Consider the following 137114-nt stretch of genomic DNA (forward strand, 5'->3'; position numbering starts at 1 on the left):
AATGAGTTCTGTGGGGCCGGAACAGGCTGACACGATCGATCTGCCAGGACAGTCCTGTTTGTGGATTCTGGGTAGGAGGTAGAAGCGGGCTGTCCGAGGTTGGGCGACTATCAGGTTGGAAGCTGTGGAAGGAAGATCTCCAGAGGAGATGAGGTCAGTGACAGTCCTGGAAACAATGGCTTGATGTTCAGTGGTGGGGTCATGGTCCAGGGAGAGGTAGGAGGAAGTGTCTGCGAGTTGACGCTCAGCCTCTGCAAGGTAGAGGTCAGTGTGCCAGACATTAACAGCACCACCCTTGTCAGTGGGTTTGATGACAATGTTAGGGTTGGACCTGAGAGAATGGAGTGCAGCAAGTTCAGAGAGAGACAGGTTATAATGGGTGAGAGGAGCAGAGAAATTGAGATGACTAATGTCACGCCGACAGTTCTCAATGAAAAGATCAAGAGAAGGTAAGAATCCGGAGGGAGGGGTACAGGTGGAGGGAGAATATTGGAGGTGGGTAAAAGGATCCGTTGAACGGGGAGAGGACTCCTGCCCAAAGAAATGAGCACGGAGACGAAGGCGGTGGAAGAAGAGTTCGGCATCGTGCCGAGCCCGAAATTCATTGAGATGAGGGCATAAGGGTATGAAACTAAGTCCTTTGCTGAGCACTGAACGTTCAGCATCGGAGAGGGGAAGGTCAGGGGGTATGGTGAATAGATGGCCAGGGCTGGGATAGGAAGATGGGCTGGGGACAGAGGGACAGGCAGGGGTGGAGGGTCCTGGATGGGTGTTGGTGTCAATGAGTTGTTGGAGCTTGCGTTCCTTAGCACTTGAGGGAAAGAGAAAAAGTTTCTTGTTGAGGCGTTGGATGAGGCGAAGAATAAACTGAAACTTGAGGCACGCACAGCTTTGAAAAAGGCTGCGGTGGTGCTGCTGGAGGGAGAGGTCGAGTGTGTTCATATGGCGGCGCATGGCACTGAGTGTGGATCTCAGAATGCGACGGGAACAGTAGTCCGAGGAGTGTTGTATGTCCCGGAGATACCTGTAATCTTGGGTGGGTTCGAAACATGAGGGATGGAATTTCAGTTGAAATCCACGTGGGGTAAGTCGGAGACAGAGACACTCACTGAGAAAGGAGATATGGCTGTGAAAGCGGGTTTTAGTAAACACCTTGTCAAACACCAGGAGAGTAATAGAAAGCAATGAAGGTGAACAAGGCAAAAGAGGGATACGAAAATCCTGATGGAGAGTAGAGCAAAACATCTTCAAGATGGGCATTCCTTGAAGAGAAGTGGCAGTCAATTAAACACAGAGATAAAAGCAAAGAACTGCGGATGCTGGAAATCCAAAACAAAAACAAAAACAGAAATACCTGGAAAAACTCAGCAGGTCTGGCAGTATTGGTGGAGAAGAGTACAGTTGATGTTTCGAGTCCTCATGACCCTTCAACAGAACTAAGTAAAAGTAGGAAAGGGGTGAAATATAAGCTGGTTTAAGGGGGTGGAGGGTGTTGGGACAAGAAGAGCTAGGTAAAGGGCCAGGGATAGGTGGAGATAACCAAAAGATGTCACAGACAAAAGGACAAGGAGGCTGGGCCAGCATTTTATTGCCCATTCCTAGTTGCCCTTGAGAAGGTGGTGGTGAGCTGTCTTCTTGAACCGCTGCAGTCCATGTGGTGTAGGTATATCCACAGTGCTGTTAGGAAGGGGGTTCCAGGATTTTGATCCAGTGACAGTGAAGGTGATATATTACCAAATCAGGATGATGAGTGGCTTGGAGGGGAACTTGCAGGTGGTGGTGTCCACACGTAACTGCTGCCTTGTCCTTCTAGATGGTAGTGGTCGTGGGTTTGGAAGGTGCTGCCTTAGGAGCCTTGGTGAGTTTCAGCAGTGTATCTTGTAGCTGGTACACACTGCTGCTACTGTGCATTGGTGGTGGAGGAAATGAATGTTTGTGGATGGGGTGCCAATCAAGTGGGCTACTTTGTCCTGGATGGTGTCAAGCTTCTTGAGTGTTGTGGGAGCAGCACTCATCCAGGCAAGTGGGGAGTATTCCATTGCACTCCTGACTTGTGCCTTTTGGATGGAGGACAGGCTTTGGGGAGTCAGGAGGTGAGTTACTCATCACAGGATTCTTAGTCTCTGACCTGCTCTTGTACCCACAGTATTTATATGGCTAGTTCAGTTCAGTTTCTGTTCAGTGGTAACCCCCAAGATGTTGATAAAGGGGTGTGAGCAATGGTAATGCCATTGAACATCCAGGGGTGATGGTTGGATTTTCTCTTGTTGGAGATGGTCATTGCCTGGCACTTGTGTGGAATAAATGTTACTTGCCACTTGTCAGCCCAAGCCTGGATATTGTCCAGGTCTTGCTGCATTTGGACATGGACTGCTTCAATATCTGAGGAGTCACAAATGATGCTGAATATTGTGCAATCATCCCCTTATGATGGAAGGAAGGTTATTGATGAAGCAGCTGAATGTAGTTGGGCTGAAGACACAATCCTGGGGAACGCCTGCAGTGATGTCCTTGAACTGAGATGACTGACCTCCAACAACCACAACCATCTTCCTTTGTGCTAGGTATGACTCCAACCAGCGTAGAGTTTTCCCCTGATTCCCTGGTCATAATCTTCCAATCCATCTTAGATAATGTTGGTGCCAGAGAACAGGAGAATTACAAATGTTACATCCTTGTTCACAAAAGGGTGCAAGGATAAATCCAACAGCTACAGAGCAGCCAGGTTAACCTCGGCGGAGGGAATGCTTTTTGAAATGATAACCTGGGACAGATTTAATTGTCACTTAGACATGTGTGCGTTAATTAAGGAAAACAAGCATGGATTTGTTAAATGCAAATCATGTTTAGCCAACTTGATTTGAGTTTTTTTGATGAGATAGTAGAGAGGGCTGATGAGGGTGGTGCAGTTAATGATATTTTCCCCCCCCCTCGTTTATGGGATGTAGGCTTCTCTGGCAAGGCCAGCATTTGTTGTCCATCCCTAATTGCCCTTGAAAAGGTGGTGGTGAGCTGCCTTCTTGAACCACTACAGTCCATGCAGCATAGGTGCACCCACAGAGATGTTAGAAAGGGAGTTTCAGGATTTTTGACTCTGAGGGAATGGCAATATATTTCCATGTCATGATGCCAAGAAGTGATGATTAGATTCTCTCTTGTTGGAGATGGTCATTGCCTGGCATTTTGGTGTGAATGTTATTTGCCACTTATCAGCCCAAGTCTGAATGTTATCCAAGTCTTGCTGCATATGGACACAGGCAAAACTGATCTCAATTTTGCTAGGGCTCCTTGATACCACACTTGGACAAATGATGCCTTGATATCAAGGACAGTCATGCTCACCTCAACACTTGAATTCAGATCTTTTGACCATGTGTGAAGCAAGGCTGTAATGAGGTCAAGAGCTGAGTGGCCCTGACCGATCCTAAACTGATCATTGGTTTTATTTATGGCCCTGTTATGACAGTGTACATCATTTTGTTTTCTAACTTCAATTAGATGGCTGAGGTGCCCACTGGAAGCAGACAGATGCTTTATAAAGATACACAAATTGGGCTCCTATGATGTTGAGACCCTTCAGTGTGATTTTTAATTGTATGTCTGCCATGCAGCCCACTGAATGAAAGCTTGTAGGAATCCTTTATAGTACCAGTTCACAGCCCCACCAGTCTTCCTGGCCACAGCTGTGGGGAGGATTGGAGGAGGGTTGGTGGGGAAGTTGTAGGGTTTTTTGGGGGGGTAGTGGGGTGTTGGAGGAGGTTGCAGGGCAGGCAGGAGGGGATGGGGTGAGATTGGAGGGGCAAGGGTGGTTGTAGGGGCACGGGGGGAGGTTGGTGGGGGTGGGGGGAAGTGTTGCCAGAGGGGTTGGAGGGAATTGCTGGGGAGGTTGGAGGGGTGGTTTAGGGTGGGGGAGAGGGAGTCACCGTTAAGGTTTCATTCCACAAAATTAAATACTGTACACTTCTCAAAATTTTCTTTTGAATTTAACCCAGCACATAAATAACAGTCTAAATATTCTTTCTGCCCTAAAGATGAAACAATTCTGATGACATGCTGTATTGGTGTGCCAGAGACTTGAGAACTTAGGCCTCATCAAAATAAATGTAAGAAACTAAAAACCAGGAGTGATGCAAAACAGTGCGTTGACTCAATATTCTCTGTTTTATTACTCTTATAAAGGCTAGGAATGAAATCCCTACTTGTCACTAAGAGATTGCTGAAAGGAAGGTTTTAAAAATCTCTACGCCATCCTTGGATCACCCCACCCTGCTCCACCCTGTTTTAAAGCTTGCCAAAGGTGGTCACGCTGTGGGACTAAAATTTCCCTGGGGCTGAGGATTCCCAATCATACTTTGCAACTTTGGAAAAAAAACCTCTTGAACCTCAGAAAAACAGCATAAAGGGCTTTTACCATAGAGGACCTTTATAGAAATTCAATCCTATAACTTAAGTGCTTCTAGAAATGATTTCTCTTGGAATTTTGCTGTCACACTCTCTTATTGTTGTTAGAGTTTCTTATTTATTACATTTTTTCCACTTAATTTGCCACTTTAATTACTGTTTCCCTCACACAAACAACAATTGGAATTTAATAAAAATACTATTTGCACATTTATTTAGTGCAAATATAGTGCAACATCATATGGAACCTGAGGATGGACTGTAAATTCATAGTATACAACACAATTGTATGACAGTGGGTCGATGCCAGAGAAGTCAGAATGGAAAGGTTGTATTAGCTACAGAGTTGAATTGTTTTGTAAATGTAGTGACTTCTTTGTAGCCACTTCCCTAACAGTTGATTCCTCTGTGGTTAATTATTCTTAGAGAATCAGCATTGGGCCTCCAAATTCAATATTGCTACACTCACTCTGCCTACTGCAGGCAGGTGCAATGAAAGAAAGACAAACCTATATTTACACAAAACCTTCCAATTTTTTGAAATTACCTTATAGCCAATTAAGTACCTTTGAGTTGCAGTCACTGGTATAATGTAGGTATAATGTAGGCAATGTTATCAAATAGCGGAGCAAGCTCAAGGGGCTGAATGGCTTACTCCTGCTCCTAATACATATCTTTGTATGTCATTCTGAATGGATGCAATGAGTTGGGCTAGATGGCCTTTGTCATTCATAATTATCTTGTAAACAAAGGGTTGAATCATGGCTGGAGTTCTGTTTATTTTGTTGCTAATGGAAGTTTACTGTGAGCAGGTTTTGTGGGGTGAAGTTGTGAACCAGTAACCTGTTTTACACTGCACATGATTCTCAAGAGTCTTTTACATTGACTTAAATCTTGTCTTTTTGTCTACTTACCTATTATTGCACTCTATCTTGGTGCTTTTTATGAGTTATTGAGATATTTAAATATTGTGATAAAGCTATAGTTCATAATAGATATTGAAAGTATATTGTGATGAAAGGCAGTAATGACCAGAGTCTTCAGACTTGCTGGTCAAGAAAACACAGATTCATTTCTGAACCATTCAGACTTGGCCCTTTGGCTTCTTAAAAGTTGTGTCGCACAGAGACATCTGAGGGCTCCAATACTTCTCGCTGACAGTGAAGATCAAAGCTGTTCAAGCATTCCATTATGTATAGAATCTCTCCTGCAAATATGAATTTACTGTCACCATGTCCTTATGCTGCAATGTGCAGAACACATCAATGTGGGCCAAGGCTGTCACCAAAATCAGTGTTATCATCTGCAGAGTGTTATAAATAACAAATGGGATATTTTTCTGTCAAATTAACAATATTGCATGACGCTGTTAAAATAAAATCTGTACTTTCTAGTTTGTTTAATATTCATGGTGGAACCACCTATAGAGTGCACACAAACTAATACTGCATTATATCGTTTCTCCTCTGAATATTAATGTCCATGCTGCATATATATTGGAAGATATTTGTAACCAGATACCAACAATAGGCATTATCATTTTACCAGGACCTTTCTGTGATTGTTTGGTGAATTGTTTGGTGAAAGGGGAAAAATATCCTGGATGATTGAGGGGGAGAGTTGTGGGGTGGGGAGGCAGAAATAAGGGGCCTGAAAACAGGAGAATACAAGAGCCCTTGATTTCTCTCCCTGACTTTGCCAGTGATACCCACAGCCATGAAAGAATGAAAAAAACAAACCTTATCCCATCCTACATCATGTAACCCTAATCAATATATCCTTCCATTCCTCTCTCCCTCATTTACTTATTAAGCTTCTACTTATATATATCTGCCCTTTATGTATAGAAAAGTTGCTGAGGAAAAACAAGCATATATCGAGTGGAACACAGTATGTAGATGGATCATTATCTACTTGTGATTTGAAGATTTGAAGAATTTTAGGCTGAGCCTCTCTGGCTTCTGTGGAGTGAAAGCTTCATTTTTGTATTACATTTTAGCCACTTTCAAGCACCTTTAAACAGGGATTCATTGTTCCCTGCCTCTCCAAAATGTAAAGGGAATGACATCAACTTCGCCTGCGCAGACATAGGTGGTACATTCTACCCTCTGTAGACCTGAGGTTATCCAAAATTCTGCTGCCTATTAGCTACACCATGTTCCAATCAACAATCATCCCTGTGCTTGCTGACCTACATTGGTTCCCGGTCAAACAGCGTCTTTATTTTAAAATCTCTCCATTACCTCGCCCCACTCCACCTCTGTAAACTCCCCCAGTCCCATAATGCTTTCAAATGTCCTCTCTCCTCTAATTCTGGCCTCTTGGGCATCCACGATTTCAATTGCTCCATCATTGGTGGCTGTACTTCAGCTGCCTAGACCTTATGTTCTGGAATTACCTCCCTACACCTCTCTGCCTCTCTAATTTCCTTTCTTCCTTTAAGACTCTCCTTAAAACCTACCTCTTAGACCAAGCTTTTGGAGATCTTGTCCAATATTGCCTCATAACTCTCTGTATCATTATCTTATAACGCTCCTGTGAAACGCCTTGAGATTTCTATTACATTAAAGGCACCATATAAATATAAACTGTTGTTGTACATGAAAGACATCAGCATATGCAATTAAAAGTCTTGCCAAATGTTTTGCTGACATGCAGTCACACATTGCTTAGGTCTGTCTTGAATAAAGACTTATTGGTCTGAATTGACTAACATTGCAAAAATGGGCAAGAATTTGGCTTTGATATTACAGCCACACTTCGAGATTATAATGGGGCAAGAGTAGTGCATTATTGTGGATCTTTTCCTTATTTGTCCATAAGGATACTCACTAGATCATGAAAAATATGCAGCTTCTAAGTTGTTATTCTGTGAGAACACTTCACAATGTTGCCTTGTCCAGTCTACTTGGCACACTTGTCCAAAAATCCCAGGACCAAAAGAATGTGCAATGGACAACAACGTCTGCACATGTGCAGAGGTCAGTGGAGTTTTAGAAAAGCTGAAGGGTTCCACGCGTGTGTGTTCCATTTCCCCAGCAGCACTAATGTCAGCCCGATTAATGCCCCGTGGAGGTCGGCTTTTTGCAATAATGGGGACCATCCAGATCACCGGCATACGCAGGGCAGAATTTTATGGATGATGTGCGGGTGGTGGAGCCTGCACATCAGCGCTTAAACTGTCGTGTGCTGGTGTCGGCCAAGCGTCCCGAAGTCAGCTCGCGGCATTGCCATATTTAGCTGGGCCGGCGTGTTATGAAGCGTGATGCGTGCCCGCCATTAATGAAAGGCCTTGTTAAGGCCCTTGACTCAGCAATTGAAGCCGATTTTGAGGCGCAAGTGCGATCTTCGGCTCAGCGCATGGGCCCAACGGGCAGGTGGGTAAGTGACTTTTTAACAAATCTCATTCACGGGCGGGATATGTGGGCTCAGAGAGGTTGTTAATGTTTTATCTGAAGTATTTAATGCAGAAAGTGTTTTAAATTTGCCTGTGTGATTGTTACCAGTTCAGATCGATTTCCAATTGCTTTCTCTGTACTTTGAAGCTTCAGGTCAGCAGTCTGCAGACAGTAATCTTTATCGGGCCTGCAGCTTTCCGGAGGCCTCCATTTAGCCTGGGTATGGGTTCATACATCTCCACTGGAGGCAGCTCCTCTGAGGAGGAAGGGAGGGATAGAATAAGGAGTGGACAATCAGCCTCCAGGGGAGCCACCTTTGGGAGGCCAGGCGCAGGCACAAGGGGCGCAGGGCCAAGAGGTTGTCCAAGGTGGAAGGGGCTGCAGAAGACGCCACTATCCTGCTGCCAGGGTATACAGGTGGCGAAGCAGCTACCTCAATATGACTGAGGTGCAGTGCCGAAGGAGGTTCCGGCTGTCAAGGGAGACAGTCAACTATACCTGTCAGATGGTTAGCCCTGAGATCTCCCCTAACTGTGTGGGTGGACACCCCATGCCAGCGGCTCTGAATCTCACAGTTGTCCTCCACTTCTATGCTTGTGGCTCCTTCCAGGACTCGGTGGGTGATCTTTGTGGTGTCTCCCAATCAGCTGTCCACACTTGTGTCAAGCAGGTCACAGACGCTCTGTTCAGACAGGCATTGACCTTCATCCACTTCCGCTGCGACCAGGCAAGTCAGGCACAGTAAGCCAGAGGCTTCGAGGCCATTGCTGGCTTCCCCCCGTGTCCAGGGTGCAATAGACTGTACACTTGTAGCCATCAAGGTGCCAGCAGGTGAGCCCGGTGCCTTCATCAACAGGAAGGGCTTCCACTCCATGAACGTGCAGATAGTGTGTGAACACAGGATGCTGATTCTACAAGTCTGTGCAAGGTACCCAGGCAGCTCCCACGATGCCTACATCCTCAGACATTCCCAGGTGCCGGGTCTCTTCAGTGCTCTGGCCCGGTTTGATCTATGGCTGCTGGGTGACAAGGGCTATTCCCTCAGAAGGTGGCTCATGACACCTCTCCACCATCCAAGAACAGAAGCTGAGCAATGTTACAATAGGAGCCAAGGCTCCACAAGGGCTGTGGTGGAGAGAGCCATTGGTCTTCTCAAGATGCACTTCCGTTACCCGGACCGCTCAGGGGGTGCACTCCAGTGACCCCCAGATCGTGTCTCTGTGATAGTGGTAACGTGCTGCGCTCTGCACAATATTGCGCTGGAAAGGGGGGATGCAGTTGACGATGAAGACCTTGACGCAATGGATGAGGCGGCACATGATGAATCCAGCAGTGGCTCAGAGGATGAGGAAGCCCAGGGCAATGATGAGGGGCAGCACGCCGACCCGCTTCTACACCAAGGAGGCAGGGATATCTAGGACACTTTAATCCAACAAGCCTTCAGGTAGCTCCACACACATGGATCTGGAGGACCAGCATTGCCTGGTGCTTCCACACGTGGCACTTAGGTGCTACATCTTCCACCTCATCAGCTGCAACTAAGGGCTTAGTACAGAAACATCAATGTCCACGCAAACACTCATGATATGACTGTGAAACATATAAATGCAACACAAAGGAAACACCCTCAGCCATGGTCAGAAAAGGGGACTTTATTCCTAACAAAATAAAGCACAAACATCGCTCTGACATACAGAATGATATATTTCCTAATCTTGCGCCATCACAAAATCACCAGTGACAAACACGTGGAGCGCCTAACGTGCCTTATGTTTACGTTTGCGGGTGCTCCGTCTTGGTGCCGCCCCATCATTCGGAGTGGCTTGTGAGACAGCCTGCTGACTCTGCTGTCCTGTTGGCCTCGATGACCTTGGCGAGAGTCCTCTGACCCATGGAGCCTGTGCTGGCCCCGCCTGGGAGGGAGTGGCCAGTTCCAGATCTGGCACCTCCCCAGTTTTTGCAGCCTCAACGGATGCAACGGTCACTGGCAGACGGGCGGAGGAGCTGCTGCCCTCATCCGGAGCGCCCTGAGAGGAGCTCGCAGCGACGACAGGCACATTGGACCTCCCTGCTCAACACAGATGGATGGGCACCAAGCTGGGACACTTGGTGCCCAGAACATCTCCCACATTGGGAGTGACCACCTGTGGCCATGAACGCTGTGAGGGCTTGCTGGTCAGAGCATAACCCAATCAGAAGAGTTCAATCCGATTGAAGCCCCTCTCCATGAGAGTCACCAATGTCTCAATGGAGGAAGCCTGAAGCTCTGTCCTGAGGTTCATGCCATCACTGACACTCTGCCTGGACTCCTCCACCACAGAGATCAACTGAAGCACACCCTTATGCAACCCTGCCAGATGCTCCCGCGCACCCTGCCGCTTGCCCTGCAGCTGCTGCATGGCTGACATCTCCAGAGGCACATCATCACTGCCCGACTCAGCATGTGCCTGGTCCCCTGCAGCCTTCCGGCTGCTGGTGCCATCGGCACTCTCTGTCTGTGCCATCTCCTCCAGCGATGGTGAGCTGCCCTCTCCACTGTGCCCCGGGACACTAGCTGACGTTATATTCCCCACCGAAGTGTTTGTCGCTGTGCTGGTGCCTGGCTGGCTGAAAGGATGTGATGCAAGTTGCAAGTCTTGGCCCTCAGGTGTGGAGGGGGGGCTCTGGACTTGTTGCTGGCAGCCATGTGATGGTGATACTGAAATTAACAACAAGGACAGTGCATCAGTTAGTGTTCAGTCAGTAACACCTTTCATCCCTTACCCCCCCAGCGTCATAAGTTGCTCACCCTTCAAGAATCTAAGGAGACGAACATTTGTGGGGTGGAAAATAGTCAAGAGGAGGCCCAAACATTACACGCACATACAGACAGGCTGGTCAGATGGCCTAAGGAATGTCACATGGAATGTTATGTGGATAAGTGTGAGGTTAAGCACTTGGGCAAGACAAACAAGGTATGGGAATACAGGAGAAATAGTAGGACCATGGAAAGTCACGATGATTACAGGGACCTTGCTGGGCAGACCCGTTAAGGTAGCAGAACAGGAATATAAGACGTTTAACAAGGTCAAAGACAGACTTGCCTTTATTAGCCGAGGAATAGAATGGGAGAATAAAAGGGAGGTCATGTTGCAAGTGCAGAAAACGCTGTCGAGGCCACATCTACACTTCTGCGTTCAGTTGTCACCTGCACCTCATGGGAGGGATGGAATTGGAGTGGGGAGAGTGCAGAGGTTCCTGACCTGGATGCATGCTGGCCTGGAGAGTTGGAGTGATGAGGAAACATTGCAAACACTTGCGACATTTGCCGTGGAGCACAGGAGATGAACAGGTCACATTATTGACCTTAATACCATTTTGAGGGGCATAGACCGGGTGGACAGAAGGCAACATTTCCCCTTGGCACAGGGATGACTAAGGTGGTGGCATTTATTTAAGTTGAGTGCCATGAGGTTGACAGGTGAGTTGCTGAGGACCTTTTGGACAGAGTAATGTGGGACGCACTGGCTGAAAGGGTGGTGGAGGTACAAACCCTCCTAAGATGCAATAAGTCTTTGGCTGTGCAGCAGCGATGCCATGGCATGTTAGGCCATGGAGATAGTGGTCACAAATGGGATAAGGCAACTTTGGAAGGTGCTGGAGACGCACATCCTCAAGGGGCCGAGGAATTTTGTGTATGACCCACATGTCTGACTGTATCAGTCTGTGAATGAGCAGTGCTGCAGCAACCATCAGTGCTTTGGATGGTGGGGAAACAGAGTGGATGGGACTGTGGCCCTCAAATACCTGGCCGCTGCACCCCAGCCTCACCGACACCCAGCTCCATGGCCTGCTCCTCATATATGGTTAGCTGGTGCAGCACAGTGTGCCCACCACCAGTTCGCAGATGGTCCCGGCTATTGTGCTCTGTTTTTACCTGCAGAACAGAGAAGAGGATTTATTGGGGCTGATCGCTCATGTACCCTGCAAGTGCACGCCGCACCCCAACCACAGTGGCCCATCTGAGGCCTCCGGTGGCTCCTGTCCACACTACTGGTGATCAGTCCCCAGAAGATATTACGGCTGGTCCCAACTCTGTCCCCCAACGGACACCTTGGACACATTCGGCGTCCATCACTCTGAATAACACACGGGTCTTAGTGCCCATGGCAAGGAGGCGCAACTAGGTGCAGCGACGAGGCCAGCAGATGGCTCTTGGCCATGACACCTTGAGGCTCCCCTTCCAGCATCTCATCACCATCAATAAGACATGTGTTGGAGTTCTGAGTGTGTGCTCAGCTGCCTCCCCTGCAGGTTGCCCCCAGACTACTCAAATGCGACAAACACTAACATATGCTGCAGGGAGAACCCATCTTCTCCTCAACCACTAAAGCTGATGTAATCATGGTCACTATGTGTTTGCCCACCCAGCATGCGCCAAATGCCCAAAGCAGTAAACACACTAAGACGTTTTGGGGTGGGTGGGGGTGGGCTCAAAGGCTAAGGCTACCTGCTGGGTAAAATGGCCATGGATGACATGGTACGCACCCTTCCAGAGCGCAGCAAATCATTAAAGCGCTTGTGGCACTGGGTTCCTGTGCGCCGCACAGCATCTTGAGAGCTAACAGCCTCCGCCACCTCGTTGCCACGCCTGCCTGGTCACATGGGGGCCCTTCTCCTCCCACCCTCAGGAAACAAGACCTCCCGATGGTTGCTCACCTCTACCGGGAGGACAGCAAGGCAGGTATCTGAGAACCGAGGGGCACAGTGGCCCCCCCCACACTGGCCTACCCTGCAGCCTGCCCCCCTCCTCCTCCTCCTCTGCCCTCACATCTTGTGCTGCCCAGTGTCTGGCCATGGTCAACAGTCTAAAGGAGGCTCCCTGGCTGCTCTTTATACAGACTGCGGGTTCCCCATTGGAACAGGCGGTCTGAACACGCCCGCCGCCAATTTAATTTTCCCGATGAACACGGGAGTCGGAACCCCGCTGGGCGGACCTTAATTGGCCTGCCCGCCTGCGCAAAATGGCGGAGCGGCCCGTTTCGGCAGCGGCGATCGCCTGCCCGCCTGACAAGAGCAAAATTCAGCCCACAGTTTAATAGCTGAACCCATCTCAGTTCCTTTTTCTTACACGCTTATCGGAAGGTAAGGTGAGAATTGGTACATGTGGCGGTTCCCCTGGTGATTGGTGATCGTACTTATGCTGATGCTGAGGTGAATCGAGAGTTAAATCGCTAGTATAAAAGGTATTTGCATAGGAAACCCTCCTAGAGTGATGTTTTTTTTCCGACTAAATTTTTTTTTCACTGGATTCAGCACCTCCACCCGAGAAATTGAGGCATGCTTCCAGAACTTATGTGAACCATCCAGTCAGGTCGGGAGAAAACGCTACAGACAGTTATAAACTCCTTCTGTTAAACAGGTGATTGTAGATGATGAACAAGAGTTTCAACGTAGTATTGTTTACTGTATCTGATGTCTGTTCCTACCACTTTATGTGCTTTTTTTAACCTCCTAATATGACATATGCATATTAACCATTTCAGGTGTGGAGGTGGAGCAGCCTTAGAGTTTTACAGTTCTCTGGGGCGGGGTCCGTCACACAAGATTTAAACCTGCATTTTCTCTTTTTAGTGGTTAACAGCCCTGCTGTGCATGTGCAGCATTTTCTGCTCATCTCCCAGTCTTGTATTGCCACATTGAACCTGTAGAGGGCACATTTTACCTTGGATGAAAAGGACAAGAAGTTAGCTAAAAGCACAATGCTGCGGATGCTGGAAAACTGAATTCAAAACGGGAAATGCTGGAAAAACTCAGCAGGTCTGGCAGCATCTGCGGAGAGAGAAACAGAGGGCGCAATTTTCCTTCCCCATTGGCATTGGGTGCGACGGCGGACATGAGCGGATAATATGGCAGGAAGGCCTAAAGTCAGCTTCACGATGTTGTGAAACCGGTTCGTGACTGTCTGCTCCGCCCATCATTGGCGGGCCGCGTTTCCCACCGCCAGACGTCAGGAGCATCATTTTAATATATTTGCATATCATTATAAGCCCTGCTCACCGGAACCATCCCCCCGCACTGGATCATCCGGGCACTGTACATAAACGACATTCTCCTGGCGACATGCATTTCGCTCAAGACTTCGTGGTTTGTTTGCCTACATTTCTTCGGGCAACCCTTGTGGTCACTAGCGCTAGGCTTCATAAGCAGCACCACATCACTTTTAGGGGGCCTCTGGGCAGGCCTCTACCTCCCAGACCAGCCATAATTCTTTTCAATGGTTGAAGGTTAGGACTTGCTTGAGGAAGGGGGAGAAGTGGCCTTAGGCAAGGGAAGAGGCTGCAGGGTGAGGGATGCACTGGGGAAGGAGGGTATCCCAAGGTGTGTGGTGAGGCACATGTTGATCTGTGTAAGTGGCCTCAAGTTGGTAAGGTCTGAGGAGGCAGTCTCCAGAGGAGATGAGGCCAGATGATGATGTGAGGGAGTGTGTGTGAGAATGGGTGGTGATGTCCCTTGAGCTGGCAGTGAGTGAGTTGCCAAAGAATGTGTGATGTCCCTATTCAATTTCAAAATTTGCAGAGTACCCAAAACTTGGACATGTTGTGAAATGTGAGCAGAATAGTGTGAATCTTCAAAAGCATGTAGAGAGGTTGATGAATTGGGGAAATGAGTGACAAATGCAATTTAATGCGGAGAAATGTAAAGTGATTCATTTTGGTAGGAAGAGCGCGGAGAGACAGTGTAAAATAAAGGGTACAATTCTGAACAGAGAGTATGAGCAGAGGGGCCTGGGGGTATATATACACACATCATTGAAGGTGGCAGGGTAGGTTAAGAAATCAGTTAAAGAAGCATTTGGAATCCTGGGCTTTATAATTAGGGCATTGAATACAAAAGCAAGGAAGTTGTGATAAATCTGTATAAAACACTAGTTTAGCCTCGACTGGAGTATTATGTCAAGACTGGCACCGTGCTTAAAAGAAGGATGCTTAAAGCTTATAAAGCCCAGGATTCCAAATGCTTCTTTAACTTCTTTCTTAACCTACCCTGCCACCTTCAATCATGTGTGTATATATACCCCCAGGCCATTCTGCTCATACTCTCTGTTCAGAATTGTACCCTTTATTTTAAGCATTCGAGAGCGTTCAGAAAAGATTCACGAGAATGTTCCAGGCATGAGGAACCTCAGTCACGTGGATAGATAGGAGAAGCTGGGGCTGTTGCCCTCAGAGAATTCAAGGTTGAGCAGAGATTTGATAGAGGCATTCAAAATCATCAGGGGCCTGGACAGTGTAGACAGGGAGAAATTATTCTCATTGGTGGAGGGATCGAGAATCGGGGGCACAGATTTAAGGTCATTGGCAAAAGAAGCAATGTCAACACGAGGAAATTCGTTTTTATCCAGTGAATGGTTCGGATCTGGAATGCACAGTCTGCCAGTGTGGTGGAGGCAGGTTCAATCATGGCTTCCCAGTGGGAATTAAATCATTAGCTGAAGAGGGAAAAACACATTTATATGAAATGGGATTCACTCCTGCCTACAGGCACTATGCAAAGGAATATAGTACATGTGTGTTGAACCGTTTGTACCTGACCTTCCCTGACATGGTTTCTGACTGTTTATTTACAGATGAATCCTGGGGTAGAAAGTGGGCGGAATTTTACGCCGGTGGGATCTTATGGTCCCGCTGAAGTCAACAGGCTTTTGACCGGCTCACCACATTTTAACCCCACCCCCGCTGCAGCAGGGCTGTTAAATTCCATCCAGTGAGTGGGCAATGATATCAACACCAGTTTCTAAGTTCAGTTCTGTTGCAATACACAAGAATGAATTACATTATTTTATCCCCCCAAGTTGCTTTATATCAGTGTGATCATGCAGCGAGCAGGTACAGGCTATGGAGAGTGCATTGGCTGTTCATTTGCCTCATTGAACTTGTCACAGTATCTTGTTCCATTGGTGATACAGAATGCTCTGTTTAAAAATGGGATGTGCACAAGCAGCCATCGGAATACTGTACACTGCTGCAAGAAGCAAAGAAAAACTTACATTTAAACAGCATCTTTCACAAGCTCAGGACACCCCAGTTTGCTTTGCAGTGTAGTGACTGCAGAAATACTGCTAAGATATGTCGATAAACCATGTTTTGAAAAGGTGCAAATGTGACCAGCGCTTATTATTACAACTTTCTGATGCTAGCAGACATCCTCCTCCTGTTTTCTGCTTCTGGTTTCTTTGGGTAGCTGCATTTATCTTTCCTGCAATTTGCGTCCATGCGGCTCCGGCATTGCCCTTCACTGGACGCTGACTTCCTTATGGAAAAAGATCCTCCAGCAGCCACACTTTCAAAGGCACTTTCTTAAATGTCACTCCTCAAAGCCCTTGGTCTCCTTGGAACTATTGCTCTGCCTTTTCAATAACTGGACAGTTTTAGGAGTGAGCAGCAGCCCTTCAAGAGCTGCTGCTTCAGATGTCCCACTGCACAATCTAGGGGCATAACCATAGTATTGCCTTGTGACAAAAATTCCATATTGTGTCTTACGTAGAGCCTCAGTGTGCATCTTTAGTCTTTCAATCCACAAGTTGAAAACATTTTGTAAAATCAAGGCTCTTGTTATTTTAGACATTAGTGGGAATTTTCCAGCCTTGTTGGCGTTGGGCATCATGGTGGGTCAGGGGGACAACATAGCAGGAAGGCCAAAGATCCGTTTTGTGAGACCAGTTTGCGATCGCCCGCTCCACATGTCAATGGCGGGCTGCGTTCCCCACTGCCGTACGTCGGTGATGTCATCTTAATAGCTTTGCATCTAATTATAAGTCCTGCTTGCCGGAATCAGCCCCCACGTCAAATTTACCGCCCACGTCGGCGTGACTTCATGGCTACCTGGTGACCTGAACGTTGAGTGGAACTCGGAGGTGAGTGCACACAACCTTGCACAGCGCTCATGAGCACCATAGGACATCAAGGAAGAGGGGTTGTGCATTCATGGAGGGCATGGGCAAGTTGCTTTTATCCGGTTTGCTTTCAGTGGTGCTGGGGCTCTGAAGTGGATCAGACCGGGGTGGATAGTGGGTGGGGGGTCGGGGGGGGAGGGCATGGCAGCATAGACTGAAGGACGTGCTTGGAAAAGCTTGTCAAAAGTGAGCATTCTTCCAAAGCTGAGACCATTCAGCAGCAGCTCCATTGACATGCTTGGAGTCGGTCCTCTGAAGCCTTTCTGCCCACTTAAACAACGCAAAAACATGAATGTACCAGAAAATGCTCCAGACCTTTTCACCCCTCGGGCACAGACTGCAAATTAATGTATGTTTATAGGGGGCAGCAGGGCAATTGGCTGACTGGGAAAGTTGTACAATCCCCTTGCGAAAGGCGGCCATGGCTCAGTCACTGGTGGAGATGTTCACAGCCCCTTGCAATGTCTTTATTAAGGTTTGGACTAGTATTCCTCATGGTTCAAGCTAACAGTGCAGCCTCGCAGTGCTGGTTAGGAGAATGCCTGCTCCTGAGCTGAGAGCACAGCATACAGCCTGGTGGCCGAAGGTGCCGCCAATCGGTCAAGTGCAGTGGTGTTTTCGGTCAGCCAATGAGCACACCACACATTGGCCATCCGAATGGTGGCCAGCACGCTCCTGCATGTGTGAAGGAGCCTTCAGGCTTAACCAAGAGATGTTCTTAGTACACCCATCCTAACCCACATGTCTCTCTATTTGATCCTGCAGGAGGAGAACCTCAGGATCATGGAGCCTGGTGATTTGGTCACATGCCTCATAACTTACAAAGACCAGAGAAGAATAAGAGAGCGTTGAAGGAAATTAGCTCAGCAAAGGGAGGAGCACCTCCCTCGAGATGAAAGGGCAACAGAGCAGACCTTGCGCAGATCTCTGGTTTTCCACAGGTGCAGGAGCCATCGACTGCACTCATATGGCGCTTAGATCTCCATAGAAACAAGCAGTCAACTACGTCAACCACAAGGGCTTCCATTTGCTGAATGTTCAGCTGGTGTGCGACCACCACAAACACATTCTATAGGTCTGTGCATGGTTCCCAGGGAGCATCCACGACTCCAAATCCTTAGCAGGTCTCCGATCTCTGACACCTTCCAGGGTCCAGAAAGGCTGCAGGGTTGGTTCCTCGGGGACAAGGGCTACCCACAGAGGAAGTGGCTGTCTCAGACTGCAGCAGGGCAATGGTATAATGTGGCTCAGGCTGTGATCTGGACTTTAGCCGTGCAAATAATCGGCATTTTGAAAATGAGATTCTGGTGCCTTGACAGTCCCGGTGGAGCACTGAAATACAGTCTACTGAGGGTGTCACACATCATCGTCACTTGCTGCATGCTACACAACCTGGCGCTGCAATGGGGGGAGGACCTGAATGAGGAGGATATGGAAGAGCTGCACACCTCCTCTGATGAGGAGGACATCGAAGGAGATGATGATGATGAGGTTCTCAAAGGTGATGATGCCAGCAATAAGGCCATCGCACTGGCCAGCTGAGGCAGGTGCACCTGGGAGGCCCTCGTAGCCACAAGATTCATGCGGGATGATGATGAGATGCGGTGAGGACAGTCCTGACATCCTCACCTTGCATCTGTGAACGTTTGACTCCTGTGTGGCTGATGGCAGCTCATATACGCTCAGTGTTCAGGCTCATGTTATGGAGATGCAGTGGAGGCCCTATTTGTCACTAGATTCCAGGAGGATGATGACAACATGCAGTGAGGACACTCCATAGATCTTCACATAGCCTCTGAGAATGTCTGACTCCTGTCTGGCTGAGGGCAGCTCGCTTGCGCTCTGTGATCAGGGCCATATCATGGAGATGCAGTCATGAAAGTTTAAGTGCACCTGATCCTTTGTCAGTCTTCAGCACCTGACCCCTTCAGGAGCACAGCATCACTGGTCACAGATGCTGAAATGATGGGGGCCAGCCACACCTTAAAGGTGCTGAGACACACAGAAAAAATGATGGAACACGACATTCTGGCAGCAATGACCAGCACCATCGAGGTGCAGGCATCACTAATGTGTCCAGTGAGTGTGAAGTCGGACCATCACTTTGGTCTGAAGGTTGCACAAAGCACAGGGAAGAGGCCCTGGACTGAGACACCTGCCTTTATCTTGTGCAGGAACCAAGGTTTCACATCTGAGTGACACGAACAATGCTCATCAGAACAAGGAGCCATAGACAGGAAGATATTCTTGGGAGTTTATTTACAATTGTGAACAGTAAGTACCAGTGATTAACATATGTGCCCAGGCTTTGTAATGGCATTTTCTTAACCTTCGTAACCCGAGACCTTGAGCTGCTGAGGTCACAGGAAGTGGGGATTTGCATGTGCCGGACATTCCTGGAGTCACCTGAGTAGATGGCCCCGGGTCTGCACCTGCTGATCGTCCTCCTTATGGGTGCCTGAGGACCCCTAGCTGACTCCTTGAGGAGAAGGGATAGCTGGAGCCTCCACATCTGACTCAGACTCAGCAGATTTCTGGCCTCCAGCAGTCCTCTGAGTGCTGGAAACCTGGGAAGTCCCTGATGCCACCTGCTGTGACAGACTGTGTTATATGCTTACCAGATTGTGACTCTGAGGCTACTCTAGAACTAGGTCCCACTGAGGTGTGTCTCTCTGCACTGGTGGAGGGTGTGGGTGAGCATTGTGACGAGTCTTCAATTTGTGACTCCATCAAACATCAGGTGAGAGGCACCCTCTACATGGTCATACACGTACAACCAGCCACCTGAAGTCAAGGAAGAACTTCATGAACAGTGTTGTTCCATTACAATCAACCCCATCTGAAGCCCGCATCGCCTTGTGGAAAGACCGGCTTGCCAGTCTCGAACAACCCCCAGCAATGGAAATTCTACTGGATGAAAGCCTTCCCCTAGGAGCTAATTGTAACTGGGCAACCTGGAAGTGCCTTAACAGACTTAGGACTGGTGGAGGTCGTTCAAAGGTGTCACTAAGCAAATGGGGATATACAACCAGCCCGACAACTTGTGAATGTGGAACTGAGCCACAGACTATGCAACACCTCCTGCAATGCCTATCGCTAGAGGAACCCTGCAGTGTTGCAGATCTTGCCGAATTCAACAACAAGGCACAAAAATGTGTCTAGTTCTGGCTGAGCCATGTATAGACTGTCCGTGGACATGATGAAAAAAAAAAATTAGGGTATCATCAGATTCTTTTTCTGAGATGTCTTCAGGGCTTGAGTTGAGGACCTGGGTTGTGGGACCTTGGCTGTGCCTGCGAAAGCCAGGGGAGGTAATTAGTGCCTGGCAGGGGGACTGTGGAACAGGGGAGCTGACTCACTGCATGGTTGTCTGATGGATGCTGCATTGCTGGATCCTCACTTGGTTGAGTACCACCAACCTCACTGTCAGCACAGGAACTGTCCAGATCCTCACCGACCAGCTGGATCACCCTATTTTCAAAGTCTGTGAGGGCCTTGATGTTGGGTATTCCTCCACCAGTCTATGACCTCTCCATTTTGTTGTGTGCTAGCTTGTCCTGCATGAAGACAGGTGGAGAGAGTGTAAGCAGGATGCCTGCCAGGCCAGGTGATAAGGATGACTGGCATGTGTGAGTGGTGAGTGGTGCCATGCACAGGATGAGGACACGATCTACAGGGCAGATGAAGGTGTGTGTGAGAGAGTGAATGATGGTGTCCCTTGAACTGGCAGTGAGTGAGATCCCTCTAGGTGTGTGATGGGTTTGTGAGTGTGTGAGTTGAGAGTGATGAGAAGAGTCAGTTACCCTGGTGGAACAGAGGACATCATTTGTCCTCTTTCGGCACTGGATAGCTGTCCGCTTTTGCAGGATGTTGGCGCTGACCACAGCTGCCACCACCTTCCATTCTGGATTAGTGACCTTGTTTGCCAGTCTTTGCCCATAGCAGTGGTAGAGGACTTTATGGCGAGCCTCCACTGCATTCAGTCGGTACCCGAGGGAGGCGTCACTAAACTTGGGAGACAGCATGTTTCCTCCCTTTAGCAGCCATGACTTTTTAATAGCTTCTGATCTCTTAGAGAGAGCAATCTCTGTGCAGAGACACCCTCTAAATATGGCGTTTGGATTACTGAAGGCCTGAGGTGATGGCAGGTTGGGTGAATCAGAAGCTGCCCACCAGTGATCCGATGTGTTTTCCGGGAATGCATTATTAATGAGATGGGATATGCTGGGAATGGAACAATGCAGTGTGAAAACCCACCATTGTGGCCAGCTGGTAAAATGTCCTTTCTCCCGCCCGCTACTGCACTTAGTGCAAATCTTGGACGATTCTGCCAATTAAGTGAATACAAATTAACTGTTATAATCCAATTAACTATGAGAAAATAACTAAAACATGCCAATCTATTCCAGTTAGTGATAGCTCACTAAACTGATCTTGACCAGCCAAATGGTTCTGATTGGCACTCAGCATGAGAGGAGCAAGTTCCCCCTCAAGTCCTTGCTTAGAAGCTTTTAAATCTCTAAATTCTTCCAGTTTTGGTGGGAGGTTAATTTTGAAACATTAATTCTGTTTCTTTCTTCACAAATGTTGCTGCATCTGCTGGGTATTTCCAGGGTTTCCCGTTTTTATTTATATACATCAGCTTCCTCTGATGCTCTCTATTTGTATTTTTCTCCTCCTTGACCACCAGGAAGGAGACCTTGCTCCAGGATACTTGCTCCAGTTGCAACTTACTATGAAAAGACCTCTTTGGAACTGGTTCTCTGTGTCTACCCCTCTGCTCTGTGGAGCAACATGTGGTTAAGAAGAAGGCGGCTGGTGCAGCTGCTGGTGTTGTTCTTGCTCTTACTGTTGGAGTTTGTGTTGCTGCTCCTTTTCCCCTTCATCAGAAGTATGAGGTAGAACTGCATTGTGATGCAGGTTGATGCCAACAGCGTGGGTTCAATTCCTGTACTGGCTGAGTTCACCCATGAACCTTCCTCAACCTCGCCTGAGGTGTGCTGACCCTCAGGTTAAACCCACTATCAGTTGTCCCTCTCTCTGTCTCTAATGAGAGAGCAGCCTATGGTCCTCTGGGGCTACAGCGACTTTCATTTCTTTTCATTAGCTGCTCCCATGCCATGGTGAGGGCTGGCAGCAGGGAAGTGCAGCTGAAGGTGAGCGAAGTGAAAGACAGGTGAGCTGACTTTCGAGAAGCTGGCTGGCAATCACCTGTCCACTACCGAAAGCACTCTCTCTGAGAAGGTGCGCAGCGAACAGCAGTCCCTCTCCTGGCCACGGCTGCAGCTCTGCATTTTCACTGATCAGATGCTTCCCAGCCTGTACGTTTCACTAAAGAAGCGTTTCCCTGCTGTGCTCTCATCTGGTTAACCCTGCCAATTTACTGGCAGCTCCAGAAATGCGTACACTGGCTGTTAAAGCCAGAATAGTTAATGAAACTGCAGTCCATAACCTATTTGTAGATGACAGTGACTTACCTGATAGCTCCTGAAAAACCTGATGATATCAGGAACCCAACCTGATGTCACTTTTGGTGGATTTAATTCACCGTGTGGACCCTGCCTCTCTTTAGCAGTTAAAATTCTGCACAATGATTCTGGATAAGACAATTGACTTTTAGTCTCCATCTGAAGTAAATTGTAAGCTGTGACCTTTCATAAATAGAAGCAAAATGCTTCCCCATTTGTGACATTCCATAAGCAGCTTCAGCTGACTTTAATAGGCATCTTCAATGCCTGGCCCTTGAATAAGTAATTCCCCCTTTGTCATCGTGTGATAAGATGCTTGCAGTAAGAATTTTAAAGTGGTGCGAATGACTTTAAAGTGTATGGGGGAACAGGAATTGAGCACTGGGGGAGTTGATGAAAAGGTAGGGTTTCTCCAAAAAAAACCTGAACACCAACCTCTTCATTGGCTTTTTTTGTAGCAGCAAAATTCCATTAAGCCATGACCACCAATAAAACCTATAACTTTACGTGCTGTATTTGAGATGCGACTCTAGATTCAGGAATCAAACCACCAGTTCTCGAAGTTTTACATTAAGCTAAGTGAAACATTTTATTAATATACACTGGTTAAAATATATACACATAGCTACAAATTACTATTATCATAACTTTTAACAAATTCCCAAACTAATCTCCATTAAGGCAACAGCAACCCATAGACTTAACCAAACACCAGACATAGCATTTTCACCCTATGATTCAAAATTAGGTTCTTTTCACTTTGGTTCCTGTGGAGACAGTTGGGGGCTTACAGCTGTCTTTTGATCTCACATTGCCTCTGCTCTGCACGCCTGAAAACTATTGAAGTTATACCTACCACCTTCTGTTGAATGTAAATTCTGATTGTATCAAAAATCCCTTTCATAGTACCAATTTTATTAGTAATATAAACATGTGGCTTGGTATCTGCTAGATAGATCAGTTTTCACCCCACTTCAAAAAATGTAAATGTACGCTATCTCTCATACATATCAAAACTAGTACACATCAAAGTACCCAGGCTAGCTGGCTTTAATCCAATTATGATGCACCCACAGACTAAACCTCTATTTTAAAAGAAAAATACTTTCCAATAATATTATATACATTAATAGCTTCATGACACCATGCAGAATGTCAAATTGTTATGCTATCTAGAGGTTACAGTAAAGGATGAAAAACATGTACTGTGTATACCATCCCCATGTCAATGTTATATCCAGAAACATTGGTCTAGGTCCAGTTCTTCTTCCCACTCATGAAGGCAGTAAGCTTAAAATAGTTGCAAGTAACACCTTCATTTGGCGTCTCCACAAAATTGGTTGACGGAGGCCCTTCAACTCATTCAGTCTGATTCTTCCAGAGCACCAGCTCTGCAGTCTTTCCCTTCCTGTCCATTGAGGCATGGCCCTGGTTTAACACCTCTGACAAGGCAGCACCGCACTAGAGTGCTAGCCAAGATTATGTGCTCAGGTCGTGGTTTGAGGATCATTGCCTGACACACTGGAGTGGGTCCTGAGCCAAGCTCAAAACCACATTGACATTCTCAAGTCAAACTGACCTCATTTAAGATGTTAGGATTGGAATATGCAGCCTTTATGACTGGAGAGTAACTCTATTTGAAAATTGCCAGATAATTGTCTAACGTGTCCTTGTGCTTGAATATAGCTCTTCAGAAATGTTATGAATTGTTATTTCCAGAAACCTGCCCTTTATTTCTATTGCTGCAATTATTATACTGTAAATTTATTGCTCTGGAAAAGGCCCGAGTCTTAGTTCTGTGAAGTGTATTCATAAGTATAACTGTTCAAAGAAAGAATAATACCAACATTAGATGTAAGTTTCTATTTCATATTATGCTATTAAACAAGAATAACTTGTGATATAATTCAGGAGAGAATATTCTTCTATTTTGCTGTCAGTGATGGATTACATTAGTGTTTTGAGTCTGAAGCTTTGACTAGTGCTCCTGAAGAAGGCATTGAAGATGAGAGTGGAAATCCCCAGCCAGAATCAATACAATCTTAATATGGATCTTTACATTTGTTTAATCAAGACAAAATTATGTCGCAATTAATAAATTTAAGTCTTTAGTGAATGAAATCCTTAGCAATGAAATATTTTACTAGCAACTTTGAAAAACAATCCAATATAACATGAAATAGGATGAATTGAACAGGCAAAAGGCATTTAAGGTTTTGCAAATGAAGATGTCAGTAGGAAAATTAAGATAGGCAGAAGGATAAGTAGAAAGACAGATAAATTGAACGAGAAACATTTCATATGGTCCTAATCCTGTAGTAGACAGTCACCAGAGTATAAGTTTCCAAGTTGTTTAGAAACAGGTTTTTAACTTACTCTTCCACTATATTGTGTAGTAAATTGGGGAGGAAATGGAAAACATATAAATGGTGTGTTCTACTCACTTTAAAAACACCAGTCGATCTTAATACCTTCTGGTGCATGCAATGATTGATGGTAAGAATGTTCAATAAAAATATCGCCAATTGGAAAAACACGAGGCTCAAATTTCACTGATAGTTTATAGAAACATTAGGAACCTGAGAATCATGGAGAGTGACACTTTCCCTTCAATGACCCATCTTTATGAAAGAAAAATTAGATGAAAATGCACTTCCCCCCTCTTTAAATTATAACTTTCAAACAGCAGTTACAATAAATAGGGAGTTTTAAAATGTTTAGCAAAAATCTGCACTGATGTTGGCAGGAAATGTCCTCAAACATTTAAATACTATTATTGGCACCATTTAGGTCAGCTGTAGTGCACAAGAGTTCAGATATTCTGCAGAGCAATAAGTTATTGACTATGTGATTAATAGAACAATTGTTGGAAAAAAAATTTAATGATTCCAAAACTGAATAGAAACTTGTATCTCCATTCTGCTGCCATTGTAATAAAGCTGCCATGTCACCAGATGGTTTACATCAGTTCCTTAGCTTAAAATTTTTCTTAAGGGAAAAACATAACACAATAATTGTAAATATAATATTTCATAGAAGAGGATGACACATTGAAATTACTTCCATTAATGAGACTGATTGTAGCTCAATGGCCTCCACTGAGTTGTATAGTAGCTTCACTTATGAGTTTGTATAGTAGCTTCACTTATGAGTTTGTATTGCCACGCAGACAGAAGAATTCACTTGTGTTGCTGATTGATTTTGCTGCACTAATTCATACTGGGTAATGGGCACATTGTGTTATAACGCGATGAAAAGAACAGCCAAGAAAACTGGGAATCTAAATGGAAAGGGGAAAATGCTGGACATCCACAGCAGTTAGCATCTGAATAAGAAAGCTGGGTTAACATTTAGACAGGGGCTCTCTGACCTAACTGGAACAGATCTGATGTCCTGTGCTTACCATTAGCTTACATATTAAAACATTTGGGCTGTGCCAGATGTAACTTTTGTTTCTCTTCCCAATTAATGATTCATCTGAATCAAATAGTAAATTTTGCAGAAAATTAGTTCCACCCATCTATAAATCTCCTTTCATGCCTAACATGAAACTAACTTAATTTTAACTAACCTAACTTAATTCTGTATCATTTACACTTAACAACTTCAGAATAAAATCTTATATTGCGACCCTTCTCCCATTGCATATGAGAAGCTTGAATCTCAGATACATCCTTGTTGGTCTTTATCGAACCCTCTCTCCTGTATCAATGTGCAGATTTGTATAAAGGGTTTAACGGGAGAGTGCTTATAAGCCTTGGATTTGTGAAGGGATCATCTCAATTTGCCTTTGTGCTAGCTAGACATCATTTTTCTGACCGTCAAAATGGACAGAAGGACATTGGCCAAAAGCCTGGCCAATGTCCTTTTTTTGATCCCACACTTTCTTATATACAGTTCAATAAAACTTTGCCTGTCACTGTTCAGTATGAAGAGTGCACAGATTGTTTTCACGCAATGGGAGAAAAGAATTGCCACCCATAACCCCTTCATGGCCATCGCACTCAAAATAGCCTGGCAAAGAAAGCAGTCAACATGGGTTTAGAGAAGTTTATGAGTTTTTATCCATTTACTAAATATTTGGACACCACATCAGCCACAATATGAGCAGCTGTGCTTTAGTAACCAGAAACCCCCGCATTGCAAGAGAGACTACAAGCAATCTAACATATGTACAACTGTTTACTGTCAATCATACAAAATTACTAAACTTCTCAGTGTGTGTCCATAACTTGGAGTTGTTACGGCGAGTTCAAATGTTCTCATAGCTTGACAATGTGAAAGGATCGTTGCTGTATTGCCAAGTTTTGAGGAACAATCGCGGCTCCTTACGTCTTCCACTGCAATGTCTGGACATGTAGAAATATTGGCCCAGATCTTCTGAGGATTGGCAATCATTGTCGGATTGCCGCTCTTCATGAACATTCCCCTGACTCAGCACTGGTCTGCATTTCTTCCGTGTCTTTCCGAGCCTGGATTTCCCAGAAATGTGGAATGCAGGGTCCGTCGGAGAACTCAATCACATTGGAGAAGAGTTCAGGGAAGACAGGACATGACCTCCTTTAATGGCACTAGCTTCCCTATGTTAAGTTTAAATGCCCAGTATGAATGTTAGTGAATGAGTGAATGCCTGAATGGGTAGGGTGGGTAGTTGGATGAGGTAAATGGGTAAATGCTGAGGTGGCAGGTGGGAGAGGTGGTTAGGGGGGGGTGAGGTGGTAGTTGGGTCTGGGGGGTAATCGAGAGGGGCTAGTGGGATCAGGCTGGGAGGGTAGTTGGGTCAGGTTGTAGGGGTGGCTGGGTCAGACCAGGCAGGCAGTCAGATTGCGAGGTAGTTGGATCAGGTCGGTGGATAGTCAGTTTGTCAGGAATTTAATCAGGTGGTCGGGCGGGTAGTTGGGTGACCAGGGAGTAATCGAGTTGAGTCAGGGGTGTAGTTAGGTGTCAATATGAACGATTCATGGGGCGAGGGTTCAGTTCTGTTGTTACTTAGGAGTTAGACTGGGTTTTAATCTGTCTAACATTTCCTGGGTAATTATTATGTAAGCACACCAGAATTGCCCGAAGCGTCCGACTCTGGTTCAGATTTGAAGACGCTCATGGAGGGTCGCAGGGAGCAGGGGAGTTGCCCATCAGAAGTTGAAACTTCTTTGGTAATTCCCAAATATGCCTAGCGTTAGGACTTTTGTAGGGTCTGGAAGATCTGGGCCAATCTGTTGTATCATAATTAAAAATATGTGGATGGTAAGCAAGTGGAGGGATCAATTTTCACTGTTAGTGCCTGGGTCAGCTTCTGTATTTTAAGTTTAAATGCCAAATACTTCTGTAGAATTCCTTTTGTGGGCTAATTTAACAAATTTCTGACTTGTTTAAAAAATTGAGTTCACAACTGGGTTAAACTAGCTGAAAAAGGAATTTTGATTGAATGTGTTAACTAGAGAAAACTAAACAAGGTTATTAAATTTCAAGTTATTTCTGAAGGGATTTTATTAAGGCTACTTCTTGTAACATTAGATGCTACTTTTTTAACAGAAACGTATCTAGCAAAAAATATTCTTGTTTAATTGATTTGAATTTACATGTTATATAACCAGTTAGTTTAGTAATATTAGTAATATTATCTGTGAGACATAAATCCTGAAATCACTCATATTATCCCTGCTTCAAGCTTACTGTTTTTTTGTCACAGAATCACAGTTTCAGAAGAGGCCTTTCGGCCCATTCAGTCTGCACCGACATGTGAGAAACACCTGACCTACCTACCTAATCCCATTTACCAGCACTTGGCCCATAGCCTTGAATGTTATGACGTGCCAAGTGCTCATCCAGGTACTTTTTAAAGGATGTGAGGCAACCCGCCTCCACCACCCTCCCAGGCAGTGCATTCCAGACCGTCACCACCCTCTGGGTAAAAATCTTTATCCTCACATCCCCCCTAAGCCTCCTGCCCCTCACCTTGAACTTATACCCCCTTGTGACTGACCCTTCAACTAAGGGGAACAGCTGCCCACCCTGTCCATGCCCCTCATAATCTTGTACACCTCGATCAGGTCGCCCTTCAGTCTTCTCTGCTCCAATGAAAACAACCCAAGTCTATCCAACCTCTCTTCATAACTTAAATGTTTCATCACAGGCAACATCCTGGTGAATCTCCTCTGCACCCCCTCCAGTGCAATCACATCCTTCCTATAATGTGGCGACCAGAACTGCACACAATACTCTAGCTGTGGCCTCACCAAGGTTCTATACAACTCCAACAAGACCTCCCTACTTTTGTAACCTATGCCTCGATTGATGAAGGCAAGTGTCCCATATGCTTTTTTAACCACCCCGCTAACATGCCCCTCTGCCTTCAGAGATCTATGGACACACATGCCAAGGTCCCTTTGTTCCTCAGAACTTCCTAGTGCCATGCCATTCATTGAATACTTCCTTGTCAAATTACTCCTTCCAAAGTGTATCACCTCACAATTCTCAGGGTTAAATTCCATCTGCTACTTATCTGCCCATTTGACCATCCCGTCTATATTTTCCTGTAGCCCAAGACACTCAACCTCACCGTTAACCACCCAGCCAATCTTTGTGTCATCTGCAAACTTACTAATCCTAACCCCACATAGTCATCTATGTTGTTTATATAAATGACAAATGATAGGGGACTCAGCACTGATCCTTGTGGTGCGCCACTGGACACAGGCTTCCAGTCACTAAAGCATCCTTCTGTCATCACTCTCTGCCTCCTACAACTAAGCCAATTTTGAATCCACCTTATCAAATTACCCTGTATCCCATGTGCATTTGCCTTCTTTATAAGTCTCTCATGTGGGACCTTGTCAAAAGCTTAGCTGAAATCCATATATACTACATCAACTGCACTAGCCTCATCTACACAGCTGCTCACTTCCTCAAAAAATTCAATCAAATTTGTTAGGCATGACCTCCCTCTGACAAAGCCATGCTGACTATCCCTGATCAAACCTTGCCTCTCCAAATGGAGACAGATACTCTCCTTCAGAACTTTCTTCAATAGTTTCCCTTCCAGTGATGTGAGACTCACTGGCCTGTAGTTCCCTGGTTTATCTCTACAACCCTTCTTAAATAGCGGAACCACATTAGCTGCTCTCCAGTCCTCTGGCATACAGTGAATACAAGCTAAGTAACATTGGAAGTAAGGGCAATAACAGAGTTTAAAAAATGTTGCAGTCTTCAATCAGCTAGTTCACAGTGTAGTAAGGGGAGGAATGATTACAGGAATTGAGTAGTTTCGGAAGATGATTTAATGAGGTAATTCTATATTGGGGATTTGCTGACATTAAAACCGCAAAAGCAAAACTATAATTGTTCCTGAATCGTTGTAGAAAAAATGAGTCACAACCTGTAGTTTTACTTTTCAACTTCATTATTTATGCAACGGGCATTGAAAAGGAGGAAAAGGTCCATTGACAACCAATTTATGAACTTCCTTTTTAATATAGATTTTAATAAATCTTTTTCCCTCCCCATGATTTTTCAGCCTATGACTATCATTATATTTAATGATAATTATCCCCCAAAACAGGCTTGACCACACTTAGCCTGTGAAGCCCCTCAAACCGCACCCACCGCGTTCTCAAAATGCAGGTCAAACAGGGAAGATACTTCATGGAGTTGCTCCTCCAATCACAGGCCATTTCTTTCCCGTGTTTAACCTATCAGCAGCAAATGTGGGAGAGAGACAATCTGTGTTTGGAAGAGCTGCGAACACCAGCAGTGGTGAGTACGGGGCCCGCAGAGCATGGCCCAGGGAGCAGGGGCTTCGAGGATCGTGGGCCAGGGAGCGTGGATGAGGGAGCGGATGGGCCAAGGAGTGTGGATGAGGGAGCAGTGGTGCCAGGAAGTGGGGCCCAGGCATCCACCAGAGTGGAGTGTGGGACAGCCAGAGCTGGGTTCAGGCGAGCTGGAGCGGGGATCAGGCATCTGAGGTACCGGGGAGGGGGGGCCCAGGAGGTCCAGAGTTGGGCTCCGATGGTCCAGAGCGGGGCTTGGGCAGGCTGAAATGGAACACGAGGCAGCAGGTGCAGTGCCCAATGTCATCTGAGAAAGTGAGTGACTGGAGACTGAGCGAGAGAGTGTCAGGGAGAGGTAAGGATGAGAGTGAGATTGTGAGGGTGGGGTTGAGAGAGAGTGTGAAGGGGTGTTGAGGGTGTAGGGGTATGAGGTTGAGAGACAGTGTGAGGGATATGCACATGGTCAGCGAGGGGAGACCTCAGCCTGAGTGAGAATTTGGTTTAAAGTGGGAATTCGGTGCATAGGAGGAAAGAGTTGTTAGATAAGGTTTATTGCAAGAAGTAAAGTATACTGAGAGGGGAGTTTGGTGAAGGTGGGGTAGGAGGTGCTGAGTGGGGAGTTTGGTGAAGGGGGGGTAGGAGGTGCTGAGTGGGGAGTTTGGTGAAGGTGGGGTAGGATATGCTGAGTGGGCAGTTTGATGGGGGTGGGGTAGGAGGTGCTGAGTGGGCAGTTTGGTGGGGGTGGGGTAGGAGGTGCTGAGTGTAGAGTTTGGTGGGGGTGGGGTAGGAGGTGCTGAGTGGGGAGTTTGCTGGGAGTGGGGTAGGAGGTGCTGAATGGCAAGTTTGGTGAAGGTGGGGGTAGGAGGTGCTGAGTGGGGAGTTTGGTGGGGGTGGGGTAGGAGGTGCTGAGTGGGGAGTTTGGTGGGGGTAGGATAGGAGGTGCTGAGTGGGGGGTTTGGTGGGGGTGGGGTAGGAGGTGCTGAGTGGGGAGTTTGGTGGGGGTGGGGTATGAGGTGCTGAGCGGCGGGTTTGGTGCGGGTGGGTTGGAGGTGCTGAGTGGGGAGTTTGGTGGGGGTGGGGTAGGAGGTGCTGTGGGGAGTTTGCTGGGGGTGGGGTAGGAGGTGCTGAGTGGCGAGTTTGGTGAAGGTGGGGTAGGAGGTGCTGAGTGGGGAGTTTGGTGAAGGTGGGGTAGGAGGTGCTGAATGGGGAGTTTGGTGAAGGTGGGGTAGGAGGTGCTGAGTGGGGAGTTCGGTGAAGGTGGGGTAGGAGGTGCTGAGCGGGGAGTTCAGTGAAGGTGGGGTAGGAGGTGCTGAGTGGGGAGCTCGGTGAAGGTGGGGTAGGAGGTGCAGAGTGGGGAGTTTGGTGAAGGTGGGGTAGGAGGTGCTGAGTGGGCAGTTTGGTGAAGGTGGGGAAGGAGGTGCTGAGTGGGCAGTTTGGTGAAGGTGGGGTAGGAGGTGCTGAGTGGGGAGTTTGGTGGAGATGAGGTAGGAGGTGCTGAGTGGGGAGTTTGGTGGGGGGTGGGGAGGAGGTGCTGAGTGGGGAGTTTGGTGAAGGTGGGGTAGGAGGTGCTGAGTGGGGAGTTTGGTGAAGGTGGGGTAGGAGGTGCCGAGTGGGCAGTTCGGTGAAGGTGGGGTAGGAGGTTCTGAGTGGGGAGTTTGCTTGGGGGTGGGGTAGGGGGTGCTGTGTGGGGAGTTCGGTGGGGGTGGGGTAGGAGGTGCTGAGTGGCGAGTTTGGTGGAGGTGGGGTAGGAGGTGCTGAATGGGGAGTTTGGTGGGGGTGGGGTAGGAGGTGCTGAGTGGGGAGTTCAGTGAAGGTGGGGTAGGAGGTGCTGAGTGGGGAGTTTGCTGGGGGGTGGTGTAGGAGGTGCTGAGTGGGGAGTTTGGTGGGGGTGGGGTAGGAGGTGCTGAGTGGCGAGTTTGGTGGTGGTAGGATAGGAGCTGCTGAGTGGGGAGTTTGGTGGGGGTGAGGTAAGAGGTGCTGAGTGAGGAGTTTGGTGGGGGTGGGACTAGAAGGTGCTAAGTGGGGAGTTTGGCGAAGGTGGGGTAGGAGGTGCTGAGTGGGCAGTTTGGTGAAGGTGGGGTAGGAGGTGCTGAGGGGGAGTTTGGTGAAGGTGGGGTAGGAGGTGCTGAGTGGGCAGTTTGGTGAAGGTGGGGAAGGAGGTGCTGAGTGGGGAGTTTGGTGGGGGTGGGGTAGCAGTTTGTGAGTGGTGAGTTTGGTGGGGGTGGGGTAGGAGGTGTTGAGTGGGGAGTTTGGTGGGGGTGGGGTAGGAGGTGCTGAGTGGGGAGTTTGCTGGGGGGTGGTGTAGGAGGTGCTGAGTGAGGAGTTTGGTGGGGGTGGGGTAGGAGGTGCTGAGTGGGGAGTTTGGTGGGATTTGCGTAGCATGTGCTGAGTGGTGACTTTGGTGGGCGTGGGGTAGGAGGTGCTGAGTGGGGAGTTTGGTGGGGGTGGGATAGGAGGTGCTGAGTGGTGAGATTGGTGGGGGTGGGCGTAGGAGGTGCTGAGTGGTGAGATTGGTGGGGGTGGGGTAGGAGGTGCTGAGTGGGGAGTTTGGTGGAGATGGGGTAGGAGGTGCTGAGTGGGGAATTTGGTGGGGGTGGGCGTAGGAGGTGCTGAGTGGGGAGTTTGGTGGGGGTGGGGTAGGAGGTGCTGAGTGGGGAGTTTGGTGAGGGTGGGGTAGGAAGTTCTGAGTGGGGAGTTTGGTGGGGGTAGGATAGGAGGTGCTGAGTGGGGAGTTTGGTGGGGGTGGGGTAGGAGGTGCTGAGTGGCGAGTTTGTTGGGGGTGGGGTAGGAGGTGCTGAGTGGGCAGTTTGGGTAAAGGTGTGGTAGGAGGTGCTGAGTGGGCAGTTTGGTGGGGGTGGGGTAGGAGATGCTGAGTGGGGAGTTTGGTCATGGTGGGTAGGAAGTGCTGAGTGGGGAGTTTGGTGGGGGTAGGGTAGGAGGTGCTGAGTTGGGAGTTTGGTGGGGGTGAGGTAGGAGGTGCTGAGTGGGAGTTCGGTGAAGGTGGGTTAGGAGATGCTGAGTGGGGAGTTTGGTGAAGCGAGGAGAGGAGGTGCTGAGTGGGGAGTTTGGTGGGGGTGGGGTAGGAGGTGCTGAGTGGGGGGTTCGGTGAAGGTGGGGTAGAAGGTGCTGAGTGGGGAGTTTGGTGAGGGTGGGATAGGAGGTGCTGATTGGGGAGTTTGGTGAGGGTGGGGTAGGAGGTGCTGAGTGGGTAGTTTGGAGAACGTGGGGTAGGAGGTGCTGAGTGGGCAGGTTGGTGAAGGTGGGGTAGGAGGTGCTGAGTGGGGAGTTTGGTGGAGATGAGGTAGGAGGTGCTGAGTGGGGAGTTTGGTGGGGGGTGGGGAGGAGGTGCTGAGTGGGAAGTTTGGTGATGGTGGGGTAGGAGGTGCTGAGTGGGGAGTTTGGTGAAGGTGGGGTAGGAGGTGCCGAGTGGGGAGTTTGGTGGGGGTGGGGTAGCAGGTGCTGAGTGGTGAGTTTGGTGGGGGTGGGGTAGGAGGTGCTGAGTGGTGAGTTTGGTGGGGGTGGGGTAGGAGGTGCTGAGTGGGGAGTTTGGTGGGGGTGGGGTAGGAGGTGCTGAGTGGGGAGTTTGGTGGGGGTGGGGTAGCAGGTGCTGAGTGGTGAGTTTGGTGGGGGGGGGTAGGAGGTGCTGAGTGGTGAGTTTGGTGGGGGTGGGGTAGGAGATGCTGAGTGGGGAGTTTGGTGAAGGTGGGTAGGAGGTGCTGAGTGGGGAGTTTGGTGGGGGTAGGGTAGGAGGTGCAGAGTTGTGAGTTTGGTGGGGATGGGGAAGGAATGTGCAGAGTGGGAGTTCGGTGAAGGTGGGGTAGGAGATGTTGAGTGGGGAGTTTGGTGAAGCGAGGGGAGGAGGTGCTGAGTGGTGAGTTTGGTGGGGGTGGGGTAGGAGGTGCTGAGTGGGGGGTTCGGTGAAGGTGGGGTAGGAGGTGCTAAGTGGGGAGTTTGGTGAGGGTGGGATAGGAGGTGCTGAGTGGGGAATTTGGTGAGGGTGGGGTAGGAGGTGCTGAGAGGGCCGTTTGGTGAAGGTGGGGTAGGAGGTGCTGAGTGGGCATTTTGGTGAATGTGGGGTAGGAGGTGCTGAGTGGGGAGTTTGGTGGAGATGAGGTAGGAGGTGCTGAGTGGGGAGTTTGGTGGGGGGTGGGGAGGAGGTGCTGAGTGGTGAGTTTGGTGAGGGTGGGGTAGGAGGTGCTGAGTGTGGAGTTTGGTGAATGTGCGGTAGGAGGTGCCGAGTGGGGAGTTCGGTGAAGGTGGGGTAGGAGGTTCTGAGTGGGGAGTTTGCTTGGGGGTGGGGTAGGAGGTGCTGTGTGGGGAGTTTGGTGGGGGTGGGGTAGGAGGTGCTGAGTGGCGAATTTGGTGGAGGTGGGGTAGGAGGTGATGAATGGGGAGTTTGGTGGGGGTGGGGTAGGAGGTGCTGAGTGGGGAGTTCAGTGAAGGTGGGGTAGGAGGAGCTGAGTGGGGAGTATGCTGGGGGGTGGTGTAGGAGGTGCTGAGTGGGGAGTTTGTTGGGTGTGGGGTAGGAGGTGCTGAGTGGGGAGTTTGCTGGGGGTGGTGAAGGAGGTGCCGAGTGGGGAGTTTGGTGGGGGTGGGGTAGGAGGTGCTGAGTGGGGAGTTTGGTGGGGGTGGGGTAGCAGTTTGTGAGTGGTGAGTTTGGTGGGGGTGGGGTAGGAGGTGCTGAGTGGGGAGTTTGGTGGGGGTGGGGTAGGAGGTGTTGAGTGGGGAGTTTGCTGGGGGCTGGTGTAGGAGGTGCTGAGTGGGGAGTTTGGTGGGGCTGGTGTAGGAGGTGCTGAGTGGGGAGTTTGGTGGGAGTGGGGTAGGAGGTGCTGAGTGGGGAGTTTGGTGGGGGTGGGGTAGCAGGTGCTGAGTGGTGAGTTTGTTGGAGGTGGGGTAGGAGGTGCTGAGTGGGGAGTTTGGTGGGGGTGGAATAGGAGGTGCTGTGAGTTTGGTGGGGGTAGGGTAGGAGGTGCTGAGTGGAGAGTTTGGTGGGGGTGGGGTAGGAGGTGCTGAGTGGTGAGTTTGGTAGAGATGGGGTAGGAGGTGCTGAGTGGGGAATTTGGTGGGGGTGGGCGTAGGAGGTGCTGAGTGGGGAGTTTGCTGGGGGTGGGGTAGGAGGTGCTGAGTGGGGAGTTTGCTGGGGAGTGGTGTATGAGGTGCTGAGTGGGGAGTTTGGTGGGGGTGGGGTAGGAGGTGCTGAGTGGGGAGTTTCCTGTGGGTGGTGTAGGAGGTGCTGAGTGGGGAGTTTGGTTTGGGGTGGGGTAGGAGGTGCTGAGTGGGGAGTTTGGTGGGGGTGGGGTAGCAGTTTGTGAGTGGTGAGTTTGGTGGGGGTGGGGTAGGAGGTGCTGAGTGGGGAGTTTGCTGGGGGGTGGTGTAGGAGGTGCTGAGTGGGGAGTTTGGTGGGGGTGGGGTAGGAGGTGCTGAGTGGGGAGTTTGGTGGGGGTGGGATAGGAGGTGCTGAGTGGTGAATTTGGTGGGGGTGGGGTAGGAGGTGCTGAGTGGTGAGTTTGGAGGGGGTGGGGTAGGAGGTGCTGAGTGGTGAGTTTGGTGGAGATGGGGTAGGAGGTGCTCAGTGGGGAATTTGGTGGGGGTGTGCGTAGGAGGTGCTGAGTGGGGAGTTTGGTGGGGGTGGGGTAGGAGGTGCTGAGTGGGGAGATGGTGAGGGTGGGGTAGGAAGTTCTGAGTGGGGAGTTTGGTGGGGGTAGGATAGGAGGTGCTGAGTGGGGAGTTTGGTGGGGGTGGGGTAGGAGGTGCTGAGTGGCGAGTTTGGTGGGGGTGGGGTAGGAGGTGCTGAGTGGGCAGTTTGGGTAAAGGTGTGGTAGGAGGTCCTGAGTGGGCAATTTGGTGGGGGTGGGGTAGGAGATGCTGAGTGGGGAGTTTGGTGAAGGCGGGTAGGAGGTGCTGAGTTGGGAATTTGGTGGGGGTGGGGTAGGAGGTGCTTAGTGGGAGTTCGGTGAAGGTGGGGTAGGAGATGCTGAGTGGGGAGTTTGGTGAAGCGAGGGGAGGAGGTGCTGAGTGGGGAGTTTGGTGGAGGTGGGGTAGGAGGTGCTGAGTGGGGGGTTTGGAGAAGGTGGGGTAGGAGGTGCTGCGTGGGGAGTTTGGTGAGGGTGGGGTAGGAGGTGCTGAGTGGGCAGTTTGGTGAAGGTGGGGTAGGAGGTGCTGAGTGGGGAGTTTGCTGGGGGGTGGTGTAGGAGGTGCTGAGTGGGGAGTTTGCTGGGGGTGGTGTAGGAGGTGCTGAGTGGGGAATTTGGTGGGGGTGGGGTAGGAGGTGCTGAGTGGGGAGTTTGATGGGGGTGGGGTAGCAGGTGCTGAGTGGTGAGTTTGGTGGGGGTGGGGTAGCAGGTGCTGAGTGGGGAGTTTGGTGGGGGTGGGATAGGAGGTGCTGAGTGGTGAGTTTGGTGGGCGTGGGCTAGGAGGTGCTGAGTGGTGAGTTTGGTGGGGGTGGGGTAGGAGGTGCTGAGTGGTGAGTTTGGTGGAGATGGGGTAGGAGGTGCTGAGTGGGGAATTTGGTGGGGGTGGGCGTAGGAGGTGCTGAGTGGGGAGTTTGGTGGGGGTAGGGTAGGTGGTGCTGAGTGGGGAGTTTGGTGAGTTTGGGATAGGAATTTCTGAGTGGGGAGTTTGGTGGGGGTTGGATAGGAGGTGCTGAGAGGGGATTTTGGGTAAAGGTGTGGTAGAAGTTGCTGAGTGGGCAGTTTGGTGGGGGTGGGGTAGGAGATGCTGAGTGGGGAGTTTGGTGAAGGTGGGTAGGAGGTGCTGAGTGTGGAGTTTGGTGGGGGTAGGGTAGGAGGTGCTGAGTGGGAGTTCGGTGAAGGTGGGGTAGGAGATGCTGAGTGGGGAGTTTGGTGAAGCGAGGGGAGGAGTTGCTGAGTGGGGAGTTTGGTGGGGGTGGAATAGGAGGTGCTGTGAGTTTGGTGGGGGTAGGGTAGGAGGTGCTGAGTGGAGAGTTTGGTGGAGGTGGGGTAGGAGGTGCTGAGTGGTGAGTTTGGTGGAGATGGGGTAGGAGGTGCTGAGTGGGGAATTTGGTGGGGGTGGGCGTAGGAGGTGCTGAGTGGGGAGTTTGCTGGGGGTGGGGTAGGAGGTGCTGAGTGGGGAGTTTGCTGGGGGGTGGTGTATGAGGTGCTGAGTGGGGAGTTTGGTGGGGGTGGGGTAGGAGGTGCTGAGTGGGGAGTTTCCTGTGGGTGGTGTAGGAGGTGCTGAGTGGGGAGTTTGGTTTGGGGTGGGGTAGGAAGTGCTGAGTGGGGAGTTTGGTGGGGGTGGGGTAGCAGTTTGTGAGTGGTGAGTTTGGAGGGGGTGGGGTAGGAGGTGCTGAGTGGGGAGTTTGCTGGGGGGTGGTGTAGGAGGTGCTGAGTGGGGAGTTTGGTGGGGGTGGGGTAGGAGGTGCTGAGTGGGGAGTTTGGTGGGGGTGGGATAGGAGGTGCTGAGTGGTGAATTTGGTGGGGGTGGGGTAGGAGGTGCTGAGTGGTGAGTTTGGAGGGGGTGGGGTAGGAGGTGCTGAGTGGTGAGTTTGGTGGAGATGGGGTAGGAGGTGCTGAGTGGGGAATTTGGTGGGGGTGTGCGTAGGAGGTGCTGAGTGCGGAGTTTGGTGGGGGTGGGGTAGGAGGTGCTGAGTGGGGAGATGGTGAGGGTGGGGTAGGAAGTTCTGAGTGGGGAGTTTGGTGGGGGTAGGATAGGAGGTGCTGAGTGGGGAGTTTGGTGGGGGTGGGGTAGGAGGTGCTGAGTGGCGAGTTTGGTGGGGGTGGGGTAGGAGGTGCTGAGTGGGCAGTTTGGGTAAAGGTGTGGTAGGAGGTCCTGAGTGGGCAATTTGGTGGGGGTGGGGTAGGAGATGCTGAGTGGGGAGTTTGGTGAAGGTGGGTAGGAGGTGCTGAGTTGGGAATTTGGTGGGGGTGGGGTAGGAGGTGCTTAGTGGGAGTTCGGTGAAGGTGGGGTAGGAGATGCTGAGTGGGGAGTTTGGTGAAGCGAGGGGAGGAGGTGCTGAGTGGGGAGTTTGGTGGGGGTGGGGTAGGAGGTGCTGAGTGGGGGGTTTGGAGAAGGTGGGGTAGGAGGTGCTGCGTGGGGAGTTTGGTGAGGGTGGGGTAGGAGGTGCTGAGTGGGGAGTTTGGTGAGGGTGTGGTAGGTGGTGCTGAGTGGGCAGTTTGGTGAAGGTGGGGTAGGAGGTGCTGAGTGGGGAGTTTGCTGAGGGTGGTGTAGGAGGTGCTGAGTGGGGAGTTTGGTGGGGGTGGGGTAGGAGGTGCTGAGTGGGGAGTTTGGTGGGGTTGGGGTAGCAGTTTGTGAGTGGTGAGTTTGGTGGGGGTGGGGTAGGAGGTGCTGAGTGGGGAGTTTGGTGGGGGTGGGGTAGCAGTTTGTGAGTGGTGAGTTTGGTGGGGGTGGGGTAGAAAGTGCAGAGTGGGTAGTTTGGTGGGTGTGCGGTAGGAGGTGCTGAGTGGGGAGTTTGCTGGGTGTGGTGTAGGAGGGGCTGAGTGGGGAGTTTGGTGGGGGTGAGGTAGGAGGTGCTGAGTGGGGAGTTTGGTGGGGGTGGGGTAGCAGGTGCTGAGTGGTGAGTTTGGTGGGGGTGGGGTACGAGGTGCTGAGTGGGGAGTTTGGTGGGGGTGGGATAGGAGGTGCTGAGTGGTGAGATTGGTGGGGGTGGTGTAGGAGGTGCTGAGTGGTGAGATTGGTGGGGGTGGGGTAGGAGGTGCTGAGTGGTGAGTTTGGTGGAGATGGGGTAGGAGGTGCTGAGTGGGGAATTTGGTGGGGGTGGGCGTAGGAGGTGCTGAGTGGGGAGTTTGGTGGGGGTGGGGTAGGAGGTGCTGAGTGGGGAGTTTGGTGAGGGTGGGGTAGGAAGTTCTGAGTGGGGAGTTTGGTGGGGGTAGGATAGGAGGTGCTGAGTGGGGAGTTTGGTGGGGGTGGGGTAGGAGGTGCTGAGTGGCGAGTTTGTTGGGGGTGGGGTAGGAGGTGCTGAGTGGGCAGTTTGGGTAAAGGTGTGGTAGGAGGTGCTGAGTGGGCAGTTTGGTGGGGGTGGGGTAGGAGATGCTGAGTGGGGAGTTTGGTCATGGTGGGTAGGAAGTGCTGAGTGGGGAGTTTGGTGGGGGTAGGGTAGGAGGTGCTGAGTTGGGAGTTTGGTGGGGGTGAGGTAGGAGGTGCTGAGTGGGAGTTCGGTGAAGGTGGGTTAGGAGATGCTGAGTGGGGAGTTTGGTGAAGCGAGGGGAGGAGGTGCTGAGTGGGGAGTTTGGTGGGGGTGGGGTAGGAGGTGCTGATTGGGGGGTTCGGTGAAGGTGGGGTAGAAGGTGCTGAGTGGGGAGTTTGTTGAGGGTGGGATAGGAGGTGCTGATTGGGGAGTTTGGTGAGGGTGGGGTAGGAGGTGCTGAGTGGGCAGTTTGGAGAACGTGGGGTAGGAGGTGCTGAGTGGGCAGGTTGGTGAAGGTGGGGTAGGAGGTGCTGAGTGGGGAGTTTGGTGGAGATGAGGTAGGAGGTGCTGAGTGGGGAGTTTGGTGGGGGGTGGGGAGGAGGTGCTGAGTGGGGAGTTTGGTGATGGTGGGGTAGGAGGTGCTGAGTGGGGAGTTTGGTGAAGGTGGGGTAGGAGGTGCCGAGTGGGGAGTTCGGTGAAGGTGGGGTAGGAGGTTCTGAGTGGGGAGTTTGCTTGGGGGCGGGGTAGGAGGTGCTGTGTGGGGAGTTTGGTGGGGGTGGGGTAGGAGGTGCTGAGTGGCGAGTTTGGTGGAGGTGGGGTAGGAGGTGCTGAATGGGGAGTTTGGTGGGGGTGGGTAAGGAGGTGCTGAGTGGGGAGTTCAGTGAAGGTGGGGTAGGAGGTGCTGGGTAGGGGAGTTTGCTGGGGGGTGGTGTAGGAGGTGCTGAGTGGGGAGTTTGGTGGGGGTGGGGTAGGAGGTGCTGAGTGGGGAGTTTGCTGGGGGTGGTGTAGGAGGTGCTGAGTGGGGAGTTTGTTGGGGGTGGGGTAGGAGGTGCTGAGTGGAGAGTTTGGTGGGGGTGGGGTAGCAGTTTGTGAGTGGTGAGTTTGGTGGGGGTGGGGTAGGAGGTGCTGAGTGGGGAGTTTGGTGGGGGTGGGGTAGCAGGTGCTGAGTGGTGAGTTTGGTGGGGGTGGGGTAGGAGGTGCTGAGTGGTGAGTTTGGTGGGGATGGGGTAGGAGGTGCTGAGTGGTGAGTTTGCTGGAGATGGGGTAGGAGGTGCTGAGTGGGGAATTTGGTGGGGGTGGTTTAGGAGGTGCTGAGTGGGAAGTTTGGTGGGGGTGGGGTAGGAGGTGCTGAGTGGGGAGTTTGGTGGGGGTGGGGTAGCAGTTTGTGAGTGGTGAGTTTGGTGGGGGTGGGGTAGGAGGTGCTGAGTGGGGAGTTTGTTGGGGGTGGGGTAGGAGGTGATGAATGGGGAGTTTGGTGAAGGTTTGAGTAGGAGGTGCTGAGTGGGGAGTTCAGTGAAGGTGGGGTAGGAGGTGCTGAGTGGGGAGTTTGGTGGGGGTGGGGTAGGAGGTGCTGAGTGGGGAGTTTGGTGGGGGTGGGGTAGCAGGTGCTGAGAGGTGAGTTTGGTGGGGGTAGGGTAGGAGGTGCTGAGTGGTGAGTTTGGTGGGGGTGGGGTAGGAGGTGCTGAGTGGGGAGTTTGGTGGGGGTGGGGTAGGAGGTGCTGAGTGGGGAGTTTGGTGGGGGTGGGGTAGCAGGTGCTGAGTGGTGAGTTTGGTGGGGGGGGGGGTAGGAGGTGCTGAGTGGTGAGTTTGGTGGGGGTGGGGTAGGAGGTGCTGAGTGGTGATTTTGGTGGAAATGGGGTAGGAGGTGCTGAGTGGGGAATTTGGTGGGGGTGGGGTAGGAGGTGCTGAGTGGGGAGTTTGCTGGGGGGTGGTGTAGGAGGTGCTGAGTGGGGAGTTTGGTGGGGGTGGGGTAGGAGGTGCTGAGTGGGGAGTTTGCTGGGGGTGGTGTAGGAGGTGCTGAGTGGGAAGTTTGGTGGGGGTGGGGTAGGAGGTGCTGAGTGGGGAGTTTGGTGGGGGTGGGGTAGCAGTTTGTGAGTGGTGAGTTTGGTGGGGGTGGGGTAGGGAGGTGCTGAGTGGGGAGTTTGTTGGGGGTGGGGTAGGAGGTGCTGAGTGGGAAGTTTGGTGGGGGTGGGGTAGGAGGTGCTGAGTGGGGAGTTTGGTGGGGGTGGGGTAGCAGTTTGTGAGTGGTGAGTTTGGTGGGGGTGGGGTAGGGAGGTGCTGAGTGGGGAGTTTGTTGGGGGTGGGGTAGGAGGTGATGAATGGGGAGTTTGGTGAAGGTGGGGTAGGAGGTGCTGAGTGGGGAGTTCGGGGAAGGTGGGGTAGGAGGTGCTGAGCGGGCAGTTCAGTGAAGGTGGGGTAGGAGGTGCTGAGTGGGGAGTTCGGTGAAGGTGGGGTTGGAGGTGCTGAGTGGGGAGTTTGGTGGTGGTAGGATAGGAGCTGCTGTGTGGGGAGTTTGGTGGGGGTGAGGTAAGAGGTGCTGAGTGAGGAGTTTGGTGGGGGTGGGACTAGAAGGTGCTAAGTGGGGAGTTTGGTGAAGGTGGGGTAGGAGGTGCTGAGTGGGCAGTTCGGTGAAGGTGGGGAAGGAGGTGCTGAGTGGGGAGTTTGGTGGGGGTGGGGTAGCAGTTTGTGAGTGGTGAGTTTGGTGGGGGTGGGGTAGGAGGTGCTGAGTGGGGAGTTTGGTGGGGGTGGGGTAGGAGGTGCTGAGTGGGGAGTTTGCTGGGGGGTGGTGTAGGAGGTGCTGAGTGAGGAGTTTGGTGGGGGTGGGGTAGGAGGTGCTGAGTGGGGAGTTTGGTGGGATTGGGGTAGCATGTGCTGAGTGGTGACTTTGGTGGGGGTGGGGTAGGAGGTGCTGAGTGGGGAGTTTGGTGGGGGTGGGATGGGAGGTGCTGAGTGGTGAATTTGTTGGAGGTGGGGTAGGAGGTGCTGAGTGGTGAGTTTGGAGGGGGTGGGGTAGGAGGTGCTGAGTGGTGAGTTTGGTGGAGATGGGGTAGGAGGTGCTGAGTGGGGAATTTGGTGGGGGTGGGCGTAGGAGGTGCTGAGTGGGGAGTTTGGTGGGGGTGGGGTAGGAGGTGCTGAGTGGGGAGTTTGGTGAGGGTGGGGTAGTAAGTTCTGAGTGGGGAGTTTGGTGGGGGTGGGGTAGGAGGTGCTGAGTGGGCAGTTTGGGTAAAGGTGTGGTAGGAGGTGCTGAGTGGGCAGTTTGGTGGGGGTGGGGTAGGAGATGCTGAGTGGGGAGTTTGGTGAAGGTGGGTAGGAGGTGCTGAGTGGGGAGTTTGGTGGGGGTAGGGTAGGAGGTGCAGAGTTGGGAGTTTGGTGGGGGTGGGGAAGGAATGTGCAGAGTGGGAGTTCGGTGAAGGTGGGGTAGGAGATGCTGAGTGGGGAGTTTGGTGAAGCGAGGGGAGGAGGTGCTGAGTGGTGAGTTTGGTGGGGGTGGGGTAGGAGGTGCTGAGTGGGGGGTTCGGTGAAGGTGGGGTAGGAGGTGCTAAGTGGGGAGTTTGGTGAGGGTGGGATAGGAGGTGCTGAGTGGGGAATTTGGTGAGGGTGGGGTAGGAGGTGCTGAGAGGGCAGTTTGGTGAAGGTGGGGTAGGAGGTGCTGAGTGGGCAGTTTGGTGAATGTGGGGTAGGAGGTGCTGAGTGGGGAGTTTGGTGGAGATGAGGTAGGAGGTGCTGAGTGGGGAGTTTGGTGGGGGGTGGGGAGGAGGTGCTGAGTGGTGAGTTTGGTGAGGGTGGGGTAGGAGGTGCTGAGTGGGGAGTTTGGTGAATGTGCGGTAGGAGGTGCCGAGTGGGGAGTTCGGTGAAGGTGGGGTAGGAGGTTCTGAGTGGGGAGTTTGCTTGGGGGTGGGGTAGGAGGTGCTGTGTGGGGAGTTTGGTGGGGGTGGGGTAGGAGGTGCTGAGTGGCGAGTTTGGTGGAGGTGGGGTAGGAGGTGATGAATGGGGAGTTTGGTGGGGGTGGGGTAGGAGGTGCTGAGTGGGGAGTTCAGTGAAGGTGGGGTAGGAGGAGCTGAGTGGGGAGTATGCTGGGGGGTGGTGTAGGAGGTGCTGAGTGGGGAGTTTGTTGGGTGTGGGGTAGGAGGTGCTGAGTGGGGAGTTTGCTGGGGGTGGTGAAGGAGGTGCCGAGTGGGGAGTTTGGTGGGGGTGGGGTAGGAGGTGCTGCGTGGGGAGTTTGATGGGGGTGGTGTAGCAGTTTGTGAGTGGTGAGTTTGGTGGGGGAGGGGTAGGAGGTGCTGAGTGGGGAGTTTGGTGGGGGTGGGGTAGGAGGTGTTGGGTGGGGAGTTTGCTGGGGGCTGGTGTAGGAGGTGCTGAGTGGGGAGTTTGGTGGGGCTGGTGTAGGAGGTGCTGAGTGGGGAGTTTGGTGGGAGTGGGGTAGGAGGTGCTGAGTGGGGAGTTTGGTGGGGGTGGGGTAGCAGGTGCTGAGTGGTGAGTTTGTTGGAGGTGGGGTAGGAGGTGCTGAGTGGGGAGTTTGGTGGGGGTGGAATAGGAGGTGCTGTGAGTTTGGTGGGGGTAGGGTAGGAGGTGCTGAGTGGAGAGTTTGGTGGAGGTGGGGTAGGAGGTGCTGAGTGGTGAGTTTGGTGGAGATGGGGTAGGAGGTGCTGAGTGGGGAATTTGGTGGGGGTGGGCGTAGGAGGTGCTGAGTGGGGAGTTTGCTGGGGGTGGGGTAGGAGGTGCTGAGTGGGGAGTTTGCTGGGGGGTGGTGTATGAGGTGCTGAGTGGGGAGTTTGGTGGGGGTGGGGTAGGAGGTGCTGAGTGGGGAGTTTCCTGTGGGTGGTGTAGGAGGTGCTGAGTGGGGAGTTTGGTTTGGGGTGGGGTAGGAAGTGCTGAGTGGGGAGTTTGGTGGGGGTGGGGGTAGCAGTTTGTGAGTGGTGAGTTTGGAGGGGGTGGGGTAGGAGGTGCTGAGTGGGGAGTTTGCTGGGGGGTGGTGTAGGAGGTGCTGAGTGGGGAGTTTGGTGGGGGTGGGGTAGGAGGTGCTGAGTGGGGAGTTTGGTGGGGGTGGGATAGGAGGTGCTGAGTGGTGAATTTGGTGGGGGTGGGGTAGGAGGTGCTGAGTGGTGAGTTTGGAGGGGGTGGGGTAGGAGGTGCTGAGTGGTGAGTTTGGTGGAGATGGGGTAGGAGGTGCTGAGTGGGGAATTTGGTGGGGGTGTGCGTAGGAGGTGCTGAGTGCGGAGTTTGGTGGGGGTGGGGTAGGAGGTGCTGAGTGGGGAGATGGTGAGGGTGGGGTAGGAAGTTCTGAGTGGGGAGTTTGGTGGGGGTAGGATAGGAGGTGCTGAGTGGGGAGTTTGGTGGGGGTGGGGTAGGAGGTGCTGAGTGGCGAGTTTGGTGGGGGTGGGGTAGGAGGTGCTGAGTGGGCAGTTTGGGTAAAGGTGTGGTAGGAGGTCCTGAGTGGGCAATTTGGTGGGGGTGGGGTAGGAGATGCTGAGTGGGGAGTTTGGTGAAGGTGGGTAGGAGGTGCTGAGTTGGGAATTTGGTGGGGGTGGGGTAGGAGGTGCTTAGTGGGAGTTCGGTGAAGGTGGGGTAGGAGATGCTGAGTGGGGAGTTTGGTGAAGCGAGGGGAGGAGGTGCTGAGTGGGGAGTTTGGTGGGGGTGGGGTAGGAGGTGCTGAGTGGGGGGTTTGGAGAAGGTGGGGTAGGAGGTGCTGCGTGGGGAGTTTGGTGAGGGTGGGGTAGGAGGTGCTGAGTGGGGAGTTTGGTGAGGGTGTGGTAGGTGGTGCTGAGTGGGCAGTTTGGTGAAGGTGGGGTAGGAGGTGCTGAGTGGGGAGTTTGCTGAGGGTGGTGTAGGAGGTGCTGAGTGGGGAGTTTGGTGGGGGTGGGGTAGGAGGTGCTGAGTGGGGAGTTTGGTGGGGTTGGGGTAGCAGTTTGTGAGTGGTGAGTTTGGTGGGGGTGGGGGAGGAGGTGCTGAGTGGGGAGTTTGCTGGGGGGCGGTGAAGGAGGTGCTGAGTGGGGACTTAGGTGGGGGTGGTGTAGGAGGTGCTGAGTGGGGAGTTTGGTGGGGGTGGGGTAGCAGGTGCTGAGTGGTGAGTTTGGTGGGGGTCGGGTAGGAGGTGCTGAGTGGGGAGTTTGGTGGGGGTGGGATAGGAGGTGCTGAGTGGTGAGTTTGGAGTGGGTGGAGTAGGAGGTGCTGAGTGGTGAGTTTGGTGGGGGTGGGGCAGGAGGTGCTGAGTGGTGAGTTTGGTGGAGATGGGGTAGGAGGTGCTGAGTGGGGAATTTGGTGGGGGTGGGCGTAGGAGGTGCTGAGTGGGGAGTTTGGTGGGGGAGAGGTAGGAGGTGCTGAGTGGGGAGTTGGCTGGGGGGTGGTGTAGTAGGTGCTGAGTGGGGAGTTTGGCGAGGGTGGGGTAGGAGGTGCTGAGTGGGGAGTTTGGTGAAGGTGGGGTAGGAGGTGCCGAGTGGGGAGTTCGGTGAATGTGGGGTAGGAGGTTCTGAGTGGGGCGTTTGCTTGGGGGTGGGGTAGGAGGTGCTGTGTGGGGAGTTTGGTGGAGGTGGGGTAGGAGGTGCTGAGTGGCGAGTTTGGTGGAGGTGGGGTAGGAGGTGCTGAATGGGGAGTTTGCTGGGGGGTGTGTAGGAGGTGCTGACTGGGGAGTTTGGTGGTGGTGGGTTAGGATGTGCTGAGTGGGGAGTTTGCTGGGGCTGATGCAGGAGGTGCTGAGTGGGGAGTTTGGTGGGGGTGGGGTAGCAGTTTGTGAGTTTGGTGGGGGTGGGGTAGGAGGTGCTGAGTGGGGAGATTGGTGGGGGTGGGGTAGGAGGTGCTGAGTGGGGTGTTTGCTGGGGGTGGTGTAGGAGGTGCTGAGTGGGGTGTTTGGTGGGGGTGGGGTAGGAGGTGCTGAGTGGGGAGTTTGGTGGGGGTGGGGTAGCAGGTGCTGAGTGGGGAGTTTGGTGGGGGTCGGTTAGCAGGTGCTGAGTGGTGAGTTTGGTGGGGGTGGGGTAGGAGGTGCTGAGTGGGGAGTTTGGTGGGGGTGGGATACGAGTTGCTGAGTGGTGAGTTTGGTGTGGGTGGAGTAGGAGGTGCTGAGTGGTGAGTTTGGTGGGGGTGGGGTATGAGGTGCTGAGTGGTGAGTTTGGTGGAAATGGGGTAGGAGGTGCTGAGTGGGGAATTTGGTGGGGGTGGGCGTAGGAGGTGCTGAGTTGGGAGTTTGGTGGGGGTGGGGTAGGAGGTGCTGAGTGGGGAGTTGGCTGGGTGGTGGTGTAGGAGGTGCTGAGAGGGGAGTTTGGTGGGGGTGGGGTAGGAGGTGCTGAGTGGGGAGTTTGCTGTGGGTTGTGTAGGAGGTGCTGAGAGGGGAGTTTGGAGGGGGTGGGGTAGGAGGTGCTGAGTGGGGAGTTTGGTGGGGGTGGGGTTGCAGTTTGTGAGTGGTGAGTTTGGTGGGGTGGGGTAGGAGGTGCTGAGTGGGGAATTCAGTGAAGGTGGGGTAGGAGGTTCTGAGTGGGGAGTTTGCTGTGGGGTGGTGTAGGAGGTGCTGAGTGGGGAGTTTGGTGGTGGTGGGTTAGGAGGTGCTGAGTGGGGAGTTTGCTGGGGGTGGTGTAGGAGGTGCTGAGTGGGGAGTTTGGTGGGGGTGGGGTAGGAGGTGCTGAGTGGGGAGTTTGGTGGGGGTGGGGGGGGGGTAGCAGTTTGTGAGTGGTGAGTTTGGTGGGGGTGGGGTAGGAGGTGCTGAGTGGGGAGTTTGCAGGGGGTGGTGTAGGAGGTGCTGAGTGGGCAGTTTGGTGAAGGTGGGGTAGGAGGTGCTGAGTGGGGAGTTTGGTGGAGATGAGGTAGGAGGTGCTGAGTGTGGAGTTTGGGGGGGGGTGGGGAGGAGGTGCTGAGTGGGGAGTTTGGCGACGGTGGGGTAGGACGTGCTGAGTGGGGAGTTTGGTGAAGATGGGGTAGGAGCGGCCGAGTGGGGAGTTCGGTAAAGGTGGGGTAGGAGGTTCTGAGTGGGGAGTTTGCTTGGGGGTGGGGTAGGAGGTGCTGTGTGGGGAGTTTGGTGGGGGTGGGCTAGGAGATGCTGAGTGGGGAGTTTGGTAGAGGTGGGGTAGGAGGTGCTGAATGGGGAGTTTGGTGGGGGTGGGGTAGGAGGTGCTGAGTGGGGAGTTTAGTGAAGGTGGGGTAGGAGGTGCTGAGTGGGGAGTTTGCTGGGGGGTGGTGTAGGAGGTGCTGACTGGGGAGTTTGGTGGGGGTGGGGTCGGATGTGCTGAGTGGGGAGTTTGATGGGGGTGGTGTAGGAAGTGCTGAGTGGGGAGTTTGGTGGGGGTGGGGTAGGAGGTGCTGAGTGGTGAGTTTGGTGGGGGTGGGGTAGGAGGTGCTGAGTGGGGATTTTGGTGGGGGTGGGATAGGAGGTGCTGAGTGGGGAGTTTGGTGGGGGTGGGGTAGGAGGTGCTGAGTGGGGAGTTTGGTGGGGGTGGGGTAGGAGGTGCTGAGTGGGGAGTTCAGTGAAGGTGGGGTAGGAGGTGCTGAGTGGCGAGTTTGGTGAAGGTGGGGTAGGAGGTGCTGATTGGAGAGTTTGGTGGGGGTGGGGTAGGCGGTGCTGAGTGGGGAATTCAGTGAAGTTGGGGTAGGAGGTTCTGAGTGGGGAGTTTGCTGGGGGGTGGTGTAGGAGGTGCTGAGTGGGGAGTTTGGTGGGGGTGGGTTAGGAGGTGCTGAGTGGGGATTTTGCTGGGGGTGGTGTAGGAGGTGCTGAGTGGGGAGTTTGGTGGGGGTGGGGTAGGAGGTGCTGAGTGGGGAGTTTGGTGGGGGTAGGGTAGGGGGTGCTGAGTGGGGTGTTTGGTGGGGGTGGGTTAGGAGGTGCTGAGTGGTGATTTTGGTGGGGGTGGGATAGGAGGTGCTGAGTGGTGAGTTTGTTGGGGGTGGGGTAGGAGGTGCTGAGTGGGGATTTTGGTGGGGGTGGGATAGGAGGTGCTGAGTGGGGAGTTTGGTGGGGGTGGGGTACGCGGTGCTGAGTGGGGAATTCAGTGAAGGTGGGGTAGGAGGTTCTGAGTGGGGAGTTTGCTGGGGGGTGGTGTAGGAGGTGCTGAGTGGGGAGTTTGGTGGGGGTGGGTTAGGAGGTGCTGAGTGGGGAGTTTGCTGGGGGTGGTGTAGGAGGTGCTGAGTGGGGAGTTTGGTGGGGGTGGGGTAGGAGGTGCTGAGTGGGGAGTTTGGTGGGGGTGGGGGTAGCAGTTTGTGAGTGGTGAGTTTGGTGGGGGTGGGGTAGGATGTGCTGAGTGGGGAGATTGGTGGGTTTGTGGTAGGAGGTGCTGAGTGGGGTGTTTGGTGGGGGTGGGTTAGGAGGTGCTGAGTGGGGATTTTGGTGGGGATGGGATAGGAGGTGCTGAGTGGTGAGTTTGGTGGGGGTGGGGTAGGAGGTGCTGAGTGGGGATTTTGGTGGGGGTGGGATAGGAGGTGCTGAGTGGGGAGTTTGGTGGGGGTGGGGTAGGAGGTGCTGAGTGGGGAGTTTGGTGGGGGTGGGGTAGGAGGTGCTGAGTCGGGAGTTCAGTGAAGGTGGGGTAGGAGGTGCTGAGTGGTGAGTTTGGTGAAGGTGGGGTAGGAGGTGCTGAGTGGAGAGTTTGGTGGGGGTGGGGTAGGCGGTGCTGAGTGGGGAGTTTGGTGGGGGTGGGTTAGCAGGTGCTGAGTGGTGAGTTTGGTGGGGGTGGGGTAGGAGGTGCTGAGTGGGGAGTTTGGTGTGGGTGGAGTAGGAGGTGCTGAGTGGTGAGTTTGGTGGGGGTGGGGTATGAGGTGCTGAGTGGTGAGTTTGGTGGAAATGGGGTAGGAGGTGCTGAGTGGGGAATTTGGTGGGGGTGGGCGTAGGAGGTGCTGAGTGGGGAGTTTGGTGGGGGTGGGGTAGGAGGTGCTGAGTGGGGAGTTGGCTGGATGGTGGTGTAGGAGGTGCTGAGAGGGGAGTTTGGTGGGGGTGGGGTAGGAGGTGCTGAGTGGGGAGTTTGCTGTGGGTGGTGTAGGAGGTGCTGAGTGGGGAGTTTGGAGGGGGTGGGGTAGGAGGTGCTGAGTGGGGAGTTTGGTGGGGGTGGGGTTGCAGTTTGTGAGTGGTGAGTTTGGTGGGGCGGGGTAGGAGGTGCTGAGTGGGGAGTTTGGTGGGGGTGGGGTAGCAGGTGCTGAGTGGTGTGTTTGGTGGGGGTGGGGTAGGAGGTGCTGAGTGGGGAGTTTGGTGGGGGTGGGATAGGAGGTGCTGAGTGGTGAGTTTGGTGGGGGTGGGGTAGGAGGTGCTGAATGGGGAATGTGGTGGGGGTGGGGTAGCAATTTGTGAGTGGTGAGTTTGGTGGGGGTGGGGTAGGAGGTGCTGAGTGGGGAATTCAGTGAAGGTGGGGTAGGAGGTTCTGAGTGGGGAGTTTGCTGTGGGGTGGTGTAGGAGGTGCTGAGTGGGGAGTTTGGTGGTGGTGGGTTAGGAGGTGCTGAGTGGGGAGTTTGCTGGGGGTGGTGTAGGAGGTGCTGAGTGGGGAGTTTGGTGAGGGTGGGGTAGGAGGTGCTGAGTGGTGAGTTTGCTGGGGGTGGGGTAGGAGGTGCTGAGTGGGGAGTTTGCTGGGGGTGGTGTAGGAGGTGCTGAGTGGGCAGTTTGGTGAATGTGGGGTAGGAGGTGCTGAGTGGGGAGTTTTTTGGAGATGAGGTAGGAGGTGCTGAGTGTGGAGTTTGGTGGGGGGTGGGGAGGAGGTGCTGAGTGGGGAGTTTGGCGACGGTGGGGTAGGACGTGCTGAGTGGGGAGTTTGGTGAAGATGGGGTAGGAGCGGCCGAGTGGGGAGTTCGGTAAAGGTGGGGTAGGAGGTTCTGAGTGGGGAGTTTGCTTGGGGGTGGGGTAGGAGGTGCTGTGTGGGGAGTTTGGTGGGGGTGGGCTAGGAGATGCTGAGTGGGGAGTTTGGTGGAGGTGGGGTAGGAGGTGCTGAATGGGGAGTTTGGTGGGGGTGGGGTAGGAGGTGCTGAGTGGGGAGTTTAGTGAAGGTGGGGTAGGAGGTGCTGAGTGGGGAGTTTGCTGGGGGGTGGTGTAGGAGGTGCTGAGTGGGGAGTTTGGTGGGCGTGGGGTCGGATGTGCTGAGTGGGGAGTTTGCTGGGGGTGGTGTAGGAGGTGCTGAGTGGGGAGTTTGGTGGGGGTGGGGTAGGAGGTGCTGAGTGGTGAGTTTGGTGGGGGTGGGGTAGGAGGTGCTGAGTGGGGATTTTGGTGGGGGTGGGATAGGAGGTGCTGAGTGGGGAGTTTGGTGGGGGTGGGGTAGGAGGTGCTGAGTGGGGAGTTTGCTGGGGGTGGTGTAGGAGGTGCTGAGTGGGGAGTTTGGTGGGGGGTGGGGTAGGAGGTGCTGAGTGGGGAGTTTGGTGGGGGTGGGGTAGCAGTTTGTGAGTGGTGAGTTTGGTGGGGGTGGGGTAGGAGGTGCTGAGTGGGGAGTTTGCAGGGGGTGGTGTAGGAGGTGCTGAGTGGGCAGTTTGGTGAAGGTGGGGTAGGAGGTGCTGAGTGGGGAGTTTGGTGGAGATGAGGTAGGAGGTGCTGAGTGTGGAGTTTGGTGGGGGGTGGGGAGGAGGTGCTGAGTGGGGAGTTTGGCGACGGTGGGGTAGGACGTGCTGAGTGGGGAGTTTGGTGAAGATGGGGTAGGAGCGGCCGAGTGGGGAGTTCGGTAAAGGTGGGGTAGGAGGTTCTGAGTGGGGAGTTTGCTTGGGGGTGGGGTAGGAGGTGCTGTGTGGGGAGTTTGGTGGGGGTGGGCTAGGAGATGCTGAGTGGGGAGTTTGGTGGAGGTGGGGTAGGAGGTGCTGAATGGGGAGTTTGGTGGGGGTGGGGTAGGAGGTGCTGAGTGGGGAGTTTAGTGAAGGTGGGGTAGGAGGTGCTGAGTGGGGAGTTTGCTGGGGGGTGGTGTAGGAGGTGCTGACTGGGGAGTTTGGTGGGGGTGGGGTCGGATGTGCTGAGTGGGGAGTTTGATGGGGGTGGTGTAGGAGGTGCTGAGTGGGGAGTTTGGTGGGGGTGGGGTAGGAGGTGCTGAGTGGTGAGTTTGGTGGGGGTGGGGTAGGAGGTGCTGAGTGGGGATTTTGGTGGGGGTGGGATAGGAGGTGCTGAGTGGGGAGTTTGGGGGGGGTGGGGTAGGAGGTGCTGAGTGGGGAGTTTGGTGGGGGTGGGGTAGGAGGTGCTGAGTGGGGAGTTCAGTGAAGGTGGGGTAGGAGGTGCTGAGTGGCGAGTTTGGTGAAGGTGGGGTAGGAGGTGCTGATTGGAGAGTTTGGTGGGGGTGGGGTAGGCGGTGCTGAGTGGGGAATTCAGTGAAGTTGGGGTAGGAGGTTCTGAGTGGGGAGTTTGCTGGGGGGTGGTGTAGGAGGTGGTGAGTGGGGAGTTTGGTGGGGGTGGGTTAGGAGGTGCTGAGTGGGGATTTTGCTGGGGGTGGTGTAGGAGGTGCTGAGTGGGGAGTTTGGTGGGGGTGGGGTAGGAGGTGCTGAGTGGGGAGTTTGGTGGGGGTGGGGTAGCAGTTTGTGAGTGGTGAGTTTGGTGGGTGTGGGGTAGGAGGTGCTGAGTGGGGAGTTTGGTGGGGGTAGGGTAGGAGGTGCTGAGTGGGGTGTTTGGTGGGGGTGGGTTAGGAGGTGCTGAGTGGTGATTTTGGTGGGGGTGGGATAGGAGGTGCTGAATGGTGTGTTTGGTGGGGGTGGGGTAGGAGGTGCTGAGTGGGGATTTTGGTGGGGGTGGGATAGGAGGTGCTGAGTGGGGAGTTTGGTTGGGGTGGGGTACGCGGTGCTGAGTGGGGAATTCAGTGAAGGTGGGGTAGGAGGTTCTGAGTGGGGAGTTTGCTGGGGGGTGGTGTAGGAGGTGCTGAGTGGGGAGTTTGGTGGGGGTGGGTTAGGAGGTGCTGAGTGGGGAGTTTGCTGGGGGTGGTGTAGGAGGTGCTGAGTGGGGAGTTTGGTGGGGGTGGGGTAGGAGGTGCTGAGTGGGGAGTTTGGTGGGGGTGGGGTAGCAGTTTGTGAGTGGTGAGTTTGGTGGGAGTGGGGTAGGATGTGCTGAGTGGGGAGATTGGTGGGTTTGTGGTAGGAGGTGCTGAGTGGGGTGTTTGGTGGGGGTGGGTTAGGAGGTGCTGAGTGGGGATTTTGGTGGGGATGGGATAGGAGGTGCTGAGTGGTGAGTTTGGTGGGGGTGGGGTAGGAGGTGCTGAGTGGGGATTTTGGTGGGGGTGGGATAGGAGGTGCTGAGTGGGGAGTTTGGTGGGGGTGGGGTAGGAGGTGCTGAGTGGGGAGTTTGGTGGGGGTGGGGGAGGAGGTGCTGAGTGGGGAGTTCAGTGAAGGTGGGGTAGGAGGTGCTGAGTGGTGAGTTTGGTGAAGGTGGGGTAGGAGGTGCTGAGTGGAGAGTTTGGTGGGGGTGGGGTAGGCGGTGCTGAGTGGGGAATTCAGTGAAGGTGGGGTAGGAGGTGCTGAGTGGGGAGTTTGGTGGGGGTGGGGTAGGAGGTGCTGAGTGGGGAGTTTGGTGGGGGTGGGGTAGCAGTTTGTGAGTGGTGAGTTTGGTGGGGGTGGGGTAGGAGGTGCTGAGTGGGGAGATTGGTGGGTTTGTGGTAGGAGGTGCTGAGTGGGGTGTTTGGTGGGGGTGGGTTAGGAGGTGCTGAGTGGGGATTTTGGTGGGGGTGGGATAGGAGGTGCTGAGTGGTGAGTTTGGTGGGGGTGGGGTAGGAGGTGCTGAGTGGGGATTTTGGTGGGGGTGGGATAGGAGGTGCTGAGTGGGGAGTTTGGTGGGGGTGGGGTAGGAGGTGCTGAGTGGGGAGTTTGGTGGGGGTGGGGTAGGAGGTGCTGAGTGGGGAGTTCAGTGAAGGTGGGGTAGGAGGTGCTGAGTGGTGAGTTTGGTGAAGGTGGGGTAGGAGGTGCTGAGTGGGGAGTTCAGTGAAGGTGGGGTAGGAGGTGCTGAGTGGAGAGTTTGGTGGGGGTGGGGTAGGCGGTGCTGAGTGGGGAATTCAGTGAAGGTGGGGTAGGAGGTGCTGAGTGGGGAGTTTGGTGGGGGTGGGGTAGGAGGTGTTGAGTGGGGAGTTTGGTGGGGGTGGGGTAGCAGTTTGTGAGTGTTGAGTTTGGTGGGGGTGGGGTAGGAGGTGCTGAGTGGGGAGTTTGGTGGGGGTGGGGTAGGAGGTGCTGATTGGGTGGTTTGTTGAAGGTGGGGTAGGATGTGCTGAGTGGGAAGTTTGGTGAAGATGGGGTAGGAGGTGCTGAGTGGGCGGTTTGGTGAAGGTGGGGTAGGAGGTGCTGAGTGGGGAGTTTGGTGGAGATGAGGTAGGAGGTGCTGAGTGGGGAGTTTGGTGGGGGGTGGAGAGGAGGTGCTGAGTGGGGACTTTGGCGACGGTGGGGTAGGATGTGCTGAGTGGGGAGTTTGGTTAAGGTGGGGTAGGAGCGGCCGAGTGGGGAGTTCGGTGAAGGTGGGGTAGGAGGTTTTCAGTGGGGAGTTTGCTTGGGGGTGGGGTAGAAGGTGCTGAGTGGCGAGTTTGGTGGAGGTGGGGTAGGAGGTGCCGAATGGGGAGTTTGGTGGGGGTGGGGTAGGAGGTGCTGAGTGGGGAGTTTAGTGAAGGTGGGGTAGGAGGTGCTGAGTGGTGAGTTTGGTGGGGGTGGGTTAGGAGGTGCTGAGTGGTGAGTTTGGTGGAGATGGGGTAGGAGGTTCTGAGTGGGGAATTTGGTGGGGGTGGGCGTAGGAGGTGCTGAGTGGGGAGTTTGGTGGGGGTGGGGTAGGAGGTGCTGAGTGGGGAGTTGGCTGGGGGGTGGTGTAGGAGGTGCTGAGAGGGGAGTTTGGTGGGGGTGGGGTAGGAAATGCTGAGTGGGGAGTTTGCTGTGGGTGGTGTAGGAGGTGCTGAGTGGGGAGTTTGGAGGGGGTGGGTTAGGAGGTGCTGAGTGGGGAGTTTGGTGGGGGTGGGGTTGCAGTTTGTGAGTGGTGAGTTTGGTGGGGTGGGGTAGGATGTGCTGAGTGGGGAGTTTGGTGGGGGTGGGCTAGGAGGTGCTGAGTGGGGAGTTTGCTGGGGGGTGGTGTAGGAGGTGCTGAGTGGGGAGTTTGGTGGGGGTGGGGTAGGAGGTGCTGAGTGGGGAGTTTGGTGGGGGTGGGGTAGCAGGTGCTGAGTGGTGTGTTTGGTGGGGGTGGGGTAGGAGGTGCTGAGTTGTGAGTTTGGTGGGGGTGGGATAGGAGCTGCTCAGTGGTGAGTTTGGTGGGGGTGGGGTAGGAGGTGCTGAGTGGTGAGTTTGGTGGGGGTGGGGTAGGAGGTGCTGAATGGGGAGTTTGGTGGGGGTGGGGCAGGAGGTGCTGAGTGGGGAATTCAGTGAAGTTGGGGTAGGAGGTTCTGAGTGGGGAGTTTGCTGGGGGATGGTGTAGGAGGTGCTGAGTGGGGAGTTTGGTGGGGGTGGGGTAGCAGGTGCTGAGTGGTGTGTTTGGTGGGGTGGGGTAGGAGGTGCTGAGTGGTGAGTTTGGTGGGGGTGGGGTAGAAGGTGCTGAGTGGTGACTTTGGTGGGGGTGGGATAGGAGGTGCTGAATGGGGAGTTTGGTGGGGGTGGGGCAGGAGGTGCTGAGTGGGGAATTCAGTGAAGGTGGGGTAGGAGGTTCTGAGTGGGGAGTTTGCTGGGGGGTGGTGTAGGAGGTGCTGAGTGGGGAGTTTGGTGGGGGTGGGTTAGGAGGTGCTGAGTGGGGAGTTTGCTGGGGGTGGTGTAGGAGGTGCTGAGCGGGGAGTTTGGTGGGGGTGGGGTAGGAGGTGCTGAGTGGGGAGTTTGGTGGGGGTGGGGTAGCAGTTTGTGAGTGGTGAGTTTGGTGGGGGTGGGGTAGGAGGTGCTGAGTGGGGAGTTTGCTGGGGGTGGTGTAGGAGGTGCTGAGTGGGCAGTTTGGTGAAGGTGGGGTAGGAGGTGCTGAGTGGGGAGTTTGGTGGAGATGAGGTAGGTGGTGCTGAGTGTGGAGTTTGGTGGGGGGTGGGGTGGAGGTGCTGAGTGGGGAGTTTGGCGACGGTGGGGTAGGACGTGCTGAGTGGGGAGTTTGGTGAAGATGGGGTAGGAGCGGCCGAGTGGGCAGTTCGGTAAAGGTGGGGTAGGAGGTTCTGAGCGGGGAGTTTGCTTGGGGGTGGGGTAGGAGGTGCTGTGTGGGGAGTTTTGTGGGGGTGGGCTAGTAGATGCTGAGTGGCGAGTTTGGTGGAGGTGGGGTAGGAGGTGCTGAATGGGGAGTTTGGTGGGGGTGGGGTAGGAGGTGCTGAGTGGGGAGTTTAGTGAAGGTGGGGTAGGAGGTGCTGAGTGGGGAGTTTGCTGGGGGGTGGTGTAGGAGGTGCTGAGTGGTGAGTTTGGTGGGGGTGGGTTAGGAGGTACTGAATGGGGAGTTTGGTGGGGGTGGGGTAGGAGGTGCTGAGTGGGGAGTTTAGTGAAGGTGGGGTAGGCGGTGCTGAGTGGGGAGTTTGGTGGGGGTGGGGTAGGAGGTGCTGAGTGGTGAGTTTGGTGGGGGTGGGGTAGGAGGTGCTGAGTGGGGATTTTGGTGGAGGTGGGATAGGAGGTGCTGAGTGGGGAGTTTGGTGGGGGTGGGGTAGGAGATGCTGAGTGGGGAGTTTGGTGGGGGTGGGGTAGGAGGTGCTGAGTGGGGAGTTCAGTGAAGGTGGGGTAGGAGGTGCTGAGTGGCGAGTTTGGTGAAGGTGGGGTAGGAGGTGCTGAGTGGAGAGTTTGGTGGGGGTGGGGTAGGCGGTGCTGAGTGGGGAATTCAGTGAAGGTGGGGTAGGAGGTTCTGAGTGGGGAGTTTGCTGGGGGGTGGTGTAGGAGGTGCTGAGTGGGGAGTTTGGTGGGGGTGGGTTAGGAGGTGCTGAGTGGGGAGTTTGCTGGGGGTGGTGTAGGAGGTGCTGAGTGGGGAGTTTGGTGGGGGTGGGGTAGGAGGTGCTGAGTGGGGAGTTTGCTGGGGGGTGGGGTAGCAGTTTGTGAGTGGTGAGTTTGGTGGGGGTGGGGTAGGAGGTGCTGAGTGGGGAGTTTGGTGGGGGTGAGGTAGGAGGTGCTAAGTGGGGCGTTTGGTGGGGGGTGGGGAGGAGGTGCTGAGTGGGGAGTTTGGTGATGGTGGGGTAGGAGGTGCTGAGTGGGGAGTTTGGTGAAGGTGGGGTAGGAGGTGCTGAGTGGGGAGTTCGGTGAAGGTGGGGTAGGAGGTTCTGAGTGGGGAGTTTGCTTGGGTGTGGGGTAGGAGGTGCTGTGTGGGGAGTTTGGTGGGGGTGGGGTAGGAGGTGCTGAGTGGCGAGTTTGGTGGAGTTGGGGTAGGAGGTGCTGAATGGGGAGTTTGGTGGGGTTGGGGAAGGAGGTGCTGAGTGGGGAGTTCAGTGAAGGTGGTGTAGGAGGTGCTGGATGGGGAGTTTGCTGGGGGTGGTGTAGGAGGTGCTGAGTGGGGAGTTTGTTGCGGGTGGGGTAGGAGGTGCTGAGTGGAGAGTTTGGTGGGGGTGGGGTAGCAGTTTGTGAGTGGTGAGTTTGGTGGGGGTGGGGTAGGAGGTGCTGAGTGGGGAGTTTGGTGGGGGTGGGGTAGGAGGTGCTGAGTGGGAGTTTGGTGGGGGTGGGGTAGCAGGTGCTGAGTGGTGAGTTTGGTGGGGGTGGGGTAGGAGGTGCTGAGTGGTGAGTTTGTTGGGGGTGGGGTAGGAGGTGCTGAGTGGTGAGTTTGGTGGAGATGGGGTAGGAGGTGCTGAGTGGGGAATTTGGTGGGGGTGGGGTAGGAGGTGCTGAGTGGGGAGTTTGCTGAGGGGTGGTGTAGGAGGTGCTGGGTGGGGAGATTGGTGGGAGTGGGGTAGGAGGTGCTGAGTGGGGAGTTTGCTGGGGGTGGTGTAGGAGGTGCTGAGTGGGAAGTTTGGTGGGGGTGGGGTAGGAGGTGCTGAGTGGAGAGTTTGGTGGGGGTGGGGTAGCAGTTTGTGAGTGGTGAGTTTGGTGGGGATGGGGTAGGAGGTGCTGAGTGGGGAGTTTGTTGGGGGTGGTGTAGGAGGTGACGAATGGGGAGTTTGGTGAAGGTGGGGTAGGAGGTGCTGAGTGGGGAGTTCGGTGAAGGTGGGGTAGGAGGTGCTGAGCGGGGAGTTCAGTGAAGGTGGGGTATGAGGTGCTGAGTGGGGAGTATGGTGGGGGTGGGGTAGGAGGTGCTGAGTGGGGAGTTTGGTGGGGGTGGGGTAGCAGGTGCTGAGTGGTGAGTTTGGTGGGGGTGGGGTAGGAGGTGCTGAGTGGTGAGTTTGGTGGGGGTGGGGTAGGAGGTGCTGAGTGGGGAGTTTGGTGGGGGTGGGGTAGGAGGTGCTGAGTGGGAAGTTTGGTGGGGGTGGGGTAGCAGGTGCTGAGTGGTGAGTTTGGTGGGGGTGGGGTAGGAGGTGCTGAGTGGTGAGTTTGGTGGGGGTGGGGTAGGAGGTGCTGAGTGGAGAGTTTGGTGGAAATGGGGTAGGAGGTGCTGAGTGGGCAGTTTGGGTAAAGGTGTGGTAGGAGGTCCTGAGTTGGCAATTTGGTGGGGGTGCGGGAGGAGATGCTGAGTGGGGAGTTTGGTGAAGGTGGGTAGGAGGTGCTGAGTTGGGAGTTTGGTGGGGGTGGGGTAGGAGGTGCTTAGTGGGAGTTCTTTGAAGGTGGGGTAGGAGATGCTGAGTGGGGAGTTTGGTGAAGCGAGGGGAGGAGGTGCTGAGTGGGGAGTTTGGTGGGGGTGGGGTAGGAGGTGCTGAGTGGGGGGTTTGGAGAAGGTGGGGTAGGAGGTGCTGCGTGGGGAGTTTGGTGAGGGTGGGGTAGGAGGTACTGAGTGGGGAGTTTGGTGAGGGTGTGGTAGGAGGTGCTGAGTGGGCAGTTTGGTGAAGGTGGGCTAGGAGGTGCTGAGTGGGGAGTTTGCTGGGGGGTGGTGTAGGAGGTGCTGAGTGTGGAGTTTGGTGGGGGTGAGGTAGGGTGTGCTGAGTGGGGAGTTTGGTGGGGGTGGGGTAGGAGGTGCTGAGTGGGGAGTTTGCTGGGGGTGGTGTAGGACGTGCTGAGTGGGGAATTTGGTGGGGGTGGGGTAGGAGGTGCTGAGTGGGGAGTTTGGTGGGGGTGGGGTAGCAGGTGCTGAGTGGTGAGTTTGGTGGGTGTGGGATAGGAGGTGCTGAGTGGTGAGTTTGGTGGGTGTGGGGTAGGAGGTGCTGAGTGGTGAGTTTGGTGGGGGTGGGGTAAGAGGTGCTGAGTGGTGAGTTTGGTGGGGATGGGGTAGGAGGTGCTGAGTGGGGAGTTTGGTGGGGGTGGGCGTAGGAGGTGCTGAGTGGAGAGTTTGGTGGGGGTTGGGTAGGAGGTGCTGAGTGGGGAGTTTGGTGAGGTTGGGGTAGGAGGTGCTGAGTGGGGAGTTTGGTGAGGGGTGGTAGGAGGTGCTGAGAGGGGAGTTTGGGTGAAGGTGTGGTAGAGGTGCTGAGTGGGAGTTTGGTGGGGGTGGGGTAGGAGGTGCTGAGTGGGGAGTTTGGTGAGGGTGGGTAGGAGGCGCTGAGTGGGAGTTTGGTGGGGGTGGGGTAGGAGGTGCTGAGTGGTGAGTTTGGTGGGGGTGGGGTAGGAGGTGCTGAGTGGGAGTTTCGGTGGAGGTTGGGCTAGGAGGTGCTGAGTGGGGAGTTTGGTGGGGGTGGGGTAGGAGGTGCTGAGTGGGGAGTTTGGTGGGGGTGGGGTAGCAGCTGCTGAGTGGTGAGTTTGGTGGGGGTGGGGTAGGAGGTGCTGAGTGGTGAGTTTGGTGGAAATGGGGTAGGAGGTGCTGAGTGGGCAGTTTGGGTAAAGGTGTGGTAGGAGGTCCTGAGTTGGCAATTTGGTGGGGGTGGGGGAGGAGATGCTGTGGGGAGTTTGGTGAAGGTGGGTAGGAGGTGCTGAATTGGGAGTTTGGTGGGGGTGGGGTAGGAGGTGCTTAGTGGGAGTTCGGTGAAGGTGGGGTAGGAGATGCTGAGTGGGGAGTTTGGTGAAGCGAGGGGAGGAGGTGCTGAGTGGGGAGTTTGGTGGGGGTGGGGTAGGAGGTGCTGAGTGGGGTGTTTGGAGAAGGTGGGGTAGGAGGTGCTGCGTGGGTAGTTTGGTGAGGGTGGGGTAGGAGGTGCTGAGTGGGGAGTTGGTGAGGGTGTGGAGGAGGTGCTGAGTGGCAGTTTGGTGAAGGTGGGCTAGGAGGTGCTGAGTGGGGAGTTTGGTGAGGTGGGCTAGGAGGTGCTGAGTGGGGTGTTTGCTGGGGGGTGGTGTAGGAGGTGCTGAGTGGGGAGTTTGGTGTGGGTGAGAGTAGGAGGTGCTGAGTGGTGAGTTTTGTGGGGGTGGGGTAGGAGGTGCTGAGTGGGGAGTTTGCTGGGGGTGGTGTAGGAGGTGCTGAGTGGGGAATTTGGTGTGGGTGGGGTAGGAGGTGCTGAGTGGGGAATTTGGTGGGGGTGGGGTAGGAGGTGCTGAGAGGGGAGTTTGCTGGGGGGTGGTGTAGGAGGTGCTGGGTGGGGAGTTTGGTGGGGGTGGGGTAGGAGGTGCTGAGTGGGGAGTTTGCTGAGGTGGTGTAGGAGGTGCTGAGTGGGCAGTTCGGTGGATGTGGGGTAGGAGGTGCTGAGTGGGGCGTTTGGTGGGGGTGGGGTAGCAGTTTGTGAGTGGGGAGTTTGGTGGGGGTGGGGTAGGAGGTGCTGAGTGGCGAGTTTGGTGGAGGTGGGGTAGGATGTGCTGAATGGGGAGTTTGGTGGGGGTGGGTTAGGAGGTGCTGAGTGGGGAGTTTGGTGAAGGTGGGGTAGGAGGTGCTGAGTGGGGAGTTTGCTGGGGGGGGGTGTAGGAGGTGCTGAGTGGGGAGTTTGGTGGGGGTGGGGTAGGATGTGCTGAGTGGGGAGTTTGCTGGGGCTGATGCAGGAGGTGCTGAGTGGGGAGTTTGGTGGGGGTGGGGTAGCAGTTTGTGAGTGGTGAGTTTGGTGGGGTTGGGGTAGGAGGAACTGAGTGGGGAGTTTGGTGGGGGTGGGGTAGGAGGTGCTAAGTGGGGAGTTTGGTGAAGGTGGGGTAGGAGGTGCCGAGTGGGGAGTTCGGTGAAGGTGGGGTAGGAGGTTCTGAGTGGGGAGTTTGCTTGGGGGTGGGGTAGGAGGTGCCGAGTGGGGAGTTCGGTGAAGGTGGGGTAGGAGGTTCTGAGTGGGGAGTTTGCTTGGGGGTGGGGTAGGAGGTGCTGTGTGGGGAGTTTGGTGGGGGTGGGGTAGGAGGTGCTGAGTGGCGAGTTTGGCGGAGTTGGCGTAGGAGGTGCTGAATGGGGTGTTTGGTGGGGTTGGGGAAGGAGGTGCTGAGTGGGGAGTTCAGTGAAGGTGGTGTAGGAGGTGCTGGATGGGGAGTTTGCTGGGGGTGGTGTAGGAGGTGCTGAGTGGGGAGTTTGTTGGGGGTGGGGTAGGAGGTGCTGAGTGGAGAGTTTGGTGGGGGTGGGGTAGCAGTTTGTGAGTGGTGAGTTTGGTGGGGGTGGGGTAGGAGGTGCTGAGTGGGGAGTTTGGTGGGGGTGGGGTAGGAGGTGCTGAGTGGGGAGTTTGGTGGGGGTGGGGTAGCAGGTGCTGAGTGGTGAGTTTGGTGGGGGTGGGGTAGGAGGTGCTGAGTGGTGAGTTTGTTGGGGGTGGGGTAGGAGGTGCTGAGTGGTGAGTTTGGTGGAGATGGGGTAGGAGGTGCTGAGTGGGGGAATTTGGTGGGGGTGGGGTAGGAGGTGCTGAGTGGGGAGTTTGCTGGGGGGTGGTGTAGGAGGTGCTGGGTGGGGAGTTTGGTGGGAGTGGGGTAGGAGTTGCTGAGTGGGGAGTTTGCTGGGGGTGGTGTAGGAGTTGCTGAGTGGGAAGTTTGGTGGGGGTGGGGTAGGAGGTGCTGAGTGGAGAGTTTGGTGGGGGTGGGGTAGCAGTTTGTGAGTGGTGAGTTTGGTGGGGGTGGGGTAGGAAGTGCTGAGTGGGGAGTTTGTTGGGGGTGGTGTAGGAGGTGATGAATGGGGAGTTTGGTGAAGGTGGGGTAGGAGGTGCTGAGTGGGGAGTTCGGTGAAGGTGGGGTAGGAGGTGCTGAGCGGGGAGTTCAGTGAAGGTGGGGTATGAGGTGCTGAGTGGGGAGTATGGTGGGGGTGGGGTAGGAGGTGCTGAGTGGGGAGTTTGGTGGGGGTGGGGTAGCAGGTGCTGAGTGGTGAGTTTGGTTGGAGTGGGGTAGGAGGTGCTGAGTGGTGAGTTTGGTGGGGGTGGGGTAGGAGGTGCTGAGTGGGGAGTTTGGTGGGGGTGGGGTAGGAGGTGCTGAGTGGGAAGTTTGGTGGGGGTGGGGTAGCAGGTGCTGAGTGGTGAGTTTGGTGGGGGTGGGGTAGGAGGTGCTGAGTGGTGAGTTTGGTGGGTGTGGGGTAGGAGGTGCTGAGTGGTGACTTTGGTGGGGGTGGGGTAGGAGATGCTGAGTGGAGAGTTTGGTGGAAATGGGGTAGGAGGTGCTGAGTGGGCAGTTTGGGTAAAGGTGTGGTAGGAGGTCCTGAGTTGGCAATTTGGTGGGGGTGGGGGAGGAGATGCTGAGTGGGGAGTTTGGTGAAGGTGGGTAGGAGGTGCTGAGTTGGGAGTTTGGTGGGGGTGGGGTAGGAGGTGCTTAGTGGGAGTTCGGTGAAGGTGGGGTAGGAGATGCTGAGTGGGGAGTTTGGTGAAGCGAGGGGAGGAGGTGCTGAGTGGGGAGTTTGGTGGGGGTGGGGTAGGAGGTGCTGAGTGGGGGGTTTGGAGAAGGTGGGGTAGGAGGTGCTGCGTGGGGAGTTTGGTGAGGGTGGGGTTGGAGGTGCTGAGTGGCGAGTTTGGTGAGGGTGTGGTAGGAGGTGCTGAGTGGGCAGTTTGGTGAAGGTGGGCTAGGAGGTGCTGAGTGGGGAGTTTGCTGGGGCGTGGTGTAGGAGGTGCTGAGTGGGGAGTTTGGTGGGGGTGAGGTAGGAGGTGCTGAGTGGGGAGTTTGGTGGGGGTGGGGTAGGAGGTGCTGAGTGGGGAGTTTGGTGGGGGTGGTGTAGGACGTGCTGAGTGGGGAATTTGGTGGGGGTGGGGTAGGAGGTGCTGAGTGGGGAGTTTGGTGGGGGTGGGGTAGCAGGTGCTGAGTGGTGAGTTTGGTGGGTGTGGGGTAGCAGGTGCTGAGTGGGGAGTTTGGTGGGGGTGGGATAGGAGGTGCTGAGTGGTGAGTTTGGTGGGCGTGGGGTAGGAGGTGCTGAGTGGTGAGTTTGGTGGGGTTGGGGTAGGAGGTGCTGAGTGGTGAGTTTGGTGGAGATGGGGTAGGAGGTGCTGAGTGGGGAATTTGGTGGGGGTGGGCGTAGGAGGTGCTGAGTGGAGAGTTTGGTGGGGGTTGGGTAGGTGGTGCTGAGTGGGGAGTTTGGTGAGTTTGGGGTAGGAATTTCTGAGTGGGGAGTTTGGTGGGGGTTGGATAGGAGGTGCTGAGAGGGGATTTTGGGTAAAGGTGTGGTAGAAGGTGCTGAGTGGGCAGTTTGGTGGGGGTGGGGTAGGAGATGCTGAGTGGGGAGTTTGGTGAAGGTGGGTAGGAGGTGCTGAGTGTGGAGTTTGGTGGGGGTAGGGTAGGAGGTGCTGAGTTGGGAGTTTGGTGGGGGTGGGGTAGGAGGTGCTGAGTGGGAGTTCGGTGAAGTTGGGCTAGGAGATGCTGAGTGGGGAGTTTGGTGAAGCGAGGGGAGGATTTGCTGAGTGGGGAGTTTGGTGGGCGTGGGGTAGGAGGTGCTGAGTGGGGGGTTCGGTGAAGGTGGGGTAGGCGGTGCTGAGTGGGGAGTTTGGTGTTGGTGGGGTAGGAGGTGCAGAGTGGGGAGTTCGGTGAAGGTGGGGTAGGAGGTTCTGAGTTGGGAGTTTGCTTGGGGGTGGGGTAGGAGGTGCTGTGTGGGTAGTTTGGTGGGGGTGGGGTAGGAGGTGCTGAGTGGCGAGTTTGGTGGAGGTGGGGTAGGAGGTGCTGAATGGGGAGTTTGGTGGGGGTGGGGTAGGAGGTGCAGAGTGTGGAGTTCAGTGAAGGTGGGGTAGGAGGTGCTGAGTGGGGAGTTTGCTGGGGGGTGGTGTAGGAGGTGCTGAGTGGGGAGTTTGGTGGGGGTGGGGTAGGAGGTGCTGAGTGGGGAGTTTGCTGGGGGTGGTGTAGGAGGTGCTGAGTGGGGAGTTTGGTGGGGGTGGGGTAGGAGGTGCTGAGTGGGGAGTTTGGTGGGGTTGGGGTAGCAGTTTGTGAGTGGTGAGTTTGGTGGGGGTGGGAGAGGAGGTGATGAGTGGGGAGTTTGCTGGGGGACGGTGAAGGAGGTGCTGAGTGGGGAGTTAGGTGGGGGTGGTGTAGGAGGTGCTGAGTGGGGAGTTTGGTGGGGGTGGGTTAGCAGGTGCTGAGTGGTGAGTTTGGTGGGGGTGGGGTAGGAGGTGCTGAGTGGGGAGTTTGGTGGGGGTGGGATAGGAGGTGCTGAGTGGTGAGTTTGGTGTGGGTGGAGTAGGAGGTGCTGAGTGGTGAGTTTGGTGGGGGTGGGGTAGGAGGTGCTGAGTGGTGAGTTTGGTGGAGATGGGGTAGGAGGTGCTGAGTGGGGAATTTGGTGGGGGTGGGCGTAGGAGGTGCTGAGTGGGGAGTTTGGTGGGGGTGGGGTAGGAGGTGCTGAGTGGGGAGTTGGCTGGGGGGTGGTGTAGGAGGTGCTGAGTGGGGAGTTTGGCGAGGGTGGGGTAGGAGGTGCTGAGTGGGGAGTTTGGTGAAGGTGGGGTAGGAGGTGCCGAGTGGGGAGTTCGGTGAATGTGGGGTAGGAGGTTCTGAGTGGGGCGTTTGCTTGGGGGTGGGGTAGGAGGTGCTGTGTGGGGAGTTTGGTGGGGGTGGGGTAGGAGGTGCTGAGTGGCGAGTTTGGTGGAGGTGGGGTAGGATGTGCTGAATGGGGAGTTTGGTGGGGGTGGGTTAGGAGGTGCTGAGTGGGGAGTTTAGTGAAGGTGGGGTAGGAGGTGCTGAGTGGGGAGTTTGCTGTGGGGGGGTGTAGGAGGTGCTGAGTGGGGAGTTTGGTGGGGGTGGGGTAGGATGTGCTGAGTGGGGAGTTTGCTGGGGCTGATGCAGGAGGTGCTGAGTGGGGAGTTTGGTGGGGGTGCGGTAGCAGTTTGTGAGTTTGGTGGGGGTGGGGTAGGAGGTGCTGAGTGGGGAGATTGGTGGGGGTGGGGTAGGAGGTGCTGAGTGGGGAGTTTGGTGGGGGTGGGGTAGGAGGTGCTGAGTGGGGAGTTTGGTGGGGGTGGGGTAGCAGGTGCTGAGTGGGGAGTTTGGTGGGGGTGGGTTAGCAGGTGCTGAGTGGTGAGTTTGGTGGGGGTGGGGTAGGAGGTGCTGAGTGGGGAGTTCAGTGAAGGTTGGGTAGGAGGTGCTGAGTGGGGAGTTTGCTGGGGGGTGGTGTAGGAGGTGCAAAGTGGGGAGTTTGTTGGGGGTGGGGTACGAGGTGCTGAGTGGGGAGTTTGCTGGGGGTGGTGAAGGAGGTGCTGAGTGGGGAGTTTGGTGGGGGTGGGGTAGGAGGTGCTGAGTGGGGTGTTTGGTGGGGGTGGGGTAGAAGTTTGTGAGTGGTGAGTTTGGTGGGGGTGGGGTAGGAGGTGCTGAGTGGGGAGTTTGGTGGGGGTGGGGTAGGAGGTGCTGAGTGGGGAGTTTGCTGGGGGCTGGTGTAGGAGGTGCTGAGTGGGGAGTTTGGTGGGAGTGGGGTAGGGGGTGCTGAGTGGGGAGTTTGGTGGGGGTGGGGTAGCAGGTGCTGAGTGGTGAGTTTGTTGGAGGTGGGGTAGGAGGTGCTGAGTGGGGAGTTTGGTGGGGGTGGAATAGGAGGTGCTGAGTGGGGCGTTTGCTGGGGGGTGGTGTATGAGGTGCTGTGGGGAGTTTGGTGGGGGTGGGGTAGGAGGTGCTGAGTGGGGAGTTTGCTGGGGGTGGTGTAGGAGGTGCTGAGTGGGGAGTATGGTTTGGGGTGGGGTAGGAGTTGCTGAGTGGGGAGTTAGGTGGGGGTGGGGTAGCAGTTTGTGAGTGTTGAGTTTGGTGGGTGTGGGGTAGGAGGTGCTGAGTGGGGAGTTTGGTGGGGGTGGGGTAGGAGGTGCTGAGTGGGGAGTTTGCTGGGTGGTGTTGTAGGAGGTGCTGAGTGGGGAGTTTGGTGGGGGTGGGGTAGGAGGTGCTGAGTGGGGAGTTTGGTGGGGGTGGGATAGGAGGTGCTGAGTGGTGAATTTGGTGGGGGTGGGGTAGGAGGTGCTGAGTGGTGAGTTTGGAGGGGGTGTGGTAGGAGGTGCTGAGTGGTGAGTTTGGTGGAGATGGGGTAGGAGGTGCTCTTTGGGGAATTTGGTGGGGGTGGGCGTAGGAGGTGCTGAGTGGGGAGTTTGGAGGGGGTGGGGTAGGAGGTGCTGAGTGGGGAGTTTGGTGAGGGTGGGGTAGGAAGTTCTGAGTGGGGAGTTTGGTGGGGGTAGGATAGGAGGTGCTGAGTGGGGAGTTTGGTGAAGGTGGGGTAGGAGGTGCCGAGTGGGGAGTTCGGTGAATGTGGGGTAGGAGGTTCTGAGTGGGGAGTTTGCTTGGGGGTGGGGTAGGAGGTGCTGTGTGGGGAGTTTGGTGGGGGTGGGGTAGGAGGTGCTGAGTGGCGAGTTTGGTGGAGTTGGGGTAGGAGGTGCTGAATGGGGAGTTTGGTGGGGTTGGGGAAGGAGGTGCTGAGTGGGGAGTTCAGTGAAGGTGGTGTAGGAGGTGCTGGATGGGGAGTTTGCTGGGGGTGGTGTAGGAGGTGCTGAGTGGGGAGTTTGTTGGGGGTGGGGTAGGAGGTGCTGAGTGGAGAGTTTGGTGGGGGTGGGGTAGCAGTTTGTGAGTGGTGAGTTTGGTGGGGGTGGGGTAGGAGGTGCTGAGTGGGGAGTTTGGTGGGGGTGGGGTAGGAGGTGCTGAGTGGGGAGTTTGGTGGGGGTGGGGTAGCAGGTGCTGAGTGGTGAGTTTGGTGGGGGTGGGGTAGGAGGTGCTGAGTGGTGAGTTTGTTGGGGGTGGGGTAGGAGGTGCTGAGTGGTGAGTTTGTTGGGGGTGGGGTAGGAGGTGCTGAGTGGGGAGTTTGCTGGGGGGTGGTGTAGGAGGTGCTGGGTGGGGAGTTTGGTGGGAGTGGGGTAGGAGGTGCTGAGTGGGGAGTTTGCTGGGGGTGGTGTAGGAGTTGCTGAGTGGGAAGTTTGGTGGGGGTGGGGTAGGAGGTGCTGAGTGGAGAGTTTGGTGGGGGTGGGGTAGCAGTTTGTGAGTGGTGAGTTTGGTGGGGGTGGGGTAGGAGGTGCTGAGTGGGGAGTTTGTTGGGGGTGGTGTAGGAGGTGATGAATGGGGAGTTTGGTGAAGGTGGGGTAGGAGGTGCTGAGTGGGGAGTTCGGTGAAGGTGGGGTAGGAGGTGCTGAGCGGGGAGTTCAGTGAAGGTGGGGTATGAGGTGCTGAGTGGGGAGTATGGTGGGGGTGGGGTAGGAGGTGCTGAGTGGGGAGTTTGGTGGGGGTGGGGTAGCAGGTGCTGAGTGGTGAGTTTGGTGGGGGTGGGGTAGGAGGTGCTGAGTGATGAGTTTGGTGGGGGTGGGGTAGGAGGTGCTGAGTGGGGAGTTTGGTGGGGGTGGGGTAGGAGGTGCTGAGTGGGAAGTTTGGTGGGGGTGGGGTAGCAGGTGCTGAGTGGTGAGTTTGGTGGGGGTGGGGTAGGAGGTGCTGAGTGGTGACTTTGGTGGGGGTGGGGTAGGAGTTGCTGAGTGGAGAGTTTGGTGGAAATGGGGTAGGAGGTGCTGAGTGGGCAGTTTGGGTAAAGGTGTGGTAGGAGGTCCTGAGTTGGCAATTTGGTGGGGGTGGGGGAGGAGATGCTGAGTGGGGAGTTTGGTGAAGGTGGGTAGGAGGTGCTGAGTTGGGAGTTTGGTGGGGGTGGGGTAGGAGGTGCTTAGTGGGAGTTCGGTGAAGGTGGGGTAGGAGATGCTGAGTGGGGAGTTTGGTGAAGCGAGGGGAGGAGGTGCTGAGTGGGGAGTTTGGTGGGGGTGGGGTAGGAGGTGCTGAGTGGGGGGTTTGGAGAAGGTGGGGTAGGAGGTGCTGCGTGGGGAGTTTGGTGAGGGTGGGGTTGGAGGTGCTGAGTGGGGAGTTTGGTGAGGGTGTGGTAGGAGGTGCTGAGTGGGCAGTTTGGTGAAGGTGGGCTAGGAGGTGCTGAGTGGGGAGTTTGCTGGGGGGTGGTGTAGGAGGTGCTGAGTGGGGAGTTTGGTGGGGGTGAGGTAGGAGGTGCTGAGTGGGGAGTTTGGTGGGGGTGGGGTAGGAGGTGCTGAGTGGGGAGTTTGCTGGGGGTGGTGTAGGACGTGCTGAGTGGGGAATTTGGTGGGGGTGGGGTAGGAGGTGCTGAGTGGGGAGTTTGGTGGGGGTGGGGTAGCAGGTGCTGAGTGGTGAGTTTGGTGGGTGTGGGGTAGCAGGTGCTGAGTGGGGAGTTTGGTGGGGGTGGGATAGGAGGTGCTGAGTGGTGAGTTTGGTGGGCGTGGGGTAGGAGGTGCTGAGTGGTGAGTTTGGTGGGGGTGGGGTAGGAGGTGCTGAGTGGTGAGTTTGGTGGAGATGGGGTAGGAGGTGCTGAGTGGGGAATTTGGTGGGGGTGGGCGTAGGAGGTGCTGAGTGGAGAGTTTGGTGGGGGTTGGGTAGGTGGTGCTGAGTGGGGAGTTTGGTGAGTTTGGGGTAGGAATTTCTGAGTGGGGAGTTTGGTGGGGGTTGGATAGGAGGTGCTGAGAGGGGATTTTGGGTAAAGGTGTGGTAGAAGGTGCTGAGTGGGCAGTTTGGTGGGGGTGGGGTAGGAGATGCTGAGTGGGGAGTTTGGTGAAGGTGGGTAGGAGGTGCTGAGTGTGGAGTTTGGTGGGGGTAGGGTAGGAGGTGCTGAGTTGGGAGTTTGGTGGGGGTGGGGTAGGAGGTGCTGAGTGGGAGTTCGGTGAAGTTGGGCTAGGAGATGCTGAGTGGGGAGTTTGGTGAAGCGAGGGGAGGATTTGCTGAGTGGAGAGTTTGGTGGGCGTGGGGTAGGAGGTGCTGAGTGGGGGGTTCGGTGAAGGTGGGGTAGGCGGTGCTGAGTGGGGAGTTTGGTGTTGGTGGGGTAGGAGGTGCAGAGTGGGGAGTTCGGTGAATGTGGCGTAGGAGGTTCTGAGTGGGGAGTTTGCTTGGGGGTGGGGTAGGAGGTGCTGTGTGGGTAGTTTGGTGGGGGTGGGGTAGGAGGTGCTGAGTGGCGATTTTGGTGGAGGTGGGGTAGGAGGTGCTGAATGGGGAGTTTGGTGGGGGTGGGGTAGGAGGTGCAGAGTGTGGAGTTCAGTGAAGGTGGGGTAGGAGGTGCTGAGTGGGGAGTTTGCTGGGGGGTGGTGTAGGAGGTGCTGAGTGGGGAGTTTGGTGGGGGTGGGGTAGGAGGTGCTGAGTGGGGAGTTTGCTGGGGGTGGTGTAGGAGGTGCTGAGTGGGGAGTTTGGTGGGGGTGGGGTAGGAGGTGCTGAGTGGGGAGTTTGGTGGGGTTGGGGTAGCAGTTTGTGAGTGGTGAGTTTGGTGGGGGTGGGAGAGGAGGTGCTGAGTGGGGAGTTTGCTGGGGGACGGTGAAGGAGGTGCTGAGTGGGGAGTTAGGTGGGGGTGGTGTAGGAGGTGCTGAGTGGGGAGTTTGGTGGGGGTGGGTTAGCAGGTGCTGAGTGGTGAGTTTGGTGGGGGTGGGGTAGGAGGTGCTGAGTGGGGTGTTTGGTGGGGGTGGGATAGGAGGTGCTGAGTGGTGAGTTTGGTGTGGGTGGAGTAGGAGGTGCTGAGTGGTGAGTTTGGTGGGGGTGGGGTAGGAGGTGCTGAGTGGTGAGTTTGGTGGAGATGGGGTAGGAGGTGCTGAGTGGGGAATTTGGTGGGGGTGGGCGTAGGAGGTGCTGAGTGGGGAGTTTGGTGGGAGTGGGGTAGGAGGTGCTGAGTGGGGAGTTGGCTGGGGGGTGGTGTAGGAGGTGCTGAGTGGGGAGTTTGGCGAGGGTGGGGTAGGAGGTGCTGAGTGGGGAGTTTGGTGAAGGTGGGGTAGGAGGTGCCGAGTGGGGAGTTCGGTGAATGTGGGGTAGGAGGTTCTGAGTGGGGCGTTTGCTTGGGGGTGGGGTAGGAGGTGCTTTGTGGGGAGTTTGGTGGGGGTGGGGTAGGAGGTGCTGAGTGGCGAGTTTGGTGGAGGTGGGGTAGGATGTGCTGAATGGGGAGTTTGGTGGGGGTGGGTTAGGAGGTGCTGAGTGGGGAGTTTGGTGGGGGTGGGGTAGGATGTGCTGAGTGGGGAGTTTGCTTGGGCTGATGCAGGAGGTGCTGAGTGGGGAGTTTGGTGGGGGTGCGGTAGCAGTTTGTGAGTTTGGTGGGGGTGGGGTAGGAGGTGCTGAGTGGGGAGATTGGTGGGGGTGGGGTAGGAGGTGCTGAGTGGGGAGTTTGGTGGGGTTGGGGTAGGAGGTGCTGAGTGGGGAGTTTGGTGGGGGTGGGGTAGCAGGTGCTGAGTGGGGAGTTTGGTGGGGGTGGGTTAGCAGGTGCTGAGTGGTGAGTTTGGTGGGGGTGGGGTAGGAGGTGCTGAGTGGGGAGTTCAGTGAAGGTTGGGTAGGAGGTGCTGAGTGGGGAGTTTGCTGGGGGGTGGTGTAGGAGGTGCTGAGTGGGGAGTTTGTTGGGGGTGGGGTACGAGGTGCTGAGTGGGTAGTTTGCTGGGGGTGGTGAAGGAGGTGCTGAGTGGGGAGTTTGGTGGGGGTGGGGTAGGAGGTGCTGAGTGGGGAGTTTGGTGGGGGTGGGGTAGAAGTTTGTGAGTGGTGAGTTTGGTGGGGGTGGGGTAGGAGGTGCTGAGTGGGGAGTTTGGTGGGTGTGGGGTAGGAGGTGCTGAGTGGGGAGTTTGCTGGGGGCTGGTGTAGGAGGTGCTGAGTGGGGAGTTTGGTGGGAGTGGGGTAGGAGGTGCTGAGTGGGGAGTTTGGTGGGGGTGGGGTAGCAGGTGCTGAGTGGTGAGTTTGTTGGATGTGGGGTAGGAGGTGCTGAGTGGGGAGTTTGGTGGGGGTGGAATAGGAGGTGCTGAGTGGGGCGTTTACTGGGGGGTGGTGTATGAGGTGCTGTGGGGAGTTTGGTGGGGGTGGGGTAGGAGGTGCTGAGTGGGGAGTTGGCTGGAAGGTGGTGTAGGAGGTGCTGAGTGGGGAGTTTGGCGAGGGTGGGGTAGGAGGTGCTGAGTGGGGAGTTTGGTGAAGGTGGGGTAGGAGGTGCCGAGTGGGGTGTTCGGTGAATGTGGGGTAGGAGGTTCTGAGTGGGGCGTTTGCTTGGGGGTGGGGTAGGAGGTGCTGTGTGGGGAGTTTGGTGGGGGTGGGGTAGGAGGTGCTGAGTGGCGAGTTTGCTGGAGGTGGGGTAGGAGGTGCTGAATGGGGAGTTTGGTGGGGGTGGGCTAGGAGGTGCTGAGTGGGGAGTTTAGTGAAGGTGGGGTAGGAGGTGCTGAGTGGGGAGTTTGCTGGGGGGGGGGGTGTAGGAGGTGCTGAGTGGGGAGTTTGGTGGGGGTGGGGTAGGAGGTGCTGAGTGGGGAGTTTGGTGAGGGTGGGGTAGGAAGTTCTGAGTGGGGAGTTTGGTGGGGGTAGGATAGGAGGTGCTGAGTGGGGAGTTTGGTGGGGGTGGGGTAGGAGGTGCTGAGTGGCGAGTTTGGTGTGGGTGGGGTAGGAGGTGCTGAGTGGGCAGTTTGGGTAAAGTTGTGGTAGGAGGTGCTGAGTTGGCAATTTGGTGGGGGTGGGGTAGGAGATGCTGAGTGGGGAGTTTGGTGAAGGTGGGTAGGAGGTGCTGAGTGGGGAGTTTGGTGGGGGTGGGGTAGGAGGTGCTGAGTGGCGAGTTTGGTGGGGGTGGGGTAGGAGGTGCTGAGTGGGCAGTTTGGGTAAAGGTGTGGTAGGAGGTCCTGAGTTGGCAATTTGGTGGGGGTGGGGTAGGAGATGCTGAGTGGGGAGTTTGGTGAGGGTGGGGTAGGAGGTGCTGAGTGGGGAGTTTGGTGAGGGTGTGGTAGGAGGTGCTGAGTGGGCAGTTTGGTGAAGTTGGGCTAGGAGGTGCTGAGTGGGGAGTTTGCTGGGGGGTGGTGTAGGAGGTGCTGAGTGGGGAGTTTGGTGGGGGTGGGGTAGGAGGTGCTGAGTGGGGAGTTTGGTGGGGGTGGGGTAGGAGGTGCTGAGTGGGGAGTTTGCTGGGGGTGGTGTAGGAGGTGCTGAGTGGGGAATTTGGTGGGGGTGGGGTAGGAGGTGCTGAGTGGGGATTTTGGTGGGGGTGGGGTAGCAGGTGCTGAGTGGTGAGTTTGGTGGGGGTGGGGTAGCAGGTGCTGAGTGGGGAGTTTGGGGGGGGGTGGTATAGGAAGTGCTGAGTGGTGAGTTTGGTGGGCGTGGGGTAGGAGGTGCTGAGTGGTGAGTTTGGTAGGGTGGTGGGGTAGGAGGTGCTGAGTGGTGAGTTTGGTGGAAGATGGGGGTAGGAAGGTGCTGAGTGGGGAGTATGGTTTGGGGTGGGGTAGGAGGTGATGAGTGGGGAGTTAGGTGGGGGTGGGGTAGCAGTTTGTGAGTGTAGAGTTTGGTGGGGGTGGGGTAGGAGGTGCTGAGTGGGGAGTTTGGTGGGGGTGGGGTAGGAGGTGCTGAGTGGGGAGTTTGCTGTGGGTGGTGTTGTCGGCGTGCTGCGTGGGGAATTTGGTGGGGGTGGGGGTAGGAGATGCTGAGTGGGGAGTTTGGTGAAGCGAGGGGAGGAGGTGCTGAGTGGGGAGTTTGGTGGGGGTGGTGTAGGAGGTGCTTGAGTGGGGGGTTTTGGGAGAAGGTGGGGGTAGGAGGGTGCTGCGTGGGGAGTTTGGTGAGGGTGGGGTAGGAGGTGCTGAGTGGGGAGTTTGGTGAGGGTGTGGTAGGAGGTGCTGAGTGGGCAGTTTGGTGAAGGTGGGCTAGGAGGTGCTGAGTGGGGAGTATGGTTTGGGGTGGGGTAGGAGGTGCTGAGTGGGGAGTTAGGTGGGGGTGGGGTAGCAGTTTGTGAGTGTTGAGTTTGGTGGGGGTGGGGTAGGAGGTGCTGAGTGGGGAGTTTGGTGGGGGTGGGGTAGGAGGTGCTGAGTGGGGAGTTTGCTGGGTGGTGTTGTAGGACGTGCTGAGTGGGGAGTTTGGTGGGGGTGGGGTAGGAGATGCTGAGTGGGGAGTTTGGTGGGGGTGGGATAGGAGGGTGCTGAGTGGTGAATTTGGTGGGGGTGGGGTAGGAGGTGCTGAGTGGTGAGTTTGGAGGGGGTGTGGTAGGAGGTGCTGAGTGGTGAGTTTGGTGGAGATGGGGTAGGAGGTGCTCTTTGGGGAATTTGGTGGGGGTGGGCGTAGGAGGTGCTGAGTGGGGAGTTTGGAGGGGGTGGGGTAGGAGGTGCTGAGTGGGGAGTTTGGTGAGGGTGGGGTAGGAAGTTCTGAGTGGGGAGTTTGGTGGGGGTAGGGATAGGAGGTGCTGAGTGGGGAGTTTGGTGGGGGTGGGGTAGGAGGTGCTGAGTGGCGAGTTTGGTGGGGGTGGGGTAGGAGGTGCTGAGTGGGCAGTTTGGGTAAAGGTGTGGTAGGAGGTCCTGAGTTGGCAATTTGGTGGGGGTGGGGTAGGAGATGCTGAGTGGGGAGTTTGGTGAAGGTGGGTAGGAGGTGCTGAGTGGGGAGTTTGGTGGGGGTGGGGTAGGAGGTGCTGAGTGGCGAGTTTGGTGGGGGTGGGGTAGGAGGTGCTGAGTGGGCAGTTTGGGTAAAGGTGTGGTAGGAGGTCCTGAGTGGCAATTTGGTGGGGGTGGGGTAGGAGATGTTGAGTGGGGAGTTTGGTGAAGGTGGGTAGGAGGTGCTGAGTTGGGAGTTTGGTGGGGGTGGGGTAGGAGGTGCTTAGTGGGAGTTCGGTGAAGGTGGGGTAGGAGATGCTGAGTGGGGAGTTTGGTGAAGCGAGGGGAGGAGGTGCTGAGTGGTGAGTTTGGTGGAGATGGGGTAGGAGGTGCTCTTTGGGGAATTTGGTGGGGGTGGGCGTAGGAGATGCTGAGTGGGGAGTTTGGTGAAGCGAGGGGAGGAGGTGCTGAGTGGGGAGTTTGGTGGGGGTGGGATAGGAAGTGCTGAGTGGTGAGTTTGGTGGGCGTGGGGTAGGAGGTGCTGAGTGGTGAGTTTGGTGGGGGTGGGGTAGGAGGTGCTGAGTGGTGAGTTTGGTGGAGATGGGGTAGGAGGTGCTGAGTGGGGAATTTGGTGGGGGTGGGCGTAGGAGGTGCTGAGTGGGGAGTTTGGTGGGGGTTGGGTAGGTGGTGTTGAGTGGGGAGTTTGGTGAGTTTGGGGTAGGAATTTCTGAGTGGGGAGTTTGGTGGGGGTTGGATAGGAGGTGCTGAGAGGGGATTTTAGGTAAAGGTGTGGTAGAAGGTGCTGAGTGGGCAGTTTGGTGGGGGTGGGGTAGGAGATGCTGATTGGGGAGTTTGGTGAAGGTGGGTAGGAGGTGCTGAGTGTGGAGTTTGGTGGGGGTAGGGTAGGAGGTGCTGAGTTGGGAGTTTGGTGGGGGTGGGGTAGGAGGTGCTGAGTGGGAGTTCGGTGAAGGTGGGCTAGGAGATGCTGAGTGATGAGTTTGGTGAAGCGAGGGGAGGATTTGCTGAGTGGGGAGTTTGGTGGGCGTGGGGTAGGAGGTGCTGAGTGGGGGGTTCGGTGAAGGTGGGGTAGGCGGAGCTGAGTGGGGAGTTTGGTGTTGCTGGGGTAGGAGGTGCAGAGTGGGGAGTTCGGTGAAGGTGGGGTAGGAGGTTCTGAGTGGGGAGTTTGCTTGGGGGTGGGGTAGGAGGTGCTGTGTGGGTAGTTTGGTGGGGGTGGGGTAGGAGGTGCTGAGTGGCGATTTTGGTGGAGGTGGGGTAGGAGGTGCTGAATGGGGAGTTTGGTGGGGGTGGGGTAGGAGGTGCTGAGTGTGGAGTTCAGTGAAGGTGGGGTAGGAGGTGCTGAGTGGGGAGTTTGCTGGGGGGTGGTGTAGGAGGTGCTGAGTGGGGAGTTTGGTGGGGGTGGGTTAGGAGGTGCTGAGTGGGGAGTTTGCTGGGGGTGGTGTAGGAGGTGCTGAGTGGGGAGTTTGGTGGGGGTGGGGTAGGAGGTGCTGAGTGGGGAGTTTGGTGGGGTTGGGGTAGCAGTTTGTGAGTGGTGAGTTTGGTGGGGGTGGGAGAGGAGGTGCTGAGCGGGGAGTTTGCTGGGGGACGGTGAAGGAGGTGCTGAGTGGGGAGTTAGGTGGGGGTGGTGTAGGAGGTGCTGAGTGGGGAGTTTGGTGGGGGTGGGTTAGCAGGTGCTGAGTGGTGAGTTTGGTGGGGGTGGGGTAGGAGGTGCTGAGTGGGGAGTTTGGTGGCGGTGCGATAGGAGGTGCTGAGTGGTGAGTTTGGTGTGGCTGGGTTAGGAGGTACTGAGTGGGGAGTTTGCTGGGGGTGGGGTAGGAGGTGCTGAGTGGGGAGTTTGGTGGGGGTGGGGTAGGAGGTGCTGAGTGGGGAGTTTGCTGGGGGGGGTGTAGGAGGTGCTGAGTGGGGAGTTTGGTGGGGGTGGGGTAGGAGGTGCTGAGTGGGGGGTTTGGTGGGGGTGGGGTAGGAGGTGCTGAGTTGGGAGTTTGGTGGGAGTGGGGTAGGAGGTGCTGTGTGGGAGTTCGGTGAAGATGGGGTAGGAGATGCTGAGTGGGGAGTTTGCTGGGGGGTGGTGTAGGAGGTGCTGAGTGGGGAGTTTTCTGGGGTTGGGGTAGGAGGTGCTGAGTGGGGAGTTTGATGGGGGTGGTGTAGGAGGTGCTGAGTGGGGAGTTTGGAGGGGGTGGGGTAGGAGGTGCTGTGGGGAGTTTGGTGGGGGTGGTGTAGCAGTTTGTGAGTGGTCTGTTTGGTGGGGTGGGGTTGGAGGTGCTGAGTGGGGAGTTTGGTGGGGGTGGGGTAGGAGGTGCTGAGTGGGGAGTTTGCTGGGGGTGGGCGTAGGAGGTGCTGAGTGGGGAGTTTGGTGGGGGTTGGGTAGGTGGTGCTGAGTGGGGAGTTTGGTGAGTTTGGGGTAGGAATTTCTGAGTGGGGAGTTTGGTGGGGGTGGGATAGGAAGTGCTGAGTGGTGAGTTTGGTGGGCGTGGGATAGGAGGTGCTGAGTGGTGAGTTTGGTGGGGGTGGGGTAGGAGGTGCTGAGTGGTGAGTTTGGTGGAGATGGGGTAGGAGGTGCTGAGTGGGGAATTTGGTGGGGGTGGGCGTAGGAGGTGCTGAGTGGGGAGTTTGGTGGGGGTTGGGTAGGAGGTGCTGAGTGGGGAGTTTGGTGAGTTTGGGGTAGGATTTCTGAGTGGGGAGTTTGGTGGGGGTTGGGATAGGAGGTGCTGAGAGGGGATTTTGGGTAAAGGTGGGGTAGGAGGTGCTGAGTCGGGAGTTTGCTGGGGGTGGTGCAGGAGGTGCTGAGTGGAGAGTTTGGTGGGGGTGGGGTAGGAGGTGCTGAGTGGGTAGTTCGGTGAAGGTGGGGTAGGAGGTTCTGAGTGTGGAGTTTGCTTGGGGGTGCGGTAGGAGGTGCTGTGTGGGTAGTTTGGTGGGGGTGGGTTAGGAGGTGCTGAGTGGCGAGTTTGGTGGAGGTGGGGTAGGAGGTGCTGAGTGGGGAGTTTGATGGGGGTGGTGTAGGAGGTGCTGAGTGGGGAGTTTGGTGGGGGTGGGGAAGGAGGTCCTGAGTGGGGAGTTTGGTCTGGGTGGTGTAGCAGTTTGTGAGTGGTGTGTTTGGTGGGGGTGGGGGTAGGAGGTGCTGAGTGGGGAGTTTGGTGGGGGTGGTGTAGGAGGTGCTGAGTGGGGATTTTGCTGGGGGGGGTGTAGGAGGTGCTGAGTGGGGAGTTTCGTGGGGGTGTGGTAGGAGGTGCTGAGTGCGGAGTTTGGTGGGGGTGGGGTAGCACGTGCTGAGTGCTGAGTTTGGTCGGGGTTGGGTAGGTGGTGCTGAGTGGGGAGTTTGGTGGGGGTGGGATAGGAGGTGCTGAGTGGTGAGTTTGGTGTGGGTGGGGTAGGAGGTGCTGAGTGTTGAGTTTGGTGGAGATGGGTAGGAGGTGCTGAGTGGGGAATTTGGTGGGGGTGGGCGTAGGAGGTGCTGAGTGGGGAGTTTGGTGGGGGTGGGGTTAGGAGGTACTGAGTGGGGAGTTTGCTGGGGGTGGGGTAGGAGGTGCTGAGTGGGGAGTTTGGTGGGGGTGGGGTAGGAGGTGCTGAGTGGGGAGTTTGCTGGGGGGGTGTAGGAGGTGCTGAGTGGGGAGTTTGGTGGGGGTGGGGTAGGAGGTGCTGAGTGGGGGTTTGGTGGGGGTGGGGTATGAGGTGCTGAGTGGGCAGTTTGGTGGGGGTAGGGTAGGAGGTGCTGATTTGGGAGTTTGGTGGGTGTGGGGTAGCAGGTGCTGAGTGGGAGTTCGGTGAAAGTGGGTTAGGAGATGCTGAGTGGGGAGTTTGGTGAAGCGAGTGGAGGAGGTGTTGAGTGGGGCGTTTGGTGGGTGTGTGGTAGGAGGTGCTGAGTGGGGGGTTCGGTGAAGGTGGGGTAGGAGGTGCTGAGTGGGGAGTTTGGTGAAGGTGGGGTAGGAAGTGCCGAGTGGGGAGTTCGGTGAAGTTGGGGTAGGAGGTTCTGAGTGGGGAGTTTGCTTGGGGGTGGGGTAGGAGGTGCTGTGTGGGCAGTTTGGTGGGGGTGGTGTAGGAGGTGCTGAGTGGCGAGTTTGGTTGGAGGTGGGGTAGGAGGTGCCGAATGGGGAGTTTGGTGGGGGTGGGGTAGGAGGTGCTGATTGGGGAGTTCATTGAAGGTGGGGTAGGAGGTGCTGAGTGGGGAGTTTGCTGGGGGGTGGTGTAGGAGGTGCTGAGTGGGGAGTTTGGTGGGGGTGGGGTACGAGATGCTGAGTGGGGAGTTTGCTGGGGGTGGTTTAGGAGGTGCTGAGTGGGGCGTTTGGTGGGGGTGGGGTAGGAGGTGCTGAGTGGGGAGTTTTGTGGGGGTGGGGTAGTAGTTTGTGAGTGGTGAGTTTGGTGGGGGTGGGGTAGGAGGTGCTGAGTGGGGAGTTTGGTGGGGGTGGAGTAGGAGGTGCTGAGTGGGGAGTTTGGTGGGGGTGGGGTAGCAGGTGCTGAGTGGGAAGTTTGGTGGGGGTGGGATAGGAGGTGCTGAGTGGTGAGTTTGGTGGGGGTGGGGTAGGAGGTGCTGAGTGGGGAGTTTTGTGGAGATGGGGTAGGAGGTGCTGAGTGGGGAATTTGGTGGGGGTGGGCGTAGGAGATGCTGATTGGGGAGTTTGGTGGGGGTGGGGTAAGAGGTGCTGAGTGGGGAGTTTGCTGGGGGGTGTTGTAGGAGGTGCTGAGTGGGGAGTTTGGTGGGGCTGGGGTAGGAGGGGCTGAGAGGGGCGTTTGCTGGGGGTGGTGTAGGAGGTGCTGAGTGGGGAGTTTGTTGGGGGTGGGGTAGGAGGTGCTGAGTGGGGAGATTGGTGGGGGTGGGGTAGCAGTTTGTGAGTGGTGAATTTGGTGGGGGTGGGGTAGGAGGTGCTGAGTGGGGAGTTTGGTGGGGGTGGGATAGGAGGTGCTGAGTGGTGAGTTTGGTGTGGGTGGGGTAGGAGGTGCTGAGTGGTGAGTTTGGTGGAGATGGGGTAGGAGGTGCTGAGTGGGGAATATGGTGGGGGTGGGCATAGGAGGTGCTGAGCGGGGAGTTTTGTGGGGGTGGGGTAGGAGGTGCTGAGTGGGGAGTTTGCTGGGTGTGGGGTAGGAGGTCCTGAGTGGTGAGTTTGGTGTGGGTGGGGTAGGAGGTGCAGAGTGGGGAGTTTGGTGGGGGTGGGGTAGGAGGTGCTGAGTCGGGAGTTTGCTGGGGGTGGTGTAGGAGGTGCTGAGTGGGGAGTTTGGTGGGGGTGGGGTAGGAGGTGCTGAGTGGGGAGTTTGGTGGGGGTGGGGGTAGCAGTTTGTGAGTGGTTAGGTTGGTGGGTGTGGGGTAGGAGGTGCTGAGTGGGGAGTTTGGTAGGGGTGGGGTAGGAGGTGCTGTGGGGAGTTTGCTGGGGTTGGTGTAGGAGGTGCTGAGTGGTGAGTTTGGTGGGGGTGGGGTAGGAGGTGCTGAGTGGGGAGTTTGGTGGGGGTGGGGTAGCAGGTGCTGAGTGGTGAGTTTGGTGGGGGTGGGGTAGGAGGTGCTCAGTGGGGTGTTTGGTGGGTTTGGGATAGGAGGTGCTGAGTGGTGAGTTTGGTGGGGGTTGGGTCGGAGGTGCTGAGTGGTGAGTTTGGTGGGGGTGGGGTAGGAGGTACTGATTGGTGTGTTTGGTGGAGATGGGGTAGGAGGTGCTGAGTGGGGAATTTGGTTGGTGTGGGCGTAGGTGGTGCTGAGTTGGGAGTTTGGTGGGGGTGGTGTAGGAGGTGCTGAGTGGGGAGTTTGGTGAGGGTGGGGTAGGAGGTGCTGAGTGGCGAGTTTGGTGAGGGAGGGGTAGGAGGTGCTGAGTGGGGAGTTTGGTGGGGGTGGGGAAGGAGGTGCTGAGTGGGGAGTTTGGTCTGGGTGGTGTAGCAGTTTGTGAGTGGTGTGTTTGGTGGGGGTGGGGTAGGAGTTGCTGAGTGGGGAGTTTGGTGGGGGTGGTGTAGGAGGTGCTGAGTGGGGAGTTTGGTGGGGGTGGGGTAGGAGGTGCTGAGTCGGGAGTTTGCTGGGGGTGGTGCAGGAGGTGCTGAGTGGAGAGTTTGGTGGGGGTGGGGTAGGAGGTGCTGAGTGGGGAGTTTGGTGGGGGTGGGGTAGCAGTTTGTGAGTGGTTAGGTTGGTGGGTGTGGGGTAGGAGGTGCTGAGTGGGGATTTTGGTGGGGGTGGGGTAGGAGGTGCTGAGTGGGGAGTTTGCTAGGGGGTGGTGTAGGAGGTGCTGAGTGGGGAGTTTGGTGGGGGTGGGGTAGGAGGTGCTGAGTGGGTAGTTCGGTGAAGGTGGGGTAGGAGGTTCTGAGTGTGGAGTTTGCTTGGGGGTGGGGTAGGAGGTGCTGTGTGGGTAGTTTGGTGGGGGTGGGTTAGGAGGTGCTGAGTGGCGAGTTTGGTGGAGGTGGGGTAGGAGGTGCTGAGTGGGGAGTTTGATGGGGGTGGTGTAGGAGGTGCTGAGTGGGGAGTTTGGTGGGGGTGGGGAAGGAGGTCCTGAGTGGGGAGTTTGGTCTGGGTGGTGTAGCAGTTTGTGAGTGGTGTGTTTGGTGGGGGTGGGGTAGGAGGTGCTGAGTGGGGAGTTTGGTGGGGGTGGTGTAGGAGGTGCTGAGTGGGGATTTTGCTGGGGGGGGTGTAGGAGGTGCTGAGTGGGGAGTTTCGTGGGGGTGTGGTAGGAGGTGCTGAGTGCGGAGTTTGGTGGGGGTGGGGTAGCAGGTGCTGAGTGCTGAGTTTGGTGGGGTTTGGGTAGGAGGTGCTGAGTGGGGAGTTTGGTGGGGGTGGGATAGGAGGTGCTGAGTGGTGAGTTTGGTGGGGGTGGGGTAGGAGGTGCTGAGTGGTGAGTTTGGTGGAGATTGGGTAGGAGGTGCTGAGTGGGGAATTTGGTGGGGGTGGGCGTAGGAGGTGCTGAGTGGGGAGTTTGGTGGGGGTGGGTTAGGAGGTACTGAGTGGGGAGTTTGCTGGGGGTGGGGTAGGAGGTGCTGAGTGGGGAGTTTGGTGGGGGTGGGGTAGGAGGTGCTGAGTGGGGAGTTTGCTGGGGGGGGTGTAGGAGGTGCTGAGTGGGGAGTTTGGTGGGGGTGGGGTAGGAGGTGCTGAGTGGGGGGTTTGGTGGGGGTGGGGTATGAGGTGCTGAGTGGGGAGTTTGGTGGGGGTAGGGTAGGAGGTGCTGATTTGGGAGTTTGGTGGGTGTGGGGTAGCAGGTGCTGAGTGGGAGTTCGGTGAAAGTGGGTTAGGAGATGCTGAGTGGGGAGTTTGGTGAAGCGAGTGGAGGAGGTGTTGAGTGGGGCGTTTGGTGGGTGTGTGGTAGGAGGTGCTGAGTGGGGGGTTCGGTGAAGGTGGGGTAGGAGGTGCTGAGTGGGGAGTTTGGTGAAGGTGGGGTAGGAAGTGCCGAGTGGGGAGTTCGGTGAAGTTGGGGTAGGAGGTTCTGAGTGGGGAGTTTGCTTGGGGGTGGGGTAGGAGGTGCTGTGTGGGCAGTTTGGTGGGGGTGGTGTAGGAGGTGCTGAGTGGCGAGTTTGGTTGGAGGTGGGGTAGGAGGTGCCGAATGGGGAGTTTGGTGGGGGTGGGGTAGGAGGTGCTGATTGGGGAGTTCATTGAAGGTGGGGTAGGAGGTGCTGAGTGGGGAGTTTGCTGGGGGGTGGTGTAGGAGGTGCTGAGTGGGGAGTTTGGTGGGGGTGGGGTACGAGATGCTGAGTGGGGAGTTTGCTGGGGGTGGTTTAGGAGGTGCTGAGTGGGGAGTTTGGTGGGGGTGGGGTAGGAGGTGCTGAGTGGGGAGTTTTGTGGGGGTGGGGTAGTAGTTTGTGAGTGGTGAGTTTGGTGGGGTTGGGGTAGGAGGTGCTGAGTGGGGAGTTTGGTGGGGGTGGAGTAGGAGGTGCTGAGTGGGGAGTTTGGTGGGGGTGGGGTAGCAGGTGCTGAGTGGGAAGTTTGGTGGGGGTGGGATAGGAGGTGCTGAGTGGTGAGTTTGGTGGGGGTGGGGTAGGAGGTGCTGAGTGGGGAGTTTTGTGGAGATGGGGTAGGAGGTGCTGAGTGGGGAATTTGGTGGGGGTGGGCGTAGGAGATGCTGATTGGGGAGTTTGGTGGGGGTGGGGTAAGAGGTGCTGAGTGGGGAGTTTGCTGGGGGGTGTTGTAGGAGGTGCTGAGTGGGGAGTTTGGTGGGGCTGGGGTAGGAGGGGCTGAGAGGGGCGTTTGCTGGGGGTGGTGTAGGAGGTGCTGAGTGGGGAGTTTGTTGGGGGTGGGGTAGGAGGTGCTGAGTGGGGAGATTGGTGGGGGTGGGGTAGCAGTTTGTGAGTGGTGAATTTGGTGGGGGTGGGGTAGGAGGTGCTGAGTGGGGAGTTTGGTGGGGGTGGGATAGGAGGTGCTGAGTGGTGAGTTTGGTGTGGGTGGGGTAGGAGGTGCTGAGTGGTGAGTTTGGTGGAGATGGGGGTAGGATGTGCTGAGTGGGGAATTTGGTGGGGGTGGGCGTAGGAGGTGCTGAGTGGGGAGTTTTGTGGGGGTGGGGTAGGAGGTGCTGAGTGGGGAGTTTGCTGGTGGTGGGGTAGGAGGTCCTGAGTGGTGAGTTTGGTGTGGGTGGGGTAGGAGGTGCTGAGTGGGGAGTTTGGTGGGGGTGGGGTAGGAGGTGCTGAGTCGGGAGTTTGCTGGGGGTGGTGTAGGAGGTGCTGAGTGGGGAGTTTGGTGGGGGTGGGGTAGGAGGTGCTGAGTGGGGAGTTTGGTGGGGGTGGGGTAGCAGTTTGTGAGTGGTTAGGTTGGTGGGTGTGGGGTAGGAGGTGCTGAGTGGGGAGTTTGGTAGGGGTGGGGTAGGAGGTGCTGTGGGGAGTTTGCTGGGGTTGGTGTAGGAGGTGCTGAGTGGGGAGTTTGGTGGGGGTGGGGTAGGAGGTGCTGAGTGGGGAGTTTGGTGGGGGTGGGGTAGCAGGTGCTGAGTGGTGAGTTTGGTGGGGGTGGGGTAGGAGGTGCTCAGTGGGGTGTTTGGTGGGTTTGGGATAGGAGGTGCTGAGTGGTGAGTTTGGTGGGGGTGGGGTCGGAGGTGCTGAGTGGTGAGTTTGGTGGGGGTGGGGTAGGAGGTACTGATTGGTGTGTTTGGTGGAGATGGGGTAGGAGGTGCTGAGTGGGGAATTTGGTTGGTGTGGGCGTAGGTGGTGCTGAGTTGGGAGTTTGGTGGGGGTGGTGTAGGAGGTGCTGAGTGGGGAGTTTGGTGAGGGTGGGGTAGGAGGTGCTGAGTGGCGAGTTTGGTGAGGGAGGGGTAGGAGGTGCTGAGTGGGGAGTTTGGTGGGGGTGGGGAAGGAGGTGCTGAGTGGGGAGTTTGGTCTGGGTGGTGTAGCAGTTTGTGAGTGGTGTGTTTGGTGGGGGTGGGGTAGGAGTTGCTGAGTGGGGAGTTTGGTGGGGGTGGTGTAGGAGGTGCTGAGTGGGGATTTTGCTGGGGGGGGTGTAGGAGGTGCTGAGTGGGGAGTTTGGTGGGGGTGGGGTAGGAGGTGCTGAGTGCGGAGTTTGGTGGGGGTGGGGTAGCAGGTGCTGAGTGCTGAGTTTGGTGGGGTTTGGGTATGAGGTGCTGAGTGGGGAGTTTGGTGGGGGTGGGATAGGAGGTGCTGAGTGGTGAGTTTGGTGGGGGTGGGGTAGGAGGTGCTGAGTGGTGAGTTTGGTGGAGATGGGGTAGGAGGTGCTGAGTGGGGAATTTGGTGGGGGTGGGCGTAGGAGTTGCTGAGTGGGGAGTTTGGTGGGGGTGGGGTAGGAGGTGCTGAGTGGGGAGTTTGGTGGGGATGGGGTAGGAGGTCCTGAGTGGTGAGTTTGCTGGGGGTGGGTTAGGAGGTGCTGAGTGGGGAGTTTGGTGGGGGTGGGGTAGGAGGTGCTGAGTGGGGAGTTTGCTGGGGGGGGTGTAGGAGGTGCTGAGTGGGGAGTTTGGTGGGGGTGGGGTAGGAGGTGCTGAGTGGGGAGTTTAGTGGGGGTGGGGTATGAGGTGCTGAGTGGGGAGTTTGGTGGGGGTAGGGTAGGAGGTGCTGATTTGGGAGTTTGGGGGTGGGGTAGGAGGTGCTGAGTGGGAGTTCGGTGAAGGTGGGTTAGGAGATGCTGAGTGGGGAGTTTGGTGAAGCGAATGGAGGAGGTGTTGAGTGGGGCGTTTGGTGGGGGTGTGGTAGGAGGTGCTGAGTGGGGGGTTCGGTGAAGGTGGGGTAGGAGGTGCTGAGTGGGGAGTTTGGTGAAGGTGGGGTAGGAAGTGCCGAGTAGGGAGTTCGGTGAAGTTGGGGGTAGGAGGTTCTGAGTGGGGAGTTTGCTTGGGGGTGGGGTAGGAGGTGCTGTGTGGGCAGTTTGGTGGGGGTGGTGTAGGAGGTGCTGAGTGGCGAGTTTGGTTGGAGGTGGGGTAGGAGGTGCCGAATGGGGACTTTGGTGGGGGTGGGGTAGGAGGTGCTGATTGGGGAGTTCATTGAAGGTGGGGTAGGAGGTGCTGAGTGGGGAGTTTGCTGGGGGGTGGTGTAGGAGGTGCTGAGTGGGGAGTTTGGTGGGGGTGGGGTACGAGATGCTGAGTGGGGAGTTTGCTGGGGGTGGTTTAGGAGGTGCTGAGTGGGGAGTTTGGTGGGGGTGGGGTAGGAGGTGCTGAGTGGGGAGTTTTGTGGGGGTGGGGTAGTAGTTTGTGAGTGGTGAGTTTGGTGGGGGTGGGGTAGGAGGTGCTGAGTGGGGAGTTTGGTGGGGGTGGGGTAGGAGGTGCTGAGTGGGGAGTTTTCTGGGGGGTGGTGTAGGAGGTGCTGAGTGGGGAGTTTGGTGGGGGTGGGGTAGGAGGTGCTGAGTGGGGAGTTTGGTGGGGGTGGGGTAGCAGGTGCTGAGTGGTGAGTTTGGTGGGGGTGGGGTAGGAGGTGCTGAGTGGGGAGTTTGGTGGGGGTGGGATAGGAGGTGCTGAGTGTTGAGTTTGGTGGGGGTGGGGTAGGAGTTGCTGAGTGGGGAGTTTTGTGGAGATGGGGGTAGGAGGTGCTGAGTGGGGAATTTGGTGGGGGTGGGCGTAGGAGATGCTGATTGGGGAGTTTGGTGGGGGTGGGGTAAGAGGTGCTGAGTGGGGAGTTTGCTGGGGGGTGTTGTAGGAGGTGCTGAGTGGGGAGTTTGGTGGGGCTGGGGTAGGAGGGGCTGAGAGGGGAATTTGCTGGGGGTGGTGTAGGAGGTGCAGAGTGGGGAGTTTGTTGGGGGTGGGGTAGGAGGTGCTGAGTGGGGAGATTGGTGGGGGTGGGGTAGCAGTTTGTGAGTGGTGAGTTTGGTGGGGGTGGGGTAGGAGGTGCTGAGTGGGGAGTTTGGTGGGGGTGGGGTAGCAGGTGCTGAGCGGGGAGTTTGCTGGGGGGTGGTGTAGGAGGTGCTGAGTGGGGAGTTTGGTGGGGGTGGGGTAGGAGGTGCTGAGTGGGGAGTTTGGTGCGGGTGGGGTAGCAGGTGCTGAGTGGTGAGTTTGGTGGGGGTGGGGTAGGAGGTGCTGAGTGGGGAGTTTGGTGGGGGTGGGGTAGGTGCTGAGTGGCGAGTTTGGTGGGGGTAGGGTAGGAGGTGCTGAGAGGGCAGTTTGGGTAAAGGTGTGGTAGGAGGTGCTGAGTGGGCAGTTTTGTTGGGGTGGGGTAGGAGATGCTGAGTGGGGAGTTTAGTGAAGGTGGGTAGGAGGTGCTGCGTGGGGAGTTTGGTGGGGGTAGGGTAGGAGGTGCTGAGTTGGGAATTTGGTGGGGGTGGGGTAGGAGGTGCTGAGTGGGAGTTCGGTGAAGGTGGGGTAGGAGATGCTGAGTGGGGAGTTTGGTGAAGCGAGGGGAGGAGCTGCTGAGTGGGGAGTTTGATGGTGGTGGGGTAGGAGGCGCTGAGTGGGGTGTTCGGTGAAGGTGGGGTAGGAGGTGCTGAGTGGGGAGTTTGGTGCGGGTGGGGTAGGAGGTGCTGAGTGGGCAGTTTGGTGAAGGTGGGGTAGGAGGTGCTGAGTGGGCAGTTTGGTGAAGGTGGGGTAGGAGGTGCTGAGTGCTGAGTTTGGTGGAGATGAGCTAGGAGGTGCTGAGGGGGGAGTTTGGTGGGGTGGAGGTGCTCAGTGGGGAGTTTGGTGAGGGTGGGGTAGGAGGTGCTGAGTGGGGAGTTTGGTGAAGGTGGGGTAGGAGGTGCCGAGTGGGGAGTTCGGTGAAGGTGGGGTAGGAGGTTCTGAGTGGGGAGTTTGCTTGGGGGTGGGGTAGGAGGTGCTGTGTGGGTAGTTTGGTGGGAGTGGGGTAGGAGGTGCTGAGTGGCGAGTTTGGTGGAGGTGGGGTAGGAGGTGCTGAATGGGGAGTTTGGTGGGGGTGGGTTAGGAGGTGCTGAGTGGGGAGTTTGGTGGGGGTGGGGTAGGATGTGCTGAGTGGGGTGTTTGCTGGGGGGTGGTGTAGGAGGTGCTGAGTGGGGAGTTTGGTGGGGGTGGGGTAGGAGGTGCTGAGTGGGGTGTTTGGTGCGGGTGGGGTAGCAGGTGCTGAGTGGTGAGTTTGGTGGGGGTGGGGTAGGAGGTGCTGAGTGGGGAGTTTGGTGGGGGTGGGGTAGGTGCTGAGTGGCGAGTTTGGTGGGGGTAGGGTAGGAGGTGCTGAGAGGGCAGTTTGGGTAAAGGTGTGGTAGGAGGTGCTGAGTGGGCAGTTTTGTTGGGGTGGGGTAGGAGATGCTGAGTGGGGAGTTTAGTGAAGGTGGGTAGGAGGTGCTGCGTGGGGAGTTTGGTGGGGGTAGGGTAGGCGGTGCTGAGTTGGGAATTTGGTGGGGGTGGGGTAGGAGGTGCTGAGTGGGAGTTCGGTGAAGGTGGGGTAGGAGATGCTGAGTGGGGAGTTTGGTGAAGCGAGGGGAGGAGCTGCTGAGTGGGGAGTTTGATGGTGGTGGGGTAGGAGGCGCTGAGTGGGGGGTTCGGTGAAGGTGGGGTAGGAGGTGCTGAGTGGGGAGTTTGGTGCGGGTGGGGTAGGAGGTGCTGAGTGGGCAGTTTGGTGAAGGTGGGGTAGGAGGTGCTGAGTGCTGAGTTTGATGGAGATGAGCTAGGAGGTGCTGAGGGGGGAGTTTGGTGGGGTGGAGGTGCTCAGTGGGGAGTTTGGTGAGGGTGGGGTAGGAGGTGCTGAGTGGGGAGTTTGCTGGGGGTGGTTTAGGAGGTGCTGAGTGGGGAGTTTGGTGGGGGTGGGGTAGGAGGTGCTGAGTGGGGAGTTTTGTGGGGGTGGGGTAGTAGTTTGTGAGTGGTGAGTTTGGTGGGGGTGGTGTAGGAGGTGCTGAGTGGGGAATTTGGTGGGGGTGGGGTAGGAGGTGCTGAGTGGGGAGTTTGGTGGGGGTGGGGTAGCAGGTGCTGAGTGGTGAGTTTGGTGGGGGTGGGGTAGGAGGTGCTGAGTGGGGAGTTTGGTGGGGGTGGGATAGGAGGTGCTGAGTGTTGAGTTTGGTGGGGGTGGGGTAGGAGTTGCTGAGTGGGGAGTTTTGTGGAGATGGGGTAGGAGGTGCTGAGTGGGGAATTTGGTGGGGGTGGGCGTAGGAGATGCTGATTGGGGAGTTTGGTGGGGGTGGGGTAAGAGGTGCTGAGTGGGGAGTTTGCTGGGGGGTGTTGTAGGAGGTGCTGAGTGGGGAGTTTGGTGGGGCTGGGGTAGGAGGGGCTGAGAGGGGAATTTGCTGGGGGTGGTGTAGGAGGTGCAGAGTGGGGAGTTTGTTGGGGGTGGGGTAGGAGGTGCTGAGTGGGGAGATTGGTGGGGGTGGGGTAGCAGTTTGTGAGTGGTGAGTTTGGTGGGGGTGGGGTAGGAGGTGCTGAGTGGGGAGTTTGGTGGGGGTGGGGTAGCAGTTGCTGAGCGGGGAGTTTGCTGGGGGGTGGTGTAGGAGGTGCTGAGTGGGGAGTTTGGTGGGGGTGGGGTAGGAGGTGCTGAGTGGGGAGTTTGGTGCGGGTGGGGTAGCAGGTGCTGAGTGGTGAGTTTGGTGGGGGTGGGGTAGGAGGTGCTGAGTGGGGAGTTTGGTGGGGGTGGGGTAGGTGCTGAGTGGCGAGTTTGGTGGGGGTAGGGTAGGAGGTGCTGAGAGGGCAGTTTGGGTAAAGGTGTGGTAGGAGGTGCTGAGTGGGCAGTTTTGTTGGGGTGGGGTAGGAGATGCTGAGTGGGGAGTTTAGTGAAGGTGGGTAGGAGGTGCTGCGTGGGGAGTTTGGTGGGGGTAGGGTAGGAGGTGCTGAGTTGGGAATTTGGTGGGGGTGGGGTAGGAGGTGCTGAGTGGGAGTTCGGTGAAGGTGGGGTAGGAGATGCTGAGTGGGGAGTTTGGTGAAGCGAGGGGAGGAGCTGCTGAGTGGGGAGTTTGATGGTGGTGGGGTAGGAGGCGCTGAGTGGGGGGTTCGGTGAAGGTGGGGTAGGAGGTGCTGAGTGGGGAGTTTGGTGCGGGTGGGGTAGGAGGTGCTGAGTGGGCAGTTTGGTGAAGGTGGGGTAGGAGGTGCTGAGTGGGCAGTTTGGTGAAGGTGGGGTAGGAGGTGCTGAGTGCTGAGTTTGGTGGAGATGAGCTAGGAGGTGCTGAGGGGGGAGTTTGGTGGGGTGGAGGTGCTCAGTGGGGAGTTTGGTGAGGGTGGGGTAGGAGGTGCTGAGTGGGGAGTTTGGTGAAGGTGGGGTAGGAGGTGCCGAGTGGGGAGTTCGGTGAAGGTGGGGTAGGAGGTTCTGAGTGGGGAGTTTGCTTGGGGGTGGGGTAGGAGGTGCTGTGTGGGGAGTTTGGTGGGGGTGGGGTAGGAGGTGCAGATTGGCGAGTTTGGTGGAGGTGGGGTAGGAGGTGCTGAATGGGGATTTTGGTGGGGTTGGGGTAGGAGGTGCTGAGAGGCGAGTTCAGTGAAGGTGGGGTAGGAGGTGCTGAGTGGGGTGTTTGCTGGGGGGTGGTGTAGGAGGTGCTGAGTGGGGAGTTTGGTGGGGGTGGGGTAGGAGGTGCTGAGTGGGGAGTTTGCTGGGGGTGGTGTAGGAGGTGCTGAGTGGGGAGTTTGGTGGGGGTGGGGTAGGAGGTGCTGAGTGGGGAGTTTTTTGGGAGTGGGGTAGCAGTTTGTGAGTGGTAAGTTTGGTGGGGGTGGGGTAGGAGGTGCTGAGTGGGGAGTTTGGTGGGCTGGAGTAGGAGGTGCTGAGTGGTGAGTTTGGTGGAGATGGGGTAGGAGGTGCTGAGTGGGGAATTTGGTGGGGGTGGGCGTAGGAGTTGCTGAGTGGGGAGTTTGGTGGGGGTGGGGTAGGAGGTGCTGAGTGGGGAGTTTGGTGGGGATGGGGTAGGAGGTCCTGAGTGGTGAGTTTGCTGGGGGTGGGTTAGGAGGTGCTGAGTGGGGAGTTTGGTGGGGGTGGGGTAGGAGGTGCTGAGTGGGGAGTTTGCTGGGGGGGGTGTAGGAGGTGCTGAGTGGGGAGTTTGGTGGGGGTGGGGTAGGAGGTGCTGAGTGGGGAGTTTGGTGGGGGTGGGGTATGAGGTGCTGAGTGGGGAGTTTGGTGGGGGTAGGGTAGGAGGTGCTGATTTGGGAGTTTGGTGGGGGTGGGGTAGGAGGTGCTGAGTGGGAGTTCGGTGAAGGTGGGTTAGGAGATGCTGAGTGGGGAGTTTGGTGAAGCGAGTGGAGGAGGTGTTGAGTGGGGCGTTTGGTGGGGGTGTGGTAGGAGGTGCTGAGTGGGGGGTTCGGTGAAGGTGGGGTAGGAGGTGCTGAGTGGGGAGTTTGGTGAAGGTGGGGTAGGAAGTGCCGAGTAGGGAGTTCGGTGAAGTTGGGGTAGGAGGTTCTGAGTGGGGAGTTTGCTTGGGGGTGGGGTAGGAGGTGCTGTGTGGGCAGTTTGGTGGGGGTGGTGTAGGAGGTGCTGAGTGGCGAGTTTGGTTGGAGGTGGGGTAGGAGGTGCCGAATGGGGACTTTGGTGGGGGTGGGGTAGGAGGTGCTGATTGGGGAGTTCATTGAAGGTGGGGTAGGAGGTGCTGAGTGGGGAGTTTGCTGGGGGGTGGTGTAGGAGGTGCTGAGTGGGGAGTTTGGTGGGGGTGGGGTACGAGATGCTGAGTGGGGAGTTTGCTGGGGGTGGTTTAGGAGGTGCTGAGTGGGGAGTTTGGTGGGGGTGGGGTAGGAGGTGCTGAGTGGGGAGTTTTGTGGGGGTGGGGTAGTAGTTTGTGAGTGGTGAGTTTGGTGGGGGTGGGGTAGGAGGTGCTGAGTGGGGAGTTTGGTGGGGGTGGGGTAGGAGGTGCTGAGTGGGGAGTTTTCTGGGGGGTGGTGTAGGAGGTGCTGAGTGGGGAGTTTGGTGGGGGTGGGGTAGGAGGTGCTGAGTGGGGAGTTTGGTGGGGGTGGGGTAGCAGGTGCTGAGTGGTGAGTTTGGTGGGGGTGGGGTAGGAGGTGCTGAGTGGGGAGTTTGGTGGGGGTGGGATAGGAGGTGCTGAGTGTTGAGTTTGGTGGGGGTGGGGTAGGAGTTGCTGAGTGGGGAGTTTTGTGGAGATGGGGTAGGAGGTGCTGAGTGGGGAATTTGGTGGGGGTGGGCGTAGGAGATGCTGATTGGGGAGTTTGGTGGGGGTGGGGTAAGAGGTGCTGAGTGGGGAGTTTGCTGGGGGGTGTTGTAGGAGGTGCTGAGTGGGGAGTTTGGTGGGGCTGGGGTAGGAGGGGCTGAGAGGGGAATTTGCTGGGGGTGGTGTAGGAGGTGCAGAGTGGGGAGTTTGTTGGGGGTGGGGTAGGAGGTGCTGAGTGGGGAGATTGGTGGGGGTGGGGTAGCAGTTTGTGAGTGGTGAGTTTGGTGGGGGTGGGGTAGGAGGTGCTGAGTGGGGAGTTTGGTGGGGGTGGGGTAGCAGGTGCTGAGCGGGGAGTTTGCTGGGGGGTGGTGTAGGAGGTGCTGAGTGGGGAGTTTGGTGGGGGTGGGGTAGGAGGTGCTGAGTGGGGAGTTTGGTGCGGGTGGGGTAGCAGGTGCTGAGTGGTGAGTTTGGTGGGGGTGGGGTAGGAGGTGCTGAGTGGGGAGTTTGGTGGGGGTGGGGTAGGTGCTGAGTGGCGAGTTTGGTGGGGGTAGGGTAGGAGGTGCTGAGAGGGCAGTTTGGGTAAAGGTGTGGTAGGAGGTGCTGAGTGGGCAGTTTTGTTGGGGTGGGGTAGGAGATGCTGAGTGGGGAGTTTAGTGAAGGTGGGTAGGAGGTGCTGCGTGGGGAGTTTGGTGGGGGTAGGGTAGGAGGTGCTGAGTTGGGAATTTGGTGGGGGTGGGGTAGGAGGTGCTGAGTGGGAGTTCGGTGAAGGTGGGGTAGGAGATGCTGAGTGGGGAGTTTGGTGAAGCGAGGGGAGGAGCTGCTGAGTGGGGAGTTTGATGGTGGTGGGGTAGGAGGCGCTGAGTGGGGTGTTCGGTGAAGGTGGGGTAGGAGGTGCTGAGTGGGGAGTTTGGTGCGGGTGGGGTAGGAGGTGCTGAGTGGGCAGTTTGGTGAAGGTGGGGTAGGAGGTGCTGAGTGGGCAGTTTGGTGAAGGTGGGGTAGGAGGTGCTGAGTGCTGAGTTTGGTGGAGATGAGCTAGGAGGTGCTGAGGGGGGAGTTTGGTGGGGTGGAGGTGCTCAGTGGGGAGTTTGGTGAGGGTGGGGTAGGAGGTGCTGAGTGGGGAGTTTGGTGAAGGTGGGGTAGGAGGTGCCGAGTGGGGAGTTCGGTGAAGGTGGGGTAGGAGGTTCTGAGTGGGGAGTTTGCTTGGGGGTGGGGTAGGAGGTGCTGTGTGGGTAGTTTGGTGGGAGTGGGGTAGGAGGTGCTGAGTGGCGAGTTTGGTGGAGGTGGGGTAGGAGGTGCTGAATGGGGAGTTTGGTGGGGGTGGGTTAGGAGGTGCTGAGTGGGGAGTTTGGTGGGGGTGGGGTAGGATGTGCTGAGTGGGGTGTTTGCTGGGGGGTGGTGTAGGAGGTGCTGAGTGGGGAGTTTGGTGGGGGTGGGGTAGGAGGTGCTGAGTGGGGTGTTTGGTGCGGGTGGGGTAGCAGGTGCTGAGTGGTGAGTTTGGTGGGGGTGGGGTAGGAGGTGCTGAGTGGGGAGTTTGGTGGGGGTGGGGTAGGTGCTGAGTGGCGAGTTTGGTGGGGGTAGGGTAGGAGGTGCTGAGAGGGCAGTTTGGGTAAAGGTGTGGTAGGAGGTGCTGAGTGGGCAGTTTTGTTGGGGTGGGGTAGGAGATGCTGAGTGGGGAGTTTAGTGAAGGTGGGTAGGAGGTGCTGCGTGGGGAGTTTGGTGGGGGTAGGGTAGGCGGTGCTGAGTTGGGAATTTGGTGGGGGTGGGGTAGGAGGTGCTGAGTGGGAGTTCGGTGAAGGTGGGGTAGGAGATGCTGAGTGGGGAGTTTGGTGAAGCGAGGGGAGGAGCTGCTGAGTGGGGAGTTTGATGGTGGTGGGGTAGGAGGCGCTGAGTGGGGGGTTCGGTGAAGGTGGGGTAGGAGGTGCTGAGTGGGGAGTTTGGTGCGGGTGGGGTAGGAGGTGCTGAGTGGGCAGTTTGGTGAAGGTGGGGTAGGAGGTGCTGAGTGCTGAGTTTGGTGGAGATGAGCTAGGAGGTGCTGAGGGGGGAGTTTGGTGGGGTGGAGGTGCTCAGTGGGGAGTTTGGTGAGGGTGGGGTAGGAGGTGCTGAGTGGGGAGTTTGCTGGGGGTGGTTTAGGAGGTGCTGAGTGGGGAGTTTGGTGGGGGTGGGGTAGGAGGTGCTGAGTGGGGAGTTTTGTGGGGGTGGGGTAGTAGTTTGTGAGTGGTGAGTTTGGTGGGGGTGGTGTAGGAGGTGCTGAGTGGGGAATTTGGTGGGGGTGGGGTAGGAGGTGCTGAGTGGGGAGTTTGGTGGGGGGGGGGGTAGCAGGTGCTGAGTGGTGAGTTTGGTGGGGGTGGGGTAGGAGGTGCTGAGTGGGGAGTTTGGTGGGGGTGGGATAGGAGGTGCTGAGTGTTGAGTTTGGTGGGGGTGGGGTAGGAGTTGCTGAGTGGGGAGTTTTGTGGAGATGGGGTAGGAGGTGCTGAGTGGGGAATTTGGTGGGGGTGGGCGTAGGAGATGCTGATTGGGGAGTTTGGTGGGGGTGGGGTAAGAGGTGCTGAGTGGGGAGTTTGCTGGGGGGTGTTGTAGGAGGTGCTGAGTGGGGAGTTTGGTGGGGCTGGGGTAGGAGGGGCTGAGAGGGGAATTTGCTGGGGGTGGTGTAGGAGGTGCAGAGTGGGGAGTTTGTTGGGGGTGGGGTAGGAGGTGCTGAGTGGGGAGATTGGTGGGGGTGGGGTAGCAGTTTGTGAGTGGTGAGTTTGGTGGGGGTGGGGTAGGAGGTGCTGAGTGGGGAGTTTGGTGGGGGTGGGGTAGCAGTTGCTGAGCGGGGAGTTTGCTGGGGGGTGGTGTAGGAGGTGCTGAGTGGGGAGTTTGGTGGGGGTGGGGTAGGAGGTGCTGAGTGGGGAGTTTGGTGCGGGTGGGGTAGCAGGTGCTGAGTGGTGAGTTTGGTGGGGGTGGGGTAGGAGGTGCTGAGTGGGGAGTTTGGTGGGGGTGGGGTAGGTGCTGAGTGGCGAGTTTGGTGGGGGTAGGGTAGGAGGTGCTGAGAGGGCAGTTTGGGTAAAGGTGTGGTAGGAGGTGCTGAGTGGGCAGTTTTGTTGGGGTGGGGTAGGAGATGCTGAGTGGGGAGTTTAGTGAAGGTGGGTAGGAGGTGCTGCGTGGGGAGTTTGGTGGGGGTAGGGTAGGAGGTGCTGAGTTGGGAATTTGGTGGGGGTGGGGTAGGAGGTGCTGAGTGGGAGTTCGGTGAAGGTGGGGTAGGAGATGCTGAGTGGGGAGTTTGGTGAAGCGAGGGGAGGAGCTGCTGAGTGGGGAGTTTGATGGTGGTGGGGTAGGAGGCGCTGAGTGGGGGGTTCGGTGAAGGTGGGGTAGGAGGTGCTGAGTGGGGAGTTTGGTGCGGGTGGGGTAGGAGGTGCTGAGTGGGCAGTTTGGTGAAGGTGGGGTAGGAGGTGCTGAGTGGGCAGTTTGGTGAAGGTGGGGTAGGAGGTGCTGAGTGCTGAGTTTGGTGGAGATGAGCTAGGAGGTGCTGAGGGGGGAGTTTGGTGGGGTGGAGGTGCTCAGTGGGGAGTTTGGTGAGGGTGGGGTAGGAGGTGCTGAGTGGGGAGTTTGGTGAAGGTGGGGTAGGAGGTGCCGAGTGGGGAGTTCGGTGAAGGTGGGGTAGGAGGTTCTGAGTGGGGAGTTTGCTTGGGGGTGGGGTAGGAGGTGCTGTGTGGGGAGTTTGGTGGGGGTGGGGTAGGAGGTGCAGATTGGCGAGTTTGGTGGAGGTGGGGTAGGAGGTGCTGAATGGGGATTTTGGTGGGGTTGGGGTAGGAGGTGCTGAGAGGCGAGTTCAGTGAAGGTGGGGTAGGAGGTGCTGAGTGGGGTGTTTGCTGGGGGGTGGTGTAGGAGGTGCTGAGTGGGGAGTTTGGTGGGGGTGGGGTAGGAGGTGCTGAGTGGGGAGTTTGGTGGGGGTGGGGTCGGAGGTGCTGAGTGGGGAGTTTGGTGGGGGTGGGGTAGGAGGTGCTGAGTGGGGAGTTTTTTGGGAGTGGGGTAGCAGTTTGTGAGTGGTAAGTTTGGTGGGGGTGGGGTAGGAGGTGCTGAGTGGGGAGTTTGGTGGGCTGGAGTAGGAGGTGCTGAGTGGGGAGTTTGGTGGAGGTGGGGCAGGAGGTGCTGAATGGGGAGTTTGGTGGAGGTGGGGTAGGAGGTGCTGAATGGGGCGTTTGGTGGGGGTGGGGTAGGAGGTGCTGAGTGGGGAGTTCAGTGAAGTTGGGGTAGGATGTGCTGAGTGGGGAGTTTGCTGGGGGGTGGTGTAGGAGGTGCTGAGTGGGGAGTTTGGTGGGGGTGGGGTAGGAGGTGCTGACTGGCGAGTTTGGTGGGGGTGGGGTATGAGGTGCTGTGGGGAGTTTGCTGGGGGTGGGGTAGGAGGTGCTGAGCGGCAAGTTTGGTGAAAGTGGGGTAGGAGTTGCTGAGTGGAGATTTTGGTGGGGGTGTGGAGGAGGTGCTGAGTGTAGTGTTTGGTGGGGGTGGGGTAGGAGTTGCTGAGTGGGGAGTTTGGTGGGTGTGGGGTAGGAGGTGCTGAGTGGGCAGTTTGGTGGGGGTGGGGTAGGAGGTGCTGAGTGAGAAGTTTGGTGGGGGACGAGTAGGTGCTGCTGAGTGGGGAGTTTTGTGAAGGTGGGGTAGGAGGTGCTGAATGGGGAGTTTGGTGAAGGTGGGGTAGGAGGTGCTGAGTGGGGAGTTCGGTGAAGGTGGGGTAGGAGGTGCTGAGTGGGGAGTTTGGTGGGGGTAGGATAGGAGGTGCTGAGTGGGGAGTTTGGTGGGGGCGAGGTAAGCGGTGCTGAGTGAGGAGTTTGCTGGGGGTGGGACTAGGAGGTGCTGACTGGGCAGTTTGTTGAAGGTGGGGTAGGATGTGCTGAGTGGGGAGTTTGGTGAAGGTGGGGTAGCAGGTTCTGAGTGGGCAGTTTGGTGAAGGTGGGGTAGGAGGTGCTCAGTGGGGAGTTCGGTGGAGATGATGTAGGATGTGCTGAGTGGGGAGTTTGGTGAAGGTGGGGTAGGAGGTGCCGAGTGGGGAGTTCGGTGAAGGTGGGGTAGGAGGTTCTGAGTGGGGAGTTTGCTTGGGGGTCGGGTAGGAGGTGCTGTGTGGGGAGTTTGGTGGGGGTGGGGTAGGAGGTGCTGAGTGGCGAGTTTGGTGGAGGTGGGGGTAGGAGGTGCTGAATGGGGAGTTTGGTGGGGGTGGGGTAGGAGGTGCTGAGTGGGGAGTTCAGTGAAGGTGGGGTAGGAGGTGCTGAGTGGGCTGTTTGCTGGGGGGTGGTGTAGGAGGTGCTGAGTGGGGAGTTTGGTGGGGGTGGGGTAGGAGGTGCTGAGTGGGGAGTTTGCTGGGGGTGGTGTAGGAGGTGCTGAGTGGGGAGTTTGCTGGGTGTGGTGTAGGAGGTGCGGAGTGGGGAGTTTGGTGTGGTTGTGGTAGGAGGTGCTGAGTGGGGAGTTTGGTGGGCGTGGGGTAGCAGTTTGTGAGTGGTGAGTTTGGTGGGGGTGGGGTAGGAGGTGCTGAGTGGGGAGTTTGGTGGGGGTGGGGTAGTAGGTGCTGAGTGGGGAGTTTGGTGGGGGTGGGGTAGGAGGTGCTGAGTGGGGAGTACAGTGAAGGTGGGGTAGGATTTGCTGAGTGCGGAGTTTGCTGGGGGGTGGTGTAGGAGGTGCTGAGTGGGGAGTTTGGTTGGGGTTGGGTAGGAGGTGCTGAGTTGGGAGTTTGCTGGGGGTGGTGTAGGAGGTGCTGAGTGGGGAGTTTGGTGGGGGTGGGGTAGGAGCTGCTGAGTGGGGAGTTTGGTGGGGGTGGGGTAGCAGTTTGTGAGTGGTGAGTTTGGTGGGTTTGGGGTAGGAGGTGCTGAGTGGGCAGTTTGGTGAAGGTGGGGTAGGAGGTGCTGAGTGGGGAGTTTGGTGGAGATGAGGTAGGAGGTGCTGAGTGGGGAGTTTGGTGGGGGGTGGGGAGGAGGTGCTGAGTGGGGAGTTTGGTGAGGGTGGTGTAGGAGGTGCTGAGTGGGGAGTTTGGTGAAGGTGGGGTTGGAGGTGCCGAGTGGGGAGTTCGGTGAAGGTGGGGTAGGAGGTTCTGAGTGGGGAGTTTGCTTTGGGGTGGGGTAGGAGGTGCTGTGTGGGGAGTTTGGTGGGGGTGGGGTAGGAGGTGCTGAGTGGCGTGTTTGGCGGAGGTGGGGTAGGAGGTGCTGAATGGGGAGTTTGGTGGGGGTGGGGTAGGAGGTGCTGATTGGGGAGTTTGCTGGGGGGTGGTGTCGGAGGTGCTGAGTGGGGAGTTTGGTGGGGGTGGGGTAGGAGGTGCTGAGTGGGGAGTTTGCTGGGGGTGGTGTAGGAGGTGCTGAGTGGGGAGTTTGGTGGCGGTGGGTTAGGAGGTGCTGAGTGGGGAGTTTGGTGGGGGTGGGGTAGCAGTTTGTGAGTGGTGAGCTTGGTGGGGGTGGGGTAGGAGGTGCTGAGTGGGGAGTTTGGTGGTGGTGGGGTTGCAGTTTGTGAGTGGTGAGTTTAGTGGGGGTGGGGTAGGAGGTGCTGAGTCAGGAGTTTGATCGGGGTGGCGTAGGAGGTGCTGAGTGGGGAGTTTGCTGGGGGCGGTGTAGGAGGTGCTGAGTGGGGAGTTTGGTGGGGTTGGGGTAGGAGGTGCTGAGTGGGGAGTTTGTTGGGGGTGGGTTAGCAGGTGCTGAGTGGTGAGTTTGGTGGGGGTGGGGTAGGAGGTGCTGAGTGGCGAGTTTGGTTGGTGTGGGATAGGATGTGCTGAGTGGTGAGTTTGGTGGGGGTGGGGTAGGAGGTGCTGAGTGGTGAGTTTGGTGGGTGTGGGGTAGGAGGTGCTGAGTGGGGAGTTTGGTGGAGATGGGGTACGAGTTGCTGAGTGGTGAGTTTGGTGGGGGTGGGGTAGGAGGTGCTGACTGGCGAGTTTGGTGGGGGTGGGGTATGAGGTGCTGTGGGGAGTTTGCTGGGGGTGGGGTAGGAGGTGCTGAGCGGCAGGTTTGGTGAAAGTGGGGTAGGAGGTGCTGAGTGGAGATTTTGGTGGGGGTGTGGAGGAGGTGCTGAGTGTAGAGTTTGGTGGGGGTGGGGTAGGAGTTGCTGAGTGGGGAGTTTGGTGGGTGTGGGGTAGGAGGTGCTGAGTGGTGAGTTTGGTGGGGGTGGGGTAGGAGGTGCTGAGTGAGAAGTTTGGTGGGGGAGGAGTAGGTACTGCTGAGTGGGGAGTTTTGTGAAGGTGGGGTAGGAGGTGCTGAATGGGGAGTTTGGTGAAGGTGGGGTAGGAGGTGCTGAGTGGGGAGTTCGGTGAAGGTGGGGTAGGAGGTGCTGAGTGGGGAGTTTGGTGGGGGTAGGATAGGAGGTGCTGAGTGAGGAGTTTGGTGGGGGCGAGGTAAGCGGTGCTGAGTGAGGAGTTTGCTGGGGGTGGGACTAGGTGGTGCTGACTGGGCAGTTTGTTGAAGGTGGGGTAGGATGTGCTGAGTGGGGAGTTTGGTGAAGGTGGGGTAGCAGGTTCTGAGTGGGCAGTTTGGTGAAGGTGGGGTAGGAGGTGCTCAGTGGGGAGTTCGGTGGAGATGATGTAGGATGTGCTGAGTGGGGAGTTTGGTGAAGGTGGGGTAGGAGGTGCCGAGTGGGGAGTTCGGTGAAGGTGGGGTAGGAGGTTCTGAGTGGGGAGTTTGCTTGGGGGTCGGGTAGGAGGTGCTGTGTGGGGAGTTTGGTGGGGGAGGGGTAGGAGGTGCTGAGTGGCGAGTTTGGTGGGGGTGGGGTAGGAGGTGCTGAGTGGTGAGTTTGGTGGGGGTGGGGTAGGAGGTGCTGAGTGGGGAGTTCAGTGAAGGTGGGGTAGGAGGTGCTGAGTGGGGAGTTTGGTGGGGGTGGGGTAGGAGGTGCTGAGTGGGGAGTTTGCTGGGGGTGGTGTAGGAGGTGCTGAGTGGGGAGTTTGCTGGGTGTGGTGTAGGAGGTGCGGAGTGGGGAGTTTGGTGTGGTTGTGGTAGGAGGTGCTGAGTGGGGAGTTTGGTGGGCGTGGGGTAGCAGTTTGTGAGTGGTGAGTTTGGTGGGGGTGGGGTAGGAGGTGCTGAGTGGGGAGTTTGGTGGGGGTGGGGTAGTAGGTGCTGAGTGGGGAGTTTGGTGGGGGTGGGGTAGGAGGTGCTGAGTGGGGAGTTCAGTGAAGGTGGGGTAGGATTTGCTGAGTGCGGAGTTTGCTGGGGGGTGGTGTAGGAGGTGCTGAGTGGGGAGTTTGGTTGGGGTTGGGTAGGAGGTGCTGAGTTGGGAGTTTGCTGGGGGTGGTGTAGGAGGTGCTGAGTGGGGAGTTTGGTGGGGGTGGGGTAGGAGCTGCTGAGTGGGGAGTTTGGTGGGGGTGGGGTAGCAGTTTGTGAGTGGTGAGTTTGGTGGGTTTGGGGTAGGAGGTGCTGAGTGGGCAGTTTGGTGAAGGTGGGGTAGGAGGTGCTGAGTGGGGAGTTTGGTGGAGATGAGGTAGGAGGTGCTGAGTGGGGAGTTTGGTGGGGGGTGGGGAGGAGGTGCTGAGTGGGGAGTTTGGTGAGGGTGGTGTAGGAGGTGCTGAGTGGGGACTTTGGTGAAGGTGGGGTTGGAGGTGCCGAGTGGGGAGTTCGGTGAAGGTGGGGTAGGAGGTTCTGAGTGGGGAGTTTGCTTTGGGGTGGGGTAGGAGGTGCTGTGTGGGGAGTTTGGTGGGGGTGGGGTAGGAGGTGCTGAGTGGCGTGTTTGGCGGAGGTGGGGTAGGAGGTGCTGATTGGGGAGTTTGCTGGGGGGTGGTGTCGGAGGTGCTGAGTGGGGAGTTTGGTGGGGGTGGGGTAGGAGGTGCTGAGTGGGGAGTTTGCTGGGGGTGGTGTAGGAAGTGCTGAGTGGGGAGTTTGGTGGCGGTGGGTTAGGAGGTGCTGAGTGGGGAGTTTGGTGGGGGTGGGGTAGCAGTTTGTGAGTGGTGAGCTTGGTGGGGGTGGGGTAGGAGGTGCTGAGTGGGGAGTTTGGTGGTGGTGGGGTTGCAGTTTGTGAGTGGTGAGTTTAGTGGGGGTGGGGTAGGAGGTGCTGAGTCAGGAGTTTGATCGGGGTGGCGTAGGAGGTGCTGAGTGGGGAGTTTGCTGGGGGCGGTGTAGGAGGTGCTGAGTGGGGAGTTTGGTGGGGTTGGGGTAGGAGGTGCTGAGTGGGGAGTTTGTTGGGGGTGGGTTAGCAGGTGCTGAGTGGTGAGTTTGGTGGGGGTGGGGTAGGAGGTGCTAAGTGGCGAGTTTGGTTGGTGTGGGATAGGATGTGCTGAGTGGTGAGTTTGGTGGGGGTGGGGTAGGAGGTGCTGAGTGGTGAGTTTGGTGGGGGTGGGGTAGGAGGTGCTGAGTGGGGAGTTTGGTGGAGATGGGGTACGAGTTGCTGAGTGGTGAGTTTGGTGGGGGTGGGGTAGGAGGTGCTGAGTGGTGAGTTTGGTGGAGATGGGGTACGAGGTGCTGAGTGGGGAATTTGGTGGGGGTGGGCGTACGAGGTGCTGAGTGGGGAGTTTGGTGGCGGTGGGGTATGAGGTGCTGAGTGGGGAGTTTGGTGAGGGTGGGGTAGGAAGTTCTGAGTGGGGAGTTTGGTGGTGGTATGATAGGAGGTGCTGAGTGCGGAGTTTGTTGGGGGTCGGTAGGAGGTGCTGAGTGGCGAGTTTGGTGTGGGTGGAGTAGGAGGTGCTGAGTGGGCAGTTTGGGTAAAGTTGTGGTGGGAGGTGCTGAGTGGGCAGTTTGGTGGGGGTGGGGTAGGAGATGCTGAGTGGGGAGTGTGGTGAAGGTGGGTAGGAGGTGCTGAGTGGGGAGTTTGGTGGGGGTGGGGTAGCAGTTTGTGAGTGGTGAGTTTGGTGCGTGTGGGGTAGGAGGTGCTGAGTGGGCAGTTTGGTGAAGGTGGGGTAGGAGGTGCTGAGTGGGGAGTTTGGTGGAGATGAGGTAGGAGGTGCTGAGTGGGGAGTTTGGTGGGGTGTGCGGAGGAGGTGCTGAGTGGGGAGTTTGGTGAGGGTGGGGTAGGAGGTGCTGAGTGGGGAGTTTGGTGAAGGTGGTGTAGGAGGTGCCGAGTGGGGAGTTCGGTGAAGGTGGGGTAGGAGGTTCTGAGTGGGGAGTTTGCTGGGTGGTGGTGTAGGAGGTGCTGTGTGGGGAGTTTGGTGGGGGTGGGGTTGGAGGTGCTGAGTGGGGGTTTCGGTGAAGGTGGGGTAGGAGGTGCTGAGTGGGGAGTTTGGTGAGGGTGGGGTAGGAGTTGCTGTGTGGGGAGTTTGGTGAGGGTGGGGTAGGTGGTGCTGAGTGGGCAGTTTCGTGAACGTGGGGTAGGATGTGCTGAGTGGCGAGTTTGGTGGAGATGAGGTAGGAGGTGCTGCGTGGGGAGTTTGGTGGGGGGGTGGGGAGGAGGTGCTGAGTGGGGAGTTTGGTGAGGGTGGGGTAGGAGTTTCTGAGTGGGGAGTTTGGTGAAGGTGGTGTAGGAGGTGCTGAGTGGGGAGTTCGGTGAAGGTGGGGTAGGAGGTTCTGAGTGGGGAGTTTGCTTAGGGGTGGGGTAGGAGGTGCTGAGTGGGGAGTTTGGTGGGGGTGGGGTAGGAGGTGCTGTGTGGGGAGTTTGCTGGGGGTGGTGTAGGAGGTGCTGAGTGCGGAGTTTGGTGGGGGTGGGGTAGGAGGTGCTGAGTGGGGAGTTTGGTGGGGGTGGGTTAGCAGTTTGTGAGTTGTGAGTTTGGTGGGGGTGGGGTAGGAGGTGCTGAGTGGGGAGTTTGTTGGGGGTGGGGTAGGAGGTGCTGAGTGGGGAGTTTGGTGGGGGTGGGGTAGGAGATGCTGAGTGGGGAATTTGGTGGGGGTGGGGTACGAGGTGCTGAGTGGTGAGTTTGGTGGGGGTGGGATAGGAGGTGCTGAGTGGTGAGTTTTGTGGAGGTGGGGTAGGAGGTGCTGAGTGGTGAGTTTGGTGGGGGTGGGGTAGGAAGTTCTGAGTGGGGAGTTTGGTGGGGGTAGGATAGGAGGTGCTGAGTGGGGAGTTTGGTGGGGGTGGGGTAGGAGGTGCTGAGTGGCGAGTTTGGTGGGGGTGGGGTAGGAGGTGCTGAGTGGGCAGTTTGGGTAAAGGTGTGGTAGGAGGTGCTGAGTGGGTAGTTTGGTGCAGGTGGGGTAGGAGGTGCTGAGTGGGGAGTTTGGTGGGGGTGGGGTAGGAGGTGCTGACTGGCGAGTTTGGTGGGGGTGGGGTATGAGGTGCTGTGGGGAGTTTGCTGGGGGTGGGGTAGGAGGTGCTGAGCGGCAGGTTTGGTGAAAGTGGGGTAGGAGGTGCTGAGTGGAGATTTTGGTGGGGGTGTGGAGCAGGTGCTGAGTGTAGAGTTTGGTGGGGGTGGGGTAGGAGTTGCTGAGTGGGGAGTTTGGTGGGTGTGGGGTAGGAGGTGCTGAGTGGTGAGTTTGGTGGGGGTGGGGTAGGAGGTGCTGAGTGAGAAGTTTGGTGGGGGAGGAGTAGGTACTGCTGAGTGGGGAGTTTTGTGAAGGTGGGGTAGGAGGTGCTGAATGGGGAGTTTGGTGAAGGTGGGGTAGGAGGTGCTGAGTGGGGAGTTCGGTGAAGGTGGGGTAGGAGGTGCTGAGTGGGGAGTTTGGTGGGGGTAGGATAGGAGGTGCTGAGTGGGGAGTTTGGTGGGGGCGAGGTAAGCGGTGCTGAGTGAGGAGTTTGCTGGGGGTGGGACTAGGTGGTGCTGACTGGGCAGTTTGTTGAAGGTGGGGTAGGATGTGCTGAGTGGGGAGTTTGGTGAAGGTGGGGTAGCAGGTTCTGAGTGGGCAGTTTGGTGAAGGTGGGGTAGGAGGTGCTCAGTGGGGAGTTCGGTGGAGATGATGTAGGATGTGCTGAGTGGGGAGTTTGGTGAAGGTGGGGTAGGAGGTGCCGAGTGGGGAGTTCGGTGAAGGTGGGGTAGGAGGTTCTGAGTGGGGAGTTTGCTTGGGGGTCGGGTAGGAGGTGCTGTGTGGGGAGTTTGGTGGGGGTGGGGTAGGAGGTGCTGAGTGGCGAGTTTGGTGGAGGTGGGGTAGGAGGTGCTGAATGGGGAGTTTGGTGGGGGTGGGGTAGGAGGTGCTGAGTGGGGAGTTCAGTGAAGGTGGGGTAGGAGGTGCTGAGTGGGCTGTTTGCTGGGGGGTGGTGTAGGAGGTGCTGAGTGGGGAGTTTGGTGGGGGTGGGGTAGGAGGTGCTGAGTGGGGAGTTTGCTGGGGGTGGTGTAGGAGGTGCTGAGTGGGGAGTTTGCTGGGTGTGGTGTAGGAGGTGCGGAGTGGGGAGTTTGGTGTGGTTGTGGTAGGAGGTGCTGAGTGGGGAGTTTGGTGGGCGTGGGGTAGCAGTTTGTGAGTGGTGAGTTTGGTGGGGGTGGGGTAGGAGGTGCTGAGTGGGGAGTTTGGTGGGGGTGGGGTAGTAGGTGCTGAGTGGGGAGTTTGGTGGGGGTGGGGTAGGAGGTGCTGAGTGGGGAGTACAGTGAAGGTGGGGTAGGATTTGCTGAGTGCGGAGTTTGCTGGGGGGTGGTGTAGGAGGTGCTGAGTGGGGAGTTTGGTTGGGGTTGGGTAGGAGGTGCTGAGTTGGGAGTTTGCTGGGGGTGGTGTAGGAGGTGCTGAGTGGGGAGTTTGGTGGGGGTGGGGTAGGAGCTGCTGAGTGGGGAGTTTGGTGGGGGTGGGGTAGCAGTTTGTGAGTGGTGAGTTTGGTGGGTTTGGGGTAGGAGGTGCTGAGTGGGCAGTTTGGTGAAGGTGGGGTAGGAGGTGCTGAGTGGGGAGTTTGGTGGAGATGAGGTAGGAGGTGCTGAGTGGGGAGTTTGGTGGGGGGTGGGGAGGAGGTGCTGAGTGGGGAGTTTGGTGAGGGTGGTGTAGGAGGTGCTGAGTGGGGAGTTTGGTGAAGGTGGGGTTGGAGGTGCCGAGTGGGGAGTTCGGTGAAGGTGGGGTAGGAGGTTCTGAGTGGGGAGTTTGCTTTGGGGTGGGGTAGGAGGTGCTGTGTGGGGAGTTTGGTGGGGGTGGGGTAGGAGGTGCTGAGTGGCGTGTTTGGCGGAGGTGGGGTAGGAGGTGCTGAATGGGGAGTTTGGTGGGGGTGGGGTAGGAGGTGCTGATTGGGGAGTTTGCTGGGGGGTGGTGTCGGAGGTGCTGAGTGGGGAGTTTGGTGGGGGTGGGGTAGGAGGTGCTGAGTGGGGAGTTTGCTGGGGGTGGTGTAGGAGGTGCTGAGTGGGGAGTTTGGTGGCGGTGGGTTAGGAGGTGCTGAGTGGGGAGTTTGGTGGGGGTGGGGTAGCAGTTTGTGAGTGGTGAGCTTGGTGGGGGTGGGGTAGGAGGTGCTGAGTGGGGAGTTTGGTGGTGGTGGGGTTGCAGTTTGTGAGTGGTGAGTTTAGTGGGGGTGGGGTAGGAGGTGCTGAGTCAGGAGTTTGATCGGGGTGGCGTAGGAGGTGCTGAGTGGGGAGTTTGCTGGGGGCGGTGTAGGAGGTGCTGAGTGGGGAGTTTGCTGGGGGCGCTGTAGGAGGTGCTGAGTGGGGAGTTTGGTGGGGTTGGGGTAGGAGGTGCTGAGTGGGGAGTTTGTTGGGGGTGGGTTAGCAGGTGCTGAGTGGTGAGTTTGGTGGGGGTGGGGTAGGAGGTGCTGAGTGGCGAGTTTGGTTGGTGTGGGATAGGATGTGCTGAGTGGTGAGTTTGGTGGGGGTGGGGTAGGAGGTGCTGAGTGGTGAGTTTGGTGGGTGTGGGGTAGGAGGTGCTGAGTGGGGAGTTTGGTGGAGATGGGGTACGAGTTGCTGAGTGGTGAGTTTGGTGGGGGTGGGGTAGGAGGTGCTGACTGGCGAGTTTGGTGGGGGTGGGGTATGAGGTGCTGTGGGGAGTTTGCTGGGGGTGGGGTAGGAGGTGCTGAGCGGCAGGTTTGGTGAAAGTGGGGTAGGAGGTGCTGAGTGGAGATTTTGGTGGGGGTGTGGAGGAGGTGCTGAGTGTAGAGTTTGGTGGGGGTGGGGTAGGAGTTGCTGAGTGGGGAGTTTGGTGGGTGTGGGGTAGGAGGTGCTGAGTGGTGAGTTTGGTGGGGGTGGGGTAGGAGGTGCTGAGTGAGAAGTTTGGTGGGGGAGGAGTAGGTACTGCTGAGTGGGGAGTTTTGTGAAGGTGGGGTAGGAGGTGCTGAATGGGGAGTTTGGTGAAGGTGGGGTAGGAGGTGCTGAGTGGGGAGTTCGGTGAAGGTGGGGTAGGAGGTGCTGAGTGGGGAGTTTGGTGGGGGTAGGATAGGAGGTGCTGAGTGGGGAGTTTGGTGGGGGCGAGGTAAGCGGTGCTGAGTGAGGAGTTTGCTGGGGGTGGGACTAGGTGGTGCTGACTGGGCAGTTTGTTGAAGGTGGGGTAGGATGTGCTGAGTGGGGAGTTTGGTGAAGGTGGGGTAGCAGGTTCTGAGTGGGCAGTTTGGTGAAGGTGGGGTAGGAGGTGCTCAGTGGGGAGTTCGGTGGAGATGATGTAGGATGTGCTGAGTGGGGAGTTTGGTGAAGGTGGGGTAGGAGGTGCCGAGTGGGGAGTTCGGTGAAGGTGGGGTAGGAGGTTCTGAGTGGGGAGTTTGCTTGGGGGTCGGGTAGGAGGTGCTGTGTGGGGAGTTTGGTGGGGGAGGGGTAGGAGGTGCTGAGTGGCGAGTTTGGTGGAGGTGGGGTAGGAGGTGCTGAATGGGGAGTTTGGTGGGGGTGGGGTAGGAGGTGCTGAGTGGGGAGTTCAGTGAAGGTGGGGTAGGAGGTGCTGAGTGGGCTGTTTGCTGGGGGGTGGTGTAGGAGGTGCTGAGTGGGGAGTTTGGTGGGGGTGGGGTAGGAGGTGCTGAGTGGGGAGTTTGCTGGGGGTGGTGTAGGAGGTGCTGAGTGGGGAGTTTGCTGGGTGTGGTGTAGGAGGTGCGGAGTGGGGAGTTTGGTGTGGTTGTGGTAGGAGGTGCTGAGTGGGGAGTTTGGTGGGCGTGGGGTAGCAGTTTGTGAGTGGTGAGTTTGGTGGGGGTGGGGTAGGAGGTGCTGAGTGGGGAGTTTGGTGGGGGTGGGGTAGTAGGTGCTGAGTGGGGAGTTTGGTGGGGGTGGGGTAGGAGGTGCTGAGTGGGGAGTTCAGTGAAGGTGGGGTAGGATTTGCTGAGTGCGGAGTTTGCTGGGGGGTGGTGTAGGAGGTGCTGAGTGGGGAGTTTGGTTGGGGTTGGGTAGGAGGTGCTGAGTTGGGAGTTTGCTGGGGGTGGTGTAGGAGGTGCTGAGTGGGGAGTTTGGTGGGGGTGGGGTAGGAGCTGCTGAGTGGGGAGTTTGGTGGGGGTGGGGTAGCAGTTTGTGAGTGGTGAGTTTGGTGGGTTTGGGGTAGGAGGTGCTGAGTGGGCAGTTTGGTGAAGGTGGGGTAGGAGGTGCTGAGTGGGGAGTTTGGTGGAGATGAGGTAGGAGGTGCTGAGTGGGGAGTTTGGTGGGGGGTGGGGAGGAGGTGCTGAGTGGGGAGTTTGGTGAGGGTGGTGTAGGAGGTGCTGAGTGGGGACTTTGGTGAAGGTGGGGTTGGAGGTGCCGAGTGGGGAGTTCGGTGAAGGTGGGGTAGGAGGTTCTGAGTGGGGAGTTTGCTTTGGGGTGGGGTAGGAGGTGCTGTGTGGGGAGTTTGGTGGGGGTGGGGTAGGAGGTGCTGAGTGGCGTGTTTGGCGGAGGTGGGGTAGGAGGTGCTGATTGGGGAGTTTGCTGGGGGGTGGTGTCGGAGGTGCTGAGTGGGGAGTTTGGTGGGGGTGGGGTAGGAGGTGCTGAGTGGGGAGTTTGCTGGGGGTGGTGTAGGAAGTGCTGAGTGGGGAGTTTGGTGGCGGTGGGTTAGGAGGTGCTGAGTGGGGAGTTTGGTGGGGGTGGGGTAGCAGTTTGTGAGTGGTGAGCTTGGTGGGGGTGGGGTAGGAGGTGCTGAGTGGGGAGTTTGGTGGTGGTGGGGTTGCAGTTTGTGAGTGGTGAGTTTAGTGGGGGTGGGGTAGGAGGTGCTGAGTCAGGAGTTTGATCGGGGTGGCGTAGGAGGTGCTGAGTGGGGAGTTTGCTGGGGGCGGTGTAGGAGGTGCTGAGTGGGGAGTTTGGTGGGGTTGGGGTAGGAGGTGCTGAGTGGGGAGTTTGTTGGGGGTGGGTTAGCAGGTGCTGAGTGGTGAGTTTGGTGGGGGTGGGGTAGGAGGTGCTAAGTGGCGAGTTTGGTTGGTGTGGGATAGGATGTGCTGAGTGGTGAGTTTGGTGGGGGTGGGGTAGGAGGTGCTGAGTGGTGAGTTTGGTGGGGGTGGGGTAGGAGGTGCTGAGTGGGGAGTTTGGTGGAGATGGGGTACGAGTTGCTGAGTGGTGAGTTTGGTGGGGGTGGGGTAGGAGGTGCTGAGTGGTGAGTTTGGTGGAGATGGGGTACGAGGTGCTGAGTGGGGAATTTGGTGGGGGTGGGCGTACGAGGTGCTGAGTGGGGAGTTTGGTGGCGGTGGGGTATGAGGTGCTGAGTGGGGAGTTTGGTGAGGGTGGGGTAGGAAGTTCTGAGTGGGGAGTTTGGTGGTGGTATGATAGGAGGTGCTGAGTGCGGAGTTTGTTGGGGGTCGGTAGGAGGTGCTGAGTGGCGAGTTTGGTGGGGGTGGGGTAGGAGATGCTGAGTGGGGAGTGTGGTGAAGGTGGGTAGGAGGTGCTGAGTGGGGAGTTTGGTGGGGGTGGGGTAGCAGTTTGTGAGTGGTGAGTTTGGTGCGTGTGGGGTAGGAGGTGCTGAGTGGGCAGTTTGGTGAAGGTGGGGTAGGAGGTGCTGAGTGGGGAGTTTGGTGGAGATGAGGTAGGAGGTGCTGAGTGGGGAGTTTGGTGGGGTGTGCGGAGGAGGTGCTGAGCGGGTAGTTTGGTGAGGGTGGGGTAGGAGGTGCTGAGTGGGGAGTTTGGTGAAGGTGGTGTAGGAGGTGCCGAGTGGGGAGTTCGGTGAAGGTGGGGTAGGAGGTTCTGAGTGGGGAGTTTGCTGGGTGGTGGTGTAGGAGGTGCTGTGTGGGGAGTTTGGTGGGGGTGGGGTAGGAGGTGCTGAGTGGGGGTTTCGGTGAAGGTGGGGTAGGAGGTGCTGAGTGGGGAGTTTGGTGAGGGTGGGGTAGGAGTTGCTGAGTGGGGAGTTTGGTGAGGGTGGGGTAGGTGGTGCTGAGTGGGCAGTTTCGTGAACGTGGGGTAGGATGTGCTGAGTGGCGAGTTTGGTGGAGATGAGGTAGGAGGTGCTGCGTGGGGAGTTTGGTGGGGGGGTGGGGAGGAGGTGCTGAGTGGGGAGTTTGGTGAGGGTGGGGTAGGAGTTTCTGAGTGGGGAGTTTGGTGAAGGTGGTGTAGGAGGTGCTGAGTGGGGAGTTCGGTGAAGGTGGGGTAGGAGGTTCTGAGTGGGGAGTTTGCTTAGGGGTGGGGTAGGAGGTGCTGAGTGGGGAGTTTGGTGGGGGTGGGGTAGGAGGTGCTGTGTGGGGAGTTTGCTGGGGGTGGTGTAGGAGGTGCTGAGTGCGGAGTTTGGTGGGGGTGGGGTAGGAGGTGCTGAGTGGGGAGTTTGGTGGGGGTGGGTTAGCAGTTTGTGAGTTGTGAGTTTGGTGGGGGTGGGGTAGGAGGTGCTGAGTGGGGAGTTTGTTGGGGGTGGGGTAGGAGGTGCTGAGTGGGGAGTTTGGTGGGGGTGGGGTAGGAGATGCTGAGTGGGGAATTTGGTGGGGGTGGGGTACGAGGTGCTGAGTGGTGAGTTTGGTGGGGGTGGGATAGGAGGTGCTGAGTGGTGAGTTTTGTGGAGGTGGGGTAGGAGGTGCTGAGTGGTGAGTTTGGTGGGGGTGGGGTAGGAAGTTCTGAGTGGGGAGTTTGGTGGGGGTAGGATAGGAGGTGCTGAGTGGGGAGTTTGGTGGGGGTGGGGTAGGAGGTGCTGAGTGGCGAGTTTGGTGGGGGTGGGGTAGGAGGTGCTGAGTGGGCAGTTTGGGTAAAGGTGTGGTAGGAGGTGCTGAGTGGGTAGTTTGGTGCAGGTGGGGTAGGAGGTGCTGAGTGGGGAGTTTGGTGGGGGTGGGGTAGGAGATGCTGAGTGGGGAGTTTGGTGGGGGTGGGGTACGAGGTGCTGAGTGGGGAGTTTGGTGGGGGTGGGATAGGAGGTGCTGAGTGGTGAGTTTTGTGGAGGTGGGGTAGGAGGTGCTGAGTGGTGAGTTTGGTGGGGGTGGGGTAGGAAGTTCTGAGTGGGGAGTTTGGTGGGGGTAGGATAGGAGGTGCTGAGTGGGGAGTTTGGTGGGGGTGGGGTAGGAGGTGCTGAGTGGCGAGTTTGGTGGGGGTGGGGTAGGAGGTGCTGAGTGGGCAGTTTGGGTAAAGGTGTGGTAGGAGGTGCTGAGTGGGTAGTTTGGTGCAGGTGGGGTAGGAGGTGCTGAGTGGGGAGTTTGGTGGAGATGAGGTAGGAGTTGCTGAGTGGGGAGTTTGGTTGGGGGTGGGGAGGAGGTGCTGAGTGGGGAGTTTGCTGAGGGTGGGGTAGGAGGTGCTGAGTGGGGAGTTTGGTGAATGTGGGGTAGTAGGTGCCGAGTGGGGAGTTCGGTGAAGGTGGGGTAGGAGGTTCTGAGTGGGGAGTTTGCTTGGGGTGGGGTAGGAGGTGCTGTGTGGGGAGTTTGGTGGGGGTGGGGTAGGAGTTGTTGAGTGGGGAGTTCATTGAAGGTGGGGTAGGAGGTGCTGAGTGGGGAGTTTGCTGGGTGGTGGTGTAGGAGGTGCTGAGTGGGGAGTTTGGTGGGGGTGGGGTAGGAGGTGCTGAGTGGGGGTTTCGGTGAAGGTGGGGTAGGAGGTGCTGAGTGGGGAGTTTGGTGAGGGTGGGGTAGGAGTTGCTGAGTGGGGAGTTTGGTGAGGGTGGGGTAGGTGGTGCTGAGTGGGCAGTTTCGTGAACGTGGGGTAGGAGGTGCTGAGTGGTGAGTTTGGTGGAGATGAGGTAGGAGGTGCTGCGTGGGGAGTTTGGTGGGGGGGTGGGGAGGAGGTGCTGAGTGGGGAGTTTGGTGAGGGTGGGGTAGGAGTTTCTGAGTGGGGAGTTTGGTGAAGGTGGTGTAGGAGGTGCTGAGTGGGGAGTTCGGTGAAGGTGGGGTAGGAGGTTCTGAGTGGGGAGTTTGCTTAGGGGTGGGGTAGGAGGTGCTGAGTGGGGAGTTTGGTGGGGGTGGGGTAGGAGGTGCTGTGTGGGGAGTTTGCTGGGGGTGGTGTAGGAGGTGCTGAGTGCGGAGTTTGGTGGGGGTGGGGTAGGAGGTGCTGAGTGGGGAGTTTGGTGGGGGTGGGTTAGCAGTTTGTGAGTTGTGAGTTTGGTGGGGGTGGGGTAGGAGGTGCTGAGTGGGGAGTTTGTTGGGGGTGGGGTAGGAGGTGCTGAGTGGGGAGTTTGGTGGGGGTGGGGTAGGAGATGCTGAGTGGGGAGTTTGGTGGGGGTGGGGTACGAGGTGCTGAGTGGTGAGTTTGGTGGGGGTGGGATAGGAGGTGCTGAGTGGTGAGTTTTGTGGAGGTGGGGTAGGAGGTGCTGAGTGGTGAGTTTGGTGGGGGTGGGGTAGGAAGTTCTGAGTGGGGAGTTTGGTGGGGGTAGGATAGGAGGTGCTGAGTGGGGAGTTTGGTGGGGGTGGGGTAGGAGGTGCTGAGTGGCGAGTTTGGTGGGGGTGGGGTAGGAGGTGCTGAGTGGGCAGTTTGGGTAAAGGTGTGGTAGGAGGTGCTGAGTGGGTAGTTTGGTGCAGGTGGGGTAGGAGGTGCTGAGTGGGGAGTTTGGTGGGGGTGGGGTAGGAGATGCTGAGTGGGGAGTTTGGTGGGGGTGGGGTACGAGGTGCTGAGTGGGGAGTTTGGTGGGGGTGGGATAGGAGGTGCTGAGTGGTGAGTTTTGTGGAGGTGGGGTAGGAGGTGCTGAGTGGTGAGTTTGGTGGGGGTGGGGTAGGAAGTTCTGAGTGGGGAGTTTGTTGGGGGTAGGATAGGAGGTGCTGAGTGGGGAGTTTGGTGGGGGTGGGGTAGGAGGTGCTGAGTGGCGAGTTTGGTGGGGGTGGGGTAGGAGGTGCTGAGTGGGCAGTTTGGGTAAAGGTGTGGTAGGAGGTGCTGAGTGGGTAGTTTGGTGCAGGTGGGGTAGGAGGTGCTGAGTGGGGAGTTTGGTGGAGATGAGGTAGGAGGTGCTGAGTGGGGAGTTTGGTTGGGGGTGGGGAGGAGGTGCTGAGTGGGGAGTTTGGTGAGGGTGGGGTAGGAGGTGCTGAGTGGGGAGTTTGGTGAATGTGGGGTAGTAGGTGCCGAGTGGGGAGTTCGGTGAAGGTGGGGTAGGAGGTTCTGAGTGGGGAGTTTGCTTGGGGTGGGGTAGGAGGTGCTGTGTGGGGAGTTTGGTGGGGGTGGGGTAGGAGTTGTTGAGTGGGGAGTTCAGTGAAGGTGGGGTAGGAGGTGCTGAGTGGGGAGTTTGCTGGGTGGTGGTGTAGGAGGTGCTGAGTGGGGAATTTGGTGGGCGTGGGGTAGGAGATGCTGAGTGGGGAGTTTGCTGGGGGTGGTGTAGGAGGTGCTGAGTGGGGAGTTTGGTGGGGGTGGGGTAGGAGTTGCTGAGTGGGGAGTTTGGTGCGGGTGGGGTAGCAGTTTGTGAGTGGTGAGTTTGGTGGGGGTGGGGTAGGAGGTGCTGAGTGGGGAGTTTGTTGGGGGTGGGGTAGGAGGTGCTGAATGGGGAGTTTGGTGGGGGTGGGGTACGAGGTGCTGAGTGGGGAGTTTGGTGGGGGTGGGATAGGAGGTGCTGAGTGGTGAGTTTTGTGGAGCTGGGGTAGGAGGTGCTGAGTGGTGAGTTTGGTGGGGGTGGGGTAGGAAGTTCTGAGTGGGGAGTTTGATCGGGGTAGGATAGGAGGTGCTGAGTGGGGAGTTTGGTGGGGGTGGGGTAGGAGGTGCTGAGTGGCTATTTTGGTGGGGGTGGGGTAGGAGGTGCTGAGTGGGCAGTTTGGGTAAAGGTGTGGTAGGAGGTGCTGAGTGGTCAGTTTGGTGCAGGTGGGGTAGGAGGTGCTGAGTGGGGAGTTTGGTGGAGATGAGGTAGGAGGTGCTGAGTGGGGAGTTTGGTGAGGGTGGGGTAGGAGGTGCTGAGTGGGGAGTTTGGTGAATGTGGGGTATTAGGTGCCGAGTGGGGAGTTCGGTGAAGGTGGGCTAGGAGGTTCTGAGTGGGGAGTTTGCTTGGGGTGGGGTAGGAGGTGCTGTGTGTGGAGTTTGGTGGGGGTGGGGTAGGAGGTGCTGAGTGGCGATTTTGGTGGAGGTGGGGTAGGATTTGCTGAATGGGGAGTTTGGTGGGGGTGGGGTAGGAGTTGCTGAGTGGGGAGTTCAGTGAAGGTGGGGTAGGAGGTGCTGAGTGGGGAGTTTGCTGGGGGGTGGTGTAGGAGGTGCTGAGTGGGGAGTTTGGTGGGGGTGGGGTAGGAGATGCTGAGTGGGGAGTTTGCTGGGGGTGGTGTAGGAGGTGCTGAGTGGGGAGTTTGGTGGGTGTGGGGTAGGAGGTGCTGAGTGGGGAGTTTGGTGGGGGTGGGGTAGCAGTTTGTGAGTGGTGCGTTTGGTGGGGGTGGGGTAGGAGGTGCTGAGTGGGGAGTTTGGTGGGGGTGGGGTAGGAGGTGCTGAGTGGGGAATTTGGTGAAGGCGGGGTAGGAGGTGCTGAGTGGGGAGTTCGGTGAAGATGGGGTAGGAGGTGCTGAGTGGGGAGTTCGGTGAAGGCGTTGAAGGAGGTGCTTTTCTTTAATTTTTCAGCCTCCAGTATTTGATTATCACTTTGGTGCAGCAGGAGCAGGTAAACCAGTAACTGGTGTTATTAATGTTATCAGTATTGTAAGTACTATGTTGTTATAACAATATTATTAAGACATATTGAATATGATAGGTCATGTAATGAGTTGCAATTACAGAATGGAGAGCTTCTGGATACCACTGTGATCCAGGGCAAAGACATCTGCAGTAAATATCTGTGGCTGCAAGAGCTTCGACTCTGAGTCATTAGCTGGAGGCCGAGCTGCAGACACTGCAGCATTTCAGGGTAGGGGAAGTCACCTGGAAACTTTATTCCAGGAGGTAGTTACGACCCTTAGGATAGATTCTTCTGATTTGGTTGGTGATCACGGACAGGAGGGAGTGAAGCAGGTAAGGGGATGCAAAGGGTAGGAGTGCAAGAGCCTCAGCCCTTCTAATTGTCCAACAGGTCTGAGGTTTTTTTAGCTTGTTTGAATGAGAGTGGGGCCTACAGGGTGGATGAGCAAACTGACCATGGCACCATGGTACAGGAAGCCATTCAAGTGGGGTTGGTTACTATGAATGTGGTGGTAGTAGTGGGGCGGGGGGGGGGGGCGAACAGTATAATTAGAGGGATTGACACTATTCTCTGCAGCAAAGAGCGCAGTCCGAATGGATGTTTTGCCTGCCCAGTGCCAGGGTTTGGGACATCTGGTTGGGGCTGGAGAGGAACTTACAGTGGGAGGGGAAGGATCCAGTCATCATGGTCCATGTTGGTACCAATGACATGAGCAGGACAAAGAAGGAGGTTCTGCATCGCCAGTATGAGGAGCTTGGCAGCAAATTAAGAAGCAGAACACCAAAGGTCATAATCTCTGGATTATTACCTGAGCCATGTGCAAATTGGCAAAGGACAAATCAGATTAGGGAGACGGATGCATCACTCAAAGCCTGGTGTAGGAGAAGTGGGCTCTGGTTTGTGGGCCACTGGCACCAATACTGAGGAATGTGGCGTATGTACTGTTGGAATGGTGTGCACGTGAATTGTGCTGAGACTGGTGTTCTTGCGAGCCACGTAACTAGGGAAGTGGAAAGGATTTTAAACTAAATAGTGGGGGCAAGAGTACAAATATAGGAAGATGTGGTAAACCAAAGAGTGGAGACAAGGGAAAGAGAGAGGTATTATTACGGGACATTAAAACACTCTGTGACAGGAAGGGATAGTGAGTACAAATCTAACAGTAAATCAACAGATGAGACTAGAGGTTGTAAAAAGAATAAAAGGATAAAACCAAAGGCTCTGTATCTGAAGATACGAAGGATTCAAAACAAAACAGATGAACCAAGAGTGTACATAGAAATAAATAAGTACGATTTGATAGCCATTACAGTGTCATGGCTGCAGGAGGACATGGATTGGGACCTGAATATTAAAGGGTATAGGACATTTAGGAAGGACAGGAAGTGAGGAAAAGGTAGAGGGGTGGCTCTGTTTGTTAATGATGGTATTAGCACAATAGAGAGGGATGACCTAAGTTCAGGAATCCAGGATATAGAAACAGTTTGGGTAGAGATGCGAAATAGTAAAGACAAGAAGTCACTGTGGGAGTCATGTACAGGCCCCCTAATGGTAACCACATGGTAGGAATGAGCATAAAAGAAGAAATAAGGGGAGCTTTTCGGAGAAGCATGGTGATAATCATGGGAGATTTTAATCTACAAATAGACTGCAAAAGTCAGATAGGCACAGGTAGCCTCGATGAGGTATTCATAAATTGTTTCCAGGATAGTTTCTTCAAACAGCTTGTTCTGGAGTCACCCAGAGAGCAGGCTATACTAGACCTGGTATTGTGCAACTAGATGGGATTAATTAATGATCTTATAGTGAAGGCACCTCCAAGTAGCAGCGACCATTATATGATTGAATTTTACATTCAGTTTGAGGGAGGGAGGAGTGAGTCTGAGACTATGTTTTTAAACTTAAATAAGGGCAATAAAAGCATGAAAGCAGAGCTGGCTAAAGTGAATTGGCAAATTAGGTTGAGGAATAGGTCATTAGAGATGCAGTGGCAAACATTTAAGGAGATATTTCAGAACACACTAAATAGATACGTTCCAAAGAATAAGAAAAATTCCAAGAGACGGACACACCATCCATGCTTAACTAGAAAGGTTAAAGATAGTATCAAACTTAAAGAAAAAGAATATAATAGTGCATAGATGAAAGTCTGGAAGATTGGACAGAATATAAGAAACAGCAAAGGATGACTAAAAGATTAATAAGGAAGGAAAAATTAGAGTATGAGAGAAAGATATCCAGAAATATAAAAACAGATAGTAAGAGTTTCTATAAATATTTTAAAAAGAAACAAGTTAACAAAGTGAGCATCAGTCCGATAGAAAGTGAGTCTGAAAAATTAATAATGGAAAACAAGGAGATGGCAGATGAATTGAACTGATATTTTGTATCAGTCTTCACTATAGAGGATACAAATAACATCCCAGAAGCAGCTATAAATCAGGAAATGGAAGGGAGGGAAGAACTCAGGAAAATTACAATCACTAGAGAAGTGGTACTGAGCAAATTGTTGGAGCTGAGAGCTGACAAGTGCACGGGTCCTAGGGCCTTAAAGGGAGTGGCTGGTAAGATAGTTGATGAATTTGTTTTAATTTTCCAATACTCCCTAGATTTGGGGAATGTCCCATTAAATTGGAAGACAGCAAATGTAACTCAATTATTCAAAAAGGGAGTGAGTCAGTAAGCGGGAAACTACAGACCAGTTAGCCTAATACCTATCATAGGGAAAATGCTAGAAGCTATTATTAAAGAAGTTATAGCAGGGCACTTGGATAAGTTCAAGGTAATCAGGCAGGGTCAACATGATTTTGTGAAAGGGAAATCATGTTTAACCAACTTATTGGTTGTTTGAGGAAGTAACATGTGCCGTTGATAAAAGGGGACTGGTGGATGTACTGTACTTAGATTTCCAGAAGGCATTTGATGAAGTGCCACATCAAAGGTTATTGTGGAAAATAAAAGCTCATGGTATAAAGGGTAACATACTGGTATAGATAGAAGATTGGCTTGCTAACAAGGAGCAGAGAGTAGGCATAAACCAATCTTTTCCAGGTTGGCAAGATGTAATGAGCGGCGTGCCACAGGGATCAGTGCTGGGGCCTCAAATGTTTACAATTTATGTTAATGACCTGAATAAAGGGATGGATGGGATGATTGCCAAATTTTCTGATTACACAAAGATAGATTTGTGAAGAGGACATAAGGAGGCTTTAAAAAGGTTTAGACGGGCTAAGTGAGTGGGCAAAGATCTGGCAAATGGAGTGTAATGTGGGAAAATGTAAAATTATCCATTTTGGCAGGAAGAATAGAAAAGAAGCATATTATCTAAATGGTGGGAGGATGCAGAGCTCTGAGATATGGAGGGATCTGGGTGTCTTAGTGTATGAATCGCAAAAGGCTAGTATACAGGTACAGCAAGTAATTAGGAAAGCTAATAGAATGTTATCATTTATTGCGAGGGGAATTGAATACAAAAGTAGGGAGGTTTTGTTTCAGTTATACAGATCACTAGTGAGACCACACCTGGAGTACTGTGTATAGTATTGGTTGCCTTAGTTAAAGAAAGATGTAAATGTGTTGGAAACAGTTCAGAGAAGGTTTAACAGACTAATACCTGGAATGGGTGGGTTGTCTTATGAAGAAAGGCTCGACAGGCTAGGCTGTATCCGCTGGAGTTTAGGAGATGAAGAGATGATTGAAACATATAAGATGCTGAGAGGTCTTGACAGGGTGGATGTGGAGAGGATGTTTCCTCTTGTGGGAGAATCTAAAACTAGGGGTCACTGTTTAAAAATAAGGAATTGCCCACTTAAAATGAGGATGAGGTGAAATTTTTCTCTCAGAGAGTCGTGAGTCTTTGGAACTCTCTTCCTGAAAATGTGGTGGAAACAGGGTCTTTGGGCAGGATTTTCGGGTCGTTGGGTGGGTGTAGTGGATGGGCCAGGGAGCTGCTGGGAAATGGTCCACTATCCGCGATCAGCCCCCGACCACGATTTCACGTTGGCTGGCTAATTAACAGCCGGGGTGGGGGGGTGGGAGGTGTGTGAACACAAAAGTCTGCACATGGGTGGGGGAATGCGCACTGAAAGCTCTCTGAAGGCAGCTGAAGAATTTTAAAATCAAGAATAAAGATTTTGTACACGTGAAAAACATGTCCCCACATAGGGCTAACTCAGATGAACAAAGGCATAGGTCAGAATATTACCCCTGGCGTGCGCATGCACGCCCAGCACGCCTGAGCGTAAATTGACGCTTGATGATGGCAGGCGAGTGTCCCAACGTCATTGCGCAGTCTCGCGATATTTCGTGCGCCGGAGTCAGGGTCGTGGGGGGGCTGAGAGCAAGTGTGAGGGCAGGCTGAGGGAGAGTGAGGGTGCGGTTGTGAAAGAGTGTGGGACGTTGGTGAGAGAGAGAGTGAGGGGATGCATGTGAGAGAGCGTGGGGAGGGTGTGAGAGAGAGTGTTGGGGGAGAGCTAGTGTGGGGGATGGTGTGAGAGAGTGGGGGGGATGGTTGAGAGAGAGTGTGGGGGGAGAGTTGGTGGGGGGGGGTGGTGTGGAAGAGTATGGGGGTGGTGTTTGAGAGAGCGTGGGGGGATGTGGTGTGAGAGAGTGTTAGGGGGCTAATGTGAGAGAGGAGTAGGAGAGAGGCAGAGAATGTGATGGGTGTTTGTGTGCGGGCTCAGAGTGTGTCCATAGGTCTGTCTTACTCCCAGTCTCAGGGTTTTCTTCACCCTCAGCCACACACCATCATGCACTCTGAAATGTGCACAGCAGTGCTGCCTGTGTGTGGGGGGGGCAGGAGGGTGAGAGTGCATGTTCGTGCATTCGAAAGGGTGTGTGCTGGAAAAGCTCCCTGAGGCACAGAGTTGCCTCGGGGAGATGAAGAGTTTTGAACATTAAAAATAAAGATTTTAAAAATGTTTTAAAACATGTCCCCTCGTGTGGACATGTTATTAACAAAATGTTAAAATTTTAATGTTAATTTTTACTTGCTGTTGGAAACCTCATCCCACCCGTAGACGAGGTTTCCTAAAAAATTCAAAGGCTGCTTGGCCTTTTCGCTTGGCTGCCAACCATAAGGTTGGACGGGCAGCAGAAAATTTATTTCAATTATGACTATAACGTCCTTAACAGACCTTTTAATTGTCGGTGGGCGCGCTGCCGACTCCCGCGTGTGCCCGGCGACTGAAATATCGCGTGAGTGCGTGGTGATGTCGGGATGCTCGCCTGATATCATCACACGTCATCTTACACTCGGTCAGGTCTGGCGTGCGCCCGCCTGTTGAGTGTTATATCCTGGCTGCACACTCACCCTATTACAATCATTGATTTTGTTGCTCAGCAAGGTGTTTCTTTTCATACCTCAGTTTTATTTTGAAATTCATGTTTATCGTTGTGCCAGAGTTTATCCTTCTGAAATTTGCCCATTGGCCCCTTGAGTGAGAAAAGTTTTGAAATATGCCTCCTCCCCAGACGAAAAGGTTGGACACATAGAAACATAGAAAATAGGAGCAGGAGTAGGCCATTCGGCCCTTCGAGCCTGCTCCGTCATTCATTATGATCATGGCTGATCATCCAACTCAATAGCCTGCTCCCACTTTTCCCCCATATCCTTTGATCCCTTTCGCCCCAAGAGCTTTTTCTAACTCCTTCTTGAAAACATACAATGTTTTCGCCTCAACTACTTTCTGTGGTAACGAATTCTACAGGCTCACCACTCTCTGGGTGAAGAAAGTTCTCCTCATCTCAGTCCCGAAATGGTCTACCCCATATCCTCAGACTGTGACCCCTGGTTCTGGACTCCCCCACCATCGGGAACATCCTTCCTGCATCTACCCTGTCTAGTCCTGTTAGAATTTTATAGGTTTCTATGAGATCCCCCTCATTCTTCTGAACTCCAGTGAATATAATCCTAATCGACTCAATCTCTCCTCATATGTCAGTCCCGCCATCCCAGGAATCAGTCTGGTAAACCTTCGCTGCACTCCCTCTATAGCAAGTACATCCTTCCTCAGATAAGGATACCAAATCTGCACACAATATTCCAGGTACGGTCTCACCAAGGCCTTGTATAATTACAGCAAGACATCCCTGTTCTTGTACTCGAATCCTCTGGCTATAAAGGCCAACATACCATTTGCCTTCTTTACCGCCTGCTGTACCTGCATGCTTACCTTCAATGACTGGCATACGAGGACACCCAGGTCTCATTCACATTCTTCTCCCTCAATTTATAGCCATTCAGATAATAATCTGCCTTCCTGTTTTTGCTACCAAAATGGATAACCTCACATTGATCTACATTATACTGCATCTGCCATGCATTTGCCCACTCACTCAGCTTGTCCAAATCACACTGAAGCATCTCTGCATCCTCCTCACAGCTCACCCTCCCACCTAGCTTTGTGTCACCTGCAAATTTGGAGATATTACATTTAGTTCCCTCATCCAAATCATGAATATATTTACATGATTGGGATCTCTCAGTGAAGACTATGGGTAGAATTTTGACGTTGTTGTGCGGGGGTGGGACCGACATGCCGACGTGTAAAATGACGCGTGATGACATCAGGCGTGCGTCCCGATGTCACTGCGTGCCATCGCGATAATTCAGAGGGCGGGCGTGCTATGAGTTCTGAGGCACACCCACCATTAATTAATGGGCCACTTAAGGCCCTTGAGCCATAAATACACTGTGATGTTTTAGAGTCAGTGCGATTTTGAGAGCGTCACACAGGCACAACGGGCAGGTGGGTAGGCCACATTTTTAAAAACCTCATCCATGGGCGGGTTAAGAGGGGTGAGTGGGCTCACAAATGGTAGTTTTTAGTCATTTACTTTAGAAACGTACTGCTATTGCTTGTGTGAACAGGATAACTTCAAATCTCTTCAGAGCTGCATTTACAGGAATAACAGGCTTCAGGTCAGGACTCTGGAGCAAACATAATTTTTGGGGCCTTGCAGGTTTCAGACAGCCTTCCCTTACCCTGGGTATGGGGGCTGTGCTCTCCACTGGAGGCACCTCCTCTGACGAGGAAAGGAGGGCCAGAAGGGGGAGGAGGCCAGGAGTCCATATTCAGCCACCAGGGGAGCAACCTGTGGGAGGAGAGGCGCAGGCACAAGGGGCATAGGGCCAACAGGAAATCCAAGGCAGAAGGGGCCGCAGAAGACGCCACTATCCTGATGCCAGGGTTTACAGGCAGTGATGCAGCTACCTCAATATGTCTGAGGTGCAATGCCGAAAGGGCCCCATCTCTCAAAGGAGACTGTAAACTCCATCTGTCAGAGGATTGACCCTGAGATCAGCTCTAACTGTGTGGGTGGACACCCCTTGCCAGTGGCGCTGAAGGTCATGGCTGCCCTCAATTTCTATGCCTCCAGCTCTTTCCAGGAGTCAGAGGGTGATCTTTGCGGAGTCTCCCAGTCAGCTGTCCACAGTTGTGTCAAGCTGGTGATAGACGTTCTGTTCAAGCATGCATTGACTTTCATTCACTACTGCTGGGACCAAGCCAGCCAGATAGAGCAAGCCAGAGGCTTCGCAGCCATTGCTGGTCCAGGGTGCAATAGATTGTACACATGTGACCATCAAGGCGCCAGCAGGTGAGCCCGGTGCCTTCATCAACAGGAAGGGCTTCCACTCCATGAACGTGCAGATAGTGTGTGACCACAGGATGCAGATTCTACAAGTTTGTGCAAGGTACCAGGCAGCTCCCACGACATCTATATCCTCAGATACTCCCAGGTGCCTGGTCTCTTCAGTGCTCCAGCCCGGCTGGATGGATGGCTGCTGGGTGACAAGGGCTATCCCCTCAGATGGTGGCTCTTGACACCTCTCCACCATCCAAGAACAGAGGCTGAGCAGCGCTACAATAGGAGCCACAACTCCACAAGGGCTGTGGTGGAGAGAACCATCAGTCTTCTCAAAATGTGCTTCCAATGTCTGGACCATTCAGGGGGCGCACTCCAGTACCCCCCAGATCGTGTGTCACTTATAGTGGTTGCATGCTGCACTCTCTACAATCTGGCGCTGGAAAGGGAGGGCAAAGTGGAGGAAGAAGATGTAGACGCAGATGCTCTGGTTGCAGATGATGAATCCAGTAGTGAGTCCGAGGAAAAACACACTCAGAAGAACGCTGAGGGGATAGACACTGACCTGGGCAACGTCCAGGGAGGCAGGGACACCAGGAGGCTTTGATCCAACAATTCTTCAGCTAGCCCACCACAGATGGACCCCCAACACATACCAGGGCTGCAGGCTCCATACTCGATACCTGAAAGCAACATTGGCCTGGTTAGGAACAATAACTATGTGCCTTGTCAATAAAGCTCAATGACAAACAAGTCACTCATAACATCATGGGTTCCCGTGCACCTGTGGCAGTAATGAAGCACCCAGAGGCTTGTTGAGAACTGAAACATTTAATGATTTCATACTACAAAACAGAAATGAAAGTACATTAAAAGGTGTTGAGCAGCTCACTGAATGAAAAGCAACTAACTCGGGGGCAAAAGAAAACCTCCAATGATAAGTCCATGGTGTTCCTAAGGTGATTTATGCTTACGTTTGTGGGTGCTACGTCTAGGTGCTGACCCCTTGCTGGCACTGGCAAAGGAGACATCCTGCTCACTCTGCTGTCCTGTTGGCCTTGATAATCTTGGTGGGCATTCTCTGGACCATGGAGCCTGTGCTGGCTCCGCCTGGGAGGGAGCGGGCAGTGGCACTGTTGGCATCTCCTCAATCGCTGCAGCTTCATCAGGTGCCATGGTCACTGGCAGAGGGGCGGAGGAGCTGCTGCCCTCATTCTGGACACTCTGAGAGGAGAGCGCAGAGACAACAAGCAGCTCGTGCGCCAACATGAAGTCGCTTCGGACCACCCTGCTCACCACTGATGGATGGGCACCTAGCTGGAATATTGGGTGCCCAATCCATCTCCCACATTGGTAATGAATGAATGCACTAACTAAATTGGTGGGGGAGGGGGAGGGGGAGCCAACCTAACTGCCGTGCTAAGTGACACATGCCAAAACGGTATTCACCCTTCCCGATCGCAAGAGGTCATTGAACCGCTTGTGGCACTGCACCCATGTGCGTCGCACCACATTGTGGGAACTGACCCCTTCTGTCATCTCCTCCCAGGCACGTTTCATCATGTCAGGGGTGGGGGGGGGGTGCTCCTCCTCCCGTCCCTTGTCACTATGATGTCGTGCCATGCTGCCACCTCATCTCAAAATCTTGGGGCACACTGCCCCGCCTACCTGCCCTCCTGCTCTCCGAGAGCACTCTCGGGCATCCTCCTTTGCTCCATCTTTGCCTGCCTTTGGAAGGCTGCCTGCGCTGTTTTTAAACAGGCCGCTGGGTTGCTATTGGACCCGGCAGTCATTGGACTCCTACTGCCGCCCTTAATTGGCCCGCCCGCATAAAATGGCAGCGCAGAACCGATTGGCTCCGTGCCCACCCGTGCCTGGTCCCACCCAGTCCTCCCGGGCATGCTAAAAATTCTCCCCTATTTTATTCCTATTCTTGCCATTCTAGTCTGAGACTAGATATTTGCAACACATGAATGGAATAGATTTTCCTCTTCAATGCTTAAGTACAATGGATTATCTAGGTGGAGCAAGTGGAGGAATATGAAGTGGGGAGCATCAGACAGCTGTATCAAGGCCCGCCAATGTTCTGTTCAGGGAATCCTTTATAATCTTGAAGATGTATATTAAAGTTGGGCGAGAGCAGGCCTGGGCTCTGGGCTTTCAACTTTCAATGTCTGATCCAGTCTTGATGAATCTTGCAAATGTAATTCACTGCATACCCTCTAGAACGATGGGGAACTTTAAAAACACAAGCAGAACAGACTGTGGTGTGCAGGGAGGGGTTGTTAGTGGCGGTTTAGTGGGGGGTATCAGAATGGAATGCACCTCGAGAGGCAGCCAATAAAAATAGCAAAACCCGGGTGATACTTACCCACTGATTAGCAAACATTCACTTTTAGCTGAACACATCAATAATGGCCATTTGAGTAATGTAGCATAGACACCTACATACACACAGTCACACACACACACACATACACATACACAACACACACATGTACAAATCCATATGATTTTGTGATACATGTGGGACACGCAGCATTCAGAAAGGTTCAACTTGGCTTTGTACAACAGAGTAAAATGTGCAATGGTCAGTCAGCAACTCATTTTACACATCTCCTGGTTTTTATTTTGTTGACTTCAGTGGATATAACAATCAGGGGAGATGTAAAACCGACGGCTGACTCCTCGCCATTTGTTTTACATTATCGCACAAAGTCAAGACGATAGTCATAGCTCCTTTCAAACCCTCAGATTGTCCCACTGTCAATCACAGTGAACAAAGTATTTTTGAAGTGTAATCACTGCTAATGGAAACCTGGCAGCCAATTTGCGGAGAGCACGATCCCATTTGCTGATGTTTTATGAAAACGATTCTTGAGCCGACAATACTTGAGTGTGACATGTGCTTTGCATGTGCAACACTTTGAAGTGTGACAGACATACTGGACCTTTAAGATACAGGCAGATAAAAGCAAAAAACTGCGGATGCTGGAAATCCAAAACAAAAACAAAAATAACAGTTCTGTTGAAAGGTCATTTGGACTCGAAACGTTAACTGTGCTCCTCTCCGCAGATGCTGCCAGACCTGCTGAGTTTTTCCAGGTATTTTTGTTTTTCCTTTAAGATACAGGTTGACCTCCTGTGTCAGTGAGGTGGAGAATTTGGTCACTTGTCAATGACTTGGTGTTGTTTCTCTTTCTCTCCTCAGCTTTTTCTCCCCTCTTAACTCTTTTTGCTGTGCTGTCCTTCAGCTTCTCTCCATATTTTCCTTTCAGGTGTTAGGCAAGGTGACCTGGAGCCACCAATAGTGAAAGGCTGCATTTTGGATGGTGGCTTGGGAAAACGTGATATTCAACTGTTTCTGTATCACCCTCTTCCCAATTATCCACCCATTATCCTTCTTGCTCAGTTTCATTGTCTATCATACCCAGTCATCTTCCCATGTCTCATTCCCCTCCTACTACCCTGATTTCCAATCACTACCAAAATCTCTTGCCTTTTATCCACTCACTTCCTGTCACCTCTTCTTCCCCCCATGCCCAACTCTCACTCATCTTACACTTATTCCTCCATTTCGCTCCACCCTCGCACACTCACAATTCAGAAATTCGTGTTAGAGGCATGAGGCACCCTCATTATTAATTCAATTCCTTCCTCCACTTGTCCTCCAACCATTCCCTTTTCATCTGTTTCCATCAAAGCACCTTTTGTTGTTTCACAATGTAATTTACCTGTTTTTTTAAGAGAGCTAAATCAAATTGGAATGAGGAAAGGGATTGCCTATTGGCCTTTTTCTCTATGTGTGCAAATTAGAATCACTGTCCAACAAGCCTAAGAAAAGAAAACTGATCTTTTCAAACTGCCAGGTGGAGCTCGGTAATTAGAGATCAGAGAACATTCACAACAACTGAAACTTTGTATTTCTATAGAAAATTTGTTCAGGAAAAATTTCCCAAAATACTCATAATCGGTGGCATAATCACACAAAAATAGATGCCAAGCCAAAGAATGGGATATTGGGAGGGTTGACCAAAAGCTCAAAGAGGTAGAACCTAAGAAGAAGAGGGATGTGGAGTGCTTTAGGAAATGAATCCTAAATCGTAAGGCTCGGATGGCTGAAGGCATGGCAACCATGGGAAGGGCTAAGGGGGAGAGAGAGTTACAAATGGCCAGAGTCTGACAAACACCGAGTTCTTGGAAAGTTGTATGGAGATATGGAAGTCTAAGACTATAAAACAATTTAATTTGAATTGAAGGCGGTGGGTGGTTGTGAGCCAGGGTACATCAATGAGACAGGGGCTGATAAGTGAGCAGGGATTGCTGCAGGATGGAACACAGGCAGCAGAGCTTTGAATGAGCTAAACTTAATGGAGGATAGGGAATGGGAGGCCGACCAGCAGAGAAACGTAATAGTTGAGTTTGGAGGTGACAAAAGGCTGGATGAGGGGTTTCAACAACTGATGGCTGGGTATGCAGATGGAAGTAGGTGATCTTTGTGAGAAAGAGGATATAGGTTTGGTAGCTTAGCTCCGGCTCAGCTATTAATGCCACATAACCTTTATTCCAATGTTAGGTCCATTTGGCAGGAGATGTGGATGAGCAGCACTGTAAACTATGCATCCTTGTTAGTTTTTCTTCCTGCCCTGTTCTGTCCCAGACTTACCAAGCTCCCGTGAGATTGGTGTACTCTACACTGGGATTTGATCTTTGATCTCATGGCTGATAATGTGACAAGAGGGTGCAGAGGAGATTCGCTAGGATGTTGCCTGGGATGAAACATTTAAGCTATGAATAGAGGTTGGATAGACTTGGGTTGTTTTCGTTGGAGCAGAGAAGACTGAGGGGCGACCTGATGGAGGTGTACAAGATTATGAGGGGGCATGGACAGGGTTGATAGGGAGCAGCTGTTCCCCTTAGTTGAAGGATCAGTCACGAGGGGGCATAAGTTCAAGATGAGGGGCAGGAGGTTTAGGGGGGATGTGAGGAAAAACGTTTTTACCCAAAGGGTGGTGACGATCTGGAATGCACTGCCTGGGAGGGTGGTGGAGGCGGGTTGCCTCACATCCTTTAAAAAGTACCTGGATGAGTACTTGGCATGTTATAACATTCAAGGCTATGGGCCAAGTGCTGGTGAATGGGATTAGGTAGGTAGGCCAGGTGTTTCTCACATGTCGGTGCAGACTCGATGGGCCAAAGGGCCTCTTCTGCACTGTGATTCTGTGCTTCTGTGATAATTCAGAAGCATCAGAATTGGGGCATCACAGAATCACAGAATCATACAGTGCAGAAGAAGACCTTCAGCCCATCGAGTCTGCACTGACACGTGAGAAACACCTGACCTACCTATCTAATCCCATTTACCAGCACTTGGCCCATAGCCTTGAATTTTGTGATGTGCCAAGTGCTCATCCAGGTACTTTTTAAAGGATGTGAGGCAACCCGCCTCCACCACCCTCCCAGGCAGCACATTCCAGACCATCACCACCCTCTGGGTAAAAAAGTTTTTCTATGTCCTATGATTAGCCCACAAATAAAGAATTCACATAAATGTTGATAAAATAATTGCTTAGTGTCTTCAGACTGATTCAAGCTGAAAGGTCCGAGCGGATTAATTATTCACTTGCACTTGTTACATCTTTAGAAATGTCATTAGTTCAATATAAACAAAAATCACACCCTGTGAGACTGAAATTCAATTTTTGCTGAAGCATAAAATCTAATGATCCTTATGTTTACGATCTACCCTCCATCCAAAGATGCTTAATTTAAATTGCCTGATGATTCAAAGATTCGAGTGCAAAGAACAGCTCCAATTTATCAGGAGATGGCTGGGGAATTGGTGACGTAAAATGGGTTTAGCACTGGCAATCTTGGCACCTGGGTTTGAATCCAATCCAGACATCCTCCGCTGAATCTTTGCTGTGAATGCCTGTAACGGGCAGCCTTGGTGCAATGCCAGCATTAATTGGGAACAAATTATCATCAAATTGGACATGTCATCCATTTCAGGGGAGTGGCTGCTGTCGGAAATGTAAAAATTCACACTGGGCCATTGGAGGATATTAAAAAGACGTACAAGAATTGTGCCGTGTCCACTGCCAAAACACTAGGTACCAGCTGTAGTTGCATTTGCAGCTGATGTATAGTAAAATTACAAATAAGTGGTGCAGTAATTTGTTCTGCTGAGTTATACCGACAAGTAATCATTCTGATGCTGAGTCTGCAGACTGAAATAAATTACACTTATTATATCCAATCAATCAACACAGAGGGTGGGAATGATTTCACTGTATAAACTTGACTTCATATATTTAAAGATGAATTGCTGGTTCAATGTTTGCGGAAGGATTGAGGAGCTTCTCACTTCCCATATAGCTACACCTTCCTTAAATATTTTGATCTTGATGCGCTCTGCTTACTGTTGAAAACATCGCATCCAATGCAGGAGTTAAAAAAGTACACAATCTCCTTTCCCTTCATTTCTCTTTTCAAATTTCAGTGAATATTTATGGAGCAGAGTTCTGATTGGCTCTGACGAACGAAATGCCAGCTTCAATACTTAATTTGAGTAACAGCTGCTATCAGCTGTGCCTTTTAGCAAGTGACAAGTGATTGATTTCTTAATGATCAGTAATTTTTAACCTTGACTTTATTGCTAGACAGAAAATGGTAGTCAGGCATTAAGCCAATGTTGGGTGCATCAGTAGTTGTTGGTGAATTCCAACATTGATTTAACATGACGATAAATCTGTTCTACTGATGCATCAGGATAGCCATTTATTTCTAGACAGGAGGGAAGGGGAGCAACAGATCTAATTAACTTGGGATACCCCATGGCCTCTGAATGTCTGCCAGTGTGAAGTAACGGGATTTCTAATTCACACACACCAGGCATTAGGCCAAACTCTAGATGATTGAAATCAAATTAAAAATATTTTTGCCATGTGTAAGTGAAAATAGGTTTGTGAGCTGTTTGAATGCAATATTTGTTATCAAAGTGCTTTTGTATACATTATGTACACTAGCAACCTGTGTATTGGCCATTATATTTTTTCCTAAATGGGTCACACCAGTTGGGAAATTGGTAGGAAGAATGGAAAAGCAGAATAGTTTTGAGAAGGTGAGACACGAGCAAATGTTGGTATTCAAAGGTTTTTGGGGATCCTTGTACGTGAATTACAAAAAGTAAAAACACAGCAACAGCAAGTAATTAGGAGGGCAAATGGCATGTTAACTTTTGGAATATAAGGCCAGAATCTTTGGGTCAGTGTGCCAGGGTGGGGCCCACTCGCCGACGAGTAAAATGACGCACGGTGAGGTCGGGCATGTGTCCCGATGTCACCGCGCGTCATTCAGGTCTTCAGTTAGGCGGGTGCGTACTGGAGTCGGCTGCGCGACTGCCGAACTGTCAAAGGTCTATTAAAGCCATTCAAATACAATTTAAATAATTAACATAGTTGCCCATCCAACATTAGGGTTGTTGGGCAGTTGAAGAGCCCAGGCGGCCTTCTCACTCATCATGAAACCTCGTCCACTGTGGGGATGAGGTTTCATAAAGGTGTTTAAATTTCAATAAAAATTTTTAATAAAATTCATAGACATGTCCCAGCTCATATGACACTGTCACATGAGGGGACTTGTCTTAAAAATGTTTTTCTTTCTTTATTTAAATTTTTAAAAAATCAAGCTAATCTCCCTGAGGCTGATCTGTGCCTCAGGGAGGTTTCTGTGCTCTTTCATGCGTATGCGTGAAAGACCACAGGCCCCTATTCCGCCTACTCCTCCCACCTGGACAGGGAACGCTCAGTGCTTCTGGGTGCACGTCATGTTGGGCGGGCCTTAATTGGCCCACCCACGTAAAATGGAGGTGCGCAGCCAATTGCGGGCGGCGATTGGCTGCGCTCCTGCCCAACACCCTCGACGGGGAGAAAATTCTCCCCTGAGAGTATAGGAAGCCTTTGCACAATTAGATAGGGTTTTAGTGAGACCACACCACTATGGTACAATTTTGGTCTCCTTACTAAGTAAGGGTATACTTGCCATAGAGTGGGTCCAACAATTAGATTGTTTCCTGAAGTGAGAGGGCTGTCCTATCAGTAGAATGGGATGATATTCTCTGGTGTTTAGAAGAACGGGAGATGATTTTATTGAAACTTATTAAATTCTTCAAGGGCTTGAAAGCAGATACTGGGAGGATGTTTCTCCTGGTTGGAGAGTTTGAACTATGGGTCATAGTTTTAGGATAAGGGGTCAGCCATTTAGGTCTTGAGATCAGGAAAAATTTCTTCACTCAAAGGTTTGTGAATTGTTTGTGTTCTCTAGCCCAGAGGGCTGTGGATGCTCAGTGGATGAGGGAATTCAAGGCTGGGATCAATAGATTTCTGGGCAGTATAGTGAGCAAGTGGCATGGGGAAAAGGCAGGGAAATGGACTCGATGTGGAAGTTCAGCCATGATATTACTAAATGGCGGAGCAGGCTTGAGACGTTGCTTGACCTACTCCTACATCTTGTGTTCTTGTTTAGTGTTCATGTGTTTTCTGCTGTACATCTGAAGGTTAACAATTATTCTGCTAAGATGCACTGAATGCTGAGCTGTTGCAAGGCAAGACAGAAGGATCCTGCTCAGAGTGGTCCTTGAATATTGTGCACAAGAGAACTAAATGATGCTCCCAGAATCCCAGTGAGGAAGATTACAGAGAATTTGTGAAAGGTGCTCAGTGAAGGAATGTTGCTGGTTTGGTCGATCTGTTCCACTGCTTCTATAGGCTATGAACATTCCGTCCTAACATTTATTTCAAAATTTCTTGATATGATTAACATATTTAGCTAGAAAGATAGAATCCTGCTGGTAACTGGATGCTGGGGTGGATCCAGTGTGACACAGTCTTGGGGGAAGAGATTGACAAACTGGGAAGTGAGCAGTCGTTGGAGCAGTCTGAGTTGGAGCGGAAATTATAAATCGAAAGAGAGGGACTGAAATTTCTCAGGCGGAAGGCAGTGTTTTAAAGACATTTTGTGATTCACTGATGTTTGGATAGGTTGGTGAGAAAATTCAGGGACCTGACTTTGTTGCGTATGCCTTTAAATGTGCAGTTTGTTGTGCGTACTACCACAGGTTGCCTGCTATTCACATTTACCTCATGTTAATTCTGGATATTAGAGTATAAGGTTGCTAGTGTTAACTGTTTGCTTTGCTGACTTTTGCATAGTAAAATTTCTTCTAATTGTTTAAAATTGTGGAATCTTGTGGCTCTAGTCCCTTAGTAAGTAAATATTAAAGTTACTGGTTCATAACAAAATTATGGGTCTTGCCCAGGACCGTAGCAAAATTTGGGGGGTCTGGTTTGGGATTGTAACACCCTCTTAGACTCAATCTTTAAGCTCTCATCACTGTTTCACCGCTCCCTCACAGACTCACTTTAAACTCTCACTGCTCCCTCACAGACTCACTTTAAACTCTCACTGCTCCCTTACTGCTCCCTCACAGACTCACTTTAAACTCTCACTGCTTCCTTACTGCTCCCTCACAGACTCACTTTAAATTCTCGCTGCTCTCTCACTGCTCCCTCTCAGATTCACTCTTTAACTCTCACAATTATGTATTGTATGTCTCGTTTAGCTTGCCGTAATTTGCAAGCTAGTGCATTACAGGATCGCAGAATCCACTTTGTTTTGTTAGTTCAGTTGCTGAAGTAAAATAAAATGAAAGCTGCAATGTTCAATAGCCTCCGCGCCTAAATGTGTATTGATTAATCATTGAAAATTTATCGGCAGTACCAGTATTAAAACATAAAAAATTGGCGTCGAGGATGAAGCACCTTTGAGGTAATGCCACTCCAAAAGCAAAACTAAAGTGAAAGAGCTAGTAAAAGGAAATTACTAGTAAAAAAAAAAGCTGTACTTATCTTGTAGAGTCCCAAGTCCCAAGGCTCAGTAGATTAGATTTGAAAAGTTATTGGCAGTTCCAGTGCTAAAACGTAATTCACTCTTTAAACTCTTGCTGCTGTCTCAAAGCTCCCTCTCAGGTTGTAATGACTTGACGTACATTATAGGTTTCAACAAGAAACAGATAAACTTTATTAAAGAGAATTTTTCAGATGCTACATGCTTGAACCAGATCCTCGACAGGAAGCACTGCCCCCTGGATTTCCTGCGCTTAGGGCTCATTGGTTGGGGCCTCGAAGAACATCATGTGACCCCAGATAGACAGCAAGAGAGGCTTTACCTTCAGTTACTACATTTCCTCCCCCTTTAGTTTTTTACAGAGAACATTTGAACATCCAACAACATATATGTGCATACAACTCAGGTGATTTCTACCATCCCCTCTGTGGTAAAATGGAGTGCCATGCACCTTTAAGAGAATGTAGTTAGTTGACCATGTGACCATATTGACCAATCACTGCACAGCATGGGCTTCTTGAGCTGGAGGTGATTGAAGAAGCACACGTGGTGTTAGTGCTCTGTTCTTTGTTCCAATAAAACCCCAGTGTTTGTTCAGTTAAGCAGGCTCTCTACCTATATTGTTTCAAGCACCAACTAATGTGTTAATATGACGAGCGCAGCTAGCTTTCACTGGACAAAGCAAACCTGATAACATAAAACTGGTGACAAGGATAAACCGGCTCAATTGATGGCAATCAAGAAAGCCACAGTAAGCCAGCTACGTTACTTCGCCACTACCTTGAAAGCACAGTCTCCTTAGACATCGAGTATGCTGCAGTTTGGGTATCTTGAACCATTCGACCCCAATTCCAATGACTGATCTCATTACACCGAACGCCTAGTGTTCTTCTTTACCACTAATGATATCACGGGGAGGACAAGAAGAGGTCGATTCTTTTGTCCACATGTGGGAGCAAAACACATGGGCTGAACTGCAGCCTCACATCACCTAACATCCCCAATACGAAGACTTTCAACGAGTTTGTAAACATTATAAAAAGCCATCTGAAGCCAAAGCGCTCAGTCACTATCCAGCGTTTTAAATTCAATTCGAGGAATAGGCTTCCAGGAGAGACAATCACTGGCTATGTAGCTGCTTTAAAGGAATTAACGGAATATTGTGAGCTCGGAACTTCAATTAATGACATGCTGAGAGATTGATTGATATGTGGAATCGGAGACGATGCTATTCAAAAGCGATTGCTGTCTGAATCTAATCTAGACTTCAGTAAGGCATTAGAGTTGGCAACAGCCATGGAGAGCGCTGTTAGAGACTCGGGGGCAATAAAAGATACACAAAATGGCGCTGTCCATCTTGTAGGGCGGGAAGGACCGGGAACAAAAGACACGCAAATGTCGGATTCTGCAAAGGCGGGAAACCCCCACAATGTGCAGACCATTGAAGAACAACAGTACTACAGTGAAAGCCCACAACATTAATGAGAGAAGTTCATCCAGGCAGCCTGCAGGCAATCAACAGTTCAGAAATATCGAATGATTTTTTTGGCCACCACAATGGTCACATAATGTGGCACTGTCAAGATAGGTTGAGACAGCATTTTAAAAACAATGGTAGAAATTTTGAAACCTGTCTCATTGTAGAACCAGAGGAAGCAGAATCTGACATCTATTCATTATACAACCTGAAAGTGGGTAGAACCGAGCCATTCCAGGTAGTCATTAGAGTCAATGAACAATCCATCAAGATGGAGGTCAATACTGGGGCATCAATGTCTGTCAGAGGAGAACATATGTTCAGACACTTGAATAAAGGAGTCCATGCTTTAAATTTGGAAGAATCAGGCACTAAATTGAAAATATATAAGGGCGAAGACAAGTCCTGGTGCAGTATGGGGATCAGTCTGCAAATTTACCCCTTATGGTAGTAGGTGAGGCGGCCCCAGTTTAATTGGTCGCAATTGGCTCAAAAAGATTAAATTGCAATGAGCCATGATTTTTCAAATCATAACAAGAAACTTACAGGAATTGTTGCAAAAGTATGCTTCCATTTTCAGTGATGAGCTAGGAAGGATTCATGGGCTACAAGCCAAAATTCACGTAGACCCTAACGCAACCCCAGATTTATCATAGCCCCGTATGCTCTACTAGACAAGGTCGAGACCAAGATAAACAGGCCAGAAAGGTTGGATGTCTTACAAGCGGTGCAATTTTCTGAGTGGGTAGCACCCATAGCACCCGTACTGAAGCCAGACCAAAGTGTTCGCTTATGCGGTGATTATAAGTAAACGGTAAACAGAGTGGCCAAACTTGATAGACACCCGAGACCGAAGATTGAGGAATTATATTCGAAATTGGCAAGGGGGCATCGCATATACAAAACTCAACATAAGCCACCCCTACCAGCAGATAGAGTTGGAAGAGGGCTCTAGGGAATTTGTGACCATCAATACACATCGAGGGTTGTATCAATATACTCGACTACCCTTTGGGGTTTCCTCAGTGGGTGCTTTTTTCCAGTGTATCATGAAAAATCTGCTTCAGGGACTGCCCCATGTTTATCTGGATGATGTCTTAGTCACTTAGACAAACTGATGAAGAACACTTAGCTAATTTGGAGGAGGTGCTGAAACACTTCCCCCAAGCGGGGCTGCACTCAAAGCGAGAAAAATGTCTTTTCCAAGCCAAACAGGTAGTTCACTTGGGCCATAATGTCAACGTGAGGGGCTATGGAAGAAAAGGTCAACACCATTCGCAAGGCACCTGCCCCGAGAAACACTACAGGCATTCTTAGGCATGATAAACTACTCTGGGCGATTTATCCCAAATCTACTCAGCCATATTGGCTCCATGATATGCATTACTTAAGAAAAACCATAAAGAGATTTGGCAAGCTCTGCAACTTGAGGTGTCGTTGAAGGTAAAGCAGTTGTTAAGGTCATCGGCCCTACTAGCCCACTTTGACCTAAAGAAAGAATTGGTTTTAAGTTGCGACTCATCCCTTTATGGAGTAGGGGCTGTACTTTCACATCGGATGGTGGATGGCTCCGAACGACCCATTGGTTATACATCTCACACGCTCAGTGCTGCAGAGCAACGATATTCTCAAATTGAGAAGGAGGGCTTGTCTGTTATGTTTGGTGTTCAGAAATTCTATCAATACCTCCGCGGTCGCCATTTTCACATTATATCCAACCACAAGCCTCTGCTGGGATTATTTGGAGAGGATAAGGTGCTACCCCCCCCATCACATCTGCTTGCATACAGAGGTGGGCATTGATATTGGCTGCTTATGAATATACTTTTATTCACTGATGGGGAAGGCAGTTCACACATGCTGACGCGCTGAGCCGCCTCCCCCTGCCAGATAACAACATGAAGTTTCCAATTCCCCAGGAACTTGTCTTAGTGCTACATTTTTTGGATTCCTCCCCTATCCAGGCCAAACAAATCCATGAGTGGAGAAGCCGAGATCCACTTTTGTCTCATGTCCAGGAGCAGGTCTTGAATGGATGGTCAGGTGAGTCAAAGTCTGATGACATGAAGCCCTATTTCAATCGCAGATATGAGCTCACCTGCCAGGTGAACAAGGGTTATCATGCCACCAAGAGGCAAAGGTCATTACTGGTCGAACTACATCATGCTCACCCTGGCATTAGGATGAAGATACTCACGCGCAGTTACTTGTGGTGTCCAGGGATGGAAGCAGACATCGAAGCCCTAGTCAAAAGTTGTCTTCTATGCCATCAGGTACAAAAGCCCTTAGCTCCATTGTAACCCTGGGAATGGCCATGGGTATGCCTCCACCTCAACTATGTGGGGCCCTCCTTGGGCACGATATTCCTTTTACTAATAGACGCCCACTCCCAGTGGATGGATGTCTATGAAGTCCGGTCACCTACATCTGCCACCATAGACTGTTTGTGACAGAGCTTTGCAGTGCACTGGCTACCAGAGGTGCTCCTGTCAGACAATGGGACTGCATTTACCAGTGGGGAGTTCCACAGGTTTACAATCCTCAACGGATTAACTCATATCAAAACCTCACCTTACCACCTCGCCTCTAACAGGTTGGCTGAGCGGGTAGTCTAAACTTTTAAGTCTGAGGTGAAAAAGCTGGACGGGAATTCCATCATCACCAGATGGTCACGGTTCCTGTTTGCATACTGAACGATGCCACACATGGCCACTGATATTGCCCCCACTGAATTACCAATGAAGAGACGTCTCCACATCTGTCTAACTCTTATCAGGCCTAATTTAAGGGGGAGGGTGGAGAGAAGACAAGAGACCTAGAAGACTAGACATGATGACCATAATCATGAAAAAAATTTCACATGGGAGACACAGTTCTCATGAAGAACTTTGGAGGTGGGCCCAATTGGCTATTAGGCGAAATGGGTGTCATGACAGGACCTCTCTCCTATAATGTGTCGGTAAATGGCCAAATGATTAGATGACATGTGGATCACCTCTGGAGAAGAGCGACAGTCCCACAAGAAGGAATGCCATCATCATTTGCATTTGAGTCTGTACCGCATGTGGGAGAAATGTCACGCGATTTGGAAGTACTGGTGGGGCCTGTTGGACCCGAGAGGGTCGAAGAGACAAACTTGCCCACTTCCACCAAAGAGCCTGGTGGACAGTTGACCCCTGAGAAGGGGGTCTTGGAAAAACCAGCCGAGACCGTTGAGCTACGACACTTGACACATCTGAGGAAACCTCCTGAGAGACTTGACTTGTAAATAGTTATTCATGTAAATGATTGGAATGTTGTGATGCTTGTCAATTGTACTTTCAAGTAAAGGGGAAGGGATGTAGTAAAGTGGAGCGGCATGTACCTTTAAGAAAATTTAGTTAGTTAATCATGTGACCTTACTGACTAATCGCTACGCACTGTGGGATTCTTGGGTAACTGTAAGTCTAGAGCTGGAGGTGATTGAAGAAGCTGTTGTGGTGTTAGTGCTCAGTTCTTAGTTCCAATAAACCACCAGTGTTTGTTCAGTTAATCAGTCTCTCTGCCGACATTGTTTCAAGCACCAACTAATGTGTTCATATCAAGGGTGCAGCTCGCATTCACTGGACAAAGCAAACCTGATAACCAAAAACATAAAACACTCTAAGTTTGGAAACACCAGACTTAACATTGTACGTAGGTGGCGTTTCAACAATAACTCAGATGGTGTTGAACCCGTAGTCAAATGAGGCATTGTACGATAACTGAGAGGAGAGTGGGAAAGTCAAGTTTCTTTGGTACCTTCTGATAACCTCTTCATTTCAGATTTGAAAGTTTGCACAGCTCTCTCAGCTAAACCATTTGATGAGGGGTGATATGGGAATGTTTTAATATGTCTGATTACACTAAACTCATTAATCTCTGAAACTTTGTACCAGTAAAGACTGTACCATTATCAGAAACGATGACTTCCAGTAGGCCATGTATGCTAAAACAATGACGCAGTTTTCAACAGTAGCTCTCAATGTTGGTGATCTGACTTCATACACATCTATTCATTTCAAATGTGCATCCATGTTCAATAAAAACATGGTACCTAAGAACGGCCCTACATAATTAATATGTAGTCGAACCCAGGGTCGACCAGGCCGCTCCCATGGATGCAGCAAAGCTGCAACAGGCAACTTCTGTTGTTGCTGACAATGGACACAGTGCTTGACCATGCTTACAATGTCACTGTCAATGCCTGGTCACCATACAGGTGAATCTGGGCACCCTTGCAATACAAGTTCTCTGACTTTCGACAACATTGGATCTCTGTTTGCCCACTTTCTAATTTGCTTAGCACACATAGGCAAAGAATCCAAGAAATTCAGACAAGCACAACTTCTTCTGGCACTGGAGCATGTACAATGCTATCTGGTAACGGGAGATGACTGAGTACATCCGCATTTGCAATATGTAAGCCAGGATGGTGCATAAAGGTATACTCATGCACAGATAATATCAAAGCCCAACGTTGTATTCTTGCTGATGCTATTGGCGGAATAGCCTTATCCTCACTGAATAAACCCATTAAGGTTTATGATCCGACACTTGATGAAATGTCGTCCATGTAGGTACTGGTGGAATTTCTTCACTCTGAATACCATACTAACCTTTCCTTTCTGGCTGGGAATAACCCTTCTTGGCTGTGGAGAGGGTTTTTGAGACATAGCCAAGGGCTTTTCTGATCCATTTGCTATTCTATTTGACAACACGGCTCCCACACCAAAAGAAGAAGTATCGCATGTTCTTTCGATGGGTCATGGTGTACCAATAAACATGATGAATGTAATAGCTTCTTAACTTTCATGGAGGTTTCTTCCTGTTGTGAATTCCATGATCAACAGTGATTCTATTTTAACAACAAGTGCAATGGTGCTAACACGGTTGATAGGTTTGGCAAGAAGTGGCTATCTTAGTTGATCATACGCAGGAAAGACTTAAGTTTTGGTACACTGGACAGAGAGGGTGCATCTTTAATTGCCCTAACTTTCTCTTCTACCAGATGCAAATCTCTGGCATCCACCCTGTGACCCAGGTAAGTAACCTGTGCTGCTTAGAATGTACATTTTCTTTCTTTCATCAAATGTTGGCTTCCAAGAGTCTTCTTAGCACCATTTCCAGGTTGGCCAAGTGTTTGGTTTCAGTTGAACATGTGATCAGAACATCATCTGGGTATACTGCCACTCGGGGAAGTCCTTGCAAAAGACTCTCCATTGTCTATTGGAAGGTTGCACGTGCAGACGATGGGTAGGTTATTGATAAAGACCATTGTGTGTGTTGGTGGTCATGTATCCTCTAGACGTGCTATCCAGCTCTAATTGTTGGTAAGCATGGCTTATGTCCAGTTTTGTATAGGATTTGCCTCCAGCTAGCTTTGCATATAAGTTGTCTATCCCTGGGGTAGGGTACTTATCTAGTTTGGCTGCCTTATTCATGGTCAATTTATAGTCCCCACAAATGCGTCTGGTTTGATCAGGCTCAATCACTGGGACTATGGGTGCTGCCCATTCTGAGAATTGGACAGGTTGGATGATACCCAGCTTTTCTAACTGGCACAGTTCTGCACTCACCTTCTCCTTGAATGTGCAGGTGTCTGGTCCATGGTTACAGAATCACAGAATCACACAGTGCAGAAGAGGCCCTTCGGCCCATCGAGTCTGCACTGACACGTGCAAAACACCTGACCTACCTACCTAATCCCATTTACCAGCACTTGGCCCATAGCCTTGAATGTTATGATGTGCCAAGTGCTCATCCTGGTACTTTTTAAAGGATGTGAGGCAACCCGCCTCCACCACCCTCCCAGGCAGTGCATTCCAGACCGTCACCACCCTCTGGGTAAAAAAGTTTTTCTATGTCCTATGATTAGCCCACAAATAAAGAAGTCACATAAATGTTGATAAAATAATTGCTTAGTATCTTTGAAAAGTTTGTGGTTACAACTGCGACCTGTTATGTGCTAGATGAAACAATGGTGCCCTGATTAAATCTGCTGAAATGGTAATTTACGTAATCTTTATCTACATAGTTGTAGTTAAACTATGAGATAAAAACAAAAAACTGCGGATGCTGGAAATCCAAAACAAAAACAGAATTACCTGGAAAAACTCAGCAGGTCTGGCAGCATCGGCGGAGAAGAAAAGAGTTGACGTTTCGAGTCCTCTGTTGAAGGGTCATGAGGACTCGAAACGTCAACTCTTTTCTTCTCCGCCGATGCTGCCAGGCCTGCTGAGTTTTTCCAGGTAATTCTGTTTCTGTTTTGTAGTTAAACTATCTCCTGTCTTATCGTGAAAGGTCCCATCTGACTGTGATTGTATTACTGCGTTCGCCCTATGTACATGCCAACCATGACATAACTGTGATTTCCTGATGTACGGACCTTATATGGTATGAACTTCCTGTTACGAGCTGTATAAACGAAGCTGGATTCTCTGTTCAGGGTAGTAGACTGACTAGGAACCATGTGTGGTGTCCTGAGCAGCCGACTCCCAAGCATGCTTGAATAAATATAGTTTTGCTTCTACCAAGTCAGTGTTCTCGTAGTTGTGTCGTGATTCGACACTTGCTACCAAATACACTTTAAAGGATTGCTTTCTGCTTCTCCTCCACGGGGTAATTTTGTTTGCATTGAAATAAAAATCAAAGTGCTCCACACACTTGGTTCCTGTCTTCTACAGTCGCATCATAAGGATCGATTATGCTGAGGAGTGGCATGACTTGTGCGTAGTCTTTTCTTTTTTCTTAAGATTTGGTGTATTCACGGTAACAAGGTGAGATGCAGCATCGAAACTATTTTACCCTCATCGCCAAATGTAATGACTTGTCACACCAGTGTTTCAACAACAAACAGATCAACTTTATTACAGAGAGCCTTTCAGATGCTACATGCTTGAACAGGACGTAGTAGGAAGCTTCGCAGCCCGGGTTACCCGCACTTAGGGCTCATTGGTTGAAGTCTCCAAGAATATCACGTGACCTCTGATAGACAGCGGGAGAAAAAACATTCAGTTACTACACAGACTCACGCTTTAAACTCTCACCGCTCACTCACTGCTCCTTCTCAGACTCACGCTTTAAAATCTCACCACTCTCACTGCTCTGTCAGACTCACTGTTTAAATTCTGCTGTTCTTTCACTGTACCCTCTCGGACTCACTCTTTAAACTCTCGCTGCTCCCTCTCGGACTCAATCTTTAGACTCTTTCTGCTCCCTCTCAGGCTCACTCTTTAAACTCTTGCTGCTTTCTGACTGTACCCTCTCTGACTCACTCTTTAAACTCTTGCTGCTCCCTCTCAGGCTCACTCTTTAAACTCCCGCTGCTCTCTCACTGTACTCTCTCGGACTCAGTCTTTAAACTCTTGCTGCTATCTCACTGCTCCCTCTCAGGCTAACTCTTTGAACTCTTAAAATGTGCCCATTCTTTTAAAGGTGTATCAAATTAATCCCACTCTCCTATTGTCTCCACATGTTACTATTGAATCTGCTTCCAGTAGTTTCATGTTGTGTATTCCAGATTAGAGTAACTCGCCGCTCAAAACAATTTCTCCTTGTCTCTATTCTGATTCTTTTGCCAATGACGTTTAATCTTTGTCATCCTGCCAGTGGAAACACTTTCTTAATCACTCAATCAAAACCACTCATGATTCCTACCTTTCTGTAAAAAGGGAGGGATAGAAACAGTGGACAGTCGGGTAGTTCTTTTCTTTCATTAATGGGATGTGTGCATCGCTGGCTAGGCCAGAATTTATTGCCCATCTCTAATTGCCCTTGTTCAGGGGGCACTTAAAAGTCAACCACATTGCTGTGGGTCTGGAGTCACATGTAGGCCAGACCAGGTAAGGATGGCAGATTTCCTTCCCTAAAGGACATTAGTGAACCAGATGGGTTTTTAGGACAATCGGCAATGGTTTCATGGTCATCATCAGACTTTTAATTCCAGGTTGTTTTATTGAATTTAAATTTCTCCATCTGCTGTAGTGGGTTTCGGACCCGGGTCCCCAGAGCATTACCCTCTTTGACTTCTGA

This window comes from Carcharodon carcharias, chromosome 3 (assembly GCF_017639515.1).
Source record: "Carcharodon carcharias isolate sCarCar2 chromosome 3, sCarCar2.pri, whole genome shotgun sequence".
NCBI classification, from domain to species: domain Eukaryota; kingdom Metazoa; phylum Chordata; class Chondrichthyes; order Lamniformes; family Lamnidae; genus Carcharodon; species Carcharodon carcharias.